Source organism: Anolis carolinensis, chromosome 1, assembly GCF_035594765.1.
Source record: "Anolis carolinensis isolate JA03-04 chromosome 1, rAnoCar3.1.pri, whole genome shotgun sequence".
NCBI classification, from domain to species: domain Eukaryota; kingdom Metazoa; phylum Chordata; class Lepidosauria; order Squamata; family Dactyloidae; genus Anolis; species Anolis carolinensis.
The window spans coordinates 7,665,042-7,809,220 of NC_085841.1; the positions used below are offsets into that span (position 1 = coordinate 7,665,042).

At 41.7% G+C, this 144,179-nt stretch overlaps 2 protein-coding genes and 2 long non-coding RNA genes across 6 annotated transcripts; 3 read left to right on the forward strand and 1 right to left on the reverse strand.

Annotated features, from left to right (window-relative positions):
• The first annotated feature begins 8,724 nt into the window (after positions 1–8,724).
• On the forward strand, positions 8,725–54,492 carry LOC103280080 (clumping factor A). 2 transcript variants are annotated; one of them, XM_008117922.2, is made up of 3 exons: positions 8,725–10,065; positions 28,332–28,409; positions 46,012–54,492. In XM_008117922.2, the coding sequence occupies exons 1-3, from the start codon at positions 10,008–10,010 to the stop codon at positions 48,351–48,353; spliced, it is 2,478 nt and encodes an 825-aa protein (XP_008116129.2). In that variant the 5' UTR covers positions 8,725–10,007; the 3' UTR covers positions 48,354–54,492. The 2 variants fall into 2 exon arrangements, 1 of the variants encoding a protein (XP_008116129.2); XR_507146.2 differs by lacking the exons at positions 28,332–28,409; positions 46,012–54,492 and adding an exon at positions 13,955–15,537.
• A 3,281-nt stretch (positions 54,493–57,773) lies between these two features.
• On the forward strand, positions 57,774–63,698 carry LOC103280081 (uncharacterized). Its single transcript, XR_507147.3, has 3 exons — positions 57,774–58,193; positions 60,466–60,567; positions 63,491–63,698. It is a non-coding gene; the product is annotated as an uncharacterized LOC103280081 (long non-coding RNA).
• Positions 63,699–90,938: 27,240 nt separating this feature from the next.
• Positions 90,939–94,177, forward strand: LOC100561516 (uncharacterized). Its single transcript, XM_003225552.4, has 2 exons — positions 90,939–91,152; positions 93,823–94,177. Exons 1-2 carry the CDS (start codon positions 91,023–91,025, stop codon positions 93,993–93,995), a joined length of 303 nt encoding a protein of 100 aa, XP_003225600.1. The 5' UTR covers positions 90,939–91,022; the 3' UTR covers positions 93,996–94,177.
• A 28,781-nt stretch (positions 94,178–122,958) lies between these two features.
• Positions 122,959–128,741, reverse strand: LOC134295994 (uncharacterized). 2 transcript variants are annotated; one of them, XR_010002545.1, is made up of 3 exons: positions 128,599–128,741; positions 123,940–124,089; positions 122,959–123,209 (listed from the first exon to the last, which is right to left on the reverse strand). It is a non-coding gene; the product is annotated as an uncharacterized LOC134295994 (long non-coding RNA). The 2 variants fall into 2 exon arrangements; XR_010002544.1 differs by lacking the exon at positions 128,599–128,741 and adding an exon at positions 124,600–124,865.
• Positions 128,742–144,179: the final 15,438 nt, after the last annotated feature.

Here is a 144,179-nt window from a genome sequence, read left to right on the forward strand (position 1 = left end):
TCTGCATTAGATCCACACTAATGTCAACATTTGTTGTTTCTTTTAAGGGATCTTTGACAATCCTTGCCACTATGGTGGTGGTTACTGTCTTCATAAGAGTATAGACTGCCTCGACAACAATGAAATTCTTCCGTTAGAGTGTGATACAAAAGAGAGAAGATGTTGTAAGAAGTCAAAATTAAAATTTGACAAAGTTTAAAGTCATCAACCCTGATTTCCTGATCAAAGCAACAGTTCTTCACTCAATCAATTATCATGGGCTCTACCATTACAGGGCTAAATCTAATATGATTATTAAAAGTATGCTAAAACAAAAAAAATGTGGATTTTGTTATTTTGCTTTTTTAAAAAAAGGGTATATGTAGGGCCCAGTCCAAGATACTTTGTCTCCTGGATAAGACTGAACTAGAAAGTGCAGTCCCTTCTTTAGAGTTCATCACCCATTGGTCCAAATCAATTCAGTTCACTTTCCATGTATATGGGTTCTGGTGTGTGTGAAATTCCATTGGTTGATTCAGAGTTTGGATAAATTCAGCTATTCGGCAGCCAGACCTGTCAAGAGTCAGATGCCAATTAGCGAACAAAAATAGAGTTTATTCAGCAGATAAGCCAAAAGGTAATGTTAACACAGAAAAAACCTTGAAACACTTCACTATAAGTGCTTCAAGAGCAGTTCAAACAAAAATATAATTCAGCAACACAAGCAGGTAAAAACAAAGCTAAACAAACTTAGTGCAAACTGCACTTTCTGAGTCCAAGCCCTGCCAGCCGGCTCTGTAGTTTTCAAAGGAACAGTTCCCAAAAGAAAACACCAAATTGGTCAGGAAACAAACAAACAAACTAAGAATGCAGTAGACTGCTTCCACAATGTGGATAAAGCCGAAGGCTCCAAAAGGATGGTGAAAAGACGTCGTCCGGGATTCCAAGGTCAGGTCAGGAGATAACAGCGGTGTCCAAAGAGCAAGCCAGGAGTCAAAAGCCGATAGTAGTCATCAATCACAGGGCGAAGGCAGTAGCAAGGTCAAATTACGATCCAAGGTCTGAAGAGGGTGCAGTCATCCAAACCAGGTCCACGATAAGACACAGCGAGAGCCAAGCTAGGTGATAACAGCAGATTCAAATCATAGTCCAAGTCCAGTCTTCATGGAAACACAGAGATCCCAATGACGCCTCAGCAACACCTTGCCACACGCAAAGTGCAGTGGCCAAACATTCCCATTTTATTCCCCTTCCTCCTGGGTGACCAAACACTCACACCCAAACACCAGGTGTCCCAAATCTACTCAGAGTCTGAGCTCCACACAGCTAGAGCTCGTGGATCTGGAGTACCTAGCAATTCGTCGGAGTCCCAATCATCCTGCCCACACTTAGCCCCATGAACACTTAAAGAACCATCCTCCCTTCTCTAAGCATCCCAATTGGGATCAGCTCCTGCAGAAACCCCAGGTTCAGAAGTATCCATAGACCCCAAATCCCCAGACATCTCCGGTGGCTGTGCCCATTCAGTGCCCGCTTCCGCAGCCACCACCTGTTCCTCAGCATCCATCTCCCCATCTGAATCTTCCTCAGAAGATCCCCCGTATAGCTCTCTAAGTCGCTTCCTGCGCAACTCCTCCAGTGAACCCTCATCACGAGGGTTTTTTCTTCCTCTTCGAATTCCATCCCCATCAACCATAATCCCCGAAGGCGCAGTCACAACAGGACCGTTGAAAACAGATCAAAACCCCTTTGGGGTCTTTCCCAGAATGTAACATGAACACCTGAAGCTTCTGGTTGGATTCAGGAAGTGTCCGTTGAGTCAGCTGGTGCTTTTCCCTTGTTAGCCTAGCCAGCCATAGCTAACCAGAAAAAGCTGGTTTATATATAGCCGTGCCGAGAGCTCCATTCTCTATAGCATTGTGTGTGTTGAGAGAGAGAACGTGTGTGTACTAGGTCGGTTCCTGGCTCCTCTCTTTGTTAATAAGAGTGCTTTTTGAGAACAGAATTATTTTTCTTTTGATTTTATTATCATTGAATTATCTCTTATTATGTTTCTTATTCCATCTGTTATTTTACAAATTCCATTAGGGAGGTGTGGGTGGGTGTGCATTGGGAGATGACGACAGTAGTTAAAGGCCATGTTGTTGTGTGTGAGACTGTGTACTGTGTATTGCACTAGGATTCATTTAACTTTAAGTGTTGCTTTGTTGCTTTGACTGAGTGTTGTTAGTGCTGGGCTGCCTCCCTTGAGTTCCCATGGGGAGAAAGGTAATATTCATTTGAATTTCAATCCCTCCTGAGCCCTAGTACCTTTTTCCTTGGGTACTCCTGCACCAGCAGCCTATTCCACCCCACAAATTAAAAAGCCCTTTGCTACATGTTGTTAGCCCTCAGCTCTGTTGTGTTGCTTTATTTTTTTCTGGCTTCTGTGTATGTTCTTTGTGCAAACTCCTCCTCACACAAGAAGCCTGACCCTATTTTACCCTCCCCAAGAATATATTTTTAATACAACCCCCCCCCCCCAGATTACTCTCTCCTGTCTTCTCCTGTCTTTCTCCTAAAAATCAGTGTATGAGCAAAACATTCTAAAACTTTGCAGGTATGATGCCCTACTCATGTTCTGTCACTTAGAAGGAATCCAAGGGGAAATCAGCCACGCAGATGATAAGTAAAGTACAAGAAGTTTACTCTTCAAAATGCAGAGCAACATATATATAGTCATATGAACAGTTGCATTGACTCACACAATGTCCTTTGAGAGGTAGTCAAATAGTCCTTAGACGTCTACGCAAATGGTCTTCTTCCAGCAGCCCAGAAGCAACCCTCTCTTGATAAGCTCCTGCACAGAAAACTATATGTACCTGTTGCCAAAACTCCCAGGCTCAGTTAGCTCCCTGGGTGTAACCCAACCAATCTGCTTCGTGCTTTGCATTTTCAGTTAACACACTTACCAACTGGTTTTTACATGCTCTAACAAAGAATGAACTTGAATATACAGTCCCTTCTTTAGGGTTCTGTACCTACTGGTCCAAATCAATACAGTTCGCTTTTCACATGTACCGGTTCTGCATTTATGGATCCAATCAACACTAACTTGAAAATATTCAAGAGAAGGGGAACCCCTTTTATTTTACTATGTACATGTGTAAACTCCTGTCATTTTCAGAGGTCTCCAGGTTTTCTCCAGGTCTTATTTGAGTTATCATAGAATATAAGGGCCATCGTGTTACCATGCCACATTATATAATGGTACTTGAGCAGTCGTTGTTTTGGTTTTCATGGGGAGTCTTGGAATCGCAGAGTCATAGAACCAGAAACACAGAATCATAGAGTTGTAAAAGACCCCAATACCAATTCAGTCCAGCCCCCTTCTGCCACGTAGGAACATACAATCCAGCAGGTCATAGAATCATAGAATTGGAAGGAGCGCCTGGGCCTATAGTCCAACCCCCTGCCATGCAGGAAAAGCACATTCAAAGTACCCCTGAGAAATGGCTATCTAGTAGTGTTGTGCTTTTGTATGGAATGCTTCTGCTAACAAAAATGGGGTGCCTATACAAACAGAATTTTCGTCTCACTAACGAAAAAATGATTTTTTTTGGACCATTGACTGCAATGGGAGGGCTTCCAAGGTTCACCCCTCCCTCCTCCCCGCTGATTTTTTGGGTTTTTGGGTTTCCATGTGGGATCATTTTCACCCCACATGGAGAGCATTTTGCCCACCAACTTTTAGCCCACCAACTTAAACTGTTTGGGTCTTCCCCAGAGTAGCTGAGAATTCCAAAGCCCCCACCCTAACCTACATTTTCCAGAATTCTGCGGGCAGCAGAAAAAGTCCAAAATGCATGGCTGCCCATTTTAAAGACCTAGTGTGATGAAATGGTGGATGGCTATCTGTCAGGAGGACTTTGACTGTGTCTTCCTGCCATGCAGCCTTTGTTTGTGGGGATGGAGACATGCAAGAAAAAAGACTTTAACTGTTGTGCAGAACTGAAAATACGAACTCCTCCTAAATGAATGTTAGCAACCCTGATATCCTGATGAAAATAATGGATCTTCACTCAATTCAATATCATGGGTTCCACTGTGCCAAAACAAAGTTAACTTAATCTAATATCATGAAAAGCATGTAAAAAAAAAAAGCATGGATTTCTTCTTCTTTTTTTAAGTGTCTCTTAGATGGAGTCGATATTTCATCACTTGGCCAAGATGAAACTAGGAAGCTCAGACCCTTCTTCAGGGTTCCTCGCCCACTAAGCCAAACCATCATATCCATGGGTTTTGTATTATTGGATTCAACTCATTTTGGATTAAAGTATTTGGATCTAGAAATCAAACCTTGATTTGCTGTTTAGGGGTAGTTACATATGCTGTACCTGCACAACATTTCATAGCTCTCTCCAGCAATCATTGGGGTTGTTTGCAATTTTATATACAGAACACCATTTCACAATGCCCACTTGAACACCCATGGATTTTGCAACTCCCCTTCCCTGCCATCCTCAGGTTTCACCTGCTGCTACAAAGAAAAACCAGGTGGAGAGAAGTGAAAGAGATTAATCCATCACTAATTTAAAACTGATTAAAATAATAGTAGCACTTTTAAATGGGTTGGGCATCGCCAGCAATACTGTTTCTGATTTTGAGCATAATAATTATTCCAGAAGAATATTGACAGGCTGGAAAACAAAAAAGAGTTCAAACAAAATGGTCACGGGATTGGAAGCTAAGCCCTATGAAAGTTGGTTAAGAAGCTGGATATGAGAAGGTGTAGAGCAGCGTTTCTCAACCTGGGGGTTGCGACCTCTGGGAGATCACGAGGGTGGTGTTCAAGGGGTCATCAAGGAGCAGTATTTTCTGTTGGTCATGGGGGTCCTGTGTGGGAAGTTTGACCCAATTTGATCATTGGTGGAGTACAGAATGCTCTTTGAGTATAGATGAACTATAAATCCCAGCAACTACAACTCCTAAATGACAAAATCACCCCCCGACCCCACCAGTATTCAAATTTGGGCATATCGGGTATTTGTGCCAAATTTGGTCTGGTGAATGAAAATATATCCTACATATCAGATATTTACATTACAAGTCATAACAGTAGCAAAATGACACTTATGAAGCAGCAACAAAAATAATTGTATGGTTGGGGGTCAATATGAGTGTAAAGAAGTATGATGACAGGGATGGAATCTTTTTGGATCCCACCGCTGCCAACCAGTTGCGAAGAATTCAACTTCTACCTCTATGTATCTCACTTTTCAATGTTGTCGCTGCCACCACCTTTGAAAGATGCTTTGCTCAAATAATAAGCGACATTTGAAGAAACAGTAACTTGTTTATTTATGGCACAAAGCTTGATAGTCGCAAGAATGTTATATCTTGAGGTGAACGATGTTACTTCTGTACCGTAGGTGTTGCAAGGTTTCTCGATAGTTTCACTGAGCTTAGTATGGTATCAATTTTATATGACTTGTTTCTTTCCGTTAGGAATACTGTCCCTCTTGAACTTAGATGATCAAACTTGTACTGGGGAGTTTAACTGGTTAAACCTAGTCTTCCTTGACTTAGAGATGTAGCCTCAGCTCTTTAGTTATCCCTACTAAGAGCTCAGCAACTTTAATTTTAGCCCTTCTCTGCTAAAACTCTCTAGCTGCTCAACTTCCTCCCCCAATCTCTTCTCTCGATCTCTCTCCTTTCCCCCTGAACAGAACCAACTGCTCTGGTCAACCGACAAACCCCAACTGCCCAATTCCAACTGCTAAATTTGAATTCGAAGGCTTCCACCAGCCCCTTTTCCTGGCCATGCCTTAGAGGCTCCCAACTTCTGTATAAGAATAGCTGAAATATATAACTTTAAACAGTCAACCTAAACATAGCAATCATGAATAAAACACAATGATCATGACATCTTTACAATGAGGAACTGTATTAAAGGGTCATGGCATTAGGAAAGCTGAGAACCACGGTGTAGAGGTTACATGAAAGCTGCATTAACATTTGTGAAAAGATGGCGTATTGAGGAGGATATCTGAAAAATATGCACCACGATAAAGGTTCAAAGCATAGAACACAATATGTATATTAGAGCATCATATACATAATAATGTTAACAATAATAATACAATTAATAAAACAACTGATGACCAAATTCAGTCAGCTGTAGTGGCACATAGTTGTAACTTACAGCATAGTAACTTTCAGAGTATAAAGATTTATAGACTGCAATCATCCAGATTTAAATGTTACACAGAGCAGTTTTCAGTATAGAACATATATCTAACATATATCAACAAGACTCCAACTAAAATTTGTTAGCGACACAGTATGTGTACATTCAGTTTCTCTAAAATGGTATGTGATAATATGCTGTGAAACTAAATATATCAGTATACAAATCAATTGACTCAAACCTGGCTTGGAGTCAAAACAAATCAAAGTCTCTGTAGTCTTGGAGCAATTCTATAGGACTCCTCAGGTTGTAAATGCAATCAATTAGCTGTAGCTTCAGTTTGTTGACAATACATTCAGTTTTTCAGAGATAAGTTTCCAAATACGGGAACAGATGTTGCAGTCATTTACAGTTCCCAGCCAGGACACCCGGTCAAATAGATGTTATTTTAGAGTGGCTGGCTGTGAGCCGAAGTAAGCTGTTTACTACTGGTTCCCAGGTTTACTCCAGTTTCAGTTAACCCTTCATCTGGTAAGCGGCAATATTTTGAATATCTGTATTGTTGGCTCAGCTTCAAGTTTTCTTGAAAAGATAAAAGGAAAATGGTCTAATATAGTGCTCTTTATAAGATATCACATATGATTTTTATAGATTTGGTGAAAATAGACATATTAACAAATGCTATATTTATCATAGTGTTTACTCCCAGGCATAATAGTCACAATTGTCTACTCACACGTTCGCAGTGTCTACGTGCTGATTGTGGATTCTATACTGCGAGTAGCATTAGTGGTCTTCTGACAGTTTAAATATATGATATTAATATATGATATTCTATCTTCTAAGACTGAGAGAGCATGACTCTCCTAAGGTGACCCCGTGGGTTTCCATGGTTGAGTAAGGGTTCTAACTATGGCCTCCAGATTCCCAATCCCACACTCAAGCTGCTACAAATTCACCACTGCCTACTTTTCTGTTTTTACAAAGAGTTACTTAATAGAAGATTAGCCAAATTGAGAGTTCAGATATTATCCTAGATAGCAAGGAATGTATCCTGGAGATGGGTAATGTTTTTCCTTGGAGGTAGGAAAGAACAATAAATACTGATCACATGAACCCAAGCCAACTTGGCTTTCTTTTTATAATGCTCCTTTTGAATGCACTGACATATTCACTATGAGGAAATGTCATCAGCATATTTTTTGTTTTGTTTGATTGTAATACTGGCATCATTAAGAAACTCGGGATCTGAGTACACAGCTTCCATCACCCATCTCCAGATGGGCCACGGGGTGCAAATTCTCCAGTTTTGGTAGACTGCTCTGTCCCAAGGGAAAGAGCTGCTTGTGCAAATCTCCAGCTCAGCTAGTACTGCAAAAGCTTGTGTGACTGTTTTGTTGCTTGAACCTGAAAATAATTTATTGGGTATGAATTTACACTGGGACCTTTTTATCTACCAGGGGTTTGTTCTCTGACCCTCTTATTTAACAATATTGGTGGATGCCGAATTCCCAGTTTTGCAATAGTGTATGAAAATGATGTTTCATACAAAATAATAATGACAGCAATATAAACCACAACAATAAAAAATTATATATCTTATTCTGGATGAGCGGGCAGACCTGGCGTGCATAACGGAGACCTGGTTGGATGAGGCTGTGGGTGTCAATCTCACCCAGCTTTGTCCACCCGGTTATGCCGTGCAGCATCAACCAAGATCTGGAGGCAGGGGAGGAGGGGTTGCAGTGGTCTATAAGGAGTCCATCCCCCTGACCAGGTGCCCCATCCCGCAGTCTACCTTGTTCGAGTGTGCTCATCTGAGGGTAGGGCTGTGGCGCAGCTGTTGAGCAGCTGCCTTAAATCACTCTGACCATGAGGTCATGAGTTCGAGGCCAGCCCGTGGCGGGGTGAGCACCCGTCAATTAAAAATAAAAAATAGCCCCTGCTCGTTGCTGACCTAGCAACCCGAAAGATAGTTGCATCTATCAAGTAGGAGATAAGGTACCACTAATAAAAAAAGTGGGGAGGCAAGATTAACTAATTTACGACCTGGTATGAGGAAGTGCCGTCAGTGTGGATGATGAAGCAGCTGCTCCCCCCTGTGGCCAGAATCGAACATCCCCTCAGAAGAAAGTTAACTTGCCTCTGCGTGTGTGTCTCTCAGTCTCTGTTTGATGTGTTTATGGGCATTGAATGTTTGCCCTATGTGTGTTATAATGTGATCCGCCCTGAGTCCCCTTCGGGATGAGAAGGGCGGAATATAAATACTGTAAATAAATAAATAAATAAATAAATAAATAAATAAATAGGGGGCCAGGACAGTTTAGGGATTCTGCTAGTGTACCGACCACCCCGCTGCACTTCAATCTCCCTGCCTGAACTAGCAGGGATGGTCTCTGGCCTGGCGTTGGAGTCCCAACGGCTCATTGTGCTGGAGGACTTCAATGTCCATGCCGAGACCACTCCTTCTGGTGCAGCTCAGGACTTCATGGCCGCCATGGCAACCATGGGCTGTCCCAACTAGTATCTGGCCCTACCCACAGAGCAGGGCACACACTTGACTTGGTTTTCTGCCAGGGATGGGAGGAAGGTGGTGGTGTGGAGGAGCTCACCATCGCTCCTTTGCCATGGACCGACCATCACCTGATCAGGTTTGGGCTCACTGCGCCCCCTCTTTCTAGACTATAGTACACTCTGGATGATGCAATCAGTATGCAATACAGACAAGACACAAATTGCATTTATACACTACCAATACACAAATCCCACATAAACAATTTCCCCCTCTTTAAATGTATTTTTGTCTTCTTAATTATATACATCACCTAAGCACATATGAATCAACTTATTGTACATTCATTACATGTAATGGTTTTTCATACTGAATGTCTTATAACACTTTTCTTTAAACTAGGCAATCACATACAATCTTTGTGCAGTTGTCTCTTACACTCCATATACTTAGGGAACATCTCATGACTTTTAAACGATTAAACACAAACCTCTACTTCAGACACATTCTTTCAAGATTTTGCTGCTACACTTGATCAATAACAATCAACTATTTTATATCCACCACTACCAACATAGTCTTTTCCAACAGGTGACATGTGAAACTTCTTTGGATCAGACTTATAAGGTACTAGCGCACATCTTATTAAGCAACATAAATTAAAATACAACAATAAATACAGCAATAAATCATAAAAACGAACTGGGCAAAAGTGGGCTAAATGAGTTTTGTAAACATGAGGTAGTTGATAAAGTGCTGCAAAATCGTGGGAGATTTGGAGTGGGGTAGACCCACTGGTGGCACAGTGTGTTAAAGCGCTGAGCTGCTGAATTGTGGACAAAAAGGTCCCAGGTTCAAATCCCGGGAGTGGAATGAGCACCCGCTGTTAGCCCCAGCTCCTGCCAACCTAGCAGTTCGAAAACATGCCAATGTGAGTAGATCAATAGATACCGCTCCATCGGGAAACCTTTACCTTTGGTATATCAGAAAATTAACAAAGCAAAAGTGCAACCAATCAAAAAGTGGACACTGAACCAATATTTATCATACAGATGGGTAGTTCTTATCCAAAGGCCTGTGTGAAGAGCCAAGTTTTAAGGCTCTTCCTAAATGCAGCCAAGTTGGTAGCTTGCCTAATTTTCCTGGGGAGCGAGTTCCAGAGCCTACCTCCAAATCCCTCCTCTCCTCTAACCCTCCACCCGCCCCTCTGCTCAGGCTGAATGACATTATTCTTTCTTGTTCTATAAATAGTGAGAACTTTCCTGTCTTATACAGATTGAGCAGCACTTTGCCTTAGAGCTATATCTCTTAACCAGAATATTGGAGATTTCCAAGGAAGCTCGCACCATGAAATTTCTTCTTCTTTTCTTTTTGGTTGGCATGGTCTTTTCCCTGAATGCTACAGGTAACTAAGAAATTCAAGATGATTACTGGGAGGAACGTTGATTGAAAAATACATATATACAAATACTGGCATCTTGTTAGTGACCTATACAGGTTTAAATGGTGCTATGTTTTAGGGGTGAAATTTGCATTATGGTGCAACAGATGTGTTCTGTAGATAATGGTGGACATCGATTTGTTCATAGTTATGCACATTGGATTTGGTGTTGCACTTCTGCAATTGCATACAGTGCATTGCCATTTCACACTGTACACTGGAATTATGCATTATGCGGTGGTGATTTCAATCATGCATTGTGCATTCCAATTGTACATATGTTGATCTGCATAGGGTGTTGCTGGTACCACAATAATAATATTGGTGCTACACAGAAAGAAATTTTGCATATCAGGCAATGGGAATGAAATCTGAATACTGTATCTGACTCACTCTTCTTCTCTTTTTAGTGTAATTGAATTTAACATATGGAAAAAATGTGTGCTAGATGTTAATTCTGATTTATTCAGCTCAGTATAATTACAGAACTAGTGGTTCTATGAGATTAACTCTTATTTACTGGAGACTGGGAATGGAAACCATACTTTAAAAATTTCTTGCCCTAATTGATTAAAAAAAGGTATTTTATGCTTTAAGACACCCTGCTGAGAAACTGTATAACTGTTGAATGAGTTGTTTGCATCTTGGGCCTTTTAATCTGTTTCAGCCACATCTCTCTTGGAATACTGTGTCCAGATTTGGGCACTACAATTCAAAAATTGACAAGTTGGAAAGTATACAAAGAAGGGTAACCAAACTGGTCAGAGGTCTGGAAACCATGAACTATGCATAGTGGCTAAGGGAGTTTGCCATGTTTAGCCTGGGGAAGAGAAGGTGAAGAGTTGATATGGGGATGATATTTAAATACGTGAAATAATGTCTAAACGAGGTGAAAGCATTGTCTGAGATTAACAATCACAGGATAAAAAGAATTGTGATCAATCCCTAGATAATAACCTAATTTCATCTTGTCTTGAATGCTGATTTCATTAATATCTGGCTCATAATAAAGGGAAATGCGGAGAGAAATTTTACTTAGCTTAAGAAGTTTACAAATACATATAATTAAAGTAAGTAAAATAGGATAAAAAGAAAAAGAAAATTTAGGAAGAATAGTTAAATAGAACAATAGAATGGACACGATGGGGAAATATACTTGACCAGCTCATGACTCTTCAACTTAAGGCATTGACTGAATCAATACATCAAATGAATAACAGACTGGATGAAATCTCAAACATGGTGGAAAAAGTATGTAACAAAGTTGAAAATTTATCTCATAAATTTCATCAATTGGAGATAGAACAACAGGATATGAAGAAAGAACTGAGTCAGGTGAAAATAATGGTGGCTGTGATTAAAGAAGCACAAGTCCACCACAAAAAAAATCTATTGGAACAATGCCAAATTAGGCAATATATGCAATCTCAACAAGAAAGCTTACAATTACAACTTTTGGATTATCTCCAAAGGCAATTTTCACTTAGATCAAGAGGTATCCCTGAAGTTGTTCAAGAACTTAGCAATTGGTTTGTTCAAACCTTTGCTGACATGCTTGGATGACAAGAACTTGATCAAGAGAGGCAAACAGACCATCTCTAAAGGGTGAATTCTCAGTATGCCACAAGAAATAAAGTCCCCAGAGACATGGTGATTAGGGATGGCAGTTTTTCGTTCATTGTTGTAAGTTGTATAAAATCCATTAAATTTGTACTTATGACGCATTATCAAAAGCCTTACGAATCAAAACATACCCAATAATTTTTTGTTGGAATTTTGTAAATCCTGGAAGCCTCCCAAAATCAGTTTCATTTTCATTGTAAGAAAGCAAAGCAAAATTAATGGCCTCTTGCCATTAGGAGAGGGAAGCAGCAGGAAGAACGCAGAATTCACTGGGAAAGAGATTAAGAAAGCACAGAATTCTGGGAAGTGTAGTTTGGGAAGGCAAGGAGCCCTATGCCAGAGAATTCAAAAAGCCCTGCTCTAAACTACGTTTCCCAGAATTCTGCTCAGCATCAGAAAGCTCCAATCAGGAAAGAGGAGTGGTTTGCAGCCAGCCAGAGTTCCAATAAATGGTTGAATCTGCAAAGAGGAGGACTAACTGATACTTCTAGTAAGTAAATCTATGTGCTGGGCTGGGAAGAAATTTCTAAATGGAAGTCCTGTTGGTTAATATGAGAGACATTCAATGAGATAGCTGTTATGGCTTTTTGTATTTAAAAAGTTTTTGTCAACATTTTTTAAAAATCTTAAAATCAATACATGTATGAATATTTCTGAGAGCTGGGGGGAATGATCCCCTGTTATCTTTTGTCATTATATAGAGAAGGAGTTTTTTAAATATGTTGTTTATCAAAAAAAATTAAAATTCCCCAAAACTCTGTGGATAAGTGAAATGTTCTGAAACTTGATGAGCTAACAGTACTCAATCCATTCTACCACTGTAGCAAGTTTCACACCAATAGCTATAAAACAGAAGGAGAAAGGAGCCCCTGAAGTTTCCCCACTTGCACAATTCCTATAAGGAAAAATTTACTAAATTTTGTTACTCTGGTTATAGTAACAAAATTTTTACCAATGTACTTGTGACACCATAGGGCAGCATGAGCACTGGAAACCAGACACGGAGGCCAATAAACAATCTAATATCTTTATTAAGGAAATAAAGGAGACAACTAAAAATAAGCAGAGTATATAGTCCAGCAATAGACCTTTCAGAAAAGGTCAAATATAGTGCAGTAATGTGAAAGTAGATGTCCAGTATTAGAGTTCAAAGTTTTAAATCCAATAACCGAAACACACTCAAACCTTTAGGCTGTTTGAGTGGTTATTAAGGCAAGATCTGTCAAAGAGTTCCAGGGCTCAAATCCGAGGCTAGGATGCAAGGCAAGGCAAAGTTAGTTGTGGTAAAGCTGAATTGCTGTCCAGGCTTGACAGGGAGATGAGATACAACGCCGGTCTACTCGAGAGTAGCACACTGCAGAACTAGAGTCGATGTGAATCCCTCAACTGACACGTTGAACACTGCAAAGGTCAGTCGGCACCCAGAACTTTTATGGGACTTCGCTCTCCTCTCCAGCCAGGTGTCTGAACACTCTTTCCCAAGGGAATGTTGACTAAATCAACAACTTGCCAGATACAATCCTCCTGGGAAACTCTCAAGGGAACCGGCTTAATTAACGCTTGCTCTCTCCGCTAATCTAGCTCTTCTCCTCAAATTCTGTTTCTCCGAGCGAGATGTTTCCCAAAACAATCTGCGGTCAAACATAGCATTCTCTGGAGAACCAGGCTGTGAGTCAAGGGCCTTTTTAATTAACTGTGGGCTAAAACTGTCAACAGGGGACATGTGGAAGGGAGCAGGATCGTGCGGAAATGGCACAAACCCCATCTCTTCTTCGGTCTGATCCATAATGGCGACGGGGTTATGACTCGGGGGTCTCTGAGACACTACAGCACTTTAGAAACATAACTCAGGCACCCCCTAATATTTTAATGAGTTTTGAATCATTAAATTCCACAGTCTTAATGGTTATAACATTTGTTAAAAGAAGTTTAAGATATACAATTTTCCAGTGGTAACTGAGAGATCCTATAAAAATAAATGCCAAGTGAATTATAATTCTGCAAAATTGGCCACGCCTGATTTAAGGTTTGACTAAAAACTAGAATATATCTCTACCTCCAACTATGGAAGCCATCACAATCTACTGGTTGTAGGGTCATTTGACATCCCTAATGTGACAATTTGTACAAAACATTTCTTTTCTTTCTTCACTCTTTGCAATATGTGATCATCTTTTCTCCTCTTCTGCATTAGATCCACACTAATGTCGCCATTTGTTGTTTTTTTAAGGGACCTTTGACAATCCTTGCTACAATGGTGGTGGTTACTGTCTTCATAAGAGTATAGACTGCTTCGACGAGAACAATGAAATTCTTCCGTTAGAGTGTGATACAATAGAGAGAAGATGTTGTAAGATGTCAAACCTTGATCGGTGAAAGTCATCAACCCTGATTTCCTGATCAAAGCAACAGTTCTTCACTCAATCAATTATCATGGGCTCTACCATTACAGGGCTAAATCTAATATGATTATTAAAAGTATGCTAAAAACAAAACAAAAAATGTGGATTTTGTTATTTTGCTTTTTTAAAAAAAAGGTATATGTAGGACCCAGTCCAAGATACTTTGTCTCCTGGACAAGACTGAACTAGAAAGTGCAGTCCCTTCTTTAGAGTTCCTCACCTATTGGTCCAAATCAATACAGTTCACCTTCCATGTATATGGGTTCTGGTGTGTGTGAAATTCCATTGGTTGATTCAGAGTTTGGATAACTTCAGCTATTCGGCAGCCGGACCGTTGAAAACAGATCAAAACCCCTTTGGAATCTTTCCCAGAATGTAACATGAACACCTGAAGCTTCTGGTTGGATTCAGGAAGCGTCCGTTGAGTCAGCTGGTGCTTTTCCCTTATTAGCCTAGCCAGCCATAGCTAACCAGTAGGCTTGTCCGATCGATGGAAAAAATGTTTCAATTCTCGTTTCTAAAGTAGGGGGTGCTGGCTCTTCGATGTAGAAATTATTTCTAAATGTTTCACCCAAAATTTTCGGATATTTCTGAAAATTCGTAATGTTTCTAAAATGTTTCTAAAATGGCGGACGCGCATGCGCAATAGCCAAAAAACAGGAAACCGGGGGGGACTTTTCTGGGGGGTCTCCTGCCCTCATTTCTTGAGCTATTCTCATCAAATTTGGTACAGTGGGAGAACACATTCCACACTCTTTGCTCAACAAATTGCAGAATGTTTCCTGTTTCCTATTATTTTTGGCGAATTTTCATAACTTTTTATAATACACTATTTTTCAATATTTGAAGAAACCTGTTCCTGGTTTGAAAGTCTTATTTCCTGGTCAATTGGGTTCTTATCACTGTAAAAGTCCCTCTTCTACTTGTGTAGACTTTGGATTAGAAATGCAGCACACGCCAAGCAATGCCTTGACTGGATTGGCAACGTCCTTTGGAAACTATAAATTATCTTTGAACCTTTTGATCAATGGTGCCACTGGCTGACCTTGTGATTGCAAAAATGAAACTCTGGCTTAGGACTTTGGATTAGAAATGCAGCACACGCCAAGCAATGCCTTGACAGGATTGGCAACGTCCTTTGGAAACTATAAATTGCTGTGGACCCTCTACTGAATCAAATCAATGTCTGACTTTGTGATTGCAGAAATAAAACTCAGCCCAAGGCTTGGGAATAGAAATGGAGCGTGAGGGAAGCAATGCCTTGGCGGGTGCCCCACGTCCTTTGGAAACTATTACTTCCAATGTACCCTTTTAAGTTTGAAAGCTATGTGTGTCTTTGTAATTGATGCAATAACACTCAGCCCGGGGGCTTGGGATTATAAACGAAGCGTGAGGGAAGCTCAGCGCTTACAGGGACACAGACATGCTTAGAAAACTATAATTTTCAAGCTCCCTCCTTTTAAGGCTTGGAAAAAAAGGCTTATGGGGTGATTGCTTTATTCCAGAAAAAGTAAAAAAGGAAAGGCAAAAGGTCTCCCTCAGGAGTAGGAAAGCAAAAGCACCCCAAAGCTCCGCGGTTACAGGGAAGCAAGCTCCCTCCTTTTAAGGCTTGGAAAGAAAGGCTTATGGGGTGATTGCCTTATTCCAAAAAAGGAAAAAAAGAAAGGCAAAAGGTCTACCTCAGGAGAAGGAACCACCCCAAGCTCAGCACTTGCAGGGAGGGACGCAGACTTGTTTGGAAAAAAAAATTCCCTACATCCACAGCAAGGACTCTGCCCCAAGCCCCAAGCCAATTTCCCCCCAACACAGTATCTAACCAGCAACAACACTCTACCCCCAGTCACTTTGCCCTCTCTGCTTCACGGCGCGCGCGAACCACCCTCTCTCCTCGGTATCCCAACCCAGAATGGCTTTGCTCCGTGTGGAGGCGATTTTTATAGCGATCCTCCATGTGGACGCGGAGGACGCTAGCCCCCACCTTTTTTAGCCATCGTGGAAGACTCTGATTGGCAGGGAGCGGTAGCCATGTTAGGCTGCGCTAAGCTCCCATTTAACAGTTAGGTTAAACTGTATAAGCTAAAACGGTATAATGTACATGTGATCTTTTCATCCCTCCTCCCCGTTGTAGGACATGGCTCTACAAGGGCCGGAAAAATAGTACAGGTCAATAACTGGCTCAGAAAATGGTGTCAAGAGGAGCATTTTGGCTTCCTTGACCATGGTCTACTCTTCCAAGAGGATGGACTACTGGCAAGTGATGGGGTGCATCTCACACAAGTAGGAAAACATCTTTTTGCACACAGACTCACAAACCTCATCAGGCGCACTTTAAACTAGATCCACTGGGGGAGGGGAACAACAGCCTGGCGAACACTATATTACCCACGACTACAGGGAACCGCCAAAAGGCTAAACGGAGGGCTGCACAAACACAGCAAGGACCAAGTACAGAGAGCAGAATAATCCCAAATAAACAGCTCAAGGGGAGGTCACAGGGGCTTACATGTCTTTACACTAATGCTCAGAGAATGGGAAATAAGCAAGACAAACTCCAACTCTTAGCACAGCAGCACACATACGATGTCATAGGCATCACTGAAACCTGATGGGATGACTCCCATCACTGGAATTTAACCATTGAGGGCTATAACCTCTTTCACAGAAATAGAACAAAGGGGAGAGGAGGGGGAGTAGCTTTATATGTCAAAAACAGTTACGTTGCAGAAGAAATGCAAGACTGTAATCTGGGAAACCAGCTTGAAAGCATCTGGATAAGAATCAAGGGAACCGGGACTCAAAAAGACCTTGTCGTGGGTGTCTACTACAGACCTCCGAGTCAGGATGAAGGACTTGATGAAGCTTTCTGTCAACAGCTGACCAAACAGGCACAAAGAAGAGATATAGTAGTCATGGGCGATTTCAATTATCCCGATATCTGCTGGAAAACAAACTCGGCCAAGAGTACAAAGTCTAATAAATTCCTTACTTGCCTTGCAGACAATTTTATGGTCCAGAAGGTAGAAGAGGCAACAAGGGGATCAGCAACTCTTGATCTAATCTTAACAAATGTGGAAGACCTGATCAATACAGTTGAAGTGGTTGGATCCTTAGGGGCAAGTGACCATGTGCTCCTGCAGTTTGCAATACAAAGGAATGCTGAAACTAAGACAAGTCAAACATGCATTCTGGACTTTAAGAGAGCTGACTTCCAAAAAATGAAGGAATTACTGAGCGGCATCCCATGGACGCCAATATTAAAAAACAAGGGAGTTAAGGATGGATGGGAGTTTTTCAAAAGTGAAATACTCAAGGTGCAAATGCAAACAGTGCCAACAAAGAAGAAAAATAAGACAAATGCAAAGAAGCCAGAATGGATGTCCAAAGAACTTCTAACTGAGCTAAAGCTCAAAAGTGACATGCACAAGAAGTGGAAAAGGCGAGAAATCACCAAAGAAGAATTCAAACGTATAGCCAACACCTGTAGGGAAAAGGTTCGCAAGGCTAAAGCGCAAAATGAGCTCAGGCTTGCCAGGGACATAAAAAACAACAAAAAAGGCTTTTTTGCTTACGTTGGTAGAAAAAGGAAGAAAAAGGAGGCGATAGGGCCACTGCAAGGAGAAGATGGGGTGATGGCGACAGGGGATAGGGAAAAGGCAGAACTGCTTAATGCCTTCTTTGCCTCGGTCTTTTCACAAAAAGAAAGCCATCTTCAACCTCAGCAACATGGAATGGACGAAGGATTGGGGGAAATCCAACCCCAAATAGGGAAACAAGTTGTCCAGGAACACCTGGCCACTCTAAACGAATTCAAGTCGCCAGGGCCAGATCAGCTAAATCCAAGAGTATTGAAGGAACTAGCGGAAGTTATTTCAGAACCACTGGCAATCATCTTCGAGAGTTCTTGGAGAACGGGAGAAGTCCCAGCAGATTGGAGGAGGGCGAATGTGGTCCCTATCTTCAAGAAGGGAAAAAAGAACGACCCAAACAATTACCGTCCGGTCAGCCTCACATCAATACCAGGCAAGATTCTGGAAAAGATCATTAAGGAAGTGGTCTGCAAACACTTAGAAACAAATGCGGTCATTGCTAATAGTCAACACGGATTTACCAAAAACAAGTCATGCCAGACTAATCTGATCTCTTTTTTCGATAGAGTTACGAGTTGGGTCGATACAGGGAATGCCGTGGATGTAGCGTACCTGGATTTCAGTAAGGCCTTCGACAAAGTCCCCCACAACCTTCTGGCAAACAAACTAGTAAAATGTGGGCTAGACAAAACTACGGTTAGGTGGATCTGTAATTGGCTAAGCGAACGAACCCAAAGGGTGCTCACCAATGCGTCGTCTTCATCATGGAAAGAAGTGACAAGTGGAGTGCCGCAGGGCTCCATCCTGGGCCCGGTTCTGTTCAACATCTTTATTAACGACTTAGACGAAGGGTTAGAAGGCACGATCATCAAGTTTGCAGATGACACCAAACTGGGAGGGATAGCTAACACTCCAGAAGACAGGAGCAGAATTCAAAACGATCTTGACAGACTTAGAGAGATGGGCCGAAACTAACAAAATGAAGTTCAACAGGGACAAATGCAAGATACTTCACTTCGGCAGAAAAAATGGAAATCAAAGATACAGAATGGGGGACGCCTGGCTTGACAGCAGTGTGTGCGAAAAAGACCTTGGAGTCCTCGTGGACAACAAGTTAAACATGAGCCTACAATGTGATGCGGCAGCTAAAAAAGCCAATGGGATTCTGGCCTGCATCAATAGGGGAATAGCGTCTAGATCCAGGGAAGTCATGCTCCCCCTCTCTTCTGCCTTGGTCAGACCACACCTGGAATACTGTGTCCAATTTTGGGCACCGCAGATGAAGGGAGATGTTGACAAGCTGGAAAGCGTCCAGAGGAGGGCGACTAAAATGATTAAGGGTCTGGAGAATAAGCCCTATGAGGAGCGGCTTAAAGAGCTGGGCATGTTTAGCCTGCAGAAGAGAAGCTGAGAGGAGACATGATAGCCATGTACAAATACGTGAGGGGAAGTCATAGGCAGGAGGGAGCAAGCTTGTTTTCTGCTGCCCTGCAGACTAGGACATGGAACAATGGCTTCAAACTACAGGAAAGGAGATTCCACCTGAACATCAGGAAGAACTTCCTCACTGTGAGGGCTGTTCGGCAGTGGAACTCTCTCCCCCGGACTGTGGTGGAGGCTCCTTCTTTGGAGGCTTTTAAGCAGAGGCTGGATGGCCATCTGTCGGGGGTGCTTTGAATGCGATTTCCTGCTTCTTAGCAGGGTGTTGGACTAGATGGCCCATGAGGTCTCTTCCAACTCTACTATTCTATGATTCTATGATTCTATGAGGTTGCAGAAACAAAAAAAAATATTTAAAAAATTAAAAAAAATTTGAAGGAAAAAAATTAACGAAAATTTTAAGACACAATTAGAGAATGGGCCAACGATGGATCGTATTACATTGCCAGTTGCGCCGAGGGAAAACGTTTCAATACTCGTTTCAAAAAACGAGAAAAATCCGAAATAATTACGGAAGGAGAATTATTACGAACATATGGACAACCCTACTAACCAGACTGAAAGTCAGCCTCCCCTCCTGGGGCTACTGAAGCTGGTTCTCCAGGTGCAGTGACTGTGGCAGACACTCACCTGAACAATGAGGCAGGCTGTCCTATTTTATTTCTTTTACCCTTCCTCCCTTTTAAAGAAATTCCGGTAAATTTTACCCTTGTCTACAACTACCTCTCAACTCTCAGGAATAATCCTACTCCAGCCTAGACTCCTTGATGCTGCCCAGAGTATTGTGGCATATGTCAGTTTCAAGCGTAAAGTCTATCACTAACAAGAGTGAGGGAGTTCTGCAACAGACTCCAAGGGACATTTAGTCCAACCCTATTCTGTCAAGTAAGAAGGAATTACTATTATATTATTCCTAAAAATCAGTAGATGAACGGATATTTCTGAATCCTTGAAATATTGATGCCATTTTTACATTGTAAGAATGCCATTCCTCTTGTAATTTTTAAAAAATAATTATTTGCAATTTTTTAAAAAATCCTAAAAATCAGTGTATGAGCAAAACGTCCTGAAACTTTGCAGGTATGATGCCTTACTCATGTTCTGTCACTTAGAAGGAATCCAAGGGGAGATCAGTTTTGGTTTTCCTTTAAAGTCATTTGATTTCTAAAAAAAATTACAAATCGCCTCTACATCAGTGGATGACCAAAACATTCTGAAACTTAGCAGACAAATGGTAAATGTTGCTTACTGCTGTGTCAAGTTTCATCCTGATATCCATAAATATGTCAGAGAAACGAGCCTCAAAAGATTCCCCATTGCCGCTAATTACAATATTTCAAATCTTGCTTTGACTACAAACCAGAATAGACCTTTACCTCCAACTGAAGAAGTCACCATAATCCACTGGCTGTTGGGTCTTTTGATATCTCTAATAAGGTGGCAATTTGTACCAAACATTTTCTTTCTTTCTTTCTTCACTCTTTGCAATATGTGATCGTCAGCATCAGATCCACACTAACAACACCATTTATTTTTTCTTTTAAGAGACCATTGGAAATCCTTGCTACCGTGGTGGTGGTTTCTATATAACCTGCCCCAAAAATGAAACTCTCCAGCTTGATTGTGGTTATAAAAACACAAACTGTTGTAAGATGCCGGAAACTGTTGAATGAAAACCATCAACCCTGACTTCCTGATCAAGGCAACAGTTTTTCATTCAATCATTATCATGGGCTCTATCACTGCCAAGTAGGCAGAACTAACCAGGATGATTATTAAAAGTATGCTACAAACAAAAACATGGATTTTGTTCTTTTGGTTTTTTTTTTAAGGTATATGTAGATATTATTTTGTCACTTGGACAAGATTGTGGTGGAATGAAGAATTATGTTTAGTTCACGTTTCACCAGTCCACATACTGTCTTACAACAGAAAGGATATGCCACACAGATGATAAGTACAAGAAGTTTACTCTTCAAAATGCAGAGCAACATATATACAGTCATATGAATAGTTGCATTGACTCACACAATGTCCTTTGAGAGGTAGTCAAATAGTCCTTAGGTGTCTATGCAAATGGTCTTCTTCCAGCAGCCCAGAAGCAACCCTCTCTTGATAAGCTCCTGCACAGAAAACTATATGTACCTGTTGCCAAAACTCCCAGGCTCAGTTAGCCTTCCACATGTACCGGTTCTGCATTTATGGATCCAACCAACACTAACTTGAAAATATTCAAGAGAAGGGGAATCCCTTTTATTTTACTATGCACATGTGTAAACTCCTGTCATTTTCAGAGGTCTCCAGGTTTTCTCCAGGTCTTATTTGAGTTATCATAGAATATAAGGGCCATCGTGTTACCATGCCACATTATATAATGGTACTTGAGCAGTTGAAGTTTTGGTTTTCATGGGGAGTCTTGGAATCACAGAGTCATAGAACCAGAAACACAGAATCATAGAGTTGGAAAAGACCCTAATACCAATTCAGTCCAGCCCCTTTCTGCCACGTAGGAACATACAATCCAGCAGGTCATCATAGAATCATAGAATTCATCATAGAATTCATCATAGAATCATAGAATTGGAAGGAGCGCCTGGGCCTTTAGTCCAACCCCCTGCTGTGCAGGAAAAGCACATTCAAAGTACCCCTGAGAAATGGCTATCTAGTAGTGTGGTGCTTTTGTTTGGAATGCTTCCGTTAACAAAAATGGGGTGCCTATACGAACAGAATTTTCATCTCACTAAAGAAAAAATGAAAATTTTTGGACCATTGGCTGCAATGGGAGAGCTTCCGAGGTTCACCCCCTCCCTCCTCCCCGGCCCAGTTTTTGGGCTAGAGGGTGAAAATCACCACTCACGGAGGGCATTTCGCCCACCAACTTTTAAACTGTGTGGGTCTTCTCCAGAGTAGCTGAGAATTCCAAAGCTCCCATCCTAAACTACATTTCCCAGAATTCTGTGTGCAGCAGGAAAAGCCCAAAATGCAGGGCTGCCCATTTTAAAGGCCTAGTGTGATGAAATGGTGGATGGCTTTCTGTCAGGAGGACTTTGACTGTGTCTTCCTGCCATGCAGCCTTTGTTTGTGGGGATAGGGACATTTTTCATGTGATGTGCCTGCGGACTATACGCTACACACTAGTGTGTCCTGACCCACAATCTGGAAAGCTTTGTCCTAGTCCATCGTTGGTCAGACTTACTCTGACTCTTCTGGCAATGTTGCCTATGACTGACTCACATGATTCATTGCTGCCAATTCCCTAGAAAATCATGGGACTGCTATCCGGGCCAGGCTGTGGCGCAGCTGGCTGGTAACCAGCTGCAATAAATCACTACTGAATGAGAGTCATGAGTTCGAAGCCCGGGTCGGGTTAAGCCTCTGACCATTAAATAGCCCAGCTTGCTGCTGACCTATGCAGCCTGAAAAACAGTTGCATCTTCAAGTAGGAAATTTAGGTACGCTTTATGCGGGAAGCTAATTTAACTAATTTACAACACCATAAAACTGCCAGCAACATGGCAGAAAGGAATGAGGAAGTACAGTCACAAGTGGACGGTTAAGCAGCAGCTCCCCCTGTGGCCGGAATCGTGAAGCTAGAAATGTTAAATGCCTCTGTGTGTGCCTATACTGTATGTTGTTTGTCTGATGGCATTGAATGTTTGCCATATATATATATTCACTGTAATCCGCCCTGAGTCCCCTTCAGGGTGAGAAGGGCGAAATATAAATGCTATAAATAAATAAATAAATAAACCAGGCTTTTCTTTAAAAGGGAGATATTGTCCACTACTCTGTACATTGCCCCATTTCAGAGGTCAGCCAGAACCTCAAAGGTAATACCTTCCAAGGAGACAGGAATCTATCTGGCTCCAGCAACATCTTAAGGTGGACCAACCTCCTTCCCGTTGGGCCTTTTAATCTATAATACAAAAAAGTGTTTCTGGCCTAATCTTTTTTCTTTGTCTGTGCAGAAAATAATTCCCTAAAGATTGCAAACATATAATTGGAGCAATGTGGTTGGGAATGAGGGTGAATGATTCCCAAAGCTGTTGCTAATAATGCCAGTAATGAAGCTTAAAGAACATTTTGCAACAACCACTTTACAGCCAATCCTTATGTAAGAAGGTGTTTTCCTGTTGACAGAATGAGTACAGAAATCAGGGCCAATGTAGCCTTCTGGAGAAGAGAGTTCCACAGCTTCGAAGCAGCCACCAAGGAACCTCCTCTGAACAAATGTTGCCAAGAAAAACTCAGGTCCGTAGGGAGCATTATTTGGAGGGCTTTCCAGATCTCCCTAGGGCATGTGAAGACGGTCCACCAAATTATTGACCCCCGGGACCAATTTAGACACAGGCCTGGTTTTTAAACTGAAAACCAGGAGGCAATTTCTGCTCACTTCTTGTTGTTAAAAAAAGATTTCTGTGCCTGTTATGGAGCAGGATACAATACAATGGGTTCATATCCCTGGACCTCAATCTTCAAAGGACTTTGTGAAGACACACATCTGGCTGGCTGGGGGACTGCTATTCAAAAAGTCAATTTGCTCAAGAATTTTAGGAATGAATAGGCATCTCTTTTTCATCCCGAAGGCTACAATGCATGTTACCTCATCTTCCAGAGGTTGCATGTTGTACGTAAAAAGGCAAGGCAAAGGCAATTAACATTTCCGTTGCAAAGTTAATTCTCTGACGTCTTTGCTTTACTTAGAAATGTTAGCATAATACATTGTCAACATCTTGAGTTGTTTGTGGCACCATAGTTGACATTTTCTGAAAAGAACAGAACCTCCCCAACAGTCTCAGAGACTAATATGCACACTAAAAATTAAAATACTAAAAACAAAAATGTGGGAAGAAAAAGTTGTGGCTTCCAGTTCCCTAGCTGATAGTCATAACCGATCATTATTCTACTTTGACTAATTTTTCTTCATAACATCAACTTCTACTTGCATATCAATATGCTACTCTTCATATCCAATCCTGATAACCTTCCCCAATAATTTCTCCAAAAAAAATGCAATTATTGATTGTCAGTACTCCTTACAATTACTTTATGAATTGTCTTTAATCAAAGTCATCAATGTGTCAATTTCTGCCAAAATCATACCTTTTCCAACAATCCTATTCTTGAGACTGAATGGTTGTATCTTTCCACTCTGTGCGTAAAGCAATCTGGCAGCTGTAGACATCTATGGCAAGAGTCTTTTCATATCTTTTATCATATTGGTCATCCATCAGTCTCATAGAATCATAGAGTTGGAAGAGACCACATGGGCATCTAATCCAGCCCCCTGCCATATAGGAAAGTAAAGGTAAAGGTTTCCCCTGACGTTAAGTCCATTCATGTCTGACTCTGGGGGTTGGTGCTCATCTCCATTTCTAAGCCAAAGAGCCGGCATTGTCCAGAGACACCTCCAAGGTCATTTGGCCAGCATGACTGCATGGAGTGCCGTTACCTTCCCGCTGGAGCTGTACCTATTGATCTACTCACATTGGCATGTTTTCGAACTGCTAGGTTGGCAGAAGTTGGAGCTAACAGCAGGCACTCACTCCGTTCCTGGGATTTGAACCTGGGACCTTACAGTCTGCAAGTTCAGCAGCTCAGTGCTTTAACACACTTCGCCACTGGGGTTCCGCCATGTAGGAAAAGCACAACCAAAGTAGAAAGAATTCTGTAAAAAAAAAAGGGGGGGGGGGAAATATTGGAAACTGATCCACGAGGAATGCAACACAACTTTTCAAAAGAACTTTGAGACGAAACCAGAGCTTCTCCTGCTAGGGCTATATGATCCCCAACTTTCGATTGACATGAATACTGATAAACGCTTTACTTTTTTTATCATGGCAGCTAGAATGGTACTAGCAAGATTATGGAAATCAGAAAATATACCTACAAAAGACCTTTGGATAGAAAAAAATTATAGAAATAAAAGAGATGGACAAACTAACCTTCCTGATTAAGAAAAACAACAGGAGAGCGACAAAGGAAACTGACTGGACTGCTTTTGAGGACTATCTTAAGAAAGAGTATAATTGAACAACTTCGTAACCACCCTTACCCACTCTCACACAAACCCCCCTTGCCCCTGCTTCCCCACTACCCCTTTTGTGCTCTGTTTGTTACTAAAGTTGGAAACTTTCAATAAAAACCATTTAATAAAAAAAATACAAAGTAGAAAGAATTCTGATTTCAATTGAATTTTAGACCTAGAAAGTCCTCCATTACAATTTGAACAACTGTTTTGCAGGACTACGTTCTATTTAGCTCACAGATAATAACTTTATAGAAGTTATTTCTAATTTTGATGTCAAAGTCTACAGGATAAACTAAGCTGAAAGATTTTTTTTTCATGTCAGGAGTGACTTGAGAAACTGCATGTCACTTCTGGTGTGAGAGAATTGGCTGTTTGCAAGGATGTTGCCCAGGGGATGCCCGGATGTTTTTGATGTTTTTACCATCCTTGTGATAGGCTTCTCTCATGTCCCTGCATGGAGCTGGAGTTGATAGAGGGAGCTCATCTGCGTTCCCCCCGGGTTGGATTCGAACCTGGCAGCCTTCAGGTCAGCAACCCAACCTTCAAGTCACTAGGCTTTAACCCACTACGCCACTGGAGGCTCCAGACCTGAAAGATAAACAGAAGCTATTTTACATCTGGAAGTAAGTCATATCACATTTAGTAGGAATTTCTTTGAAGGAGAAGTAGAATTGCTCGAGAGACGAGCACTACAAAATTGCATGGTTAGTGGTGGTTGTGTACATTTTGTTTGTTAGTTTTTCCACACAATTATGTAGTATTGGATCATTCCTAATTAAGCTCTGAAGTATCTGAGATTATTGCTCCTACGTTACAATAGAACTGTTCATCTACTCTGTTTGATCGTGCGAAACTGCGGGGCATGCGTCACTATCCCATTGTTTCTGCAATCTTATAAATAGAGGGAAAGGTTATTTTTGAACTGGATTTCAACTCAGATTGCCTTTGGAGTGATTTCCTCTCACTGATCCTGAAAGCTGAAGACATGAGATCTCCATTTCTTCTCTTGGCCACGGTTGCTTTCCTCCTGTATAGGGCTGAAGGTAAGCAGGCAGCTCAAGTTCCTGAGCTGTATAGGAGAGACTGAGGTTGTGCCTACACAGGCAAAATGATCGGGACCTAATTCTTAGTTGCTGTGGGGAATCCACACAACACACTTTGGATTCAAAGCAGGAGTGCTAGAACCAGCTGTTAATTTGGTTCAAGGGGAAACGGCTTTTACACTGGAACTTCCAGTAAGCTCTGGAGTGATCACAAAGTTTTGGAAGTATGGACAGCGGAATTGAACTGGATCCAGCTTAATCTGCTATCCACGCGGCCAATGGACCATCACTGAGTTACCAGCTACAAGCACATCCCTTGCAGGAGGCCTCCTAGTGATGTCGCTTCTAGTGAGGTCACACCAGGGTACTAAGTGATGTGACCAGGAAGTGCAACATCAAGGGCATGCCTCTGCAAGGGAGTTGCTTGTGATTGGTGATGGAGGGGTGGTGCTGACACTCACAATGCACTCTCAGTCTGACCAGCCATCTGAACATACAGAGTGTTTTTGGGCTGCTACTAGGCAGCTATGGAGCAGTTTACCCTGGATTAATTGGGTAAGTGAAGCCATGGCCTCAATCTCACCCCTACTCATTTGAATTTTAGCATTTGTCTCAGTTAACCCTAATGGCGCTCCATGCAGTCATGCCGGCCACATGACCTTGGAGATGTCTATGGACAACGCCGGCTCTTCGGCTTAGAAATGGAGATGAGCACCAACCCCCAGAGTCGGTCACGACTGGACTTAACGTCAGGGAAAACCTTTACCTTTTACCTCAGTTAAAAGAGACTAATTAATCAATAATTTTTTTTACTTCTAATACTATTACTACTACTAGTACTAGTACTAATAATAATTTATTTGTTTGTAACAAATTTGATTGTAGTCTGTCTGTGCAATTTTCTTACAGCAGCTGAGGATATGATCAATGGTTTCGTCAGCTTCCTTGCACAGTCTGCATTTCGGGTCATCAGCTGATTTTTCGATCTTGGCCTTAATTGCAAGCCATCAGAACAAATGCAATTAAGCCCTAGATCGAAAAATCAGCTGATGACCGAAATGCAGACTGTGCAAGGAAGCTGATGAAACCATTGATCATATCCTCAGCTGCTATAAGAAAATCGCACAGACAGACTACAAACAGAGGCACAACTATGTGGCCCAAATGATTCATTGGAACTTATGCCTCAAGTACCACCTCCCGGCAACAAAGAACTGGTGGGATCACAAACCTGCAAAAGTATTGGAAAATGAGCAAGCAAAGATACTGTGGGACTTCCGAATCCAGACTGACAAAGTTCTGGAACAGAACACACCAGACATCACAGTTGTGGAAAGGAAAAAGGTTTGGATCATTGATGTCGCCATCCCAGGTGACAGTCGCATTGATGAAAAACAACAGGAAAAACTCAGCCGCTATCAGGACCTCAAGACTGAACTTCAAAGACTCTGGCAGAAACCAGTGCAGGTGGTCCCGGTGGTGATGGGCACATTGGGTGCCATGCCAAAAGATCTCAGCCGGCATTTGGCAACAATAGACATTGACAAAATCATGATCTGCCAATTGCAAAAGGCCACCCTACTGGGATCTGCACGCATCATCCGAAAATACATCACACAGTCCTAGACACTTGAGAAGTGTTCGACTTGTGATTTTGTGATACGAAATCCAGCATATCTGTCTTGTTTGCTGTGTCATAATAAAATAATAATTTTATTTGTTGTCCACCTCTCCATGGCTTACACCAACATTGGGGAAAGTGTGGCCTATGGCCAGCGTATGGATCCAAGACTATGTGCGCACAAAGTCCTGTACACATAGTCTAGGAGGAGCCTTTTCCAACCAATAAATTCATTCGCTTGGTTCAATATAGTGATTCAGCTTGGGACCTAAGTAAAAGATCCTAGGTAAAAGTAAAAGGGTAAGGTGAGAGATACAAGAGCTCAAGAGTTAGCATTGCTGTGCCAAGCTGGGGAAAGTTTCTGTCACAGGTATATCAACATCTATATATGCTGCATTGGATTCATGTGTCTACTCTAGTAAGGATTAAAAGTTGAACTGATGCTACTGATAACATATCCTTTTTTTTGTTTGTTTTGTTTAGGACGGCCTTGTGAAGATGAATGCAGTTCAAAAAGTGAAGAATGCAATAAAAGCGAGGAACGTGAATGTGATGAAAACGGTAAGCAACACTGGTCTGTAAGTGTAGTAGTTATTACTCCAGATTACAGAATCAAATGCCATCTTCACATTATTTTTTTCTGGAAATCAAATTAAATGACTGCCAACATTAGATAAAAGAAGTCAACATAGATTGTAAGGGCCTTGCTGATGTTGCTGCTTTTATAACGATCCCATCTTACAGCAACTCCGCAGTCAATCTATCATAATTCTTTTCTGGGCAAGATTTGTCCAGAATGGGATTTGCCTTAAGGTCACTTGCTGATAAATCCAGGGCCAGTCTGCAGTAGTGTGTGATGATTATGGTGATTTTTTTTATTGTGTCAGAAGTGACTTGAGATCATACTGTAAGTCGCTTCTGGTGTGAGAGAATTTGCCGTCTGCAGAGATGTTGCCCTCGGGATGCCCAGATGTGTTACTATCCTGCTGGGAGGCTTCTCTCATGTCCCCACAAACTAGAGCTGACAGACAGGAGCTCACCCCATCTCATGGATTTGAACCGGCAACCTTTAGGTCAGCAGTCCAGTCCCTGGTGGCTCAATGGGTTAAAGCTTTGCACTGAAAGGACTGCTGACTTGAAGTTTGGGTTGCTGACCTGAAGATTGCCAGATTGAATCCAACCCGGGGAGAGCACGGATGAGCTCCTTCTGTCACCTCCAGCTCTATGCGGGGACATGAGAGAAACCTGCCACAAGGATGGTAAAAACATCAAAACATCTGGGCCTCCCCGGGCAACATCCTTGCAGATAGCCAATTCTCTCACACCAGAAGTGACTTGCAGTTTCTCAAATTGCTCCTGACACAAAAAAAAGCAGTCCAGCCAGCACAAAGGTTTAACCGATTGCACCACTGTAGTTCCAGAGGGTGATGGTGGCGATGTTGTTGTTGATGATAACACCAATAATAAATTTATTACCTGCCTAGCAACTCGAGGCGAAATACAATATGGTCAAAACAGTGTGATAAATCCAACACTATTAAAATACATTTAACAAGATCCACACAGGAAAAATGCAAGTGAAAATTTATTTATTTAATATATTTATATCCCGTCGTTCTCACCCCGAAAGGGACTCAGAGCGGCTTACAAATTAAATTTACATACAATATTATATTATTAGCATAGCACAATACTGGCAATAAATTACCATATTGTACTATATATTGTAATATTATTAATATTACATGTAATTTATAATTTATAATTAATATTATTATATTGTATTATTAGTATTAAATTCACTAATAAAATTCACGTTAAAATTGACTGGGTAGACTTGCTAGAAGAGATAGGTCTTCAGTTGTATCTTTCATTATGACAAGTGATTTAGCCATTGGAGCTCTTTCGACAGGTCATTCCATAGGCTAGGGACAGCCAATGAAAAGGTCCTCTAGAATAAAATCAAAACAGGAAAAGAACTAAAGAAAACCATAATGCACCCCCCAAACACTAAAAGACACGTAGTTATAAAATTGAGAAAAAAGTGAAACCAGCCTTTCAAACTACAAGTGCCTGATGCTTTGTGAAAGTATTACAGCTGTTTAATGCCTAAGCAAACAAATTAGCCCCACATCCCATCCCTTCTGATTTGAGGACTCATTATTTCACATTTGTCTTCAATTGGCCCCAAATCCCAATTCTTCAGTGGCTTCCAGCTTTCATGTTAAGTCAGAAAAAAATGATGAATTTAGCTGTATTATATATAAAAATTGGATGTGTTTCCATTTCTGTTTCTTGTGCAAAATATTGCTTTGGAAACAGGAAACAATTTTCTTCATAATAATAATAATAATAATAATAATAATAATAATAATAATAATAATAATAATAATAATAATAATAATACTTTATTCTTATATCCTGCCCCATCTCCCCATGCCCAAACAATATAAAAATGCAAATCCAAACACAGCAATAAATACATCAAGAAAAAGCATACAACAACAACAATTTAAAAACAATGAAAACATGTTCAATGCCCTTCACATGAATATGTGTTCAGTGCACAAAGAAACATGTATTCCCCATCTCTTAAGGTTTTTTTGGGGGTGGGGGGAGGAAATTAAAACTTAAGTACTGTATTAAAAATATAGAATAAATATAGGAAAAAAATTAATGACAGAAGGTTCATTAATAACCCCAATTATAATGGAAAGGACCCCCCCCCCCCCCAATTTAAAAATAGAATGGATAGAAAAGGGAAAAATAGATAAAATAGGGGACTGGGTTGATATGAAGGAGATTATTATGGAAGAATTTAGGGAAATAAAATTATCTTGGTTCCACTGTAGACAATTAGAACAATGGTTTAAGAACTGGATAAAAAATAACAGAAACGGAAATAAACTCACTCAATTTGAGCAAATAGTACGAAATGGAAGAGGTATGGAAAAACATCAAACTTTGAAAGGAATAAATAGTAAAATATATGAGATAATAATTGAAATAAAGGAATGAAAAATAAAGAACAATATCCTCAAAGAGATACGGGAAGAAAACTTAGGGATCAAAATTAATGATATGGAGTGGGAACAAACTATGGGAACAAAGTCAATAGAAAAACTTATCAATACGAATTAAAGAAAACTATTATAAATTGATTTGGACCACCAGTAAAAATAGCAAATATAAATTAAAATTACTCAAAAAACTGTTGGCAAGGATGCCAGAAATTGGGAACATATATGCATATTTGGTAGTAATGTAAATATGTAAATAATTTTTGGGGAAATATTTTCAGACAGATAGAAGATATCATGAATATAAAGATAGAATGAAGTCCTAGTATTGGTTTGCTATCGTTATATAACAACAAACAGTTGAAAAAAGAGGAAAAATATGCAATATCCAATTCACTAACAGTATCAAGGTTGCTTATAGCAAGGAATTGGAAAAGGGAAATAAATATACAAATTTAAAAATGGTATAAGGAATTATGGAAACTGGCAATAAACGATAAGTAAGTTAAAAGTTAAGAAAGGAATATGGAGGAAAGATCATTTTGATGATTTCTGGGGAAAATTTATTGAAAGCAGGTTTAAAAAGAAGGATGGAAAGCTACCTCCACAAAAGTAAATGAAATTTGGACAGAGAATATAAAAAGAAGTGGCTCGAGGGGAGGGGAACACGGAGGTGAATCATAGAAATGCATAGATAAGAGTGACGTTAACAGTAGATATAATGAGATTAATGGGGAAAAATTATTGAGTGTCTTGAATACTATATGTCTGCTGTATTATAAATGTATTGCTTTATTTTATAAAACTAAAATAAAAAAAAAACAGCTAGCAAAAAGCCCACCCAAACTATCATATCCTCATGGAGTAGAAGGACATTTTTTGAAATTCAGGGATGAAATAATTGAATATTTAAATTCTTAGGAAAGAGCACCAAAATCTTTTGCTCTGTTGTTTACCTTTTATTTTTTTATTTTTTTAAATAAATTTTTATTAAGTTTCAATCATATACAATAAAATTCGGGTGAACTGAAAAGAGGGGGGAAGTGAGGAGGGGGTGAGGGATGGGATGGTGGGTTTAGATAAATATTAGTGGGCAAAGAAGAAAGAAAAAAAAAGAAAAAAGAAAAAAGAAAGAAAGAAAAATGAAGAAGGAAGGGAAGTATGCAGGTAAAAATTAAAAACAAAATTGACTTCCGCTTCGCTGCCATAAAGATTGCCGTCTGCTTACTCCTGTTTTCATTCGTTGTCTTCACTCAGTTCTTCTATTTCTCTTGTATGGGTTTTCTCCGAGTATCCGAGGTGGTCTTCTATTTGTTTGTTAATTCAGTTTTGTTCATACTATTATTATTATTCTTATTATTCTTATTATTATTCTTATTTTTAATAATAATAATTATTATTTTTTGTTTATTATTTTTTGTTTATTTATTTATTTCTGTTCTTTATTATTTTCAATTCTTATTATGATGTGTTTTCTCTCTGCTTTTTCCTCTGTATTTTATCTATTCATATGTTTGTTTACCTTTTGCCAATTGGTCTCTTTCCTTGGGGTCCCCTGTTGTTTGGCTATTAAGTAAGTTAATCTATCCATATTTTTGATTTCTGAAACTTTAACTAGCCATTCAAGTTTTGTGGGGATTTCTTTTTGTCGCCAATGTCTTGCGTATACTATTCTAGCCGCTGTCGTGAGGTACGTCATTAGTTTCTCTTCATTTGACCCAGCCTGTATTTTTGAAATTCCAAGTAGGTATGTTTCTGGTAGTTGTCTATATTTGATCTCCAGGATCTTCTGTATGTTTTCGTGGATCATAGCCCAGAATTCTTTTGCTTTGTGGCACTTCCACCATATGTGGAAATAACTTCCTTCCTCCAATCCACATTTCCAACAGTTGGTATTTAAGTTTTTATTTATGTTTCCTAACTTTTTTGGTGTTATATACCATCTATAGAATTGCTTCATCCAGTTTTCTTTTAATTCGAATACATAAGTCAGTCTCAATTTCCTATTCCAACATGCTTCCCACTCCTCTAGGTGAATTGGTCTGCCAATATCTTTAGACCATTTTGTCATACAATTTTTGATGTAATTGGTCTCAGTATCCCATTCCAAACGTATTTTATAGATTTTGGAGATGAGTTTACCGTTTGTGAGTAGTATTCTATCCCATAGGTTGTTTTTACTCATAATGCCTATTGGCCCATCTCTTTTAAAATACTCCCTGAGTTGACCGTATTGTAACCATGACATTTTTACTTGATCGTTTAAAATTTCCTGATGTGATTTTAATGTCCATTCTGATCCCTGTTTTATTAGTAATTCTTCATATTTTGGCCATTTACTCCATCCCAATAGCCTTCTTTGTGCTGCCTCCAGGGGTGAGATCCATGTTGGTGTCTTATTATACATTCTCATTCTGTATTTTTGCCATGTCTTTATGAGTGCTGATCTTATTGGGTGATTACAGAATTTTTTTTTCTATTTTGGTCCTATCGTACCACAGATAGGAGTGCCATCCGGCCCTAAGATCAAATCCCTCAATGTTTAGTATTTTCCTATTTTTAAGTTGGATCCAGTCTTTGATCCATATCAAATTGCAGGCCTCATAGTAAATTTTTAGGTTTGGTGCCGCAAATCCCCCTCTTTTTTAATCATCTGTTAGATTTGCCCATTTGATTCGGGGGTTTTTCCCCTGCCAAATATAGTTGCTCAGGTCTTTGTTCCAATTAGCGAAGTTTTTCTGATTTCTCAGTATTGGCAGGCATTGAAACAAATAAAGCATCCTTGGAAGGATATTCATTTTGGTAGTCGAAATCCTTCCCCATAGTGATAGTTTTAAGTTCTTCCACTTTTCAAGATCCCTTTTGATCTCTTTCCAAGTATTCTCATAGTTATTTTGTAACAGTTGAATATTTTTAGATGTTATTATTATTCCTAGATATTTTAGTTTTGTGGTTAACTGAATTCCTAGTTGGTTAGAGATTTTTTCCTGTTTCTTCATGGGTATATTTTTTGTCAATGCTTTAGTTTTGTTCATATTGATTTTTAGCCCCGCTAGTGCACCAAATTGTCTAATAGTTTCTAACCATTTCCCCCCCGTGTCCTCTGGGTTTTCTATAAAGCAGATGACATCATCTGCATATGCTTTTACTTTATAACTATTCCCTTGTATTTTTGCACCTTGGAGCTCCTTGTTTTCTCTGATATTATTTAAAAGGATCTCCAACGTCATTATAAAGATGAGTGGGGATAGGGGGCATCCTTGCCTTGTTCCTTTTTCAATTTTTATTGGTTCTGTTTCCCGTCCATTAATTCTGATTCTGGCATTTTGGCTTTGATATATGGCTTCTATAGTATTTCGAAAATAATAGCCCAGGTCCAATTCTTGCGCTAATAATTTGAAAAAATCCCAATTGACCCTGTTGAATGCTTTCTCGGCATCGATTGCTAGAAAAAGTACTTCCTTCTGGTTATTTTTTTCATAATAATCTATTAGGTTAATTACTGTCCTGACATTGTCCTTGATTTGCCTATTAGGTAGGAAGTCCGCTTGATCATCGTTAATCCAATTTGTTAGGAAGTTTTTAAGTCTTTCTGCTATAATACTTGAGAAGATCTTATAATCTACATTAACTAGGGAGATGGGCCTGTAGTTTTTAATGTCCTCTTGGTCTGTGTTGTCTTTATGTATCACCGTAATTAGGGCTTCTTTCCATGAGTCTGGCATATTTTTCCCTTCTCTTATTAAGTTCATTATTTTTAATAGGTGCGGGGTTAACTCCTTCTCAAATGTTTTATAGAAAATTGCAGATAGGCCATCCGGGCCCGGGGATTTTGATCCATCTAATTTTTTAATGGCTTGATGAATTTCCTTCTCTGAGATTTCCTTATTAAGATTTTCCCTCTCATCTTCTTTGATCTTTTGTAATTTTAGACTACACAGGTAATTTGAGATCTTTTCTTTTTCCACCTGCTCCTTCTCATATAATTTGCTATAAAATTTGGTGAACTGTTTTAGTATCTCTTCCTCCATGGTGATTAATTCCTGCCCCGATTTTATTCTATTTATATAGGTTGCCTCTTTTTTCCTTCTCAGTTTCCTTGAGAGCCATCTCCCCGGTTTATTTGCATTCTCAAAGTGGTTTTGTTTGATAAATTTTAATTGGTTAGCTCTTTGTTCTAATTCTAAAAATTCTCGGTCCTTTTGTCTGAGTTTTAATTCCTGTGAGATTTTTGCGTTTTTTGGGTTTTCTTTCAGTTTTTTTTCCAATTGTATTATTTTGTCTGTTACTAGTTTTAATTGTTGTCGTTTTTCTCTCTTTTTCCGAGCTCCTTGCTGTATGAAATACTCTCTCATTGTAGCTTTACCTGCATCCCATATTGTGTAGGGGGTGGTCTCCTGATTATTATTTATTCTGAAGAATTTATCCAATAGTTTCCTGTTATTTTCTATATCCTCTTTCTTTTTCAGTAGATTGTTATCTAGCCTCCATCTCCAGCAGGTTTTCTTTTGATTTAGTGTTAACTCTAGGGGGCAGTGGTCTGAGTATGATCTTGGTAGTATGTTTACTTTTTTCACATTTAATGTTATTGATTTTGATACCCAAAACATGTCTATTCGAGACCAGCTTTTGTGTCTTTCCGAATAAAAGGTGTAGTCCCTTTCTTTTTTATGCATTAGTCTCCAGATATCCACCAAATTAAATTCCTCTTTAAAGTTTTGCACCTCTTTCGACAATTCTCCTTTAAGCTTCTTAATTTTGGTACCTTTCCCTGGGTTTTTATCTATCTCCTTGTTTAACCCCATTAAAGTCGCCCATAATGATAATATTATCAAATTCTTTATCTGAAATTAGTTCTTTGAGTTTGTTGGTGAACGATGTCTTGTTTCCATTAGGGGCATAAATGTTACAGAGTAAGGTTTTATATTTTTCTATAGTAATGATAATTCCTAATATTCTACCTTCCTCGTCCTTAAAGGATAGTTGTGCTGAAATTTTGGGATTGATATACGTCACTACTCCTCTTTTCTTTTTGAAGTCTAGTAAGTGGAATTTTTGTCCCAGTTTATTTTGATCTAGGTATTTTTCCTGCCCCTGTTTTATGTGTACCTCCTGAAGAGAGATTATATCATATTCTGATTTTTTGAGTGCATCAAATATTTTATTTCGTTTTTGGGGGGCATTTAGCCCGTTTACATTGTTACTATATATTTTTAGTAGGCTTGATCGATCCACGAAAAATTTGATTCTAAACTCGTTTCAAAACTAGAGGGGGGCAGCGTTTCGTTTCTGAAGGTATTTCCAAATTTTGCCCCCCAAAAAATTCGAAATTAACGAAAATTCGTTATCTTCAAAATTAATTCGTTAATGGCGGATGCGCATGCGCAATTCCCAAAAACAGCACAGAGGGAGAGGACTTTAAAGGACTCTCCCACCCTCATTTTTTGAGTGATCTTCTTCAAACTTGGTACAGTGGTAGAACACATTTAACACTGATAGCTCACCAAAATTTGGAACGTTTCCCTTATCCTCTGATTTTTGGCGAATTTTCATAGCTTTTATAATAAACCATTTTTTAATAATTGCAGAAATCTGTTCCTGGTTTGAAAGTCTTATTTCCTGTTAACTTGGGTTGTCTTTACTGTGAAAGTCATTGTTCTACTTCAGAAACTTTGTTTTTGTGGCTGAAACTTTGTTAAATTGGTGTGTGTGTGATATATACTGTGTATATATAGTCCCTGCATATGTGTGTGTGTGTTTGTGTGTGTGTGTATATAGGTAAAGGTAAAGGTATCCCTTGACGTTAAGTTCAGTCATGTCTGACTCTGGGGGTTGGTGCTCATCTCCATTTCTAAGCCCAAGAGCCAGTGTTGTCCATAGACACCTCCAAGGTCATGTGGCCGGCATGACTACATGGAGTGCCATTACCTTCCCGCCAGAGCGGTACCTATTGATCTACTCACATTGGCATGTTTTCAAGCTGCTAGGTTGGCAGAAGCTGGAGCTAACAGCGGGCACTCACTCTGCTCCTGGGATTTGAACCTGGGACCTTTCGGTCTGCAAGTTCAGCAGCTCAGTGCTTTAACACACTTCGCCATCGGGGCTCATGTATATATAATATACATACACATACACACAATGTGGAGAATATGTGGAAAGGTAGATAGATAGATAAGTTGGGAGCCACAGCGAAGGCACCTTCCTGGGAGCAAGGTCTAATAATAATAATAATAATAATAATAATAATAATAATAATAATAATAATAAATCCCTTACAATATCCAAGATGGCTCACTGCTACAGAATCTTGGGAGGTTTAGTTTGGTATGGTACCATTATTGTCAGAGAAAGCCAAGCTGTAGGAGTTGAAATCCAATCATTTATCCTCCCTATAGAATCAATTTTATATGCATTTTTAGCTACAGAAAAGCTAAAATCAGGACAGTAAAAGAACAACACCCAGAAAATGGGAATTCCAGACAGGAAACAATCAGGGCCAGCTAATACCTCCCAACAAAGGATTCCCCCAGGTAGGAAGCAGCCAGGCTTTGAAGCTGCAAGGCTATTCAATGCTAATCAAGGTGACCAATTGCAACATTCACACTTGCCTCCCACAGACAAGAGTTCTTTCTCCCACCCTGGACCTTCCACAGATATATAAACCCCACTTGCCTAGCTTCGCACAGACGTCAAAACCTCTGAGTATGTCTGCCACAGATGTGGGTGAAACGTCAGGAGAGAATGCTTCTGGCACATGGCCATAGCGCCCGGAATACATACCACAACAGTGTGATCCCGGCCATGAAAGCTTTCGACAACACAACCACAGTATCCATTCAAGTTCATGTAGCGTGGTATGGAGACCTGTATTGGGGGGAGGGAGGGTGCGAATCTGGGCCCCTGGGAGTCGTAGTCCTCCCTCCCTCCCCGGGAGCAGCCGAGGACGGGCCTGGCCCACACCCCCTCGCATCCCGGGCCTCTTCCTCCTCACCGCCGGGCCCTTCTCTGTCTCTCTCGGTCTCTCCATTCCCGGCTCCATCCGCCGCCTTCCCGCCTCACAGAGAGACACCAGGCCTGAGCTGAGGCGAGGCGGCGGCCATTTCCCCCCTCCGTCTTCCTCCTCCTCCTCGGCCTCCTTCCCCCTCACCCCCTCCCATTGGCTGAGCCCGTGACGCCCCTTTTGCTGAGGGGCAAAAGGAAAGGGCCTGAATGGTGGGAGTTTGGGTGATTTCAAAAGCTTTTTTTTCCTAACGAAAAAAATGACGAAATAAGAAAAAACGGCCTCTCGCGATTCGAAACCGCGATATCCAGACGTGTGGACAATCAAGGCCGTATATTGCTTCAAAACAAACAAAAATAACGAATTAATAACGGGTAACGGGGAAATCGAATTATTTGAGCAAGCCTAATTTTTAGGTCTCTGTTCATGTTCATTCTGTTTCGTTTTCACTTTCTCCTTTCCCTTCTTCCTCTGAGAGGTAAATGGGGTTCTCTTCCGTCTCTATGTGTCACGCTCAAGTCAGCGGAGCACCAAGAACCGTACACGGAGGCCAATAACTATCTAATATCTTTATTAAGGAAATATATAAGATTGATAAAAACAAGTAGAGAATATAGTTCAGAAGCAGACCTATCTAATGAGGTCAAATATAGTCCAGAAATATTTTGTCCAATAAATGATATTAGAGTCCAAAGATAAAATCCAATAAACCGAAACACACACTATTGCCAAGCAATAGTGTGGGGAATTGTCCAGGATCTTTCAAGGTCCAAGATAAAATCCACAATAAGGCTGGAAACAAAACTTGATTCTAGGAACAAGGTCCGTGACTAGGTACGAGGCAAGGCAATTCTTGAGTACTTGAATAAGCAAGGCAAGGAAACTGGATTTGCGGACTTTGCGAAGTCCACACAAGGCTGGAACACGATTTCACTCCTGAAGCTGCTCTGTTGTCTCTGCACGGAATCAACCGTGCCAGGCACCTTTAACTGGGTCTCGTTTTCCCGCCAAACAGGTGTCCAGCGTTCTCTTTCCCTAGAGAACAAGAAACGAAACCCAACTGTCCAGATGTGAGACTCCCTGGATTTTCCCAGGGGAAACATGGCTAATCAGTGTCTTGTTTGGCTGCAATTCTCAAACTCCTGCGAACCCGCTCTTTCACTCCCCTGTCTGCAGCAAAGGACTGTCTCCTAGCGAAGGGAGGTGAGAGCTGCTCAAGGTCTGTTTTAATGGGCTCTTGGGCAAGAACATCAACATCGGGCATCTGGAAGGATTCCGGCTGTTGTTGATCCGGAGAAAACCCCATGTTTTCATCCTCATCAGCTACAGTGACACTAGGAGCGGGACTACAAGACCCATGAGGCATCACACTATGTCTTCTACCTCTTCCTTGTCTTTCATTTGGATTTCCCTTTCGTATTCTGCATCAATAATCCTTTCGAGTCCATTATGTCGATTAAGTCCTCTTCCATGTATTCTTGCGGTTTTTTATTTGGTTTCTTCCGTCTGTGTTCTCTTCCTTCTGGCAACTCTGCTTTCCCCAGTTCTTTCTCTTCCTCCCATCCTTTTTTTATTCTTTTGTAAAAGTTTTCTGCTTTCCCTTCTGATGTTATCCAGAATTTCTGTCCTTTATACGTGGTCATCAGGCCTTCGGTATTCTCCCATCGAAATCTCAGGTTTTGTTTTCTTAATTCGTCGACTAGGAATAGATATTTTCTTCTCCTATTTAATGTTTCCGTGGGGTATTCCTTTAGAATAGGCACTCTTTTTCCTTTGAAAGTTATTGGGTGTTCATAGTTTACTTTCAATATTTCGTCTCGAAAGATTTTTTTTGTGAAATTAACAATGACGTCTCGTGGGGTCTTGTTTCTTTTCGCGTAATTGGTATTAATTCTGTGTATCCGGTCCATTCTGTCTTCAGCTTCTTCTTTTGAACATTGTAAGGCATTGGCAATTATTTCTGTTATGATCCCCCGTATATTTTCTTTGGAGTCCTCCCAGACGTTGCGGAATCTCAGTTGATATTCCATTTCTTTCGATTCCATCCACTCCTGTTTGATTTCTGTTTTCGTTGCTTTCAGTTCTAGTACTCTCACCTCCCTTTGTAGTCTTTCATGGGAGTTTTGGAGATCAGTTTTATCGGTTTTTAGTTCTTTAAGTTCTTGGTTTAGGCCTTCAATTTCCTGTTTCATATTTTTCAGTTCTGCTTTAATTTCCTTCTTCAGATCCAGCATCTGTTCATGTGCCGTTTTTTGGTATGCTTCCTGTTTCTCCTGCATTCTCTGTAGTTCTTTTAAGATAGTTTCTGTCATTTCCTTTACTTGGAATTCTTCTGAGATGGAGGCTCTTTTTTGAGAGAATTTGGTGTCTCTTGTCTCCTTCTCGCTTCTAAGTCTGTAAGCCATCTTTATTTATGTAGTATTGTATTGTTGTTTTCCCTTTTGCCTGAATTCCTTTATGGAGATTGTAAATATGCTATGTGAGTATACGTGTATTTGTATCGTTGTTTATTTCTTTTGTCCTGTTTAAGGGGGGTAGAAAAAGTTATTTTTCTTTCCTCTTACAAATATATTGCAGATAAACCCTTTATGCGAAGTTTGCGTTCCACTAGGATAGGAAGGTTGAACCAACCTCTTTATGGGGCTAGTATTTTAAGTAATAGGCTTTATCCCCTAGGTCTCTACTAAAGTACCAGTTCGTATATATCAGGTTGGGTCTTTCCGCTTCCTCCTGTCTCACTTTACGCCTCCACCTTGTATCCTCTTGTTTAATGTTTTCGTTCTTACCTCTTGTCAGGTGTCTCAGAACCTGCTCCTTACTTCTTCTATTTTACGTTATCTATATCCTCTGTGGATGAAAGAGGCGTTTTCCAACTTTCCTTCCGTCTTATTTTAAGTTTCCTCCCCAAGCAGTCTCGCGTGAGGTTGTTTGGTTACTTGTCTCACGTTATTCCTCTGCTGGAGTCCACTGGGTCCTTCTGCCCGCCCTTCTCTTCTCACACGCACAGAGCGCGCACCGTCTCTCTTGTCGCTTCTCTCTCTCGCAGCTTCCTCTCTTCCCGGTCGGCATTTTCAAGGTCAGTTTTCCGGAGTCGCCATCTTCCTAGCTCTCTATTTTTGGTATGTGTTCTTTCCCTACCTTTGTCCGCCCCCAAGGTAGTTCTCTAGTACAATTTCTTTCTCTTAGAGCCTTAAAGTACCTTAAGGCGCCTTTCCTTTTAATATCTTTTAGTTCGTTCGGTTTAGCATTGCTGTGTTCTCAATATGTGGATTAATCCAAATGTTCGTTGATTCCCACCCCTTCTTCCTGGGTCAGTTGATTTCCAATCCTTGAGAACCCAATTCTTCCTTTCTTCTCAATTCACAATTCACAATTCTCTTTCCGAGATCTCTTACCTTATGGCGCGGAGCTCTCTCTCATCACCATTTCCTCTAGAGGGGATTTCTAGCTTTGAAATGCGTGGGGTTGGAGATCAGGACGAGGAAACCCTCGCCTCGCCAGTCCCACGGTCCGCCGTACCCTGTGGCTCCCAATACCGGACCTTTCTAGAGACTCCCCCTTGGTGGAGAAGCCTCTTTTTAGGCCATCGGCTGGTGCCATGGGTTTCGCTGTCTCCCCGCAATAAATCGCTGAGGAGAGGGAGCTGAAAGCTCTACCCAACCGCCTCGGGAAGGCTGGTCCCCCGACAAAGTCTTAGAGGATCTGTCTCTCCACCATGATCCACGCACCGGAAGCTGTTGTTTACCTTTTACTTTTCACTTATACCATTTTATTTTCTAAGATGTAATGGGCCCAACAGCACACCCCTGCACACAAGAAAACAAAAGCTTCAAATGTGAAAGCCAGTTATTTTAAGTTCAAGCATTTTAACAGAAATGTTATGCCCATCTTTACATACCTAGTTTTGCCACTAAAGATGAGAACAAAGTATGCTGCTCAGTTATGAATGTAATGAGCCCCTGGTATCTGCTTCCTTGGTATCCTCTTAATATAATAATAATACAATAGAGTCTCACTTATCCAACACTCGCTTATCCAACGTTCTGGATTATCCAACACATTTTTGTAGTCAATGTTTTCAATACATCGTGATATTTTGGTGCTAAATTCGTAAATACAGTAATTACTACATAGCATTACTGCGCATTGAACTACTTTTTCTGTCAAATTTGTTGTATAACATAATGTTTTGGTGCTTAATTTGTAAAATCATAACCTAATTTGATGTTTAATAGGTTTTTCCTTAATCTCTCATTATCCAACATTTTCACTCGACCAATGTTCTGCCGGCCCGTTTATGTTGGATAAGCAAGATTCTATTGTAATAATAATAATAATAATAATAATAATAATAATGTGATCAGCACATTGGGTGCCGTGCCAAAAGATCTCAGCCGGCATTTGGAAACAATAGACATTGACAAAATTACCATCTGCCAACTGCAAAAGGCCACCCTACTGGGATCTGCACGCATCATCCGAAAGTACATCATACAGTAGGCTTGCTCAAATAATTCGATTTCCCCGTTACCCGTTATTCGTTATTTTCGTTAGTTTTGAAGCAATATACGGCCTTGATTGTCCACACGTCTGGATATCGCGGTTTCGAATCGCGAGAGGCCGTTTTTTCTTATTTCGTCATTTTTTTCGTTAGGAAAAAAAAGCTTTTGCAAATCACCCAAACTCCCAACATTCAGGCCCTTTCCTTTTGCCCCTCAGCAAAAGGGGCGTCACGGGCTCAGCCAATGGGAGGGGGCGAGGGGGAAGGAGGCCAAGGAGGAAGAGGAAGACGGAGGGGGGAAATGGCCGCCGCCGCCTCGCCTCAGCTCAGGCCTGGTGTCTCTCTGTGAGGCGAGAAGGCAGCGGATGGAGCCGGGAATGGAGAGACCGAGAGAGACAGAGAGGGGCCCGGCGGTGAGGAGGAAGAGGCCCGGGATGCGAGGGGGTGTGGGCCAGGCCCGTCCTCGGCTGCTCCCGGGGAGGGAGGGAGGGAGGACTACGACTCCCAGGGGCCCAGATTCGCACCCTCCCTCCCCCCAATACAGGTCTCCATACGACGCTACATGAACTTGAATGGATACTGTGGTTGTGTTGTCGAAAGCTTTCATGGCCGGGATCACACTGTTGTGGTATGTATTCCGGGCGCTATGGCCATGTGCCAGAAGCATTCTCTCCTGACGTTTCACCCACATCTGTGGCAGACATACTCAGAGGTTTTGACGTCTGTGCGAAGCTAGGCAAGTGGGGTTTATATATCTGTGGAAGGTCCAGGGTGGGAGAAAGAACTCTTGTCTGTGGGAGGCAAGTGTGAATGTTGCAATTGGTCACCTTGATAAGCATTGAATAGCCTTGCAGCTTCAAAGCCTGGCTGCTTCCTACCTGGGGGAATCCTTTGTTGGGAGGTATTAGCTGGCCCTGATTGTTTCCTGTCTGGAATTCCCATTTTCTGGGTGTTGTTCTTTTACTGTCCTGATTTTAGCTTTTCTGTAGCTAAAAATGCATATAAAATTGATTCTATAGGGAGGATAAATGATTGGATTTCAACTCCTACAGCTTAGCTTTCTCTGCCAATAATGGTACCATACCAAACTAAACCTCCCAAGATTCTGTAGCAGTGAGCCATCTTGGATATTGTAAGGGATTTATTATTATTATTATTATTATTATTATTATTATTATTATTATTATTATTATTAGACCTTGCTCCCAGGAAGGTGCCTTCGCTGTGGCTCCCAACTTATCTATCTATCTACCTTTCCACATATTCTCCACATTGTGTGTATGTGTATGTATATTATATATACATGAGCCCCGATGGCGAAGTGTGTTAAAGCACTGAGCTGCTGAACTTGCAGACCGAAAGGTCCCAGGTTCAAATCCCGGGAGCAGAGTGAGTGCCCGCTGTTAGCTCCAGCTTCTGCCAACCTAGCAGCTTGAAAACATGCCAATGTGAGTAGATCAATAGGTACCGCTCTGGCGGGAAGGTAATGGCACTCCATGTAGTCATGCCAGCCACATGACCTTGGAGGTGTCTATGGACAACACTGGCTCTTGGGCTTAGAAATAGAGATGAGCACCAACCCCCAGAGTCAGACATGACCGAACTTAACGTCAAGGGATACCTTTACCTTTACCTACACACACACACACACACACACACACACACACACACACACACACACACATATGCAGGGACTATATATATATACACAGTATATATCACACACACACCAATTTAACAAAGTTTCAGCCACAAAAACAAAGTTTCTGAAGTAGAACAATGACTTTCACAGTAAAGACAACCCAATTTAACAGGAAATAAGACTTTCAAACCAGGAACAGATTTCTGCAATTATTAAAAAATGGTTTATTATAAAAGCTATGAAAATTCGCCAAAAATCAGAGGATAAGGGAAACGTTCCAAATTTTGGTGAGCTACCAGTGTTAAATGTGTTCTACCACTGTACCAAATTTGAAGAAGATCACTCAAAAAATGAGGGTGGGAGAGTCCTGTAAAGTCCTCTCCCTCTGTGCTGTTTTTGGGAATTGCGCATGCGCGTCCGCCATTAACGAATTAATTTAGAAAATAATGAATTTTCGTTAATTTCGAATTTTTTGGGGGGCAAGATTCAGAAATGACATCAGAAACGAAACGCTGGCGCCCCCTGCTTTTGAAACGAGTTTAGAATCAATTTTTTCATGGATTGCTCAAGCCTATCATACAGTCCTAGACACTTGGGAAGTGTTCGACTTGTGATTTTTGTGATACGAAATCTAGCATATCTATCTTGTTTGCTGTGACATAATAATAATAATAACAATAATAATAATAATAATAATAATAATAATAATAATAATAATAATAATAATAATAATAAATACTTTATTTCTATTCCGCACTATCTCCCCAAAGGGATTCTCAGACTTAATTCCAAGTGGATACTGTGGATACCAAATATTTTCAAGACATAGATGGTTGAATCCATAGATGCAGTATCTATAAGGATGGAGATCCAGCTGTTTCCTCACCCTAAAGAAGCATTAAACATGCTTTGGCAGAATTGAAAACAGCATAAAAATGAATGTCTTTTTCTTAATTACCAGACATTTGGAGATATCAGTATAATGGAAACTAGTTATGAAAAAAATTCTAAACTGAGATTAATTCACTGGGGTCCCATCCAGACAGTCCCAAAATGTGAGACATGTCCCAGTTTTTATCAGATGCATCCAAATGACGTGTGAGGAGACGGGGGGGGGGGGGTTCCTCCTCACGTCCCATCTCCTCAGGCATCATTTTCTTGCACCAAGACATGAAGAGAAGCTTCATGACTGCCAGGAACCTGTTTTAGCAAATTTTAGGGGGATAAATCAGGGATTTTGGGTGACTTCATGTAGCCACCACAGGAAGGAATTCCTGGGGTTGTGGGAGGGGGTGGGGACTAGAACTCATGCCGAAGCGGGTTACTTTAACCCATTTTGGTACTGACTGGTGTAATGTTCAAGGGGTTAATTAGATGATTTACAAGTGAATATGATGAACACTTCCTTCCATTACTCCAAATCAACATCTTCATGATGATATATGGATAGGAGTCAAGAGGATGCAATTATACAGAAGATAATTTCAGCAGAGATAAATGTTCTTCAAGGTTCTACATTCATATCACTTGCATTTTTATTAAGTTCATAGCTACCCTTAACCAGGAGGCTTAAATATATCGTGTCTAGTGGGCACCAAGTTGGAGAAATTTCCTTTTATTCTGTTCCCAATGCACAGGAACAAACTGATATCCTAAGTTGTGCTTCCATAGTAGGAATCTATACTCATGTGGTTACATAATAGCTTCACCCTCAGTCTTATGCTGACTGCAAAAACTCTTCAATTGATTGCATTAATCTCCATGTAAATAGAGGAGGCATATAACATTTCCTTTTTCTCATTTATTTCTGAAGAAATGTCAAAAGATTTTTTTTCTTTAAACATGCCATAAGAATTTAACTCTTTTGTGTAGCGAAGAACTGACACCTTGTGATTGCAGTTATTATTCCTTTGGTTACATTTTCTCAATATTTTCTACACCATTTTCGTGAATAAAAATTTACTGTTTTTATTTATTCCCAATTTAAAATTTAAACAAAGAATCTGGAGAAAAAGTCCAGGAGACTCTATCTTCTACAAAAGATGATGGTGAGGATGATGATGGTGATGACGACGACAATGCCCCCAATCCTGCTCTTCACACAAATGGAGAATCTGGAGGTGACAGTAACCCGGAAACTACCATTTCTTCAACAGAAGGCTCTGAGGATGGCGATGGCTCTGAAATCCCCCCTTCCCCAATAGAAGTCCCAGGCCCTGGGAGGGATGATGACACTGAAACTCCCTTTTCCATAACGGAAGACTCTGGGGGTGACAATAGCTCTGAAATCACCACTTCCCCTTCAGAAGCCCTAGTCCCTGGGGGTGACGATGACTCTGGGGATGACAATGGCTCTGAAATCACCACTTCCCCTTCAGAAGCCCTAGTCCCTGGGGGTGACGATGACTCTGGGGATGACAATGGCTCTGAAATCACCACTTCCCCTTCAGAAGCCCTAGTCCCTGGGGGTGACGATGACTCTGGGGATGACAATGGCTCTGAAATCACCACTTCCCCTTCAGAAGCCGTAGTCCCTGGGGGTGACGATGACTCTGGGGATGACAATGGCTCTGAAATCACCACTTCCCCTTCAGAAGCCCGAGTCCCTGGGGGTGACGATGACTCTGGGGGTGACAATGGCTCTGAAATCACCACTTCCCCTTCAGAAGCCCTAGTCCCTGGGGGTGACGATGACTCTGGGGATGACAATGGCTCTGAAATCACCACTTCCCCTTCAGAAGCCGTAGTCCCTGGGGGTGACGATGACTCTGGGGATGACAATGGCTCTGAAATCACCACTTCCCCTTCAGAAGCCCTAGTCCCTGGGGGTGACGATGACTCTGGGGATGACAATGGCTCTGAAATCACCACTTCCCCTTCAGAAGCCCGAGTCCCTGGGGGTGACGATGACTCTGGGGATGACAATGGCTCTGAAATCACCATTTCCCCTTCAGAAGCCCTAGTCCCTGGGGGTGACGATGACTCTGGGGATGACAATGGCTCTGAAATCACCACTTCCCCTTCAGAAGTCCTAGTCCCTGGGGGTGACGATGACTCTGGGGGTGACAATGGCTCTGAAATCACCACTTCCCCCTCAGAAGCCGTAGTCCCTGGGGGTGACGATGACTCTGGGGATGACAATGGCTCTGAAATCACCACTTCCCCTTCAGAAGCCCTAGTCCCTGGGGGTGACGATGACTCTGGGGATGACAATGGCTCTGAAATCACCACTTCCCCTTCAGAAGCCCTAGTTCCTGGGGGTGACGATGACTCTGGGGGTGACAATGGATCTGAAATCACCACTTCCCCTTCAGAAGTCCTAGTCCCTGGGGGTGACGATGACTCTGGGGATGACAATGGCTCTGAAATCACCACTTCCCCTTCAGAAGCCCTAGTTCCTGGGGGTGACGATGACTCTGGGGGTGACAATGGATCTGAAATCACCACTTCCCCTTCAGAACTCCTAGTCCCTGGGGGTGATGATGACTCTGGGGATGACAATGGCTCTGAAATCACCACTTCCCCTTCAGAAGTCCTAGTCCCTGGGGGTGACGATGACTCTGGGGGTGACAATGGCTCTGAAATCACCACTTCCCCTTCAGAAGTCCTAGTCCCTGGGGGTGACGATGACTCTGGGGATGACAATGGCTCTGAAATCACCACTTCCCCTTCAGAAGTCCTAGTCCCTGGGGGTGACGATGACTCTGGGGATGACAATGGCTCTGAAATCACCACTTCCCCTTCAGAAGTCCTAGTCCCTGGGGGTGACGATGACTCTGGGGGTGACAATGGCTCTGAAATCACCACTTCCCCTTCAGAAGTCCTAGTCCCTGGGGGTGACGATGACTCTGGGGGTGACAATGGCTCTGAAATCACCACTTCCCCTTCAGAAGTCCTAGTCCCTGGGGGTGACGATGACTCTGGGGGTGACAATGGCTCTGAAACCACCACTTCCCCTATAGAAGTCCTAGTCCCTGGGGGTGACGATGATCTTGAAATGGCCCATTCCATAACAGAAGTCTCTGGGGATGACGATCTCTCTGAAACCACCCCTTCCCCAACAAACGGCACAGACTTTGACGATGACAATGCCCCTAATACTACCCATTCTCTAACAGAAACCTCTGGGTATGGACATGGCCCATTCCTTGAGAGTGATGATTTCTCTGAAACTATCCCTTCCCCAACAGACAGCCTAGGCCCTGAGGATGATGATGGCCCTGAAACTCCCTCTCCCCCTATAGAAGGCTATAGGGATGTCAATGGTTCAGATAGCACCCCTTCCCCAATGGGAGGAGATGGTCATGATGATGACTCTGTATCTCCTTCTCCTGCACATTAAGAACCTGAGGATAATGAAGGCCCTGAACCCATCCTACCTGAAGAGGAGGGATCCTTTGAAATGAAAGGTCTGCCCATTTCTAAAAGAAGCCACACAGTAATGAGAAAATCCTATAATCTCTTTCTGAACACAGTCTCAGAAGATGAATCCCCATGAATGTCAATTTTTAAATACAGTTTGCCATCTAAATTCAACCTCTGAATCCATTTGTCTTCAGTGGAACAATTCAGCAGAGAGCAAAGGTCTGCTTGTATTTGTCCAAAACAGTTTACCAATGAGAAATACCTTGGATCTCACCTCATCCTAATATTCTAAGACTTCTCCATTCCATGAGGAATGAGTTGATGAAATGAAAGATTCTGATTTACATAGAAAAGGACTAATGGAGAGAAGGTCTTTCCCCATAGAGTTTAACTCACTGAAGAGAAAGAATGTGGACTCTCCCTAGAAGGCAGTCAACTGAAAAGTACTCCTGGATTTTCATCCTTCTCACAATGAACAGTCCACACAAGAACAACTCTGAACCTTCACTTTCTATAAAGAGCAATGCACAGAAGATAAAGACCATGATTCTTACCCAGTCTCATTTGAAATGATTCCATCAAGAGAAACATTTTTTTCTTCATCTTAAAGGAAGGTTCATCCACATGGGGCAAATGTGTTGGCAGATTGATGGAAGTTGTCATATTTGTTGCTGTATCTAAAGAACATGCCTGATGTTATTTTCTGCTATTTCCAAGTGCTAGCTGAAAGTTTTTATTTCTACCTCCAGGTGGGTTTCTTTTTAATTCTGAGACATATTAGAATGAGTACTGTATACAGTCTAGAAAAGTTAGTCAATGTAATCTTAACTCATATCAAATTAGGAAGCATCTCCTTCTCTGAGTAGAATGGTGAAAGAGTGAGCTTAGAAAAATCCCTAAGAAGCACCTACTCCCTATATTATATTATCTCCACTATGGAGCACTCCCAGCATTTTCAAATTCAAGAAAAAGCAGTTGATTGGGGGCCAGGGTTGACTTATCCATGGGTCAAATAAAAATCTATAAATTTGGCCCCTAAAACCTGTCCTCTACACTAGTATAGCCTCCCCTTCTCCTCCTTTCTCCACTCTTGCTGGAAACATAGAAGTGATATGTTTTGTCCACTGCCTCTGAGTCTTAAGAAGGAGAAGCCTCCAATTTTCATGTTGTAGCCACCACGCACTAAAACGGTCTTTGCAGAGATGTTTCCCTCAGCTCAGATGGGAGATAGGAATCACACATCCACGTGTGTGTGTGTGTGCACCAAGCAGAGAATGAGAGGGAGAGAAAGAAAGGGAGAGAGTGAGAATAGAAAGGAGATTTTTTTAAAAAGAAAAGCTTATACTAAGCAACCAAAATTTACATTAGCAAAGATCATCTTGCACATTAACACACTTTCCTTCTTTTGGTTTTTTTTAAAAAAATATTTGTAATCTTTTTAAAAATTCCGAAAAATCAGTGGATGAGTGGAATGTTCTGAAACTTGATAGGCTAACAATGGCAAATGTATTCTATAAGTTAGACAAGTTTCATCCTGATAGTCTTCTTTAAAAAAATCCTCTGAAGTTTAGAGAGTGTGCTTTACCTAAAGTGCTTAAATTGGAAAAAAAAATCCTAAAATCAGTGGATGAGCAGATAATTCTGAAAATTTGCAGGAATGATATCTTACTCATGCTCTATCTCTGTGGAAAAATTAAATTAAATATTTCTTTTGGTTTTTTTTAAACATTTTTTTAAAAAATTAAAAATTCCTAAATGTTCTGAGCAAAATGTTCTGAAACTTGAAGAGCTTACAGTTCTCAATGTGTCTTACAGGTCTAGCAAGTTTCATCCTGATAGACATAAAAATGTCAGAGAACGAGCCCTGGAAGTTTTCTCAATGGCTGAATAACAAAAGAAAACAATAATGAAATTTTCAGAAATTCATATTAAAAACCAAATGGACTCCATCACCTGGGGGTGGAAGGGGGAAGAGGAGGGGGTAGGAGGCTGATGTAATTGACAAAGGCAACTGCACACTGTTTTTTTTTCTTGTCAGCCAATCAGAAGAAGAAAGATCATAATCATAATTATAACTTGACCATTTTTTCCCAGCAAGCATATCTGTGGGGGCAGTAGGGCTGAGCACAGCATACTGGCTGTATCACATGCTCTTCTTCAGCTAATCACAGGGCTGGTTTTCCTCTCCATTCTCCTCCCCTGTTGTTGTTTTGGACTTCAAGTTCCAAAAATCCTTGCTGCTGTTTGCTGAACAGCAGGTGCATCTGTTTTTCCTTCTTCTATAAGCTAACTCCTCCTTTCAGGAAAGAGAGAAACATTTAAAAATTTCCCAAAAAAATCAGTTCATGAGCAAGATGTTCTGAAACTCTAAAACTGTGGCCAGCAAGTGTGGCATGTTTCACCTTGATAGCCCAAAACATTATTTTTTTTCAAGCTTCTGAGGATAAGAGAGTGTGTCTCGTTCAAGATATTTAAATTGGAAAAAATCCCCTAAAAATCAGTGGATAAGTGGATCTTTCTGAAACTTGCAAGAACTGATGACCTACTCCTGTTCTTTTGCTGTGGAGAAATTGAGAGGGATACTTCTTTTGGTCCTTTTAAAAATATTTTATTTGTAGAAAATTAAAAGACACCCTAAAATCTGTAGATGAGCAAAACGTTCTGAAACCTGGTAGGCTTAAAGTCGCAGATGTGGCCTAAACATCTGGCAAGTTTCAGCCTGATATCCCAAAATATTTTTCAAATTTTCAGGCCTCTGATTCTGAGATATGTAACTCGCCCAAGATGCTTAAAGTGGAAAATATTCTTAAAAATCAATAGATAAATGGATTTTTATGAAACTTAGCAGGAATAATGCTGTGGAGTAATTGAAGGGGATGTTTATATTTGTCGAAATTTTATAAATTTCCTAAAAATCAATGGATGAGCAAAATATTCTGAAACTTGGCAGACTTACAGTCGAAAAGATGTTCTACAAATGTGGTACATTCCACCCTCATAGCCATAAAAATGACAGAAATACGAGCTTTTCAAGTGTCCCCATTGAAGCTAATAGACCAAATCTTCCTGAAACAAAAACAAAACCGGATTTTTAATTACTAATCAAAACACCCCCCTTCGAATCTCCTCAAATCATCCTGAAATAAAACGGGGGAGGGATATGAAATTAGAAACTAAACTGAAACAAATTTCTGCCACTTCACACACCCCAACTGTACATGTCATGTTCTCTTTTAAGCCTTGCTGATCTTTGCAGATGATTATTCCAGATATTGTTACAGCAACCTGCTATATGAGAAGATCCCATTCGTACATCTGGTGAGTAGGCAAGAGATTCTGAAGGAAACCTCAGTCTTTTCAGACTCGCAGTTGGATGAAAGTCTGTTACATCACACTAAGATGTCCCTGACAAAGGATATAATTTATATATGAGGAAAATGGCTTTGCACAAAGAAAGAACACATTATTAATGGAACTAGTGAGATTTACAATCAGCCCTCTACATTTCTTGGGGTCAGAGATGCACAACATCTGTGGATTTCTTAATTTGCCTGAGAGAATATATTTCTAGGAATCTTTAGATCCTTCAGCACAATTCTGTGGTCAACATCTGCTGGAGGTTAACTATAGAATTATATTCAAGATCCCAAAGATTCCTAGAAAGATGTTCTCTCTAGGAATTTCTAGGTCGTCCAGCATGATTCTATCATTAACATCTGGGGGAAGTTTACCATAGAGTCACATTGGAGTTGTTAGAGATTCCTAGAGACATGCAAAAATTCAAATCTGCAAAATGAGTTGAGCCAGTGGTACATTGCTTTGGAGAGGCTATGATAGTTGCTATATGCCATTAGAACAGATTGTCAAGCAAAAAAACCAAAAATAGAGATATTGTATGTTAGTGAAAACCTCATATAGATCAGCTTATAATGTCCAGATCTGCATATCAATGGAGAAGGGGGGGGGGAGCAATGACGTATCATTTTGCAGGATATGAAACCTACAGAATCTTATATCTGAAAACAATAACATTCATGGAGAGCAGAATTGTATATGTTGATGATGGAGTGACGGGTTGATGTGAGCTGGTCAACAACAGGAACCACAGCTAAGAAGAAGTATTAAGTCATTAGTGAAGACCTTGAGTGGATGTCTATGTTTTTCCATTACTAGCCAAACATGAAGAAATGACCTCTATAGTAAAGCATTCCATGATAAGGACAATTTTCAGATCAATATTTATTGGCCTATGTATGAAGAGTGCCTTTCCACATGGAGAAGTCAAGAATGATATTAACACCAAGCAGCCTTCTGGATTTTAGAAATCAGGAAGCAACTATTAGTATGCAAACTTCAAAAAAAAATCTATTATCTAAAGTGAGTTGTATGAGCAATGAATGACAGGTTAGACTAGATGCACATCAGATAAACTGGGGCTTTATCTACACTGTAGAATTAATTCAGTTTGGCACCATTATAAATGCCAGGCTTAATGCTATGGATCCCTGAGACTTGTAGTCCTGCAAGGTGTTTGGCCTTCTCTGCCCAAGAGTGTCCATAACTCCTATAATTCCATAGTATTGAGCAATGGCAGTTAAAGTGGTGTCAAAGTGCATAACTTCTGCATTGTGAATGTACCCTAAGGCTGAATCTACACTGTCATTTAATCCAGTGTAGGAAACACATTAGCCTGGTGCATCCTCACAATGTACAAAAGGCTAACTGCAAAATCGATGCAATTTGACACCACTTTAACTGCCATGGCTCTATACTACAGAATTCAGAGATTTGTAGTTTGGCAAGGCATCTGCACTCTTTGGCAGTAAAAGCTAAAGACCTTGTAAAACTATAGCTTCTATTATTCTACTGTATTAAGCACTATCAAGCTGTATTAATTTTACCCTAAATCACAAGTGAGAATCATGTGACAGTCTTCATGTTAGTGGGCTGCAAGTCCTAGCAGCTTCAGCCAGCACAGGAATATCAGGGGATGGTGGGACTTGTAGTCAAACAACTTCAGTCTCATTCCTAGACTAGGCGAAAAGATATTCTGACTTGTGGCACTTCCATACTATCCTATTCAAGCATTTGGATCCCACTTTAACTGACGTAAAAGAAACCTATGGAATTATGGGATTTATAGTTTGTTGAGGCACTAGAGTTCCCTGGCAGAGAATATTCTAAATACAGTATAATCCCTTTTTCCATGGACTTAATAAACACCATTGTATTTGTCCACAGTCCAAAAAAAAATTACTGTTCCCCCCGCCTCTCGAAGTGTTAGTGGGCCTTTGTTGGTTCTCCAGTGCCAATCTATGTTATACTTCCATCTCACATATAGTCAAGAGATAGGCTCCACTATTATCCACATTTTTTTGTTTCTATGGGAGATGAGTGAGTCTTGGAATATATTCCACTTTGAAATGGGGGAATCATGCTGTACTCTTCCCTAAACTGCAGATTCCAGGATCCCATAGAATGGAATCATGGTAATGGAGATAGAGATTGAAAAGGTTACTAGAATAAACCAGTTTCTTAAATATTGCTATAGCATGGATATAACATGTCTGATTAAAAATATGGTTATGGAATGCAGGAGAAAAGCAAACCTGCTATTCATACAGAACTATATTCATCCTAGTTCATCTTGAACTATGTTGTTGCTGTATATTTTTGAATTTAAAAAAAAATCCCTCCAGATATAGCAAATCAATTTTCAGCTTTCATTCTGGTATTCTGTAGAATGGAGAATAAACATGGAAAAAAGTTCCCTGAAGTCCGGTTTTGTCTAAAGCATGTAGACTTGAACAGGAGTTTATAACCAGCTCAATAGACATCTTCAGCATTGATCAATCTATTTGCCCCCAAGGAACTGGGAAGGCTTCTGTTCAATGTTTGATGTTTTGTTTTATATCTGATATAACAGGTTGTATTTTTAATTTAATTTTAGTTGTTAAGTCATAATTTGTTTTTATATGTTGGGTTGTCAATTTTTGTTATTATGGGTGTATTGTTGTGTTCGGGCATTGAAAGTTTGCCTTTTATGTTTGGAATCCGTCCTGAGTCCCCCCCAGGAGATAGGGCGGGATATAAATAAAGATGACTATTGTTGTTGTTGTTGTTGTATATTTATGCAAAACGTTTGTGATTGGCAAAGAAAAAAACCTGTGTGAAGACAGCAACACATTAAATAGAACAACCTATTTGTCAGATATATTTCCAGAGAGCAAGAAAGTAACAGAAAAGTAGGCGAGAATATGTATATGTAAAAAATGAAGCCCTCTTACCTAAATATTGTTTTCCTAGCTTTCTGGCAAACCTCAAATCACAGAGAAGCAGATTATTCCATGGCTATTTGTCAGATCTAATAGATATAATAATAATTAATAATAATAATAATAATAATAATAATAATAATAATAATAATAACAACAACAACAACTTTATTTTTATACCCCGCCCCATCTCCCCGAAGGGACTTGGGGCGGCTTACATGGGGCCTTGCCCGATAAAACAATCAAATATCAAAACACAGCAATAAAACAGTTATCCAATAAAAACATCAATTACAGTAAAAACAATCGTTAAAATCAACATAAAACATACAATATTAACACTGGAGACTAATTCATAGAACCCAGGCAAAGTGCAACATGTGCCGAAATGGGCCAAAATGGGGAAGGTAATTTCACAGCTGAAATGGACAAAGTGCAATATAGCATTGGCAACACCTCGAGAATGGGGCTATTATAAAATGGGCAGATAGATCAGTCCGACACCAAATTAAGTATCAAAGGCCTTTTGAAAGAGCCAGGTTTTTAAGCTCTTCCAGAAGGAGAGGAGGGTAGGGGCCTGCCTGATCTATCTAGGGAGCGAGTTCCAAAGCCGGGGGGCAACGACGGAGAAGGCCCTCTCCCTCGCCCCCACCAACCGCGACTGCGAGGGTGGTGGGAGCAAGAGAAGGGCCTCCCCCGACAAGCGAAGAGAACATGCGAGTTCGTAGGAGAAGATGCGGTCTCTAAGGTAGGTGGGTCCCAAACCGTTTAGGGCTTTGTAGGTGATAACCTGCATCTTGAATTGGGCCTGAAAAATAAACGGCAGCCAGTGGAGCTCCTTAAACAGAGGCGTTGAATGCGCCCTGTAATTCGCTCCTGGCTGCCGAATGCTGTACTAGTTGTAATTTTCGGGCCGTCTTCAAAGGCAGCCCCACGTAAAGCGCATTGCAATAGTCCAGTCTAGAGGTAACTAAGGCATGGACCACCATGGTCAGATCAGACTTCTCGAGGTATGGTCACAGCTGGCGCACAAGTTTTAATTGTGCAAAGGCCCTCCCGGCCACGGCCGACACCTGAGCCTCAAGCGTCAGCCTCGAATCCAGGAGGACCCCCAAGCTGCGGACCTGCGCCTTCAGGGGGAATGCGACCCCGTCAAGCACAGGTTGCCACCCAATACCCCGATCAGACATACGACTGACCTGGAGGACCTCTGTCTTCTCGGGATTAAGTCTCAGTTTGTTCACCCTCATCCAGGCCAACACAGTGGCCAGACACTGGTCCAGAATCCGAGGGGCTTCCTTGGATTTAGGTGGAAAGGAGTAGTAGAGTTGGGTGTCATCCGCGTAGAGATGGCACCGTACTCCAAAACTCCGGATGACCTCTCCCAGCAGTTTCATGTAGATGTTAAAAAGCATGGGGGACAAAATAGAACCTTGCGGGACCCCACAGGTCAATGGCCAGGGGTCCGAGCAGGTGTCCCCCAGCTTCACCAACTGGGAACGACCCTCCAGAAAGGACTGGAGCCACTGGAGTGCAGTACCCCCAAGGCCCATCCCAGTGAGCTGCCCCAGAAGGATACCATGGTCGATGGTATCGAAAGCCGCTGAGATGTCCAAGAGAACCAGCAGGGTCACACTCCCCCTGTCCAGCTCCCTGCGGAGGTCATCCACCAAGGCGACCAAAGCCGTCTCGGTACTGAACCCAGGCCTGAAGCCAGACTGCGATTGGTCCAGAAAATCCGTATCTTCCAAGAATCCCTGGAGCTGAGAGGCAACCACCTGCTCCAAGACCTTGCCCAAGAATGGTAGGTTAGAGATTGGCCTGTAGTTACAAGGATTGGTCGGATCCAATGAGGCCTTCTTCAGAATAAGCATTGCCACTGCTTGTTTTAGGCTAGATGGAAATTTGCCCTGCCCCAAAGAGGCATTAATTATTGCCGCAAACCAATCAACTAACCCACCACTGGCCTGTTTTAAAAGCCAAGATGGACAGGGATCTAGGGCACAGGTAGTTGCCCTCACCGCTCCAAGAATCTTGTCCACATCATCAGGTTGCACAAACTGAAACGAATCCCACAAGATCGAACAGACAAATGCCTCGGTTACCTCACCTGGCAATGCATCAAGACTGGCGTCCAAGTCGGAACGAATCTGAGCGACTTTGTCTGCAAAATGGTGAGCGAACTCGCTACACCGAGTTGCTGAGGAGTCAGATGCCCCCCCCCCACCCTGAGAAGGGTGGAGGAGCTCCCCAACAACTCGGAACAACTCAGAAGATCTATTTGTTGCAGACGCGATGCGGGCAGTTGTGAAAACCTTCCTGGCTGCCTGCAACACCGCGGAATAAGCCCTAATAGCGGCTTTAGACCGTGCTCGGTCAGAAATGTCGCGAGTTCTCCACCAGCGCCACTCTAGTCTCCTTCTCCCACGTTTCATCTCTGCCAGCTTCCCGGTGAAACTGCTGGGTGATTTCACCCAGCACTTTCATGTACATATTGAAAAGCATAGGGGATAAAATCGAACCTTGCAGGACAATCCCACAGGTCAATGGCCAGGGGTCCGAGCAGGTGTCCCTCAGCATCACCATCTGGATACAATCCTCCAGAAAGGAGCAGAGCCACTGCAGAGCACTGCCCCCAAGACCCATTTATGAGAGCCAGCCCAGAAGTATACCATGACTGATGGTATTGAAAGCCATGAATAAAGAAACAAACACATTGGTAAGGATCCTAATTGCCAAATATTGACTAGAGTAGCACTTGCACTTTAGAATTAATGCAGTTTGACATCATTTTAATTGCCTTGGCTCATCGCTGTGAAGTCTTGGCAGTTGAAATTTGGTGAGGCTCCAGCACTCTGTGGTAGAGAAGCTTAAATACCTTATAAAACTAGGAATGCACACTAAAGCACCCCTGTCCCATTATATAAATGGTGTAGTAAACTGCATCCTTTTTATAAAACCGCAAAATTAAGATTTTTTTTGGAGGGGATACTTTGAATATTTTCAAACTGTGGATGTTTGATTCCATAAATGCAACTTTACACTACAACAGCTTTATGATGTCACTTCCACTACCATGGCAACAGCTTCCTATCAAATCCTGGGGTTGGCAGATTAGTGAAGCACTAGAACTCACAACTCAAAATAGATCATGCCAACCTTCTGCCAATATTCACTTTCACAGAATCTCCTCTCTTTGTGAAGGAAAGGAGAGCAATGATTAGTCAAAGAGGAAGATCATAGAATCGCAAAGTTGGAAGAGACCATAAGTGCCATCCAGTCCAACCAAGCTGTAATCAGACTTGATATGGGAAAAGGGAAACACTAAAACATTTCCTTATGGGATCACTGACTTTGCAGTTTTCTGCCCTGCTGTCTGAATGCAAAAGGATGGGAAAACTACAGCCCCCATGATTCTGTCAGGAAATGATGTGGCAAAACTTGCTAGAGGCAGTCAATGCTTGCTTTGAGTCAGACAAGCAATCCTCATGCCCTTGAGATTTTCCACACAGCTGGTTCGCTGTCCTTGACTGAACACAAAGGTAAGGAATGCATATTGTTTGTTTTGTTTTATTCTGGCAAAGTGGGAGCATATAGGAGAGAATTCAGACCGGCAGGGGGAGAAGATTATGCATGAATGATTCCCATTTTCCAACATTTCCTTTGATAAATTGCATTTTAAAAAAACATATACAAATCACACTTATGATACTGAAACCACAATATGATGATGAAATCTGTTTATATGTAAGTATTTTTTATTCAAGAGAGCAGAATAGAAAGTCAATAATAATACAAAGGAGCAAGATTTTACAATATATAATGCTCCATTTTAGCCACTGTAACTAATTACAAACCTACATCAAAACACAAAAACAAAATGCACACTGGCACACACATGCACACCCAAACTGTAAAATTTGTGATAAAATCTAAAGGCAAATTAAAGAGCTGAATTAAGTTTTGCAGGTGAGCCACAAAGATATGGACAGGGGTCTTTACACCATTAATTGTGACTATTACTTATTTATTTCTTTACTGCATTTCTATATTCTCATCTTGATGGGGTTTCAGAGCGGTGTACAACATGGCAAAATTCAATGCTGCAATATAAATACAAAAGCAACACATAACATTAACTAAAATTAATAGCAGATAAATATGAATTAAACCATTAAATCACTATACATTAAAAAAATCATAACATAAAACATAAAACATTAAACATGAAAGTACAACAGAACCAGTATCCATGGTTTCATTTATCCACGTCCAACAAATATGTCCTTGCTAGGCAATTTCTAGATCCTTCAGTATTACTCAATGGCACTATTGGTCCAGAAGTCTTTAGTTTTTAAGATTTACTATTATTTGCAATTACTGTATCCACATACAATCTGAAAATGTGTAACCCATGGATGTAGAGATCGTGGTGTATATTTGAATGGCGGCAGAGAAATAGCAATGCCCCTTCCATGCTATTCAGCTTCAAAAGGGCTTTTCATGCCAGCAATGCATTACTGATTGCCGCCATTGTGCAGGTATATACACAAACAAGTTAATGCATGCTATGTTAGAATTATATCCATTTATTTTATAAAAATACAGAAAATTCATAAACATTCGTCTGAAAATTGTACAGATTATACTAGCAGTGTAAGTGTGCATTTTTGTTCCATTTCATCAAAGAGTTTTCAAGGTAAATGGCTTCAGGAGAGGTTTTTTGTTGTCATCTTCTGTACAGTACTAGCTGTGCCTGGCCACGCGTTGCTGTGGCTTATGGGAATCATTTGTTGACCAGGTGGAATAGCAGTGAATAGCCTTGCAGCCTCAAAGCCTGGCCGTTTTCTTCTTATGTGAATCCTTGTTTGGTGAGCTGGAATACAATGGAATAGGCTTGCTGCTTGGAAGGCTGGGTACGTGCGTTTTAGGGGAATGGTTTTTTGGCCAATTTGAATTGCACTGAATAACCTCGCTGCTTCAAAGCCTAGCCGCTTTCTATATAGGGGCATCCTTCCTTGGGCAGGTTGAATGGGATGGAGTAGCCTCGTGGCTTCAAAACCTGAGGGTTTTCTATCTAGGGGAAATCTTGGTTGGCCAGGTTGAACAGCACTGAATAGCCTTGCTGCTTGCAAGCCTGGCTGCTTTCTACATAGGGGCCTCCTTCATTGGCCAGGTTGAATGGGACGAAATAGTGTCATGGCTTCAAAGCCACATGACCTTGGTGGTGTCTATGGACAACGCCGGCTCTTCGGCTTAGAAATGGAGATGAGCACCAACCCACAGAGTCTGTCACGACTGGACTTAACGTCAGGGGAAACCTTTACCTTTAAGATGTTTTTGAAAGACATATTTTGGATGACTATGTCTTTTGTGGCCAAATTTCGTGTGATTTGGTTCAGTGGTTTTGTTGTTTACTCCATAATAAAACACACATCTATATATATAAAAGGGTAATGAAATTTCGGCCTAGGACAAAACAACAAAACTACACATCCCAGAAACACTAAACTTGGCAGCACAACTCCTCATCCATGCCTCTATGTTCATACAACAAAAAGATCCAGCTACTTCAGAAAACGGCCAGGCTTTGAGGCTGCAAGGCTATTCACTGCTATTCTACCTGGCCAACAAAGGATTCCCATAAGCCAGAGCAACGTGTGGCAAAGCTAGTATTATATATGCTCAGTAGAATTTCAGTAGATTTTCATGCATGTGATGAAATGGAAGGATTTTGTGCACTTGCATCTTTAAAAGCTTAATACATTCTTCCTGCGAACCCTTGTTTCTAACCCAAGTTTTTCTCTTCTCGAGGTATCTCTTCACAAGGATAGTTGGATACTGGAGGAACATTCATCATGAAGATCCTTCATTGTCTCTTCGCTGTTACCTTCTTCTTGTTCCAGGTTCTTCTAGGTAAGTGATGAACAAATCCATTCATGGTGGGAAGTGAGTCTTGTGATCTTGAGATACAGGTTGAGCATATAAGCATCCCTTATGCGGAAGCCCATAATTGTCCAAATGGGTGGTTGAGATAGTGGCAACATTGTTTTCTATGATTCAATGCATACAAACATAGAAAATATAAAAATATTGTATAGAATTATCTTCAGGTTATGTTTATAAGGAATACATGAAACACAAGTAAATTTCATATTTAGCCATGGGTCACATCTCCAACATATCTGAAAACAAAATCCCAAAATCAAAAACACTTCTGGTTCCAGGGATTTTGGATAAGGGATACTCAACCTGTAGTGCATTATGTTGGCCTCCTACAAGTTGAAAATTCCACAAAATGAGAGTGAATGAAGATCGATGTTACACTCGGCCAAACCCCCTCTAGCTTCCCTCACCAGCCAGGATGGGCAGGGGTCTAGGATGCATGTGGTTGGTCTCACCTCTCCAAGGATCTTGTCCACATCCTTGAGCTCAACCAATTGAAATGAATCCATCAAAACTGAACAAGCAGGTACTTGTGTTACATCCTCAGAGATTGCCGTTAATATGGCATCAAAGTCAAAGCGGATCAGAGCAATTTTGTCCGCAAAGAACCAAGCAAATGCTTCACAGCGGGCTGCCGAGTTGCCAGGGATCCCCCCTTGTGTGGTGGAATTTAACAACCCTCTGACAACACGAAATTTAGAACTATGAAATTTAGAGTGGCATTCAACAACCAGGCAACAATAATTAAACCCAATTAAAACTTGAATGGACAATAATCAAAGAACACTGGGTTGATATCTAAAGCCAAATGGAGAGGACTTTCAGGAGCAGTCCAGCTGACTTAGGCCCAGAAGGGCCATGCACTGGCAGCACCAGAAGCAGCAATGGCAGCGGAGGGTCGATGGAAAAGACCCCACGCCACAGGCCAGTGGCCCAAGATGTAATGAGGCATGGCCACTGGCCTTGCGATCTCCTCGTGGGTAAGTTCAAGGCTGAGGAAGGCAGAAAAGCTGGATGGCAAACACTCAGGCCCCAGGGTGTCTCCTGCAGCAGGGCCCAACAGAGGCCATGGTCTTCAACTACAATTTCCTGAAAAACTTGGAGCCCACTCTGGAGGCAAACTACACTCTTGAGTTCCAGCTCTTACAATCAACCAACAAACTACACAACCACTTCCCATCTTTGTGGCAGGAAAGTAGAGCTCAGTTCTTTTTATTTTGAGCACAACTCCCAGAAACACAAAAGTAGAGTGGCTAGTGATTGGGGAAATTGGGTTGCGATGTTCCAAAAAAGATATTGAGAGGATCACAGGGTTGTTGTATGTCTTTTGGGCTGTGTGGCCATGTTCCAGAAGTATTCTCTCCTGACGTTTCGCCCACATCTATGGCAGGCATCCTCAGAGGTTGTGAGCTATGGATAAACTAAGTAAGGAAAGGAAAGAATATATATCTGTGTAGAGTCCAGGGTGTGGCAAGAGTCCTTTGTCACTGGGAAGCCAGCATTAATGTTTCAGTTAATCACCCTGGACTCTTGCCACACCCTGGACTCTACACAGATATATATTCTTCCCTTTCCTTACTTAGTTTATCCATACCTCAGAACCTCTGAGGATGCCTGCCATAGATATGGGCGAAACGTCAGGAGAGAATACTTCTGGAACATGGCCACACAGCCCGAAAGACATGCAACAACCCTGTGATCCCGGTCATGAAAGCCTTCGACAACACATTGAGAGGATCGTTTGGAATCTTCATTCATAGCTGAAGGTATTGGAGATCACAGACATTCAAATATGGAAAAGAGCAAGAAAGGAAAGACAGGCAGATGTGTTCATAAAGCATGAATTCTGTAAATTCATGAAGGTCATGTCTGCTGATTTAGGAATTTTAACTTTCCTACTCTGAAGAAAGCAAGCTTACATATGGACTGATAGTTAGGCAACAATGCTAGTAAAAACATATAACCCTACAAATGAGTGATGTTAGCAGGTCTTCTAGGACAGCAAATACAAAAAAAAGCCTGTAAAACCATTGCTATGGCATACATACTAAGTCTATCCATACAAAGTTGGAAGTGGTGTTTTCTCTCCCAAGTCATCCACATTTCTAGTTGTTACAGAATTGAATGAAATGTTTTTAATAAAGAAAGGGGAGATAGGATCTAACTTACATACAACTATGATTTTCAACCAACTCTATCTAAAAACCTGCTTACATTGACTTGCATTGGCAGAGCAGCTTTAGTAGGTGCAACAACTGTTGCTTGAAGTAAGGATGAGCTGGAAGGCTTTTCCAGAGCTCTGGATCTTTATGCTCCTCTAAAATATAACATTTGAGAATCATTGTTCTAAGCGTTTGAAGATCCCTAGAGTTGTATGTTATGTGTGTGTGCATGCCTGTATTTCCAGAATTCTGTGGAGGAAGCTCATGCAACAAATCCTCCATACATGATTGTAATACAGACCTGTGTACAATGCAGCTGAAACAACATGCAGTTCTTGTTGTGTAATCCATATTTCCATCACTCTTTCTTTTTTCTTACCCTGTCCTCTATACTGTCATGTAATGCAGTTTCATAATGCAGTTTAACTGCATCAGACTGCATTATATGAGTCTACACTGTCATAGGATGCAGTTCAAAGCAGTTAAAAGCTGCATTAAGAAAGTGCATAATATGGCAGTGTAGATGGGGCCTCTGCTTGCATGCAAACCCTCCTTCAGGTTCTTTGTATTTGGGTGTAGACCACACATTGGGGATTTCTAGACATGAATTTCCCAGAATATTAATGGGGTCAAAAAGTGCATGAGGAATGGAAAAATAAGTGCCAGCACACATATTTGCTCAGAATAATAGACATCTCAAAAAGTCTTTGTTGTTTCTGTTCTCTATACAGGGGAGATCCCAGTGGAAGCCATGCTCCTTACCTGCAGCTCTCTCGGTGGATTTTGTCTGCGGCTACCCAATGACACTTGTCCATCAGGTGTTATCCTGGATATGCCTTGTCATTTCAAAAGAAGATGTTGCTCAAAGACAGCAGTATAACTGTGACTTTTATGGAATAAATCTGCAGAGCCATCAAATAAAGTTGCTTATTAAATCAATGAGAAACTATCATGTTTAATTCATTTGGCTATTAGTACAAGGAATTGGAGTACAGTGTTCCCTCACTACTTCGTGGTTCACTTTTTGCGGATTCGCTCTTTCATGGTTTTTCAATAAATTCTAAAAGACTATTATAAATCATAAAAAATTACAATTTACAGCCTAAGGAAGGGAGGAAGGAGAAGCCAAAGGGAGAGAAAAGGAGCCCAAGCGGCAACGGGAGGTGAAGGAGGAGATTTATCAACACACAATTGGTTGATAAAGACTTAAAATAGTGTATAACTACTAAAATATTGTATAAATATTAAAATAAATATAGTGTCCCTACTTCACGGATTTTCATTTATTGCGGGTGGTCCTGGAACGTAACCCCCGCAATAAGTGAGTGAACACTGTAGCGGCAATCAGTATAAGATCAAATCAAGGTCTAGAAGGACTGTTCCACAAAACGTGTGATGGGTTGCAGATTAACCTGTGGCATCCAAATGGTGCCTCAAGTTAATCCCAATTAATCTGGAGTAAACTGGGATTTCCCGGTTTGCTCCAGATTAAAGAAACACCTGGAAATATCAGGACTTGATTGCAAGGTCCAGATCTTTTCAGGTATTGTGCCTGTGGGGATTGAATTCTGTAATCTCAGAAGTCAATCACCATTACCATCCCAGTTCTTTGGGCTCTAAGAGCTTGAAGAAGTGGGATGGCACCCCACCCTCCCATCTCAGCCCTCTGTTTTCCCTCTAAACTTACCGGAGGGGCTTGGCTGCATCCTCAGGCCTCCTTGGCTGCATCCTCAGGCTCTAACACATCAAAAAAAAAATCTGAGTTCTTCTCAGGTTTTGGGTCTGTCTAAAAGGGCCTGAAGATACAGAAAAAAAATTATTCCCAAGTTTGGAAACAAGTGTATCCCCTTTTAAACATTTTTCATAGAACAGGAGGTTGAGTGAAGTTTTCAAAAGTTCTTCACAATTCAGGACCCATCCCATAGGATTATATTTTAAATCATAGAATCATAGAATAGTAGAGTTGGAAGAGACCACATGGGCCATCCAGTCCAACCCCCTGCCAAGAAGCAGGAAATCGCATTCAAAGCACCAAATGGTATTATCATGTTTTGAGGCTAAGAATCAAGCATGGGGGACCATTTCTGTGCAGAAAATAATAATCCTATTTCTTGTGCAGAAAATTCCATTTTCTATAGAAAACAACCATGTGCAAATTTTGTGCAAGATGGGTCCTGAAGTGTGAATAGGTTTTAAAAACTGCGTAGCTTTTGTAAATATCCTTATAGTATGAGGAAATTTGCTAAAATGACATTGCTTCCTTCAAGAAGTAAATTAGTAAAGAACTACCTCCTTTCTCATAACCAGGAATGGAAAATGATGAACATGGCAAAATTCCCCTGGCATACAGAGAACTTTACATAAGACTTGGGTCAATAAGTACGTACATCTTCTTCTTGGTTTTGGAACAAAAGATTCAATACAATACAACAGAAACTCATGCAGTTTCCTGAAACTGATACTATCAGGTAAACTCCTATTAAAAAGGAAATTATTTGAACAAAACAGGGATTTGGTTCTTGGTACAGCCTTATTGCCCAGGATGGAGCTTTTCAAAATATATCTCCAGAGATGTAGATACGGGATGTAGTAACTTTCTGCAAAGCCTAGGGGCAAAATGGAAGGCTTTTGGAGTGACTGTGGATAAAGTCTTCACCTTTGGAAAAAAATGTGGTTTTTTTTTAAAAAAAAAAAGAAGAAGAAGAAAATGATTTAGGCAATCTCTCCTTATTCCTGATGGCCTATAATGTTTCAACTTGTACTTGAAGTTTTGCTGCTGCCCAGGCAACAACAAAACATTCCTAAATATCTAAACAGGTCTTTGAGAACTGAATGGTCCAGGTCGGTCCATAACAATGTGCCACATTTTCTAGTTTGTTTGTGGTTTATATTTTTAAGTGGGGTTCATATTTCAGGAGTTTAAATCACTTTGTAACCCTTGCAATTTGTGAATATTTAACTGTTTTTGAATTTTAGTTTTAAACTGCCTTGAGTCCCAAATTGGAAAAGGTTAGATACTAAAGCTACCCTAACTTTCATATGTATGTACTTATTTATTTACCACATTTGTATCCCACTCTTCTCATCCCAAAGGGGACTCAGAGTGGCCTTACAAAGACAACAATTAAATGCCACAAATACATATACATGTACATAAATAATAATCATATACATTATAATAAAAATAATTAAAACATCTAGCATTAAAACATCAATTATTGTCAAAGGTCAGACGCCAGCCAGTAAGATAAATATAGTTTATTCAAAAATAACTCAAAAAAGCTCAGCACAAAGTCCAGAGAGCTTACAACACTTTAACTTCAGTGTGAATTAACAGTTCAGAGCAAGAAACCCCAAAAAATGCAAGATATAATCCGGATTAAAACCAAAGTGTTCGGAAACAGCTCAAAATTGCAAAGCAAAGTCAAAACAGCAAAACAAACAAGGGCAAGAATTCCCAAAGGCCCCAAACCCCAAAAGTATAGTAAAAAGCCCAAAACTAAAGAGAAAGCCCAAACCAGGCTAAAGTTCTTCACCAAAAGCGGTGCAGGCAAACAAAGCAGGAAAAACGCTGAGGCAATGGCGGTGAGCCACTGTGGAGTCGAAAGCCAAGCCAGACGTCAAGGGAACGAAGCGCTGTAGCGAAGTCAAACCGGTCCGGAGTCAGGATTGGAGAACAGCGTCGGAGTCGAAGGTGAAGCCAGCGGTCAGCAACAGAAGTCAGCCACGAACACGGGAATGATGCCAAGCCGAGTTTAAGAGTGAAGAGATATGCCAAGTCGAGTTCTGGTCCAAGGTCCAAAGGGTGAAGTCGTCACAGTGAGGTCCACGTTGCAGGATAACACAAAGAGCCAAGACAACAGAAGTGAGCACCAGATCGGTTGCAAAGTCCCAAGCCAGTCTTCGGAGTCAAATACAGGAAACCCAATGGCGCCCAACAACACCTTGCCACACGCAAGGGACAATGGCCAAAAAACCCCAATTTATTTAGGTTTCCTTGGGCGTCCAAACAACCAACGCCTTAGGATCAGGTGTCCCAAACTCCTCATCAGAATCCGAGCTCCAAACAGCCAACGCCTCTGGATCAGGCGTCCCAAGTTCCTCATCAGAGTCAAAATCATTCTGCCTATGCCCAACCCTGTCCACACCTGCGGAATCACCCTCATTCCTCCAGGCAGACCATGTGGGGTCTGCTTCTGAAGAAACCCAAGCCTCTCCTGCGTCCTCAGCATCCATGGGCACAGTTTCGGCCTCCGGAGCCTGTGCCCAGTCTATGCCAACCCCTTCCGCCACCACCGGGTCCTCAACAGTCATTTCCACCTCAAGATTCCCTTCCAACTCCCCAAATGAATCCTCATTTGAGGATTCCTCATCTATCTCCCTGACTCTCTTCCTATGTAAATCTTCCAGCGAGCTCTCCTCGCGAGGATTCTTCCTTCCCCTCCTGATCCTACCATTATCACTCACAGCCTTAGAAGACTCATTCACAACAATTATAATCACACAATCCAAGTCATACTCCAGGCTGATCCAAGATATATATTGTAACTTTGGATAGCATAGAGAAGGGTTTAATACATTTGTGGTTTTTGTTTTGTTGTCTAAGCCCCTGTTCAGAAGATTTCACTTAACTTTCTGTGCCCATGATAATTGGATTTTGAAAAAATGGACTTGTTGTCAAAACAAGGATTGGTGAGAAGGCTTAAATAGAGAAACCTTTCCCCCATGATAACACTTCCAGGAACTAATTTCCCTTCTGAAAGGGACATTTCTCTCACTTCTTGGTGTCATTTGTAAGTTGGATGTTTGTAGCTCAGGGACTGCCTGTACCTTCAAATGCAGAATTCACATCTGTATTTACAGTGCTGATTAACTACTCGCTGTCTTCACTGTTTACTTTCATCCATTCAGTTCTCCATTGAGATAAACCAATGTATGATAAAAAAATACCAAAACATAGTTTGAACATTCAGGTTTGAAAGTTGTAATGGGAATAAGCAAATATGATACAGTTTGAGCACTGTGTTGCCAAAGGGTATTATGGCCAACATCACTGGATTGCTATGAGTTTTCCAGGCTGTATGGTCATGTTTCAGAAGCATTCTCTCCATTCAATGCTAATCAAGATGGCCAATTGCAACTTTTACACTTGTCTCCAACAGACAAGAGTTCTTTCTCCCACCCTGGTCATTCCACAGATATCTAAGCCTCACTTGCCTAGTTTCCAACATAACTCACAACCTCTGAGGATGCCTGCCATAGATGTGGGAGAAACATCTGGAACATGGCCATACAGCCTGGAAAACTCACAGCAATCCAGGTTGAGAGTTTCTTATTCAAAATTTAAAATATCCCAAAACTCAAAATTGTCACCGTGGGAGGCCCTTTCCTCTCTGATGGTTCACTGTATGGGGTTGTTGTGTGTTTTCCGGGATGTATAGCCATGTTCCAGAAGTATTATCTCCTGACTTTTTGCCCACATCTATGGCAGGCATCCTCGGAGATTGTGAGGTCAGGAGAGAATACTTTTGGAACATGGCCATACAGCCCGGCAAGCGCAAAACAACCCTGTGATCCTGGCCATGAAAGCCTTTGACAACACGGTTCAGTACATATAATTTAATATGCTTTCTGGCTAAGTTTAGAAGGTGTATATGAAATATAAATGAATTTTGTGATTAGACTTGGGTCCTGTCTCCCAGATATCTCATTAAATGCATGTATGTTACTTAGATGATACATTCCTCAGCTTTTGTGCAGATCACGACATCTCTAATCACCTCCATTCACATCTATTTCAAACTTGAGTTTACCAGTGTACCATTATATGACCATGTTCATGCAAGTGCATGTATGCAAATGCACTTATTCCAAAATCCAGAAAAAAATCCAAAATCCAAAATGCTTCTGGTCCCCAAAATTTTCGGATCAAAAATAACTTATATCTGACTAGAGCATTCCTAGTTGAACTGCAATAGTTTTGTTTGCAACATATTGGATTGACACCACAGTTGACTGGAAGATGTTCTTCAGAATCACCATCATCTTGTGAAACCTGCCAGGAGCCATCCATATTATAATACCAATGGAAATCTGCAGACTTGAATTAGAAAGATTGATGGCTATTAGGAGGGATGTATTCTCCAACAAAGTGTGGTCCATGGGCTGTTTGTGAACCCCAGGGCACTTTGTGTCCCCTCAACACCTCCCAAGATTGCAAAATAACTTTTTAAATCAAAATTTGAAGCTTATTGCACTGCCATGCCTTTTAAGATGCATGTGGGCATTTTCTAGGACCTCTAGGCCACGTTCTAGGACCTCTGAAGCATTCTTAAGCCTAGCAAAGATCTCTCCTGAGTCTGAAATGGCCCAGGAGAACCTAAAACATTATAAGAATACCCATGCCCCTTGTGGGTGTCTGGGAGCAGTTAAAAGCCAAAAAGCTTTTCATTGGTTTTGTTGGGGGCACGGTGTGGGCATGTAACAGCTATAAAATGTTGACCATAAAGCCTTTTTCATGGATTACCATGCAGAGGTCTCTATGGGTTTTGCCCCTGTTGACTAGCAGGTCCTACCCCCTGTTCAGAGCATGATTTCCCACTCAAGCTTCTCCAGTCTTTCTTTGAAGACGTCCAGAGAAGGCGATCCCACTATTTCTCTAAGCCAGTGGTTCTCAACCTTGCCAATTAATACAGTTCCTCAGGTTGCTGCTTCATAATTATGGTTTGGCTACTGTTATGAATCTTAATGTAAATATCTGATATGCAGGATATATTTTCATTCACTGGACCAAAATTGGCACAAGTACCCAATACACCCCAATTTGATTACTGGTGGGGTTGGAGGCAATTGATTTTGTCATTTGGGAGTTGTCATTGCTGGGATTTATAGTTAACATACAATCAAAGAGCATTCTGCACTCCACCAATGATGGAATTGAACAAAACTTGATACTCAGAACTCCCAATATGTGTTTTCCAATGGTCTTTGGTGACCCCTCTGATACACCCTTCACAACACCCCAGGGGTCCAACCCACAGGTTGAGAAACGCTGCTCTAAGCAATTGGATCCGCTGTTCAACCAATCTCACTGTCAAGAAGTTCTTTCTAATGTTCCAAGTGAAATCTAGCCTCCTGTAACTTCAGACTTTTAAACCTGGTGTTACTCCCTGAAGCAGCAATGAAGAAGCCTGCACTCTCCTTTTTATGAGAACCCTTGAGATATTGAAAGAATGTGATCATGTCACCCCTCAACCTTCACTTCACCAAGCTGAACATGACCAGCTCCTTCAACCTCTTCTCATATGTTTTACGTACATACATATCATAAGCAAGACTCTATGTTTCATATGGCAGCAGGACATCCATTGTTTTTGTAGTACTCCATTGTTGTTGTATGACTCTATATTATCAAGAGCGGCAAATAAGCTATAGCAGGAGTGGACAATTGTGCAAGGCCCAGGGGAGGGAGGGTATTTTTCCAATCAGTCATACAAGCTGTTTTAATTTTGTAGCAATCCAAACTGAAGATTAGGGAGAAATTGAGTAGTTGATTGTGCTCTACTCACCCACTGAGCTGCATCAGTGCAATTTGGTGCACCTGAAATGATGTGATGTCACCTCAGGCTGCCATTTTGGCCAGTTTTCAGTATTTTTTTCCCCTTTTTAGAGCTTTGGTTTGTGGGTTTGCTGCTTAGGAAACTAATCTACTGAATTTCTAGGTGCAATTTTGAATGGTTTGGAGGCCCAAATTGGCCCAAAATAAATGCCACAGCAGAAGGATTAGGAGAACAAATACTCTTGAAGTGCTACTTTCTCAAGTTCCCTAATACTTTCTTACCAAGCTTAAGCTCAAGAGGATATTATCTTACCCACTCAGACTAAAGCAAATATACCATTGCTGCTGATAAATGATTGACAAACATCCCCATCTACAATGAAACTTTGACAATTTCCTTGTACAAAGCAGGGTTACCAGAAAAACCATGTTTGCTAATGGAAATACATCCAAAATTATGTTTGTGTGTACTGTTGTTAATGGGATTGAATTACCCTACCCCCTTACCTTAAAAAAATAATCAAAGTAGGATGAAAACTGTCTTGATATTTCAACCTTGTAATAATAACAAGAATAAGAATAAGAATTCTTAGTTGCCTCTCCTCATGGATTGAGGCAGGTTACAACATTACTAAAACACTAATACTAATGCCATCCAGTCCAACTCCATTCTGCCAAGAAGCAGGAAAATCACATTCAAAGTACCCTCAACAGATGGCCATCCAGCCTCTATTTAAAAGCCTCCAAAGAAGGAGCCTCCACCACACTCCAGGGCAGTTTGAAGCCATTGTTCTGCGTCCTAGTCTGCAGGGCAGCAGAACACAAGCTTGCTCCCTCCTTCCTATGACTTCCCCTCACATATTTGTACATGGCTATCATGTCTCCTCTCAGCCATCTCTTCTGTAGGCTAAACACGCCCAGTTCTTTAAGCCACTCCTTATAGGGCTTGTTCTCCAGACCCTTGATCATTTTAGTCACCCTCCTCTGGACACATTCCAGCTTGTCCGCATCTCCCTTAAATTGTGGTGTCTAGAATTGGACACAGTATGATTCCAGGTGTGGTCTGACCACGGCAGAATAGAGGGGCAGCATGATTTTCCTGGATCTAGACACTATACTCTTATTTATGCAAACCAAGATCCCATTAGCTTTTTTAGCTGGTGCATCACATTGTTGGCTGATGTTTAATTTGTTATCAACAAGGACTCCAAGATCTTTTTCACATGTCCTGCTGTCGAGCCAGGTGTCCCCTATTCTGTATCTTTGCATTTCATTTTTTCTGCCTAAGTGGAGTATCTTGCATTTGTCCCTGTTGCTCATTGGTTCACTCACCTGCCCGGGTCCTGGCAGCAAGGGCAGAACCAGGACCTAGCCCGGTAAGTGAGTGAATGAGCGAGAGTGAGGGTGGGTGGCAAAGGCCCTCTCTCCCTCACTCACGCACTCACTCACGCACTCACTCACTCATCAGACCAGTCCCGGCAGCAACGGTGGCAGTGGCAACAGACCCAGGACCCAGCCTGGTGAGTGAGCAAGAGAGCAGGGGAAGATGGATGCTGCCACCTTTGCTGTGCTGGCCTGGGAAGGGGTGAACAAGAGAGGGAGGACGACCCAGCCATCGGAAAATATGGAGTGTCAGATAAGTGGAAGTCGGATAAACGGGACTCTACTGTGTGTGTGTGTGTGTGTGTGTGTGTGTGTGTATATATATATATATATATACACATATACATACACACACACACACACACACACACACACACACATGTCAGAGCGCGTTTTGGATAAGCACACATGCAGCAGAAGATCCACGTAGGAGCACTGGCACCAGTAACGAGGCTTGAGACTTCAGCTATCTATAAAAAGGTTTACTGACGAACGGAAAACTCTCACAAGACGATATACATACAGACAGAGTGCAGAGAGCAGATAACCAGAGAGAGAATACAGGAAGCAGAAGGCTATATATAAACACCTCTGCTATATGATGCAATACACAGATAACTCTTTACACACTTGCATAGTGGACAGCAGACAGTGCATGATGCAATCCCCAGCTCACATTGCATCACTATAACTCAATTACATTTAAACAAAACTCTATATACAATCATTCCCACTTCAACAACACATACATACATCTCTCTCTTCAAACTACAATTTGAGATAATTCGTACCAGTTCCTTATCCCCACTATACCCAGTCAGTACTCTCTCCTCTAAACATTGTGAGGTTTAGATGGTGTGGGTGGGTGAGTGATGGCTGCTCAGTGGACATAATGAACCTGTTATGAATTTTTGAAACTTAAAAATGTTCTTTGATCTGTTTTTAGTGGGTCAGAGTCCATCATGTACTTTCAGAGAAAGAAGTAGATACACAGACATAGTAATTTTTATTGATTGCACAAATTGAGGGGAAATATCACATTCACTTAAACATTCACTCACAATCCATACATTCAACAAACATACTCACTGTCTTTTTCTTTTCAGGACTACTGAGAGAAGAAAGGTGGGTGGACAGATGCTACATATTCCTGAAGATGTGACACAACCTCAATCTTAAGAGGGTCTTCCTTATGTATGGACTTTCTCATCCATCATTTGATTGGTGGTCACTGTCATTCCGCATCAACTAAATGAACTTCAGTGATCAAAAAACTAATGGGTTGTTTCAAGTTCCTTAAGTCAAAAGCTTGCTGTCTTTGAAAAGGTAACCCATACCAACTTGAACACAAGGTTCTGTTTGGTTCATTGGTTTTCTCTTGTCAGCACTTTTCTTGCCAAAGTTTATGAACTTTGTAATTCCTTACCTTCTTCACTATCCCATAATGCAATTTCCAGGTTTCAATTTTAGGATGGTGGCTTTGGCCGTGCTAGGACTTAATTAGACCCCAGACACTCAATCCAATCAATCCATTTATTTCATCAAGATTCTGTAAATCATGGGAAACTATACAAGAGCTTATCTTAGTTTGGAGATGGAAGTCAACACCTTGGATAACTGCCTTAAAGTCTGGGCGAAATATGAAAAGGGTTTTACCATCTCACTGGCATAATGGTGCTCCTAAACCCCCTCCCCTTTATCCCTATACTTCTATGGAATGAGTTATTAAACTGGATAACAATTGCAACCTCATCTCCTTCAATAATGGGAAATATAATACAGGGTGGTTTTTCTGACTCAAAATGCCTAGGCCCAGAGGGTTTCTGAATTTATTGTTTGAGGGGGAAATACCTGAATTTGCATATATGTAGTGAATAAGTGGGAATAAGTAAGTGGAAAGGAGGCTAGCTACACATCCAGCACCCTCAGTGTCTTTCTCAAGTAGTTCTCACTCTACCACTGTCAAAAAAATGATGGGGGGGAAAGGGAGGAGGGACTCACCCTTTACATCCCACTTCCAGGGTGTCCATCCCACAGTGAACTATTGACTAAGTGGAAGGATAATACAGGATGGATGGGTTGGGCAGCTGGAACATTCCTAAATTCCTTGAGCCAGATGTATTTGGACCTTTTTCTCCTCTGACACTTTCTATTTATTTATTTATTTTTTATTTACAACATTTATATCCCGCCCTTCTCACCCGAAGGGACTCAGGGCGGCTTACAAAAATTGGCAAAATTTAATGCCCTGAATACAATCATAAAAACAAAACAGTAACAGATATATTAATAACATCGTTAAAACACATTATAAAACCTTAAAAACGTATATATAATTAATTCCATTTGTCCGAGATCCTCATTCTTCATCCTTAAATCAGTCCATGTCAACTTTGTCATTTACTCATCAAAAGCTTGGGCACATAACCATGTTTTCACAGCCCTTCTGAATCCCAGCAGGGTAGGAGCCTGTTGGATATCTCCAGGGAGGGCATTCCACAGCCGGGGAGCCACCCCCGAGAAGGCCCTGTCCCTCGTTCCCACCAGCCGCGCCTGTGAGACAGGTGGGACCGAGAGCAGGGCCTCTCCAGATGATCTTAGTGATCTTACTGGTTCATAGGAGGAGATACGTTCGGACAAGTAGATTGGGCCAGAACCGTTTAGGGCTTTATAGGTCAAGACCAGCACTTTGAATTGGGCTCGGTAGCATATCGGCAGCCAGTGGAGCTGGCTTAGCAGGGGGGTTGTGCGCTCCCTGTAAGCTGCCCCAGTTATTAATCTGTCTGCTGCCCGTTGGTACTAGTTGGGAGCTTCCGGGCCGTCTTCAAAGGCAACCCCACTTAGAGCGCGTTGCAGTAGTCCAAACGAGCTGTAACCAGAGCGTGGACCACTGTGGCCAAGTCAGACCTCCCAAGGAACGGGCGCAGCTGGCGCACAAGACGGAGTTGTGCGAAGGCTCCCCTGGCCACCGCCGAGACCTGGGGATCCAGGCTCAGCGATGAGTCCAGGATCACCCCCAGACTGCGAACCTGTGTCTTCAGGGGGAGTGCGACCCCGTCCAACACAGGCTGTAACCCTATTCCCTGTTCAGCCTTACGACTGACCAGGAGGACCTCTCTCTTGTCTGGATTCAATTTCAATTTGTTAGCCCTCATCCAGTCAGACACAGTGGCCAGACACCGGTTCAGGACCTGAACAGCCTCCTTAGTGACAGGTGGGAAGGAGTGACATCATCTGCGTACAGATGACACCGCACCCCGAAACTCCGGATGATCTTTCCCAACGGCTTCATGTAGATGTTAAACAACATGGGAGACAATACAGAGCCCTGCGGGACCCCGCAAGACAAGGGTTGTGGGGCCGAGCAGGTGTCCCCCAATGACACCATCTGACCCTCCAGAAAGGACTGGAGCCACTGCAAAGCAGTACCCCCGAGCCCCATCCTGGCAAGGCGCCTCAGAAGGATACCGTGGTCAACAGTATCGAAGGCCGCTGAAAGGTCCAGCAGAACCAGCAGGGACACACTCCCCCTGTCCAGTTCCCGGCGTAGATCATCGACTAAGGCGACCAAGGCTGTCTCGGTACCATGCCCCGGCCTGAAGCCAGACTGTGCCGGATCCAGATAATCGGTATCTACCAAGAATGCCTGGAGTTGTGCGGCCACCACACATTCCATGACCTTGCCCAAAAAGGGGAGATTTACATGGCCTTTGTGTAAAACTGGAGTCCCACTCCCACCTTCTTTTCCCCATCACATTTCTGATAGTAGTGGAGAAGAGCTCCTTGGGGAAAACCCAATTGGCACTAGGTGTTGAGCTTCTTCAAAGGTGGAAGAGTCAGTGAAAATTTTAACTTTTTGAAGTCTTCCCAATTTTGGCTTTCCAGAAATGGGAGACTCAATCAGGTATGTAGGTTTGAGTATGGGATTAGGACTCAAAGAAGGGGATGACCAGAATACAGATCCTCAGTTGGCCATGGAAACCCAGTTAGTTACTGTGAGCAAGTTACACTTTCTCAGAAGGTCATGGCAAACTTCCTCTGCAGAAATTTTGTCAAGAGAAATGTAAAATTACTGTAAGTTGACGTCAGCTTGAAGGCACTTTAGCAGCACTGCAACCCGGTAGAATAAATATTGAATGTACTTCACACCATCATAAAAAGTAGGCCTATCTGCCAGAAAGTACAGCTTTTTGACATGTGGAATCTTATTTCCTCACCAGGCATGCAAATAAATTTCATAGCACAGTAGCAGTAAATCACATGATTTCCTAGCTTTGAACAATCGCTTTTGGCATTGAGCCCTTCACAGGTTTTGTGGTTAACGGATCAGTTTATTTGTTCAGAAGGTCAATTTTTTGGATGGCTGAAAAAAATCGGAATAAGTTTTGGCATCTCCTAGGTTGGGAGCCATATTGGGCTCCATTAAACTCAACAAGTATGTATACTGTTGTGGCTAAAAAACTCCTGACAACCCAACATTTGTGAGCATGTAGAAAAAAATTGTGATTTTTGAGACACAGAGAGAGAGACAAAGCCCAAAGTGTGAGGAGTTCCTTCACTCAAGAAGCATTGTAACATATCTCTTTTGTAAAAGCTCCTGCATCTTTGCTAATTGTCATATGTACTCATGCATAAGTCTATAATTCTTTGCCAAATATTGACACCAAAATTCTGGATTTTCTTATCCATGGGTCAATATAAGTAGGGTACCTTAACTCTTATATATATAAAAAGGAACTATTCCCAATTGATTAGAATGGTGAAATGTAAGACTTCCATCTGTCCAGAAGAACAAAAAGAATCACTAAACCATCTCCTTTCTCCTCTGTGTTATCACTTCCAGCCTTTTAAAATTCCCAAGTAGGAAAATGCTGGCAATAGGTCCTTGATACTTCCGCTTAAAGGAATGTCAATACAGTAGTGAGGCCAGTGCATCTTTTAGGCTTTCCCAGGAAGGAATAAGCCAGAAGTGTCAAACTTGTGACCTTCCAGATATTTGGGTCTCCAACTCCCAGAAGTCCTAGCCTGCTTGTCCAATGGCCAGGAATTCTGGGAGCTGGCCAGAAGGGGGATGGTTTGTCTTTTAAAAAAAATAAAAAAATAAAATAAGAGTTAATAGTGTACTTTAACTTTTAGTAAAGAAAAAAAAAAGAGTCATTCCATTTTCTGAGTAAAGTGGTGAAAGGTATTCTGAATGCCTAAGTGGGAAAATGGCAGTGGTGGTGGTCAGGGGAGGCTGCTTCCTTGTGGTGGCTTGGGTACTTTTCCCTCACCACAGAATGACCCTTATCATTCTGTGATCATTCCAAATCCATAAATTTAGCCTTCAAACCTGCCCTTAACTCATACATGAGGTTGATTTATGAGTGTATGTAGAAAATACATTATATAAAATAACAACACCAGATCTTAAGGCCAAAATTAACTTAGCTACAAATCTCTTCCTACATACTTATCCTGATGTTTGGGATGCAAGTGTGAAGGCTTCACTGCTCTGGGAGCACAAATGCAATGATAGCACTGAGTAGATGACCACTAAGGTGGTGCGTGGATTTCTTTTCTTCCATTTTCTTCCATGGTGTACCTGGTGATTTTACACCAGGATCAGTAAGCCTTCAAGAAAATTCTGGTCTATTGTCCCAATTAGAGCAGACCCACTGAATCAATGGGATTTGCCTGATTCACCACTGAAGGATTGAGTCAGATGCTCTGTTCTCCTTGGCCTAACCTAGAACTGATATGTTTTGACAACCATTTACCAGCCATGGCTCAATACTACAGAATACCTTGTAAAACTACAGCTTGCATGATATCATAGCATTGAACCATGGCAGTTAAAGTGGTATCAAAGTGCACTGATTATTTATTGAAGATACTGATTATTCAGTGAACACCCATTTGGCAAAACACCCGTTTCCAGGAGGCACTGAAAAACGGATATGGGGGCTTCCAGCATCCGGCAAACAGAAATGGATAGCAATTCACTCAAAATACACAAGCTTAATGACTACAACTAAACAGTAGGTGCGAGGTATATGAAGCTGCATTTGGGACCCTGCATGCAAAGGTACTAGATATCTCTTTGCTTAATGCCTAGAAACGTACTTCTGTTCAATGCCGATTATGCAATTAACAAGGACAGACAACACAAACAGACATAAAGGCAGCTTTCCCCATATTATTTCTGCCATCTTGGAGGCTGTGCACAACTTCAGACATGGGGGAGTGCTGTCGCTCCATCTTCCATGCCAAGGAGATTCCTCCTGATCTATGTCCTTCAGGGCACCTTTATTACCTACCCGCTAAAAACAGTATCTTCTGCTTTTGACCTGCTAGGTGGGCAGGTAAGCGGAGGCTAATGGTGAGTGCTCACCCCGACCTGGGCTCGAACTGCTGAACTTTTGATCAGCTGGATTTTTCTGCAGCACAATAGTTTAGCCCGCTGTGCTAAACTCAGTATCATATTTAGAGGTCATGAACATCTTTGTTCACAATGTGGGAAAGTTTGCAAATTTCATCCTACCAACATGGTCAAATCTGCCTACCTATATAATACATTTATTTTATTCACAGGTCCTTTGAATGTTCTTTGCTCCTAGGGTATTTTGATATAGGGTGCATTTGATGCTCAAGTAAAGAGCAATGTTAACTTGCAATGTTGTACTAAGAGGTAACATTCTAGTGTGTTAAGGTCCTAAGAAAGCACTCTTTGAAAAATTCTTTATTCAAATGGTGGGGGGAAGCACCTCTTTTGATGATAAGAATGTTCCCAAACACTTTGAGGAGGCATACGTATTTGTTTCAACCATCCTACTTACACAAGAGTAGTGAAAACAAAAGATTATCATTAAAATAACCAGGAAGCAACAGGGGAAATTTAAGGGCATGCAAACAATACTATTGCCAGATCTGTTCCACTTTGCATTCTTGGGCGTTGCAATTTTGAAACTGAAAGCAAGGTAGGCTGAGGTTCTGACAGGGCATTGCTCATGAAATACTGAAATATCAATTGAAGAGCATTGGAATTGAGTCTATTCATATGTTATCCGAGAGCTTGGCCTACAGCATCAGGTTCCTTCAAAATCTGGATTTGTAGCAACTACTATTAGTGTCTCTCCAAGATTTCTCATTTCTGTCTGGTGACACTAAAGATTGAACATGGGGTATTTTGCATGTTTGCTGAGACGGCTTTGGTCACCTTGGTGGATGACCTCCGCAGAGAGCTAGACAGGGGGAGTGTGTCCCTTCTGGTTCTCCTGGATATCTCAGTGGCTTTCGATACCATCGACCATGGTATTCTTCTGGGACGGCTCTCTGGGATGGGCCTTGGGGGTACTGCGCTCCAGTGGCTCCAGTCCTTCCTGGAGGGCTGTTCCCAGTTGGTGAAGCTGGGTGATACCTGCTCGGACCCCTGGCCTTTGACCTGTGGGGTCCCGCAAGGTTCCATTTTATCCCCCATGCTCTTTGACATCTACATGAAACCTCTGGGTGAGGTCATCCGGAGTTTTGGAGTTGGGTGCCATCTCTACGCAGATGACACTCAACTCTACTACTCATTTCCACCTAATTCCAAGGAAGCTCCTCAGATACTGAACCAGTGCCTGGTCGCTGTAATGGCCTGGATGAGGGCGAACAAGCTGAAGCTCAATCCTGACAAGACAGAGGTCCTCGAGGTCAGTCGCAAGTCTGATCGGGGTATTGGGTGGCAACCTGTGCTCGACGGGGTCGCACTCCCCCTGAAGGCACAGGTCCGCAGCTTGGGGGTCCTCCTGGACTCATCACTGACACTTGAGGCTCAGGTGTCGGCGGTGGCCGGGAGGGCCTTTGCACAATTAAAGCTTGTGCGCCAGCTGCGACCATACCTCGTGAAGTCTGACTTGGCCACGGTGGGCCACGGTGGTCCACGCCTTAGTCACCTCTAGACTGGATTATTGCAATGCACTCTATGTGGGGTTGCCTCTGAAGACAGCCCGGAAACTTCAGTTAGTCCAATGTGCGGCTGCCAGGTTGTTAACTGGAGCAAACTACAGGGAGAGATCTACTCCCCTGTTTAAGGAGCTCCACTGGCTACCGATTATTTTCCGGTCCCAATTCAAGGTGCAGGTTCTTTCTTACCTATAAAACCCTAAACGGTTTGGGACCCGCCTACCTTTGTGACCACATCTCCCGCTATGAACCCACTCATCCTCTTCGTTCATCCGGTAGGGCACTTCTTTCGCTCCCGCCACCATCCCAGGCTCGGTTGGCGGGGACGAGGGAGCGGGCCTTTTCTATTGTTGCTCCCCGGATCTGGAATTCCCTTCTGGAGGAGATCCAGCAAGCACCCACCCTGGCTTCCTTCAAAAAGCTGCTTAAAACCTGGCTCTTCCGCTGCGCCTTTGGATAACCGAGCCCATAGCTATAGTAGTTGCACAGGCCTTCTCTTTGACTTGAAACACTGCACTTTATTCCTCTGCCCCAAAGCATTTTAGAATACAACATTGTATTTTAGTTCTAGTGGTCCCTCCAGGCCATCCTCTCTTCCATCCCAGTAGTCTTTTTTCTTTTTTCTTTGCAGATTCATATGTTATTTGAGTGATTATATTCCTTCTGCTTATGTGATTGTTTTAGTCAATCGTTATGTTTTGTTTTTTGTTTTTAATTCTTATAGCGTTTTATAGTGTTTTCAGTGTTTTATTGTACAATGTTTTATGCTGATTTTATACTGGAAACCGCCCTGAGTCCCTTTTGGGAGAGAGGGCGGTATACAAATAAACTTTTACTTACTTACTTACTACTTACTTTGCGCACTATAGATAGCAGTGCATCCTATAAAAGCATATTTGATTCTGACAAAGATTAATATCAATATGTTAATCTTCCATTTACTCTGTTCAGAAAATTGGATATTAGGATATAGAAAGGAACAAACTCTCATTATTTTGGAAGACTTTCAGTTTGTCTCCATCATAACAGCTGTAATGATGTAATTGCCTCTGGTGATGCAATGCTGGATGAAAGGTCGGTGGTTCAAATTTAGGGAGTGTGGTGAGCTCCCATCTGTTAGCCCCAGCTTCCCATGCAGGAAAATGAGAGAAGCCTCCCACACGATGGTAAAACAGCCGGGTGTCCCCTGGGCAATGTTCTTGCAGATGGCCAATTCTCTCACACCAGAAGTGACTTAAAGTTGCTGAAGTCACTCCTGACACAGGGAAAAAAACTATAATGTATGAAAGTGTGCTCATCAATATAAAATGTGCAAACTAGAACATTCTTGTGTCTGGTTTGCAGACAGTACAATGATACTGTAATCATTATTGGATCATTATCATAAGTAAGAAACAGCTTTCCAGTGCAGATGTTATGGCTGGATCTACTCTGAGTCAATGTAGAGACTCATATAATAATGCAATTCAATGCAGTTACATTGCATTGTGTGTTAGTGTAGATCCAGCCTAAGGCTCCACTGGAACTTAGCAAGGCAATGGGTTGTCTCTAGATGGGACTCACAATTGGATTTAGGCCAGCATAAGGGAAGTGTTTGAAGTGCTAGAATAAAGAGAATGAGAGAATCATTCAGTAAAGGACTGGGTGAACTGTAAACAGAAAGAGTTTCAAATGGTTTCAAGTGGTTTCAAGTGGCAACTAAAAAGTGAAATTTCACTGTGTTAACTACAGCCTTAGAGACAAAATAAAATTCCATGGGTAGTTTCCTCCCAGGAGGAAAACTCTATAAATACCAAGGATTTGGAAAGGTCTTCCCAAAATATTTCAGAACTTCCTTCCTTGAGGGTTTCTTTTATTTTCATTGGCATTCAGGCTATAGCCAACATTTGGCAATGAAGACTCTTTACTCTCTCTTTCTTCTTGCTTTCTTTGTTTTCCAGGTGCAGAGCAAGCCAAAACCACCAGCTAAACCTGGGCGAAATGACTATGAGTTACAGGAGTTTGCTAACCTTCAAGAAGATGGTAAGTTAGACTAAGTAAATATTCATCTGGTATGTATTGTGAGATATTCAAGAATCCTGGGATTGTAGCAGTAAATTGACCCTGAAGCATGGCAGCTAGCTAAGCTTCAGGATCAACTACAGAGGAAGGTAAGATATGGTTCTAAATGAAAGAGTTTATAGGAAAATGCAGAAGAAGGAGCAGATGCAGAGAGACTTCTTGCAGAGATCCTGACACTCAGGTCCTATCAACATTGACCAATTAATGCAGTTTCAAAGTCATATTAAAGAAAGTGGTTTTGCTGTGCAGATGATTACATAGCAAATCTTGGAATCAGTTTGAGGCCTGAATGGTGGTTATACAAACCACAGATAACTGATGTATATGAAGAGCTTTCTTTTGTACACTTTCATTAGAGTCTATTGTAGCTACTGCAATTTGAAGCTAGCTTTGAACTGCATTAATGGTCAGTAGTGCCCCAGAAAACTAAGTAGCTAGATAAGATATGCACCAGACATTACAACTTATTTATTTATTCATTTATTTATTTACAGTATTTATATTCTGCCCTTCTCACCCCGAAGGGGACTCAGGGCGGATTACATTGCACATATAAGGCAAACATTCAATGCCATAACAGAGATGGAGACAGACACAGGCACGGGTGGGCCTCAAACTCATGACCTCTTGGTCAGAGTGATTTGTTGCAGCTGACTGCTAATCAATCTGCGCCACAGCCTGGCCACACAATTCCTAAATGTGTGATGTCATAGTTATGTCCTTGATAGGATGCACAATGCTTCAGTGTAACAATGTCTATCAAGAAGTCTTGTGCAGTGTCCTGTTGCACAAAAGATCCCATAGCACTCCAAATCCCAAAATACAATGAGACACATAGTAAAACAGCCATGCTTTGTTGGTTCCATTTGTGCAATGGTCCTGGAGGCATACTTTAGAGCTAATGCAATTTGGCAGCATTTTGTTGGTTTAGTGCTATGAATTTTAAGGTTTGTAATTTGGTTAGACATCAGTACACTTTGGGAGAGAAGGCTAAGGAGTTGTAAAACTGCAAGTCATATTATTCCATAGTATTAAGTCATAGCAGGTAAAATGGTGTCAGGCTGTATTAATTCTACAGTGTAGATTAGGCTTGTGCAATTCAGCTGGAGGGCAATCTGTTTTTGATATCTAAATTTCTATGGGTACCAGATCCATTTTTGGGAACCTCTCAAAAAATCGGCTAATGGAAAAAATCTGTTTTCAGCTAAATAGCCAAAGGATCTGGTAAAATCTGGCCCATTGGCAGGAATAAGGAACTTACAAGGCCCCCCTTTCCATTACTGAGATAGTTTCCTTCTTTCTTTCTTTCTTTCTTTCTTTCTTTCTTTCTTTCTTTCTTTCTTTCTTTCGAGTCTAGGTTTGAGCAATGAGAGTAAGGAAGCATCACTCCTGGGGCCTTTTCCTTTCTTCCTTTCAAGGGAGTCTGGGTTTAAGGAATGGGGTTAAGGAATCATACTTCCTGGGACCCTTTTTTTCTTCCTTTCAAGGAAGTCTGGGTTTGAACAATGGGGTTAAAATGCAGTGCATAAGACACATCACAGTGCTTTTCTATTATTGGCCCAACAGGTAGGGCTCACAGGGTAACCACATATAAACAGCATGCAGCAGCTTCTCTGCACGCCATGTGGTGCCAAATAGGGGAGGAGGAGCCATCATCGGCTGCCACATGGTCCCGTTACAGTTGAAAAAGCATAATGGCTGAGCCCTTACTGTTACAGCCATCGGGCCAAGCTGAACAAGCTCGATTGGCCAAAAGGAACCAACCACACTGAATCTGTACACAAGCCTAGTGTAGATGCAGCCCTAGCTATGTCTCTGTTATGAGAATATCAGCATTTCAGCTTTACATAATTGTAAGTCAGTTTGCGATGACATGAAAGTCAATCAACATGCCAGATTCTTCTCTTACTACTACTTATGCTTATTCTTCCTTGTCCATGGCCCAATAGTTGTTACCAAAGGAAGTTTTGGATCATCACTTACGAACTGGGTTCTATCCAATAATCTAGAAACTGGTGAGGTTTTGTCAGCTACTTCCTAGCAGTATTGCTTTTTTGCAATCATACTGTTATACCCCTATTTATGGTGATTTCATTCAGAAGTCATGTCAGTTTATAATGAACAGTTCCCAGAGTACCTAGCACTGCTGGAACTTCTGATGTTTTCATTTATTTGAGATAATTGTAGATACTGATGTGATGAATCTGTATTCCATATTTTCCTAGGAGATAATTCAATCATATTTAAATAATTAAATATTTGCATGGGGTGCAGTTTTTAAGAGCTATTGGAAAACATTGGACAACACACATTTTGGTGCCTCAAATGTTAGCCCTGTTTCCAAGTATATTTGACATGTTAATTCCAAAAATGGCACCAATTTTCTCCTATCAGCTCTTGTTTTTGAAAGACAGAACATATGCCATATACTAGTTACCATCTACATACCCATAGAAAATTATGATAAACATATCTAAGAAACTAGAACTGATGCAGGCTATCCAATGCAATAATATTTTATGTACTATTTGAAGTGGGGCCTGACAAAGTGGACTGAATCAGACCTAATACCACTGTCCAGACTACCTCAAAGATATTCAAGGGTTTCCTGCAAATTCCAGAATGTCCAAAGACTTTGCTAATAGCAGGGCAAAATCAGATTAATCTAAATAAATCTTCAATAGTTACCAGAAGCTACTGTGTGCCATGAAAATAGCTACTGGTCCATTTGGAGTGAATCTGTGGTTTTGGACTCATGTAAACAAGCCCCCAGTCAAACACTCAAACCACTACACTATGTTGTCTCTTTATGCGTCACCTTGCACATTGTATCCTTGTATAGCTTTGTAGATTCAATGCAATAATCAGCATCCATACTGTGCTCCAGTCCCCATTTTTTAAAATGCAGAAACTCTGGTTTTCCCTGTTTTGGAGAGATGATTAGAAACATCATTATGATCGATGTTGATCTTTTCATGCAGGTAAAAACTTGAAAGATGAAGCAGAAGCTCAGTTCCGAGGACTTCGAGAACCTTGCTTTCAGAAGAGGGGCTATTGCCTGCCTCGCATTTTTGCTTGTAACTCAGGCTTCGTGTTCAAGGAACAGTACAACACTTGCTCTGAAAAGAAGCTTTATAAGTGCTGCCTTCACTGACGAACTCAACAACATGCTGAAATCTCTTAACACAATGTTAAGTCATCAATTCCTTACATACCTTTCAATAAATTGTCTGTTGATTATTGCATTCTTTGTTTATCGTATTTTGGAGTGTGGTTTTTTTGGCTTTGTGTTATCTATTTGCTTAAAAGTGTGGTCCCAAAATTGGGCAATTTGAGATCATCGCATTATTCTTTGAGTTAAAATCTTACCTTAGATTGAACGTTCAACCAGTGTGCAATTCTGGAAGGAGAACCGCAACTGAATGATACAGATTGAACATCCCTTCTCTAAAATGTTTGGGACCAGAAGTGGTTCAAATTTCTGAATGATTTTTGGAATTTTTTGCATAGTGATAATGATATAACTTTGAGGTGGGACCCATATCTAAACATAAAATTATTTTATGTTTTTATATGCACCATATACTGTATAAATAGCCCAATGGTCATTTTATGCCCAATATTTTAAATAATTTTGTGTGAAAAATTGGTGTAAGTTGAATGATCAGAAAACAAAGATGTCACAGTCTAGAGATGTTATCCCATGCTGCCCCCCCCCTCATTTCTAGACACTTTGAAAATAGAGAGTTAACGATATATAACAGAGACCATCCCATGACACAGGGGAATTCCTGTCTGCGCCTGTCCCAAATCATCAGAAAAGTGTCTCAAAAGTCCTAGAAAATGGGGAGTGGGGGAGACAGGCAGAGATTGTCTTTTGAGGTCAGGAATAATGGCAAGAAAATACGGGATGGGAGTTGTCAATTTTCCCTGGGCTGAATTGCTTCAATGACGTGGAGTAAGGGGTGTTTCTGTGTTAGGAATTGTGGGAGCTGAAGTCCAAAACACTTGGAGATCAGAAGTTTGCCAATGCCTGGTTTAAACTGACATAACATGAAATACGGTTTTTTAAAAATCAAAAAGTTATAATAAGAACAATTTACTGAATTTTCATAATTGTGAATATACAAAAATTTATAAATTTATTTTTGAAAAGAAAAATATGTTGATCAGAATATAGTAGGACCTCATTTTTTTCTGGTGCAAGAAGACAAAATCCTAAAAAAGTGGGGAAAATAATTTAAAATGCTAATAATTTTTTAACCTGTGAGAACATCTTTGAATGCAATTTTCCTGCTTCTTGGCAGGGGGTTGGACTGGATGGCCCACAAGGCTTCTTCCAACTCTACAATTCTATGATTCTATTATCTCTCTTGACTTCTCTAGATCCTCTAGGACAATTTTCATATAATCAACTTCTGCTGGATCATAGAATCATGCTGGAGGACCTAGAGATTCCTCAAGAAATGATCTCTCTAGAAACCTTTAGGTCCTCCAGGACAACTCGATGATTGATTTCCATTAGCCAATTTCCAACTTTCAATAGAAGTTGACTATAGAGTCACTCTGGAAGACCTAGATATTCCTAGAGAGAACATATTAATGAAATCCTCAAAAGTTTAATCTTCAAACGTTGAAGGACTGATTGTATTTTTATATTACAAATTTTATTTTGAAACTTGAGCTGGGGTTGGTGGATTTCTACTAATTCTACCTCCATCCAATATTCCTCCTGATTTTAACTTCATGATTCTGATCCATGGCTCAATTGTTGATGCCTCCCTCCTCTCATTTAAGGAGCAACAAGAAGGGGTGGGTGGATATCGGGAAGGCTGGTAGCCTTGCTGAGTGACCAACTTTGCTTCCTTCTTCCTACAAACCAAGTCTCAGCTCTTCTTGTTCTCATTGATTCTGGCACATACTTGCAATATGGAGGAATGGATTTATTTAAGCCATAGTCTTACGGCAACTCCAATCATGAGGCATAGTTGAAAACTAAACTCAACATAATATTTGTATAAAGTTATTTCCTTGTTTCATGTGGTGTGGAAGTGAGATGACATCTTGCTGATTGAAGTCAATGAGAAATGTCAAAACAGATTAAACAAAGGAGCATTCTGAATATTTACTGGCACTGTGGATTACAGTCAAAGATAAAAAACAACTTATAAAATATATAAAACAACTTCCTTTTTCTGGAAATGAGATTTTTTGGCTCCTCCTAGTTTTTATCCTTTTTCTTAGCTGTTGTGACCATTTCTGAGCCTAGTGCAAGCCATGGTTCATTCTGGTGATCTTGATTAACCTCCTGAGCCCTCTCCTTCCAGGTCTATATTCATTTGTGGCCATGAGAGGTTAAAATAATGGCCACAAATGAACATAGAACCTGAAATGAGGGGCTACTTTAGAAGGTTCGGGAGATGAATCAAGGCCACCAGAATGAACCATGGCTTGCCCTAGGCCCAAAGGTGTTCACAACAGCTAAGAAAAAGAATAAAACTAGAAAGATAATTATGTGTACCTGCAGGGCTTTGAAGAGACATTATGGAACATTTTTGGTCATCTCTATACCTAATGGAAAAATCAATTGCAATGGACTCTGCACCTGCGATAATGCAGCCCAGAAGTATCACCAGCACCCCTTGGCTGGCCGGTCTAAGGACACATTGGAGCTGCTGCTACCCTGTCACCACCAACAAGCCCCTCTCTCCCAAATGTTTGCTAGAGATGTAGCAATTCTGGTCACGTGGCTCTATGTCAGAAATAGCACCACAAGTAGTGACACAGAAGAGCACCTGTTGGTGCTGTGGACATGGATCAGACCATATCGAACCTGAACTAGTTGTTCACACCTCTGAAATTGCCTGATCACTCCAGAGCTCTCATAAAGTTCTGGAGTAAATCCTGTGTTCTGTAGATGCTCTGAATCCAGCTGTGCATGAGACATTAGTCCATGCTATTTTGGTCATGTAGACATTGCCTTAGAGCACAACTGTGACATCCATGCAAATCGGTGCGGTGATCTCCAGGAACCAATGCAAACTTGTAATTTCCTTCAGATTGCAAATACAGTGGAGTCTCACTTATCCAAGCTAAACAGGCCGGCAGAACCTTGGATAAACGAATATCTTGGATAATAAGGAGGGATTAAGGAAAAGCCTATGAAACATCAAATTAGGTTATGATTTTACAAATTAAGCACCAAAACGTCATGTTATACAACAAATTGGACAGAAAAAGTAGTTCAATGTGCAGTAATGTTATGTTGTAATTAATGTATTTATGAATTTAGCACCAAAATATAATGATATATTGAAAACATTGACTACAAAAATGCCTTGGATAATCCAGAACCTTGGATAAGCAAGTCTTGGATAAGTGAGACTCAACTGTAATAATAATAATAATAATAATAATAATAATAATAATAATAATAATAATAATAATTTTGCCAACTGCAAAAGGCCACCCTACTGGGATCTGCATGCATCATCCGAAAACAAATCACACAGTCCTAGACACTTGGGAAGTGTTTGACTTGTGATTTTGTGATACGAAATCCAGCATGTCTATCTTGTTTGCTGTGTCATAATAGAATAATAATAGGATGGGGAAGCAATTCACAACTGCACAAATGTATGTATGGATTTGGAGTAGAATTGCTGCATCCAATCATTGATCTACGAAAAACGAACTCTATGCAATGCAGAAATGTGATCCTTTGCTATGTAAAAATGCATTGATATCACTGGAAATTACTTCTTGAACTTTTTATGACATCAGAGGAAATGGATGCAACATTTTTAGGGGCTAGAGGTCAATAAAATGGCTCAAAGTGTAGCTCACAGATTGTACTTTGACCATACGTGACATAGAAGGAGTGCTGACCAAAACCACAGAAAATGTAAATGCATGAGGGCTCCCATTGTATCCAGCTCTTGGCCTCTGTACATCCTATTTCTCCAATTTGGTAGCAACAACCCTGATTGGTCCTTTGCTGTGCCACTTTCCCAGCTGCTCTGTACAAGGCCACTCGCCCTGTACTTCTGCTGGGAAGAGGGCTCGAGGAAAGCACACGGCAACCGAGAGAACTCTATAGGGCTCCCAGCCACCGCATGCCTTCCTCCTTCATACTTTTGACATAAAGACGTAGTGTGCCGATGCATCCTTATGCCCAGAGAACTGGGAAAATTTTGAGGATTGGTCATAAGGGCCCAGAGGGCTGTGTCTGGCCCATGCCTTAGTTTGCCCATGCCTGGTATGGTAATTTACTCAGCAGAAAGAAAAGGAAAGGATTTTTGCAGAATCTTGTTCTTTCCAATAGACTCAGTCAAAAGGAAATGGTGACAGTTTCTTCAAGCTTGCCTGTTATTTCTCATTAAGTTCTTTTGCCATCTTGACCACATTCTTATGTTGCTTCATCAATTCCATCTCCATTTTCATCTGTGAAATGTTTGAAGACATGCTCTGTGTATTGGCTGAATGCTTGAATCTGATTTCTACAGCTCACAGCTGGTTGCAAATAGGTGCTTTATCTCATAGTAGGTGTTCTGATTGTATGAAAAGATTATATTTGCTCCATTGTATGCATAGCAAATCCATTTCAGACTTTCAGCCTCGGAAGGGCTCAGACAGAAAGGAGAGCAGGGAAACATGCAAAAGTTACTTTTAATAATATATTCTTTTTCGTGTTAAGAACAACCGGAGTTGCTTTTGGAGTGAGAGAATTGGCCGTCTGCAAGGACGTTGCCCAGGGGATGCCCGGATGTTTTGATGTTTTACCATCCTTGGGGGAGGCTTCTCTCATGTCCCCGCATGGAGCTAGAGCTGATAGAGGGAGCTCATCTATGCTCTCCCCGGGTGGGATTCGAACCTGGCAGCCTTCAGGTCAGCAACCCAACCTTCAAGTCACAAGGCTTTTATCCCCTAGGCCACTGGAGGCTCCTCTATAATAATAATAATAATAATAATAATAATAATAATAATAATAATAATAATAATATCAACTTTATTCTTGTACCCTGCCTCCATTTCCCCGAAGGGACTCAGGGCAGCTTACATAAGAAAAACAGTCCATAAATTTAAAACACAATATAATAATATAGTTATAAATCAACATAACATAACAATTATTAAAACCAAGACATCAATTACTATTTACAGAGGGTGATTAGTGCAAGACTCTGAGTAAAGTCCATGAGTAAAATAGAAATGAGGGGGGGGGGGGGACAAGGAACCAATCATGTTAAAACACTGGTCTTTTTCTCAGACAAACACTCCATATTGTTTGAAGTTCTCCATCATTGTTTCAGTACATCAAAGTACCACTGGCTGATGGCCATCCAGCCTCTGTTTCAAAGCCTCCAAAAATGCTGGACTAGTCGAACAATTCCTTATATGACTGAGAGCTGAAGGCTCAGGTGGAAATATCATAGAGTTGAAAGGAATCTCAATGGCCATTCAGTCTAAACCCCTGTTTAATGTATCTCTGAAGTGAGGATTCAGTACATATTTAAAGTCCTTTAGTGAAGTAAACCACCACCTTTTGAGGAAGTCCAGTATACTGTTGAATAGCCTTTTCCATCAAGACATTCTTGATTCTCTTCTCTTCTGTTCAGGAGAGTAGAACATGAACCAATGAAAGTAGAAAACAAGGTCACCCTATCATCATTATGACAATTTGACTGTAATTGGGCTATTGTATCTTCTCTCAAATTAGACACACCTGCCTCTCTCAACCCTTCTTTGTATGGCTTAGCTTCTGGACCTTTGATTATATTGGTTGTCATCCTCTGCACATGTACACGTTTGTCAATATCCTTCCTGAACTGGACAGAGAACTGGCCAGAATATTTCTGTTGAGGCCTGACCAAAACTGAGTGGAGTGATACTATAACATCCTTGATCTGAACAAAATTGTGTTGATATAGTTCTTGCACAATTTTATTCATAACACCTGGAATCAAAACCATTTGAGAAGTAATCTGGGCAATGGTTCAACAGGCCTTGACAAAATAGACTACTATAACTGGGCCGCACCCTCAAATCAAAGCAAGTCAAATAAATGTCAATTCCAGAAATTACCGAGGAAACAACACCAGATATTTTCTGAATACATTTACTTTCAACCTGTCATTAATAGCTGAAAGTTAATACCTGATGTTGGCATCAATCTTGGAGATGTAACGTAACTCCAGTGAGCTTCCTGGTAACCCCACCTTAAAATGGGTATAAATACCAGTTATCTGCGAGTCCTTCTACACATTCTTTAGCCTTGTCCCCCTTGAGCATTTACCTCCGTGAACTACTGGTGAGATTGTGGCTGAGAGTCAACCATGAAGACCGTTTGTCTTTTCTTTGCTGTTGCCTTTCTGGTTTTCCAGGTCCAAGCAAGCTCAACTTTACCACCTGAGAAAGGATCAGAAAATCCTGGTGCTCCAAATCCTTCTGACTACCGAGAAGATGGTAAGTTGGTCTGAACAATTCTGTAGGGTATGCAAAGATCTCACAGTCATGGCTTTGATCAGTCATGAAGTTGTGAAAACAAGTAGGATTTTAAGTTTGACCATGTATCTATCCAGAGTCCAAAGAAGAAAATGGGAAAATTGGTTTATTTTGAGGCTCTTATTGTGCTTAGAGTGTGCATTTGGATAAACTGCTGAAGCCCTTCAATTGAATGGGACTACATGTTTTCATAGTTCAACTGAGAGGGCTATCTGGACCAATTCACCTTCCCTAACCCAGTGCTTTCCAGATTAAATTATCTAGAGCTCTTATATATTCTTTGCCATTTCACTGTTGCTGGCCACAGACAGAAGTCATAGGTGAGATGTTTTCAGGGCAACTAGTTGGAAAGGAAATTCTTCAACGTCGATGATGATTCATTTTTAATTTATAAGCCATCCTGAATTACTAGTGTTGGAGAAAAGAGAAGTATGAATGTAGTTAACAATAAAGTAATTTCATATAATTAATGGATTCAAATGATAGGAAAAGAGATCCTACTTAAACATTAAGATGAACTTCCTGATAAGGACTGTTTAATACAAGAATACACTGTTGCTCCAGAGTGTTGTAGAGCCTCCTTCTTAGGAGGTTTTTCAACAGAGACAGAGAAGAATGGGATTGGAACGGATAACTCTGATAGTCTCCTCCAACTCTATGATTCTAAGCTAATAATCATGTGTATTTTCTTTTATATTTGGAAGGTTTCTATCTAAAATGAATCTTCTTAATGTTCTTATATGTGTAGTAGATATTACCTGCACACATTTAGGTTATGATGTTTACACATACCTTGTCCATCCTGTCTGGACTAATGTAAAATACCCTTCATGGTGCTGCCTTCAGAAACTGGGAAGTTCAGCAGTTCCAAGACATTGCAGACAGAAAGCTGATGGGTTGGTCAAGGACCTCATCACACTAGAATTTGGATCCACTTTAAATCCACTTTAAAGAGGGGGCATTAAACAGCTCAGCCAGACAAGACCTGGACCTCACCAAACTACAAAACCCAAGAGGCAGATACTGAATTTAAAGTGGATTCATGAGCTAGTGTGATGAGGCAGTAAATGAAGCATATAAGTTTCTTGTTCAGCCAGCTGCCCGGTCTGCAGGTTTCTCTAGTAATGCTTTTGTCTATAAAGCCTTATATGGGTTGGATGCAGACTTTTGAAAAATATTATCACCCTATGTGAACTGCCATAATATTAATATTTTGAGTGAAAAGTTTTTTCCCAATCCCAAACACCACACAGATCATGAGAAACATGAGAAAGAGAGAGTAAAATTACCTGGTGACTAATCCCAGAAAATGGAATTTTTATCTCCTCTACTTTCAGAAGAAAACAAAGAGTTTTCTGTTGAGACACTCTTATTTTTGTGGTGTACTTGTGCTGTAGCATTACTTTCATGTTATGTTATCAAATTGTTTAAATTTTAAAATATTTTTTTACATTTCCAAGGGCTTTAAACAATTAGGGTCATTTAACTATAAGAACTTATCTAAATGCCCTTTCACTTTTTCATTACCTCCTCCTCCTCATCATCATCATCATCACCATTACCACACCTTTATCTCAAGAAATCAGACCCAAAACGTAACAATAAATGGTGTTGTAGAATCATAGAATCATAGAATTGTAGAGTTGGAAGAGACCTCATGGGCTATCCAGTCCAACCATTTGCCAAGAAGCAGGAAATTGCATTCAAAGCACCCCCGACAGATGGCCATCCAGCCTCTGCTTAAAAGCCTCCAACGAAGGAGCCTCCACCATGTCAGAGAGATCCACTGCCAAACAGCTCTCACGGTGAGGAAGTTCTTCCTAATGTGCGGTGGAATCTCCTTTCCTGTAGTTTGAAGCCATTGTTCCGCGTCCTAGTCTGCAGGGCAGCAGAAAACAAGCTTCCTCCCTCCTCCTTAGGACTTCCCTTCACATATTTGTTCATGGCTATCATGTCTCCTCTCAGCCTTCTCTTCTGCAGGCTAAACATGCCCAGTTATTTAAGCCGCTCCTCATAGGGCTTGTTCTCCAGACCTTTGATCATTTTAGTTTCCCTCTTCTGGACACATTCCAGCTTGAAATAAATACATTGGTTTGAATCCTATCAACTGTCCCAAATGAGGACCTCATCACATTGAGGTCTTCAAGCTGGGCGTCAGAGGGGGCATCTGTGGGGCTACGGGGAAATCCAGAGAGCAGCAGGGAAAACTGTCACCCCACAACTTGCAGCTTGCTTCTCCATCCCATGGTGGAAAATGTTGCCACCTGGTTTCCCCCTGCGCTGGCCCCATTCTCATACCTTATGAGAACACAGGAAGCTTCCCATATTCTCTGGGCTTCATCCTAGGACAGTTCCAGGATGGAGCCAGGATGGAGCCCCACCAGAAGTAGCTCTGCATCATGTGATGGGCTCTGGCAGTCTCCATCCTGGCTTCATCCTGGAAGTGTCCTAGGATGAAACCAAAGGCTAATGTGATGGGGCCCATAAATCAGACTCATTGAACCAATTGTTAATAGATGAATCTACATTTGTGTCAATCTCCTTTGTACCAATATAATATAGATCATGATGTGATATTTAATATTTTGCTGTCTGCACCGATTGCCTGATTTTCCTAATTTGCTTGTACAGACCATGGACTGGAGAAAAACTCAGCCCTTGCTTCACGATTGACCACCTTTTCATGCTTTGGTCCTTTTGGGTATTGCCTTCCTCGGACCTGGTTGTGTCTCTCCGAAAGAGTGTTCAAAGAGGAATTCAACGATTGTCCAGTGCCTGATGTCTTCAAGTGCTGTGTTTTCTGAAAAATGGGACACACTTCTGTGAACCCCTCTCTGGAGACAACAGTCTCAACTATGAAGAAGAATTTTGATTTGATAATCAGGAAATTTGATAATGAAGAAGAGTGATTTCTTCCGATATTCCACATAAATAATCCTCTGTTAATCAGCTCCACCACTTTCATTAAAGCATCTATAAACTAAAATATTCATTTGACTCATTTGTTTGGTGCTTACTACTTGATCTCAAGAAAGATCAGTGCCCTCTTCCCATGACGCCATTATAGCACAATAATCCATTGTTAATTGCCATGGCAACATCTTCTGGAATCCTAGAATTTGTAGTCTGGTGAGGTACCATGGTTCTCTGATTTATATAATTCTACATACTCCTTCCTGATTGCATATCCCTGGATTTCACAGGATGTTGTCACTGCAATTAAAGTGTATCATCATGCTATAATCATAAAGGGTGAAACAACCCCTAGTATAAGTTCTTCTATGAAAACATCATCTCAGTTTCTTCTCTCATGAGAAAAATATGTGAAAATTAAAACACAGAGCTAAATTCCATTGTCACTCCTGACTTGAGCAGAACCATGGAATCAGTTTGATTTACTTATGTGTTGACAGTTTCTATTCTAGGATTCCAGTCATATTTCTTTATATCTGAGATGAAAAGAATGATAAAATATTTTGGGTTTTGTTTTTTAAAAAAAATCAAAATGTGTGAATAACAGAGTGGCAGTTACATTTATCCATTTAGTTTTTAAAACCTAGCTTTCAGTTCTTTTGCATTCAACTATGTTGGTGATGAATTATCCTCTCTTTTTTCTTAGAGGCCCTCCTCATTAACACCTACATGGTACATTATTTATTATTATTATTATTATTATTATTATTATTATTATTATTATTATTATTTCATTCTTTCTTATCCAGCTTTCCCCAAGGATTGAGACAGGGAATAACATACCATAATATAACATGAACCACATATCCTTAATCATTCATCATTCTGAGCTCTTAAGACTGGCTAGGCCTTTAAGACAAAAAGAATTCAAATAATTTCAAGTGGCCATTGATATTCAAGTAGTTTCAAGGGGCCACTCTGCCCACAGATGTGATTCAGTCCTTCCACCATTTATCAAATTGGTTTCGGGGATCTTCTATTATACCCACCAGGTCATCCACAAATGCACAAATTTTGTAGCTATATTTTTTAGTCCTAAGTCCTTTAAGGTCTGTATTTTTCCTTATCTGCCCATAATTTTTTGTAACATGTTTTTAAATAAGATAATATACTGTATAAATAACAAATAATATAAAAATAATGACACATAATAAAAGAGAATGTAAACATATAAATTTGCTTGGTTTCATCTAGCCACGGTGGCAAGGAAGCACATTTGAGGCAAGAAAATGTGTGTTGGCCAGTGTAACAGCAAGGCACAAATAACATGCAACAACCAAAAGAAAGATCAACTTTTTGTGTCCCAAGCCCCACTTAGGTAAATTGCTTAGTAGACTTGGGCCTGAATCAGTTTGAACAATACATTTCTCCCTGTGGAAATCCATTTTGATAGTGTTTACTTTTTCTATTTTAACTTTTCTCTAACGGGGTTAAATGTAAGGCACTACACCTAGGGAGGAATAATGAAATGCTCAGCAATGCAACTGTGAATTGGTCAAACCTATTTTGGCCCAGCATGTTCATTCTGGTTAGTACTTGAAAGAAAGACCATGAAGACATAAAAGTTACTGTAAAGTATATTTCAGAGGAAGGAGCTGGCAAAACCGTCTCTGAGTATTCCTTGCTTAAGAAACTCCAATGAAATTCATGTGGTCAGGCCACAGTTAAGACAACAGTCAACTTGAATGCGTGTGCCTACGCGCACACACATTAAAATAATAATAAAAATGCACACATTGAGTATCCCTTATCTAGAAATACAAAATCTGAACTGCTCCAAAATCCAAAAAGGTATAGATGAGATTATCGATCTCATCAGACAGAGCACCGGAATAGCCATGCATCATGGCGAATCCAGCACTGCCCGTCGGGGTTGTGGGGAACCCATCACCCCATCGCCCAACTCACTGGTGGCTCCATACCATGGAGAGAAGTGCTGGTCACCCGGCTTCCTCCCATTGTTTCAAAGGCAACATAGGAAGCTGTGACGGCATATGCCACATCTTCTATAGTTGTCCGACTCCAGGGGTTGGTGCTCATCTAAGCCAAAGAGCTAGCAGTGCCCGTAGACACCTCCAAGGTCATGTGGCCGGCATGACTGCATGGAGCGCCATTACCTTCCCACTGGAGCAGTACCTATTGATCTACTCACATTTGCATGTTTTCGAACTGCTAGGTTGGCAGAAGCTGGGGCTAACCACGGGCTCTCACTCCGCTCCCTGGATTTGAACGTGCAATCTTTCGGTCCGCAAGTCCAGCAGCTCAGTGCTTTAACATTAAATATTGTTTATAAAATGGCTTTTGTGTTATATGTATGAGCTATATATGAAACATCAATAAATTTCATGTTTAGACTTGGGACCTATTCCAATAGAGTTCATTACCTTTACGCAAATATTCCTAAATCCAGACCTAAAATTCCTAATACTTCTGGTCCAAAGCATTTCACATTAGGGATACTCAGCATGTTTCAGATGTAATACTGATTAGTTGATTGTGTTGGGGGAGAATACTCAGTGACAGAAGCACAAGTTTGAACTGGAAGTCTTATGTGAGTAACAGTAACTCTTAAGATTGTTGGTGACCACCAATGCTGCAGAAGGTTTAGCGGGGTACATCTTGCTGAATCTGAGTTCAGATTATTTCTGCTATGGGTAGCTTACATTTGATAGACATTAACTTATGTCACATTGCTTTCAGAGGTGCTTGTCTAGATAGTATTAATTTTGAATGTAGGTCCAAAGCTACAATATTGTACATACTTCCTTGGGCGGAAACCTCGGTGCACTGATTTTTATTTCATTAGGAAATAAAATAATATTCATCTTGCCTTTATCTTGCCTTCTTATTGTATTAGCTGAATGGGACCACAGTAATAATAATATAATAATATAACAAATGTTTATTTTTATCCCGTCCTCTCTCCCCGAAGGGACTCAGGGTGGCTTGTCAGTAAAGCCTTGTCTGTATTGAAAACCTGAATGACTGGAAGCTTGCCGTTTCTTTTTTCACCTTTGTTTACACTCGGAGACTTCTGGTTGCTTGATTTGTATTTGCAGACAGATATGGCATTATGCAATGTCCGTGAGCCAGATGCTAATGGAACAATGCCAATGTTATGACAGGTTATAGCAGGTAGGTCCATTGTCAGAGCCACTAAAAAATTCAATGCCAGGGCTGGATTCAGGGCCATTTCTTTCAATACTCTTGAATGTAGTTCATCTGGCCCTGTAGACTTGAATTCATTTAGATTAACCAGGTATGCCTATTTATATATATTGTGTGCTGCAATTCCCTTGCTGTATCCTCTGTTCCATCCTTCCCAAGTTGAGCATTGTTAATCTTTTTGAGAGGATTGAAGCAAAGGAGGTGTTGTGGTGATCAAGCATTCCCTAGGCTTGCTCACTGCCTGCAACAATGCTGGCTGGAGTGACAATCGAAAAATGGAGCAAGCTAAAGGGGTCAAATGACAGGTGGTGGTGAGTGTCATCAGTGTTCCTCTGATGCTTGAACCCAGGGAATATGGGATGACCAATTATGCAATTGCAGCTGGTTCTGCTCAGAACTAATTTCATGCTGACATAGCTGAAAATACATAGTTTGCTTTGGATTCTGAAGGAAAGTTTAGAGAATTTGGATGGTCAGGGCTCCTTCTTGACACACGGGGAGCAGGGAAGAGAGTCTAAACTTTCATGAAGGCCAATCCAGCATTTACTACCCTGAATCCATCCTGGGATAAGTGGTCCATGTAGAGCTGCCCATATATAAGTATACATTATGAGGCCCATATCTGCAGGCTCAGTATTTGCAGTTTCAGTTAAATGTGTCAAAGTAATAGCAGCAGGTTGGTGAACAAGGCATATTCCCCTACCTTCTTCTAGCATTTCCCTGGGAGTAAGGTCTCAGAATTCTGCATCAAACACACTCTAGTCACCAAAGCTATGTTTAGTTTACCAAATTCTACTTGAAGGACCCCCTGTGATCACAGTATCTGGGAAAAATGCAAGACATCTATGACGTGGAGTAAATAACACAAAACACAAGGGGAACTGGCTGAATTTGAATATTTTTATTTATTTATATGAATCCAGTGATTTCTTCTTTCCCTGAGGTATGGGGCCTCATTCATGCTTTCCAGGCATGCAGCACTTGTTCAGATGTCCATTTGGACAATTGTTGAGAGATTCCACAAACACGTAGCCCGAGGGACAGGCCCAGTGTCTAAGCAGGCAGAGGCCCATCCGGTTATTGCAGGAATATGTGCCCAGGGGGGTCCGTTCCTCGTCCACCTGCTCAGACTCTGCAGAAAGAGAGAAAAACAGAATATAGTATCTCATTTTTGTCAGAAGAAAATGAAGCAATGTTTATGCTCTTCCCTGCCTTGGTACCCCAATTGTGGAATACGGAGTGACTTCAATATTGATTCCTTTTCAAAGCCATTTCAAAACATGAGGTTTCTATGGAACCATTGGAGCCTAATGTACTTTTTAATAAAAGAATACTTTTTGTTGGAAAAGTTATTGTTTTATAAAAATGAAGACTATTCACTAAATTTATCCCACCCCACTCAAAATCCCTAATAGATTTGGTTACTGCTGCTAGTAAAAACCAGACCAATACTATTGATAAATTGAGTTTCCAGGTGGTCAAATATGTGCAAGTTAATATCTCAATCAAAAATTCAAATTTATTTAACAATAATTATAGTAAAACATGGGAGATTAAAATAGACTTGCAAAGGTGGTTTAAAGATTTCGCTCATGGGCAGAATTGCAGTAATTAAGATGAATATGTCACCAAAGATTTTTTTTAAAAAATAATTCCCAATGATAGTAAATGACAGTCCATTGAAATAATGGCAAAAATGTCAATGTTCATCAGGCAAGGGAAGAAGCCAGAACCAGATTCAAGACACTACAAGATAGTAAGAAAAGAGGGGCATTATTGTGCTTGTTGCCTAACATGATTGAGAACAAAAGATTACTGCTACTGTATGGTGCCAATTTGAAATTTGGGATACATAACTTTCTTTGACATGACAAAATTGAAGCAGATTCAACTCCTTCATAAGGAGATCACTACTGTGAGTTTGGAACAAATATACGGATCGATTTTATTCAAAGATATTACTCTCCACTTGTTTATAAGAGAAATTTCCTAATAGGGGAACTGGTTGACATAAATATTTGTTACCATTAGATAATGACCAATACATGCTGAAGATGAGAGAAGAATTAATGATGGAGGGTTACCCAATACAATGGTTTGCTAATATGAAAAGGAAGGAAGAACAAGTGAAAGATTTTATGGTCAAGTGGAATCAAACTATATGTGTAGAAATCCATTTGGAAAGATGGAAGAAGGTGTAGATCAAGCATGGGCAAACATTTTTGCCTGTGGGCCACATAAAAAAGATTTGCCAGTAGTATTTGACATTAGAGAGATTTTGTAAGACTTTTAAAGCTGTAGAAAGTGTTGGAAATTAAATTTACAATGACAGCAGAGTTCTATCTGTTGGAAAAGGGTGGACAATCATTTAGAAAGCAATTTTAGAAGATGAGTACAATATATGCTAACTGCAGCAAGAGCCCTTTATTCTTAGATATGGAAGGAGTTAGTTTTCTCAATGAAAGAAATATAGGTGATGAAGATCTATGGAATAGGTGGGCTGGATTAATGGACTATACTGATGAAGGAAAAATATCTCACTCTACTCACCAATGTTATCTGGAACAATGTCGTCCACTGAGATGGCTTGAACTTGAAAAACCATATAGGCAATGGCAAAGAACAGAAGAAGCATCTTCATGGTGAAAGACTGGCTAGGATCTCACGTTCAATGAACAGACGACTAGGACTCTGAAGAATCTTTGAGGATAACACACAATATGAGTTGTATTTATACAGGGTTTTATGGCAATGCCCCAAGATGTTTCTGGTAAATGTGGCTCTGGTTCCAATTAATGGGGGGGGGGGGAGGTTGTTGGACATAGCTCACAGGTGTGTGGTTCCTATAAGGCATGATGCCAGTGTTTGGTGGGAGGATACTGAGTGATAATTTTTCACATGTTTAAATTCACAAGGATGTTTGGTGATAAAGATTGATTTTTTAAAAAATCAACAATTGCCCCACATTTGATTAACTGAAGCATGAGATCATGTTGTCCTCTTCTAATGGATAATCTGTAAGAACTACAACCCACAATGTTGAAAGAAACTAACAGATATAAGGTCATGGCTCTTATGTACAATTTCACATCCAGGAGGTTTGTGATGTAAAGGGATAAAAACAAGAAAAAGAGACAATGATTTTAATGCAAGGTTGTAGAATGGATTTTCTGGAGACAGGGGGACCAGACATTCCCTGTACTTACTTACCTACTTAGGCGATCCCTCATTGTCCAAGTGTGATGGCCTCCCAAGGGTAGTGTCTTGGTGGTGGGTACATAGGTGACTGTAGAGCCCTATTCTTGTCCTCCCTCTCAATGGATTGTCACCTTGTCGTGGTGAGGGGGCTTGCGTGTTCCAATGAGCCTGTGGCAGAACCACCGGAGTCATGCACTCCCAGGAGTGGCCACAGGGGAGGATCCAGAGCAAGAACAATCCGAAGACCCAAAGACATCAACAGCGGAGTAGGCGGAGGATAACATGGTACATGTTACAACGGTTGTGAAGTCAGAAGAAGGCTGCAACAGACTGAGAAGCCACTCTTGTTGTGTTAACCACACCACTGCTGGAATCTCACTCTGTGAAGACTGTGTGAACCGATCTCCACACACTAAAAAAAATCATGCACAGGCATCTTTCAAGAAAAATAAAAACAAACCTACAAAAGTCCCATGGTGATCAGCGAGTGGCAACAGGGGCAGGACTGTGAAATCTGGAACATGGACTGGAACATGGGCAGTGGATATGGACTCAGTCATTCTACCTCAAGGACTGAGGCAGTTGAGTAGTCCGGCAGCTGTATCCATGACTGAGCAGCCCTTTTTAGGATCCACTCTGCTCACCTCACACGGGGAAGGGACTAGAAAAGGTGCCCTAAACATAGTCTGCCTCTCTTATCCCTGACTGGACTGCCGTGTCCAGAGGGGTCACCACTCTGCGGCCAAAAAAGAGAAATGAACGTTGGAACATGGAACGTACGGACACTGTTGGATAACACTGACAGCGAACGCCCCGAACGCAGGACTGCTATCATCAAAAGGGAGTTGGGATGCTTCAAGATCGACATAGCAGCCCTTCAGGAGACCCGGAGAGCAGGAGAGGGACAGCTGAAGGAAGAAAAAGGAGGCTACATCATCTTCTAAAAGGGACAGCCTGAAGAAGAGTGAAGAATACACCGAGTTGGCTTTGCTATCAGAAATAACCTGGTGAAGCACTTGACTGAAGGACCCACTGGCATCAATGAACGACTCTCAACCCTCCGAATTAACCTTGCCAAAAACCAACAGGCAACCATCATTTGTGCCTATGCACCAACACTAGATGCTGATGAAGACATCTAGGAAAATTTTTATTGTCAGGTGGACACCGTCCTATCAGAGATACCTAAGGAGGACAAAATCATCCTCCTGGGGGCCTTTAATGCAAGAGTCAGACAGGACTCCGACCTGTGGCCAGGGATCATAGGAAAAGACGGGGTCGGAAACAGCATCTTGCTTCTCACCAAATGCGGAGAGCACAATCTTGTCATCACCAACACGCTGTTCCGCCAGAAAAACAAGCTCAAGACATCATGGAAGCACCCCCGGTCAAAGCATTGGCATCTCTTGGACTATGTAATTACATGTGCCAGAGACCGCCATGATGTGCTTTTCACAAGAGCCATGACAGGTGCCAATGACTGCTGAACAGACCACAGGTTAATCCGATCCATGATGGCTATCAAGATTTTCCCCAAATGCAGGCTCCAAGGAAGAAAAATAAGGCACAAAATAAACACCCAAGCACTTCAGGAGCCCTCCAAACGAGCCCTTCTCAAACAACACCCAAGGATCATCTACCCACAAAAAACCCCGAAAATGTTGAGGAACATTGGAACAAACTGAAGATCTCCATCATCACAGCCTGCGAAGAAAGCATTGGATACCAAACTAAAAACATCAAGACTGGTTTGACGATAATGACAAAGAGATCCAACAGTTAATTGATAACAAAAGGAAAGTCTTCCAAACATGTCATCATGGAGGAGCCGAAGGATGTTCTCAAATTTGTCAGGGCACCCGATTTTTTGGAGGATGGTCTTTATTGTTCTAATGTAGCACAAATCCTATGTAAAACCTACTACGTATGTTTGACATTAATATTGAAATCTGAAATATATACAGAAAGTCAAGATTTTCCCCAAATGCAGGCTCCAATCCCTGTACATGGCATTCATTTCTGCTACCTTGGCAGCAGAAAAGTCAACATTGACACTGAAATACAACACTGCCTGAGCTCTGCGAGTGCAGCATTATTCAGAATGAAGCAGAGTGTTTGATGATCGGGACATCCATAGAGATACCAAGGTGCTTGTTTACAAAGCCATTGTCCTCCCAACCCTGCTCTACGCCTGTGAAACGTGGACAATCTACAGACGTTACACTCATGGAGCATTTCCATCAGCGTTGCCTCTGAAAAATCCTGCAAATCTCTTGGGAAGACAGGCAGACAAATGTCAGCGTGCTTGAGGAAGCAAAGACCACCAGCATTGAAGCAATGCTCCTACGCCATCAACTCCGCTGGACTGGCCATGTTGTCCGAATGCCTGATCACCATCAGCTGTGACCAGCAGTGCTGCGGAGTTCGAAGAGGCACGAATGGAGGACGTAAGGGAGAAACATGCCAAGAGGAAGGAGCGTCAAGCCAACCCTGACCACCTGGAAACCGATGTCCTCACTACGGGAGAACATGCAGATCAAGAATAGGTCTCTTCAGCCATCTACAGACACACACCCAAGATGGAAGACAATCATCCTCAAACTAAGAGGGATCACCTAAGTAAATAAGTAAGTATTTGTAACAAAGTATGAATTTTGGTTTACAGATGTCATGTTTAATTGTGTGTTTATGTTTGAAAGGGTAAGTAATAGAGTTACCAGTGCGTGTGGGATGGTAGCCAGCTCAGCATTCTGAGGCAGGTTGCCATAGAAACGTAACTGCTTCTGTAGAAATGTAACTAGCAAGAAAGGGGCGGAGCTAACTGGATGAAAAAGGAGGGAATGTTTTAAAAAGACTTCAGTCTGTAATTGGAAGAATTACAGGGAAAGACTGGCTCTGAGGTGGTTAGAACCAGGGAAGTTGAAATGTCAGTCTGTGCTCTGCTGAGGTACGATTAAGACTGATTCTCAGTTGGAGGATCAGGGAGACTCAATTGGTCATTTTGAGTGAGTTTAAAATAAGTTTGGTGGCTTATTTTAAGGTAGTCTGTTTCCAGATAAGGAAATTGAAATTCACAGGGTGAGTGAGGTTTAAAGCAGTAGAGAAGGAAGTGATATTTTAAGGAATTTGAAACACCTCAATATAGCTTTACAAAGTTAATCTAAGTGCCTCTAAAGAGAAGTTATTATAACCATTAAGCTTGTGCCTGAATAAATGTGTTACTGTTCTTTCTACCATCTAAGTTTCTGTCATCTATATTACCATCTAAAGCAAACAGGGAGAAAGAAGAAAAATAAAATTTAAAAAGTCTCCTCTCTAAGTAGCTAGTGGCTATATTGTCCATAGTGGTGCAAGAGTTGATAATCCCCTAAACATCTGGTGGCCGCATTATAACCATCTATACCTCTGGTGGCAGCTTTTAAATAAAACATCTTTAATAACTGGTGGCAGCAGATATAAAATATATAATAATAATATAAATATAATTAATTAATAGAAACTCATCCACATCTCCGCAATTGGTGTCAGACGTGGGATAAAAAAGATTCCCCCATCTGCCATCTTTGCAATTTGGTGGCAGAGGTGGGATTTTAAAAAGATTCCCCCCTGCCTGAAAGAACCTTAGATGGAATTAGTTCTCTGGAGTATTCTTGTCCTGCATGTTCTTCCCCAGTGAGGACATCAGTTTCCAGGTTGGAAGGTGGTCTCGGTCCTCTTGGCATGTTTCCCCCTTTTGCCCTCCATTCATTCCTCTTCAAATTCCACTGCACTGACCTCCAGCTAGAGCTTCTCCATCTGTCTTTCCAAGAGATTTGCAGGCTTTTTCAGAGGCAATGCTGATGGAATCATTCTAGGAGTTGAGTGTGTCATCTGTAGACAGTCCACGTTTCACAGGCATATAACAGGGTTGGGAGGACAATAGCTTTATAAACAAGTGCCTTGGTGTCCCTACGGATGTCCTGATCCTCAAACACTCCCTGCTTCATTTGGAAAAAATGCTGCACTCGCAGAGCTCGGGCAGTATTGCATTTCAATGTCAATGTTGATTTTTGTGGAAAGGTGGCTGGTAAGGGAGCAGATATGATTAACATTTTTAAACATTACACCATTAAGCTGTATTTCTGGCATTGCAGAGGGATTGGCTGGTGACTGCTCGAAGAGCATTTTAGTTTTCTGAATGTTCAATGAGAGGCCAAGCTTCTCGTATGCTTCTGCAAAGGTGTTTAGAGTGGCTTATATGTCTTCTTCTGAATGAGCACAGACTATGTTATCATTGGTATAATGAAGTTCTATAACAGATATTGTTGCGACCTTGATTTTGGCTTTCAGTCTGCTGAGGTTAAATAACTTACATCTGTCCGATAGATGATTTCCACTTCAGTGGGCAGCTTCCCATCAACAAGATAAAGTATCATAGTGATGAAGATGGAAAATATGGTTGGAGCAATAACACATCCGTGTTTGACACCTAATTCCAGCTTAAACAGGTCCCTTTGGGAGCCATTCCTGTCCAAGACTGTTGCCATCATGTCATTGTGGAGGAGCCGCAGGATGTTCACAAATTTGTCAGGGCACCCGATTTTTTGGAGGATGGTTCAGAGAGTTTAGTTTTGAATGCCTTTGCAAGGTGAATGAATGCCAAGTACAGGGGTTGATTTTGTTCTCTGCATTTTTCTTGGAGCTGTCGTTCAGTGAAGATCATGTCCACTGTTCCTCTGGAGGAGCGGAAGCCATTCTGGGATTCTTGAAGGGTGTCTTCTGAGACAGGGAGAAGGCGGTTTGCAAGGATTCTTGTGAGAATTTTCACAGCTGAAGTTAGAAGGGAGATGCCGCGATTGTTCCAGCAGTCTGTTCTACCCCCTTTCTTGAAAAGGGTGATGATGGTGGCATCCTTGAAGTCTGCCACTGTGAATTGGTCAAACCTATTTTGGCCCAGCACTTTCACCCTGGTTAGTACTTGAAAACCACTGAGACATAAAAGTTACTGTAAGATATATTTCAGAGGAAGTCGCTGGCAAAACCATCTCTGAATATTCCTTGCCAAGAAACTCCAATGAAATTCATGTGGTCAGGCCACAGTAAGTCAGATATTGACTTGAAGGTGTGTGCGTGCACTGCACACACATACACATTTAAATATTAATAAAAATGTACACATTGAGTTTCCCTTATCCAGGAATACAAAATCTAAATTGCTCCAAAATCAAAAAATGTATAAATGAGATTATCAACCTCATCAGACAAATTCCTGGAATCGCCACGCATTGTGGTGAATTCAGCAGTCAATGACGGGGGTGTGGGGAACCCATCACTCCATCTCCTGCATCACCTAACTTACTGGTTGCTCCATCCCATGGAAAGAAGTGCTGGCCACTTGGCTTCCCCCCATTGTTTCAAAGGCAACATAGGGCACCTCTCGTGTTGCCGCTGTGACAGCATATGCCACATCTTCTACAGTTTTACGACAGAGCCCCACTGGATATAGTTCAATGTCATGGGATGGGATCTGGCAGGCCCCATCATAAAACTATAGAAGATCCAGTGCACACCGCTGAAAGCAAGCCCATCTGATAAGGTCATATGACACCTTTGCTTCTCTTGGTTCAGTGTACTGTACACACATTTTGTTTAATGCACAAAAATATTAAAAATAACGTTTATAAAATGGCTTTCATATTATATGTATGAGGAATATATGAAACAAAAATAAATTTTGTGTTTAGACTTGGGACCCATTCCCAAGAGAGCTCATTATCTATACAGAAAAATTCTGAAATCTAGGCCCAAAATTCGAAATACTTCTGGTCTAAAGCATTTCACTTTAGGTATACTCATCATGTTTCAGATGTAATACTGATTAGTTGATTGTGTTGGGGAGCATACTCAGCGATAGAAGCACAAGATTCAACTGGAAATCTTATGTGAGTAACAGTAACTCTTAAGATGGCTGGTGACCACCAATGCTGCAGAAGGTTTAGCGGGGTACATCTTGCTGACTCTGAGTTCAGATTATTTCTGCTATGGGCAGCTTACACTTGATAGACACTAACTTATGTTGCAGAGGTGCTTGTCTAGATAGTATTAATTTCAGAGGTGCTTGTCTAGATAGTATTAATTTTGAATGTAGGTCAAATAATAATAATAATAATAATAATAATAATAATAATAATAATAATAATATTTATTCTTATACCCCGCCCCATCTCCCCGGAGGGACTCGGGGCGGTTTACATGGGGCCATGCCCGGACATAATAATATAAAAGCGAATAATGCAATAAAACAAACAATCAACGAAAAACAATATTGATAAAAACAGTCATAAAAAGTCAGCATACAAGATAAATATTAAAAAACATGAATTGAATTTACAAATCTGGACCAAGGTGCAAAATATGTCGAGGTCATCAGGGAGCTGGCGTAGTCATTAATGTGCTAAGTGTAATACTGAGAAGGCATACCTATGGGTCTATCGAAAGCTACAATATTGTACATACTTCCTTGGGTGGAAACCTCGGTGCACTCCAGAGCATGTTCTTCTAGGTACTTATTCATGCAAGTGATTTTTATTTCATTAGGCAATAAAATAATATTCATCTTGCCTTTATCTTGCCTTCTTGTATTAGCTGAATGGGACCACAGTAATAATAATATAATAATATAATAAACATTTATTTTTAACCCATCCTCTCTCCCCGAAGGGACTCAGGGTGGCTTGTCAGTAAAGCCTTGTCTGTATTGAAAACCTGAATGACTGGAAGCTTGCTGTTTCTTTTTTCACCTTTGTTTACACTCGGAGACTTCTGGTTGCTTGATTTGTATTTGCAGACAGATATGGCATTATGCAATGTCCGTGAGCCAGATGCTGATGGAACAATGCCAATGTTATGACAGGTTACAGCTGGTAGGTGCAGTGCCAGAGCCACTGAAAAATCCAATGCCAGGGCTGGATTCAGAACAAGTATTTTTTTTTTTTTGTCATGTAGACAGACCCTTTGGGGAAATGCCTGTTTTTTTCTTGGTGTAACTTCCTAGAAGTTCTCATATTCAGTCATTGGGGGACGTCAGCCTCAGGAAACTGGAAATATGTTTTGTCAATAAGTTGTATGAAACAGGAAGACATCTGTGTGAAGACTTTGCAGCTGGTATGAAAATAAGATGGAAATCAATGCATGAAGAAAGAAGTGGTTTCCATACTATCCAACATTTCCCAGATGAAAATGGGAATGGAGGTGCACAAATAACTAGAGAGTGATCAAAATGACAAATGCATTTCATGAGAAAGAACATATAACTTAGGAAAGCCTGCAGAAGTTTACATTTCTAAAGGCATTTTCTACATGGGCCTAATAACATGTTCCGTCCCCCAGGACGATGGTTTGCCTTACCTATTGGTCGTTTGTTTGTTTTCCCTCCTTTACATTTTGTTTGAGCCTCTGGCTGCAAAAGCCTAGGAAAAATGGCTTGGAATCTGCAAGAGCTGGCTGCAGTTTTCTTTGCAGTGATTGGTCAAAGAATGCAACATCTTAGGACCGCCCTTTTTACCAGGGTCTAGTCTCCATTTTGGAGCTTCATTCTGGCTATAGTCTTCCAACGTGCTGGAGCTGTGCAAGGCTAACTGGGACAAATCATCCTCAAAACCAGGCCAATCTAAGCCTATCCAAATTAGATAAGTATTGAATTATATTGATCTGGAATAGGAAATCTAGTTGGAGGAGCAGGGTTATTCTGTCGCTTCTAGAACTAATCTTTGCTGTAAAGATAGGGAAGGAAAGAGTTTCTCCTTCTAATATAGGCAGCATGATTAGGGTATAGTGGTTTTATAATCACCTTTGCTTTCTGGAACCAGGGATAATTCTGTACCTAAAACCTATAGAAATTTGTTTCATTTTCTGCAACTTTAAGATCTGTGCCAGGTTTACAACCTTGTATGAATAAACATCCTTTTTTGAAGTTCTCCAGACTCAGTCGTTCAATATTTTAGGACAGCTTATAGGGATTTGCAGTTCGCCCGGATAAAGGACGGCACGTTTCAGCTTTATAGTTTTTTTTTTATTGTCTGGCGGATGGCACAGTTTTGAGGTAGATCAGCGGTTTTTCCGCTTGAGCTAGCTTGCACGGCTTATAGTTTTTTATAGTTTAGGAAGTTTAGTTTAGGCCGCGGCTTTTCCGCCTGAGCTCAGTCTGCATACCTAAAGACTCTACCAGCGTCTGAGGCAGTGGAGCCCGCTCTCAGACCTGAAGGAGTCAAATAGTGGGGCTCTATTTCCTTGCTATTTGGCTCGCGTGTGCGCACGTGGCCCAGTGGCTTTCTGGGTTTGCACAGGCTGTGCAGTTCCCAGCAACGTCCAGGGCTCCCTCGGCGGTAGACCTCGAGCCGCGGAGCACCAGCGACAGTTCTTTGGCTGGCTCTGAGGCGTGAAGCCCACCAGAACCAGGCTAGAACCTGGACAGGCCTGGCAACGCTGCTGCGAGTTCGGCCGGAGCACTCGGCCGGCTTCGACCTACCTCATCGTCCTGCGGTGGTGACCTGCCTCATCGTCCTGCGGTGGTGACCTGCCTCATCGCCTGGCGGTGGTGACCTGCCTCATCGTCCTGCGGTGGTGACCTGCCTCATCGTCCTGCGGTGGTGACCTGCCTCATCGTCCTGCGGTGGTGACCTGCCTCATCATCCTGCGGTGGTGACCTGCCTCATCGTCCTGCGGTGGTGACCTGCTTCATCGTCCTGCGGTGGTGACCTCCCTTCACAGCGGGGAGGAGGCGTCTTTTCTCTCCTCCTTTCCAAAGCCAGCCTCGGTGCTCCTTCGGCGGCAGGCCTCGAGCCGCAGAGCACGAGGTGCTTGAAAATTTGGCGAAGTCGCCATTTTGGCAGTTTACGTCACTCAGGCAAGGGAGGTATCAAGTGGCAAGTTGCTGTCAGTTGGCATTTTGCAGCTTGCCCACTAAAATCTGGCGCCAAAGGTCACAATCTTTGTAAAGTATAGTTACTTAGTGATATATATTGCTATGGTTAAGTGTTGTGCATTGTATTATATATTGCATTTGCTTTTATTGTAAATTTACTTGCTGGTATGTTGTATTTGCTTTTGTTGTAAATTTACTTGCTATTAAGAATACATAATGTCTATGCAATTTCAAGATGATACAGATGGTATACCTCCTTCTGAGGCTGAAAGTAGGAATGAAAGGCCCCAAAGGATAAAGCACCCTTCAGCCAAGATGCTAGCCCATCTAATAGGTGAAAAGGAGCTCCTCCATGTGAGGTTAGGTTCGGCATGGGAGCGAATTGTAACATTGATGGACAGAATTGAGAGCTTGGGTATTACAAGGGTGCCATCCATATTACAGACCGACCTTGAAGAGACCTTCGGTCTCTGGAGGGGTTTGGTGTCTAAGATAGTCCAGGTCCTCGAGCGCATTAACGCCAAGGATTCAGAGTTAGAAATAGTGAGTGTCTTAGCTGACACTAATGAGAAAGAAAATAAGGTGAGGGCAATTCTAGATGCCTTGGAATTTAGTTCTCCACCTGTTAATCTAAGGTCTGAGCCAAAAGGAAATCAGTCTTCCTTATGCAGCCATGAGACCAATCTTTTAAAATCACCTGCTGTGGCACTTAGTCTTAAGTCCAACCGCTCTAGCCAGGTATCTAAACTAAGGGAGTGTGCATCATCTAAACATAGCCACTCTAGCAAGTCTTCTGCTGCTGGGAGTGCCATCTCTTCCCTAGCTGCCTTGCACATTAAGGAGGCTGCACGTCTGGAGCTAAAGAGCAAGGTAGCGGGGGCGGAGGCTGATGCTAAGGCAGCTGATCTCACCCTTCCCTTTAAAGAAGAAGAGCAACGACTGCAAATAGAACAGGCCCGTAGACAAAGCGAAATGCAAATAGAACAGGCCCGTAGACAAAGCGAAATGCAAATGGAACAGGCCCAAAGGCAAGGTGAAATAGAAATGCTTAGAATAAGGATGGATGCTACTGCCAAAAAGGTAAGGGCTGAGACTTTGGCCAAGGCCCTAATTGAGCCACTCACAGAAGAAAATGTAAGTCAGTTGCCGAAGCAGGACCTTTCTTCCAAGGTGCTTGTGCATCTTAATAGCTTAAACAGCCAGTTTTCGGATGAGGAACAGGAAGACTTCTCTCCTTACCCAGAGCAGGGCCCCAAAGTCACTTTTGAGTTTCCTGCAGAGCAGAGCGTCATAGCGGGGAGCTCACCCTTGCCCGAGCTACCTGTGCCTCCTGCTAAATCCCTAGGTCAGTCAATCAGGGCCTCAAGGCCAAGTGCTAGTTGGCCCTTACAGACAGCTGCACAGGGAGCCACCGATTCGTCAGTGGTCGATGTCATCCCTCCAAGAGGCCAAAGGTTGACGCAAGGTGCACGGTGGGAGTCCACTCCACAACAGCAAACTCCTCAATTGTTCCCTTCGACGCCAGAGTCCCAGCTTGTCTCCATCATCAGAAGCCCCAGAAGAGATCTTAAGGACAAGGGTGTCGAAAAGTTTTTGGACAAGCCTGAGGAATTTCTTCTCTGGAAGGCCACCTTCCAGAGAGCAATCAGAGACTTAAAGTTATTGCCTGAGGAAGAACTGACTCTTCTGGCTGCATGGTTGGGCCCAGCCTCATCCTCACAAGTTAAGAAGATCTACGCAGCCCACGTAGCCGATCCCGACAAAGCCCTGGAAAAGGCCTGGGCCAGGTTGCAGCAGAGGTATGGGGCCAGCACAGAGATTGAAGCATCTCTTATGGACAAGCTCCAAAGGTTCCCAGCTTTGAAACTCAAAGACTTCAAACTCTTGTGGGACCTCAGCGATCTCCTTACGGAATTAGAGTCGGCCAAGGAGAATCCAGAACTGCCCGGTTTGAAGTGCCTCGATCAGCACCTGTCCCAGAGGCAGATCTTGACCAAGCTGCCCTTCACTTTGCAAGAACGCTGGGGACAGGAGGTCTTCAACTACAAGGAGGCCCACTCCCAGGCATACCCTCCATTTTCTCATTTGGTCCAGTTCATCACCAGGGCGGCCAGAGAAAGGAATGATCCGCAGACGGGCCTCCCCACCTTATACCAAGGGACCCATCCAGGGAAGGCATCTGAAGTGGACAAGAAACCACCTAGAGAGGCCAATAGACCTGTCAGCGTAAAGGCAGTCGAAACTCAACACAAGACTGATGAACCCAGGTCGGAGGTAAAAGAGGTGCTCTGCCCCATTCACCAAAAGCCTCACAGTTTGGCCAACTGCAGGGAGTTTAGTAGAAAGTCATACAAAGAAAGGCAACAGCTAGTTCAAAAGCAGGGAATCTGCTTTAGATGCTGTGGAGCAACTCCACACTTTGCGTCCAACTGCAAAGAAAACGTCAAGTGTGAGAAATGCAACAGCCTCAAGCATTGCACCGCAATGCACAACTCCAGTGTCATCTCCCACCCCAAAGGGAACGTTTCACCAAAAGAAAAGTCAGCAGTCGAAGACACCGACAAGCCAGTCGTACCAGAGATGCAGGTGGAGGTTTCAGCAGTCGCCTGTACAGAGCTGTGTTCTGACTCGCACCAGTACAGAGTTTGTCATCCTATCTGCCTAGCGGATGTATATCCAGCCAAGAGCCCTTGGCTTAGAAAGAGACTCTATGTGGCCCTGGATTCACAGAGCGACGCCTCCCTGGCTACTCCAGAGTTCTTCCGCATGTTTGACCTTAAAACCAAGATGGTTGACTACACTATGACTACGTGTGCAGGAAAAAAGAAGTTGCAGGGTCGCATAGCATCTGGCTTTGTTGTCTCCTCTTGCGACCAGAAGAGGCAGTTCAAGTTGCCAGACCTGATTGAGTGTTCCTCCATCCCTCGGAACAAAAAACAAATTGTAACTAGAGAAGTTGTGGAGGCTCATCCACATTTGCGACGATTAAAGAATGCCATACCTGCTTTCCGTCCAGATGTGGACATTGCCCTTCTGCTTGGTGCGGACTGTCCGAACTTGTTCTATGTGAACGACCAAGTTAAGGGACCTCCAGGGGCGCCCATTGCTCAGCTGCTACCACTAGGCTGGACAGTTACAGGCCCAGTGTGCATAAACAAGATGCACCCACCATCGTCGTTGGACTCCAATCAAGCACAGGTGCTTAAAGGTGGACGTCCTACACTTGTGCGCAGTTGCCTAAGTCACATCTCAGTCTACTGCCAAGCAATAACTCCAGAGTATTCCTCCATTTTCAAAGTCTCTGAGAGAGACGAAGCCACAGCGCTCTCGAAAGATGAGCAAAGGTTTTCGGACATTATGAATGCTCAAGTCTCACGAAGTGCAGAGGTGAAAGCCTGCAAATCAACCACAGAAATCAAGATGGGCCAAAGATCTTGCCTGGAACCACACCGTTTTGAACGTTTTTCGGAGTGGCACAGTCTTCTTAGAGCAGTAGCTAGGCTTATACATCGTTTAGCTTGCAAAGATAGTGAGCCTTTACAGGTCCAGGATATGATAAAGGCTAAGAGCGTCATATTCAAGTCAGTACAGAGATCTGCTTTCAAGCAGGAAATAGCTAGGCTAGAGCAAGGGCTCAACATCCCTAATCAAAGTCTTCTAAATGAGTTAAACCCATTTCTAGACAAGGAGGGTATTTTGAGAGTTGGAGGAAGGTTAGCCAAAGCTAAACTCAAGGCGTGCATAAAAAACCCCATCATCATACCCCCTAATAGTCACACTGCATTGCTGCTCGTTCGGCATCACCATGAAAGGATCCATCATCAGGGTAGAACTCTAACTGAGGCAGCCCTTAGAAATGAAGGTCTGTGGGTAGTTAATGCCAAAAGGTTGGTCAACAGTTGTATTTTCAAATGTGTTAAATGCAGGCGCCTTAGGCGAAACTGTCAAAGTCAGTTGATGGCAGAACTACCTCAGGATAGGACTTTGACAGACCCACCCTTTTCCCATGTGGGAATCGATGTGTTTGGTCCTTGGGAGGTTGTCACTAGGAAAACCAGGGGTGGTGTTGTAAATAACAAGAGGTGGGCAGTTTTGTTTACTTGTTTAGTAATACGAGCTGTCCATATAGAAGTCATAGAAGGGATGGACACTTCATCATTTTTAAACGCATTAAAAAGGTTCATAGCCCTCAGAGGGCCAATTAAGTCAATTCGGTCGGACTGTGGCACCAATTTTGTAGGTGCGACCAAAGAACTCAATTGTGTGTCTAGGTTTGGGAGAGACCCAAAGGTTCAGAACTTTACGAATACTGAACAAATTATGTGGACTTTCAATGTTCCTCACGCCTCCCACATGGGTGGTGTTTGGGAGAGGATGATTGGTATTAGTCGCAAAATCCTTAATGCCATGCTTTTGAGTCATAGGTCATTGACGCATGATGTTTTGGTGACACTTATGGCGGAAGTTACCGCAATTATCAACAACCGGCCGCTGGTTCCCCTTACCAGTGACCCTGAGAACTTACAACCACTGACTCCTGCACTTATTTTGACACAAAAGGTGCCAGGATGGAAGGACGTCATGTTGCCAGTTCCGGACGGAACTCACCGTGCCCTGTGGAAACAGGTGCAGTCCTTGGCCAACCACCTTTGGAAAAGGTGGAAAGCTGAGTACTTAAGCCAGCTTCAAGCTAGAAGAATCTGGCAAAGCCCACAGGACAACATTGAGGTTAACAACGTTGTGTTGTTAAAGGACAAAGACTTGCCCCGCCATGCATGGCCCATGGGCATTGTATTAAAGACCTTTCCTTGCCCGGACGGTAAGGTCAGGAAAGTTCAATTAAAGACTTGCAACAGAGGCAAAGTGTCCATTTTGGACAGACCAATTAGTGACCTCGTGTTGCTTATTGGAGATGTTTAAAGTTCTAGTGTTTGTATTGTTGTGTATACAAAGGTGTTTGTATGTTTTTGATTGGTAAATTCCCACATCCTGGGAATTTAGCGGGGAGTGTTCCGTCCCCCAGGACGATGGTTTGCCTTACCTATTGGTCGTTTGTTTGTTTTCCCTCCTTTACATTTTGTTTGAGCCTCTGGCTGCAAAAGCCTAGGAAAAATGGCTTGGAATCTGCAAGAGCTGGCTGCAGTTTTCTTTGCAGTGATTGGTCAAAGAATGCAACATCTTAGGACCGCCCTTTTTACCAGGGTCTAGTCTCCATTTTGGAGCTTCATTCTGGCTATAGTCTTCCAACGTGCTGGAGCTGTGCAAGGCTAACTGGGACAAATCATCCTCAAAACCAGGCCAATCTAAGCCTATCCAAATTAGATAAGTATTGAATTATATTGATCTGGAATAGGAAATCTAGTTGGAGGAGCAGGGTTATTCTGTCGCTTCTAGAACTAATCTTTGCTGTAAAGATAGGGAAGGAAAGAGTTTCTCCTTCTAATATAGGCAGCGTGATTAGGGTATAGTGGTTTTATAATCACCTTTGCTTTCTGGAACCAGGGATAATTCTGTACCTAAAACCTATAGAAATTTGTTTCATTTTCTGCAACTTTAAGATCTGTGCCAGGTTTACAACCTTGTATGAATAAACATCCTTTTTTGAAGTTCTCCAGACTCAGTCGTTCAATATTTTAGGACAGCTTATAGGGATTTGCAGTTCGCCCGGATAAAGGACGGCACGTTTCAGCTTTATAGTTTTTTTTTTTATTGTCTGGCGGACGGCACATAACATGCTTATTCAAAGTCACTACTGGCTTTCCCCATAGCATTCTAGAACGTTGGGTCCTTTTGGCTTCCAGTAATCTGTGGCTGGATCTACACTGCCATAGAGATGGGAAGGCCTGGAGAAAACCCAGAAAAATTGGGGAAAAAGAGGGGAAAATGGAAAAATGGGGGGGGGGGGGGTTGTGTGGAAAAATTGGAGAAAAAATGGAAAAAAGGGGGGGGGCTGTTTCCCCCCCCCCCCCCCCCCCCCCAGTTTTTCTGTGTTTTTTTTCCAGGCCTTCCCATCTCTACACTGCCCTATATCCCAGAATCCGATCCTAGATTATCAGATAATCCCAGATTATCTGGCAGTGTAAAATGTAAAGGTAAAGGTTTCCCCTTGACATTAAGTCTAGTCGTGTCGAACACTGGGGGATGGTGCTCATCTCCATTTCTAAACCGAAGAGCCGGTGTTGTCCGTAGACACTTCCAAGGTCATGTGGCTGGCATGACTTTATAGTGTGCCGTTACCTTCCTGCCGAAGCGGTACCTATTGATCTACTCACATTTGCATGTTTTTGAACTGCTAGATTGGCAGAAGCTGGGGCTAACCATTTTACTATGTCATTGTCTATAATGAGAATTGGGCATCTTTGAATCTGGGTTCTGGAGGCAGACTACAGTGGATACCAAGAGTCCACTGTATTTTACTTATTTATTTATTTACAACATTTATATTCCGCCCTTCTCACCCCGAAGGGGACTCAGGGCGGATAACATTACACATATAGGCAAACATTCAATGCCTTTTAACATAGAACAAAGACAAACAAACATAGGCTCGAACTCATGATCTCCTGGTCAGAGTGATTCATTGCAGTTAATTGCACTGGCTTGCTCTCCCGCCTGCGCCACTTACTTTATATTTAAGTGTACAACCATATTCACTGGATTAGTGAAAGTGGGAAAAACCACACCTCTTTTAATTTGAGAGAACAGCTCTCTAGGAATATCTACGTCCCCAACTGTCACTTTATGATGAACTACCAACATAAGAAGGCAATACAGGCACTCTGCAGGACCCGGGAATGTTTTAATCAAATCCATGAACAATCAAGTCATGACAAACTCACAAATATGAAGGACTGGCTATTTTATTTTGTTCATTCTGCTTTTCTGCTCATTGTACAAAATACATCAAGATGTACTGTTTTGGTTCTCCAGCAGATGGTGACCTTATGCCTGTGTTTAAAAAGAAAAAGAAAAAGAACAAAGACATCCCTGTGCTGAATTCCCTGCTTTTTCCAACAGTATTGACACTGCTGATAAAATAAATCCAGTCCTGTGATGTATTGTGTAGATCAGGGGTCCCCAAACTAAGGCCCGGGGGCCGGATGCGGCCCTCCAAGGTCATTTACCTGGCCCCCGCCCTCAGTTTTATAATATATTTTATATCATTTTAATAATATAATATATTGTATATACATATAATATTGATGATAATAATACCATATAATAATATTAATTATATGTTATATATTACATATAATATTACAGTATAGTGGTATAGTTCAATATAGTAATATATAATGCTAATATTGTGCTATGCTAATAATATATATTGTATGTACATGCTCTGAGTCCCCTTCAGGGTGAGAAGGGCGGGATATAAATGTAATAAATAAATGTAGTAAATGAATAAATATATAATTTTAGACTTAGGCTCGCCCAAAGTCTGAAATGACTTGAAGGCACACAACAACAATCCTAATTCACTTTACTATCTCATTGGCCAGAAGCAGGCCCACACTTCCCATTGAAATCCTGATAAGTTTATGCTGTTTACAGTTGTTTTCATTTTTAAATATTTTATTGTTCTTTCATTGTTGTTGTTTTGCACTACAAATAAGACATGTGCAGTGTGCATAGGAATTTGTTCGGGTTTTTTTTCCAAATGATAATTTGGCCCCTCCACAGTCTGAAGGATTGTGGACCGGCCCTCTGCTTTAAAAGTTTGAGGACCCCTGGTGTAGATAATTGCAGGCTTAATGGCTTCTTTAACAGTATTACACTTCTAATGATCTATGCCAGCATGAGTCAAAGGTTCAAATGTTGGATAAGGATTCCAGAGGACCACAGCTCGGATTTGTGCTCAGTGTGATCTTGGGCAGGTCTTACTATCTCAGCCTAAACAGAATGAGCATTGACAAACCTTCTCTGGGGAAATCATGTCCTCTCTCTGCCTTCTTTTCTCTTAGGGCTTGGTTTCCACCCCTTTGATTATTTTGGTCAACCTTATATGGACAAGTACTAGCTCAGTGGTTCTCAACCTGTAGGTCCCCAGGTGTTTTGGCCTACCACTCCTAGAAATCCTAGCCAGTTTACCAGCTGTTAGGATTTCTGGGAGTTGAAGGCCAACACATTTGGGAACTCACAGGTTGAGAACCACTGTTCTATCTTGTCAGTATTCTTCTTGAATTGTGGTGCTCAGAAGAGGGCACAGTTTTCCAGATGAAGTCAGAACAAAAGAGAATAGAGTGGGACTAAGATCTCCCTTGATTTCAACATGATATGTCTATTGATACAGCCTAGAAGTGCTTCGGCTTTTTTAGCTGCTGCATCATACTGTTGACTCAGATTTTCTGTTTAATGATTTGTTCCAGAACCTTTCTTGGTATTGATGTCAGACTGACTGGGTGAATTAATGTTTGGGTCCTCTTTTTTTACCCTTTTTGAAGATGGGGACATTCGCCTTCCTCCAGTCTGCTGGAACTTCTCATGTTCTCCACAAATTCTCATAGATTATTGCCAATGGCAATGAAATTTCTTCTGCCATTTCTTTCAATACCCTTGGATGTAGTTCATCTGGCCCTGTATTCTTGAATTCATTTAGATAAACCAGATATGCCTCTTTACCTATATTGTGTGCTGCATTTCCCTTACTGTATCCTCTGTTCCATCCTTCCCAAGTTGAGCATTGTTAATCTTTTGGAGAAGATTGAAGCAAAGGAGGTGTTGTGGTGATCATGCATTCCCTAGGCTTGCTCATTGCCTGCAAAGATGCTGGCTGGAGTGACAGTCGAAAAATGGAGCAAGCTAAAGGGCCCCTGGTGGCACAGTGTGTTAAAGCGCTGAGCTGCTGAACTTGCGGACCAAAAGGTCCCAGGTTTAAATCCCGGGAGCAGAATGAGCTCCCGCTGTTAGCCCCAGTTCCTGCCAACCTGGCAGTTTGAAAACATGCAAATGTGACTAGATCAATAGGTACCGCTCCGGAGAGAAGGTAACGGCTCTCCATGCAGTCATGCCGGCCACATGACCTTGGAGGTGTCTACAGACAACGCCGGCTCTTCGGCTTAGAAATGGAGATGTGCACCAACCCCCAGAGTTGGTCACGACTAGACTTAATGTCAGGGGAAAACCTTTATCTTTATCTTAAGGGGGTCAAATGACAGGTGGTGGTGACTGTCATCAGTGTTCCTCTGATGCTTGAACCCAGGGAATATGGGATGACCAATTATGCAGTTGCAGCTGGTTCTGCTTAGAACTGATTTCATGCTGACATAGCTGAAAATACATAGTTTGCTTTGGATTCTGAAGGAAAGTTTAGAGAATTTGGATGGTCAGGGCTCCTTCTTGACACATGGGGAGCAGGGAGGAGAGTCTAAACTTTCATGAAGGCTGTAAAGATCTATGAACGACTGAGGCTCCTTTCAGGCAGAGGGGAATCCTTTGAAATCCCACCTCTGACACCAGTTGTGGAGAAGGATGATGTTTTTATTAAATTATATTTTATATATATAACTATATCTGCTGCCACCAATATAAAAATGTTTTATAATGCTGCCACCAAAAGTAAAGGGGATTATCAACTCTTGCCACCACTATTGGAAGATTTAGCCACTAGCTACTTAGAGAGGAGACTTTTATTTTTCTTCTTTCTTCTTGTTTATTCTTGATGTGTGTATGTATGACAGAGACTGAGATGTTTGAGAGAACAATAACACGTTTATTCAAGCACAAGTTTAATGGTTACAATAACTTCTTCAGAGGCACTTAAATTAACAGTTGCAGTAACAGAATGAGGTGATTCAAACTTCCTAAAATGTCACTTCTTTCTCCACTGCCTAAACCTGCAGTCACAGACTATCTGTTCCTTATCTGGAAACAGACTACCTTAAAATAAGTCACCAAACTTATTTTAAAATTGACGCAAAAATCAAACATTTGAGCCACCCTGATCCCTCAACCAGAATCAGTCTCCCGGTACCTCATAAGGGCACCGACTCTAAAAACTAACCTTCCCTATGGTTCTCTGACCACAGACTGACTGACTGACTGAGTTTCCCTCCAAATTCTGCTCTCTCTTGGCTAACCCAGTTGGCTCCACCCCCTTCTCCATGGCAACCAACTCATGGTGCAGAGTAACTGAAATATTAACCCTTTTTAAAACATAACCACACAATTAAACATGGTATCTGTAAACTAAAATTCATACTTCTTTATACCTCCCAACCCATAAAGATTATTTTTGACTTTTCTACAACCTAGAATAGTCAAAAATAATATGGATTGTATCTAAAAATATACATCAATACATGTTACATACATTTAACATATAATCTTACCATACTATCATGCAACTCATAAACCATAAATACAAACCTTCAATGTTGCATATACACATAACATATTCATATCTTACCATACAGTTATGTAAGTAATATGCATCAACACTTTTACATATCTGTTTGCGCTTACCATTTTTTTTTCTTTACACAAACAAAAGGACAATAAATATCTTCCCTGAAAAAACACTTTAACAAAGCAAATACAAATGTTTATCCCATACATCATCCACCTGGATGAGCTTCTTCTTCATGCCACTTAGTACAGTTCATCGATGTTTCACTCTGCGGTGCATTCCAGTGGTTAACATGCTGTTGGGGACAATTATATTTATTTTTCCCAACAACATAATGAACTCCCTCTCTTCCATAATGTCTTTTATGAAACTTCCAAGAGTCATTCAAGAAGTCCTGGGAAACACAGTTCATGCACTTTCGTGGAACATTGAAAGTAAACTGCTGATGGTTAAAACCACCAATCCCCATCGCGTAAGGGTCTTTACAACTCTCTCCATCGAAAAACTCTCTCTGCCTGCTTCTTGATTTGCTGCGATCAGCAAAAACTCTCAGGCTCAAGATGTCCATCTTCTTCTTTCCTCTCTTAAAGGTGTTCTTTGGTCCCTTAGGCTCTCCTGCACACAGCAACTTAAACTGATCAAATCTGGTGTTTTCCTGAGGTAAATCTTTTTCTGGCCACAACTGCTGACCATGCTCTGTATTTGCAGTGACCAAAGAGACAACCACTGAGCAAATAGAGTTAGTTGAAGACTGTGAAGAGGCATCCAGACTTCTGCCCTTTGTAGTACTGGAGTTTATCTGCAAAGTCTGTCCTGACCAACTGCCATCTTCCTCCACCTTCTGACTCCTTATACCAACATTCATCTCTTTAGAGTGCTCAAGCAAATCATTTTCATTAATGGCTGGCACTTCTAAATCCTCCATCACCTCAGCTTGCTCTACTCCTGTGCCACCATGGTATTGAATAGGGACCTCAGCTATTGGCGCTTCATTTGCCTCAGCCACGCAATGAATCTTAAGCTGCGACTCAGACAATTTTCCTTGGAGGTCTACGATTCCTCTATCTTCAGCAGATCCTTCTGCTTGGTTGAATTGTGAGCTTACAATATTAGTGGAGTCGTTGTTTTGACATAGCTTCACCTCTGACGGATAAATTTCTACTCTACAGTACTTGAAATATTCGCCATACTCCACAACTTTTCTCTCAATGGGTCTCTGTCCCTCTATACAGCCATACCAATTGGCTAACTTATTCCAAGCTGCAATAGGAATTAACTCATAGCCACTCTGTTAATGCAATATTTTTTCAAAGTCTGAGTTTCTGAATCCGCAAAAAGTTTCACATTATCAATGGGTCCTGGGTAGTGATCAGACTTTCCTGCATAATACAGATCCCAGCATTCAAATCCCACATACTTCTTCCACTTCATGAACCACTTATAATCAATCAGGCACCAAGAATCCCCTGGGCAGAATGGCACTTTCAAAAGTGGTACGAGCTCAATCCGCTGCATCTCCACATCATCCTCCTTAGTGTATTTAGGAAACCTCTTTAAGGCTAAATCACTAGGACTAATGATAAGAGTTCCTGGTTGTGCCACTACAGAAGGCTGAGAGAGTGTCAGTCTCTGTCTTTCCAAATCTATCTCCATCTTTTTCAGCTCTGCCTGTCTCTGTCTCTCCCGTTCTTCTGCTTGTCTCTGTTTCTCTTTATCCTCCATTTCCATCTCTGCCTGTCTCTTTCTTTCCTCCATTTCTAATTTCTTCATCTCTAGTTGATATTTCATCATCATCTCTGACATGGTGGTCTTTTCCTGTCTTTTGGTGGCCATTTTCTACAAATTTTACCTCACAGTTTTTCAGTGAGCGATCTCAAGCACCAAATCAGGGATGTTACATGTATCCCGCCGCTTGCCACCAATTTGTAACGAATCTATGACCGACTGAGGTTCTTTTTCTAGGCAGGGGGAATCTTTTTATCCCACCGCTGCCGCCAATTTGTAAAGATCTATGAACGACTGAGGCTCCTTTCAGGCAGGGGGGAATCCTTTGAAATCCCACCTCTGACACCAGTTGTGGAGAAGGATGATGTTTTTATTACATTATATTATATATATAACTATATCCGCTGCCACCAATATAAAGATGTTTTATAATGCTGCCACCAAAAGTAAAGGGGATTATCAACTCTTGCCACCACTATTGGAAGATTTAGCCGCTAGCTACTTAGAGATGAGACTTTTATTTTTCTTCTTTCTTCTTGTTTATTCTTGATGTGTGTATGTATGACAGAGACTGAGATGTTTGAGAGAACAATAACACGTTTATTCAAGCACAAGCTTAATGGTTACAATAACTTCTTTAGAGGCACTTAAATTAACAGTTGCAGTAACAGAATGAGGTGATTCAAACTTCCTAAAATGTCACTTCTTTCTCCACTGCCTAAACCTGCAGTCACAGACTATCTGTTCCTTATCTGGAAACAGACTACCTTAAAATAAGTCACCAAACTTATTTTAAAATTGACGCAAAAATCAAACATTTGAGCCACCCTGATCCCTAAACCAGAATCAGTCTCCCGGTACCTCATAAGGGCACCGACTCTAAAAACTAACCTTCCCTATGGTTCTCTTATGACAGACTGACTGACTGACTGAGTTTCCCGCCAAATTCTGCTCTCTCTTCAGCTAACCCAGTTGGCTCCGCCCCCTTCTCCATGGCAACCAACTTGTGGTGCAGACTAACTGAAATATTAACCCTTTTTAAAACATAACCACACAATTAAACATGGTATCTGTAAAGTAAAATTCATACTTCTTTACAAAGGCCAATCCAGCATTTGCTACCCTGAATCCATCCTGGGATAAGTGGTCCATGTAGAGCTGCCTTTATATAAGTATACATTATGACGCCCATATCTGCAGGCTCAGTATTTGCAGATTCAGTTAAATGTGTCAAAGTAATAGCAGCACGTTGGTGAACAAGGCATATTCACCTACCTTCTTCTAGTATTTCTCTGGGAGTAAGGTCCCAGAATTCTGCATCAAACACACTCTAGTCACCAAAGCTATGTTTAGTTTACCAAATGCTACTTGGAGGACCCCCTGTGATCACAGTATCTGGGAAAAATGCAAGAAATCTATGACGTGGAGTAAATAACACAAAACACAATGGGAATTGGCTGAATTTGAATATTTTTATTTATTTATATGAATCCAGTGATTTCTTCTTTCCCTGAGGTATGAGGCCTCCTCCATGCCTTCCAGGCACGCAGCACTTGTACAGAGGTGGATATGCACAATTGTTGAAAGATTCCACAAACACGTAGCCCGGGGGACAGGCCCAGTCTCTGGGCTGGCAGAAGGCCCCCCTGTTATAGCAGGTATATGTGCCCAGGGGGGTCCCTTCATCACCCACCTGCTTAGGCTCTGCAGAAAGAGAGAAAAACAGAATATAGTATCTCATTTTTGTCAGAAGAAAATGAAGCAATGGTTATGCCCTTTCCTGCCTTGGTACCCCAATTGTGGAATACGGAGTGACTTCAATATTGATTCCTTTTCAAAGCCATTTCAAAACATGAGGTTTCCATGGAACCATTGGAGCCTAATTTACTTTTCAGTAAAAGAATACTTTTTGTTGGAAAAGTTATTTTTTGTAAAAATGAAGACTATTCATTTGGTTACTGATGCTAGTAAAAACCAGACCAATACTATTGATAAATTGAGTTTCCAGGTGGTCAAATATGTGCAAGTTAATATCTCAATCAAAATGGGTAGAATTGCAGTAATTAAGATGAATGTGTCACCAAAGATTTTTTTAAAAAAATAATTCCCAATGATAGTAAATGACAGTCCATTTAAATTAGGGCAAAAATGTCAATGTTCATCAAGCAAGGGAAGAGGCCAGAACCAGATTGAAGACACTACAAGATAGTAAGAAAAGAGGGGCATTATTGTGCTTGTTGCCTTACATGATTGAGAACAAAAGATTACTGCTTTCAACTCCTTCATAAGGAGATCACTACTGTGAGTTTGGAACAAATATAAGGATCGATTTTATTCAAAGATATTGCTCTCTACTTGTGATGAAGATCTATGGAATAGGTGGGCTGGATTAATGTACTATACTGATGAAGGAAAAATATCTCACTCTACTCACCAATGGTATCTGGAACATTGTCATACACTGGGATGGCTTGAACTTGAAAAACCATATAGGCAGCGGCAAAGAACAGAAGAAGCATCTTCATGGTGAAAGACTGGCTAGGATCTCACGTTCAATGAACAGACGACTAGGACTCTGAAGAATCTTTGAGGATAACACACAATATGAGTTGTATTTATACAGGGTTTTATGGCAATGCCCCAAGATATTTCTGGTAAATGTGGCTCTGGTTCCAATTAATGGGGGGGGGGGGGGAGGTTGTTGGACATAGCTCACAGGTGTGTGGTTCCTATAAGGCATGATGCCAGTGTTTGGTGGGAGGATACTGAGTGATAATTTTTCACATGTTTAAATTCACAAGGATGTTTGGTGATAAAGATTGATTTTTTAAAATCAACAATTGCCCCAAATTTGATTAACTGAAGCATGAGATCATGTTGTCCTCTTCTAATGGATAATTTGTAAGAACTACGACCCACAATGTTGAAAGAAACTAACAGATATGAGGTCATGGCTCTTATGTACAATTTCACATCCAGGAGGTTTGTGATGTAAAGGGATAAAAACAAGAAAAAGAGACAATGATTTTAATGCAAGGTTGTAGAATGGATTTTCTGGAGACAGGGGGACCAGACGTTCCCTGTACTTACTTACCTACTTAGGCGATCCCTCATTGTCCAAGTGTGATGGCCTCCCAAGGGTAGTGTCTTGGTGGTGGGTACATAGGTGACTGTAGAGCCCTATTCTTGTCCTCCCTCTCAATGGATTGTCACCTTGTCGTGGTGAGGGGGCTTGCGTGTTCCAATGAACCTGTGACAAACCACCGGAGTCATGCACTCCCAGGAGTGGCCACGGGAAGATCCAGACCAAGAACAATCCGAAGACTCAAAGACATCAACAGCGGAGCAGGCGGAGGTTAACATGGTACATGTTACAATGGCTGTGAAGGCAGAAGAAGGCTGCAACAGACTGAGAAGCCACTCTCGTTGTGTTAACCACACCACTGCTGGAATCTCACTCTGTGAAAACTGTGTGAACCGACCTCCACACATTAAAAAAAATCATGCATGGGCGTTTTCCAAGAAAAATAAAAACAAACCTACAAAAGTCCCATGGTGATCAGCGAGTGGCAACAGGGGCAGGACTGTGAAATCTGGAAGCCCCTAGTCATGGACTGGAACATGGGCAGTGGATATGGACTCAGTCATTCTACCTCAAGGTCCGAGGCAGTTGAGTAGTCCGACAGCTGTATCCATGACTGAGCAGCCCTTTTTAGGATCCACTCTGCTCACCTCACATGGGGAAGGGACTAGAAAAGGTGCCCTAAACATAGTCTGCCTCTCTTATCCCTGACTGGACTGCCGCGTCCAGAGGGGTCACCACTCTGCGGCCAAAAAAGAGAAATGAACTTTAGAACATGGAACGTATGGACACTGCTGGATAACACTGACAGCGAACGCCCCGAACGCAGGACTGCTATCATCAAAAGGGAGTTGAGATGCTTTAAGATCGACATAGCAGCCCTTCAGGAGACCCAGAGAGCAGAGAGGGACAGCTGAAGGAAGAAAAAGGAGGCTACACCTTCTTCTGGAAGGGACTGCCTGAAGAAGAGCAAAGAATACACGGTGTTGGCTTTGCTATCACAAATAACCTGGTGAAGCACCTGACTGAAGCACCCACTGGCATCAATGAATGACTCTCAACCCTCCGAATTAACCTTGCCAAAAACCAACAGGCAACTATCATATGTGCCTATGCACCAACACTAGATGCTGATGAAGACATCAAGGAAAATTTTTATTGTCAGCTGGACACCGTCCTATCAGAGATACCTAAGGAGGACAAAATCATCATCCTGGGGGACTTTAATACAAGAGTCGGACAGGACTCCAACCTGTGGCCAGGATCATAGGAAAAGACGGGGTGGCAAACAGCATCTTGCTTCTCACCAAATGCGGAGAGCACAACCTTGTCATCACCAACACGCTCTTCCGCCAGAAAAACAAGCTCAAGACATCATGGAAGCACCCCTGGTCACAGCATTGGCACCTCTTGGACTATGCAATTACATGTGCCAGAGACCGCCATGATAAGCTTTTCACAAGAGCCATGACAGGTGCCGATGACTGCTGGACAGACCACAGGTTAATCCGATCCACGATGGCTCCAAGGAAGAAAAATAAGGCAGAAAATAAACACCCAAGCACTTCAGGAGCCCTCCAAACGAGCCCTTCTCCAAACAACACTCAAGGATCATCTACGAACAAAACACCCCGAAAATGTTGAGGAACATTGGAACAAACTGAAGATCTCCATCATCACAGCCTGCGAAGAAAGCATTGGATACCAAACTAAGAAACATCAAGACTGGTTTGACAATAACGACAAAGAGATCCAACAGTTAATTGATAACAAAAGGAAAGCCTTCCAAACATGGCAGAGAGACACCAACTGTGCTGCTAAGAAAAAGATCTATGCCAGTGCAAAAGCTGAGGTCGAAAGAAGGACCAGAGAACTCAAGAACATCTGATGGACAAAGAAGGCTGAAGAAATCCAACACTTTGCAGACACCCATGATGCTCAGGGATTTTTCAAAGCCACAAAGATCATTTACGGACCAGGAAACCATGGCATACAGACTGTACACTCGTCAGATGGAACCAAACTTCTGAAGGACAAAACATCAATTGCACTACATTGGAAAGAGCACTACCAGAACCTGCTGAATCGCAGCGCCAATGTGGCCGAAGAGGCCCTCTCACAAATCCCGCAACAACAAACCAGGAATCAGCTTACAAAATACCCAGTTTGGAAGAAGTCAGCAATGCCATCAGCAAACAAAAAAACAACAAAGCAAGCGGACCTGATGGGATTCCTGCTGAAATCTTCAAAGGGGGTGGACCTGAGCTGATACATCAACTCCATCAGCTCATTGAAAAGGTGTGGGTGACTGAGAACATCCCAGCAGACTTCAAGGATGCCACCATCATCACCCTTTTCAAGAAAGGGGATAGAACAGACTGCTGGAACAATCGCGGTATCTCCCTTCTAACCTCAGCTGGAAAAATTCTCGCAAGAATCCTTGCAAACCGCCTTCTCCCTGTTTCAGAAGACACCCTCCCAGAATCCCAGAATGGCTTCCGTCCCTCCAGAGGAACAGTGGACATGATCTTCACTGCATGACAGCTCGAAGAAAACTGCAGGGAACAAAACCAACCCCTGTACTTGGCATTCATTGACTTTGCAAAGGCATTCGACACAGTGAATCGCAGCGCTCTCTGGACCATCCTCCAAAAAATCGGGTGCCCTGACAAATTTGTGAACATCCTGCGGCTCCTCCATGATGACGTGATGGCAACAATCTTGGACAGCAATGGCTTCCAAAGTGACCCATTTAAGGTGGAATCAGGTGTCAAGCAGGGATGTGTTATTGCCACCACCTTATTTTACATCTCCATCGCTGATACTTCACCTTGTTGATGGGAAGCTTCCCACCGGAGTGGAAATCATCTATCGGACCGATGGCAAGCTATTTAATCTCAGCAGACTGAGAACCAAACCAAGGTCACCACAACATCTGTTATAGAACTCCAATATGCCAATGATAACATAGTCTGTGTGCACTCAGAAGAAGACCTACAAGCCAATCTAAACACCTTCGCAGAAGCATACGAGAAGCTCGGCCTCTCACTGAAGATTGAGAAAACCAAAGTGCTCTTCCAACAGGCACCAGCTAATCCCTCTGCAATGCCAGGACTACAGCTTAATGGAGTAACATTAGAAAACGTTGACCTTGGCAGCCATCTCTCCACAAAAGTCAACATTGACACTGAAATACAACACCGCCTGAGCTCTGCGAGTGCAGCATTATTCAGAATGAAGCAGAGTGTTTGATGATTTGGACATCCGTAGAGATGCCAAGGTGCTTGTTTACAAAGCCATTGTCCTCCCAACCCTGCTCTATGCCTGCGAAACGTCACACTCAACTACTGGAGCATTTCCATCAGCGTTGCCTCTGAAAAATCCTGCAAATCTCTGGGGAAGACAGGCGGACAAATGTCAACGTGCTTGAGGAAGCAAAGACCACCAGCATTGAAGCAATGCTCCCACACGATCAACTCTGCTGGACTGGCCACGTTGTCCGAATGCCTGATCACCGTCTCCCAAAGCAGTTGCTCTACTCTGAACTCAAGAATGGGAAACGTAATGTTGGTGGGCAGGAAAAGAGGTTTAAAGATGGGCTTAAAGCCAACCTTAAAAACTGTGGCATAGACACTGAGAACTGGGAAGCCCTGGCCTTTGAGCGCTCTAATTGGAGGTCAGCTGTGACCAGCAGTGCTGCGGAGTTCAAAGAGGCATGAATGGAGGGCTTAAGGGAGAAACATGCCAAGAGGAAGGAGAGTCAAGCCAAACCTGACCGGGACTGCCTTCCACCTGGAAACCGATGTCCTCACTGCGGGAGAACATGCAGATCAAGAATAGGTCTCTTCAGCCATCTACAGACACACACCCAAGATGGAAGACAATCATCCTCAAACTACGAGGGATCGCCTAAGTAAGTAAGTAAGTATTTGTAACGAAGTATGAATTTTGGTTTACAGATGTCATGTTTAATTGTGTATTTATGTTTGAAAGGGTAAGTAATAGACTTACCAGTGCGTGGGGGATGGTAGCCAGCTCAGCATTCTGAGGCAGGTTGCCATAGAAACGTAACTGCTTCTGTAGAAATGTAACTAGCAAGAAAGGGGCGGAGCTAACTGGATGAAAAAGGAGGGAATGTTTTAAAAAGAGTTCAGTCTGTAATCGGAAGAATTACAGGGAAAGACTGGCTCTGAGGTGGTTAGAACCAGGGAAGTTGCAATGTCAGTCTGTGCTCTGCTGAGGTATGATTAAGACTGATTCTCAGGTGGAGGATCAGGGAGACTCAATTGGTCATTTTGAGTCAGTTTAAAATAAGTTTGGTGGCTTATTTTAAGGTAGTCTGTTTCCAGATAAGGAACAGATAGTCTGTGATTGAAATTCACAGGGTGAGTGAGGTTTAAAGCAGTAGAGAAGGAAGTGATATTTTAAGGAATTTGAAACACCTCAATATAGCTTTGCAACAGTTAATCTAAGTGCCTCGAAAGAGAAGTTACTGTAACCATTAAGCTTGTGCCTGAATAAATGAGTTATTGTTCTTTCTACCATCTAAGCTTCTGTCATCTATATTACCATCTAAAGCAAACAGGGAGAAAGAAGAAAAATAAAATTTAAAACCTCTCCTCTCTAAGTAGCTAGTGGCGATATCGTCCATAGTGGTGGCAAGAGTTGATAATCCCCTTAACATCTGGTGACCACATTATAACCATCTATACCTCTGGTGGAAGCTTTTAAATAAAACATCTTTAATAACTGGTGGCAGCGGATATAAAATATATAATAATAATGTAAATATAATTAATTAATAGAAACTCATCCACATCTCCGCAATTGGTGTCAGACGTGGGATAAAAAAGATTCCCCCTTGTCTGACATCTTTGCAATTTGGTGGTAGAGGTGGGATTTTAAAAAGATTCCCCCCTGCCTGAAAGAACCTTAGACGTAATTAGTTCTCCACAGTATTCTTGTCCTGCATGTTCTTCCCCAGTGAGGACATCAGTTTCCAGGTTGGAAGACGGTCTCGGTCCTCTTGGCATGTTTCTCCCTTTTGCCCTCCATTCATTCCTCTTCAAATTGCACTACACTGACCAAATTGCCAGCTAGAGCCTGTCCATCTGTCTTTCCAAGAGATTTGCAGGCTTTTTCAGATGCAACGCTGATGGAATCATTCTAGGAGTTGAGTGTGTCACCTGTAGACAGTCCACGTTTCACAGGCATATAAGAGGGTTTGGAGGACAATAGCTTTATAAACAAGTGCCTTGGTGTCGCTACAGATGTCCTGATCCTCAAACACTCCCTGCTTCATTTGGAAAAAATGCTGCACTTGCAGAGCTCAGGCAGTGTTGCATTTCAATGTCAATGTTAATTTTTGTGGAAAGGTGGGATTTGTGGAAAGGTAAGGGAGCAGAAATGGTTAACATTTTTTAAACATTACACCATTAAGCTGAATTTCTGGCATTGCAGAGGGATTGGCTGGTGACTGCTCGAAGAGCATTTTAGTTTTCTGAATGTTCAATGAGAGGCTGAGCTTCTCGTATGTTTCTGCAAAGGTGTTTAGAGTGGCTTATAGGTTTTCTTCTAAATGAGCACAGACTACGTTATCATTGGTATAATGAAGTTCTATAACAGATATTGTTGCGACCTTGGTTTTGGCTTTCAGTCTGCTGAGGTTAAATAACTTACATCTGTCCGATAGATGATTTCCACTTCAGTGGGAAGCTTCCCATCAACAAGATAAAGTATCATAGTGATGAAGATGGAAAATATGATTGGAACAATAACACATCCCTGTTTGACACCTAATTCCAGCTTAAACAGGTCCCTTTGGGAGCCATTTCTGTCCAAGACTGTTGCCATCATGTCATCGTGGAGGAGCCGCAGGATGTTCACAAATTTGTCAGGGCACCCGATTTTTTGGAGGATGGTTCAGAAAGTTTAGGTTTGAATGCCTTTGCAAGGTGAATGAATGCCATGTATAGAGGTTGATTTTGTTCCCTGCATTTTTTTTGGAGCTGTCGTTCGGTGAAGATCATATCCACTGTTCCTCTGGAGGGGCGGAAGCCATTCTGGGATTCTTGGAGGGTGTCTTCTGAGATAGGAGACAACGGGATCCCAGCTGAGTTGTTTAAAATCTTGGAAGGTGATGATGTCAAGGTGATGCATGCCATATGCCAGCAAATATGGAAAACACAAGATTGGCCATCAGATTAGAAAATATCAATGTATATCCCCATACCAAAAAAAGGGAAACACTAAAGAATGCTCAAACTTCCGTACAGTGCCACTTTTTTCCCATGCCAGTAAGGTAATGCTCAAGATCCTGCAAGGCAGACTCCAGCAAGACATGGAGCGAGAGTTGCCAGATGTCCAAGCTGGGTTCAGAAAAGGCAGAGGAATGAGAGACCAAATTGCCAATATCCGCTGGATAATGGAGGAAGCCAGGGAGTTTCAGAAAAACATCTACTTCAGCCTTATTGACTATTCTAAAGCTTTCAACTGTGTGGATCATAATAAACTATGGCATGTTCTTGGTGGTATGGGGATACCAAGTCACCTTGTCTGTCTCCTGAGAAATCCGTATAAGGACCAAGTAGCCACAGTAAGAACAGATCACGGAACAACAGACTGGTTCAAGATTGGGAAAGGAGTGTGGCAGGGCTGCATACTTTCACCTTCCTTATTCAACTTGTACGCAGAACACATCATGCAACATGCAGGGCTTGACAAATCCAAGGCCGGAGTTGCTGGAAGAAACATTAACAACCTTAGGTATGCAGATGATACCACTCTGATGGCCGAAAGCGAGGAGGAGCTGAGGAGCCTTATCACCAAGGTGAAAGAAGAAAGTGAAAAAGCTGGGTTGCAGTTAAATGTCAAGAAAACCAAGATCATGGCAACTACACCTATTGATAACTGGCAAATAGAGGGAGAAAACGTGGAGGCAGTGACAGACTTTATATTTCTAGGCGCAAAGATCACTGCAGATGTAGACTGCAGCCAGGAAATCAGAAGACGTTTACTTCTTGGGAGGAGAGCAATGGCCAACCTTGACAAAATAGTGAAGAGCAGAGACATCACACTAGCAACGAAGGTCCACATAGTCAAAGCAATAGTATTCCCCATAGTAACCTATGGATGTGAGAGCTGGACCATAAGGAAGGCTGAGCGAAGGAAGATAGACGCTTTTGAACTCTGGTGCTGGAGGAAAATCCTGAGAGTGCCTTGGACCGCAAGAAGATCCAACCAGTCCATCCTCCTGGAAATAATGCCCGACTGCTCACTGGAGGGAAGGATATTAGAGTCAAAGCTGAAGTATTTTGGCCACATCATGAGAAGACAGGAAAGCTTGGAAAAGACCATGATGTTGGGGAAAATGGAAGGAAAAAGGAAGAGGGGCCAGCCAAGGGCAAGATGGATGGACGGTGTCCTTGAAGTGACTGGCTCGACCTTGAAGGAACTGGGGGCGGTAACGGCCGACAGGGAGCTCTGGCGTGGACTGGTCCATGAGGTCACGAAAAGTCGGAGACGACTAAACGACTGAGCATCAGAAGTCTTCTGAGATAGGTAGAAGGCGGTTTGCGAGGATACTTGCGAGGATTTTCCCAGTGGAGGTTAGAAAGGAAATACTTCGGATGTTTGTCAGCAAAATATTTGCATAATTTTTAACGTATTCTGCTTCTCCTACATCTTGTGCAAAACATGTCGTTGTCACCTATGCTCAACATTTCCACTATTAATTAGCAACAAAACCACATTTCAATACTTAGAAAAAACCAAACAATGTCTAGTGATGCATCTTGAAAGGGCTGAAGTGGTGATGCTGATCCAGAGTCAAATACTTTGGATCAGCATCACTGAATGCTACATTCTCTTGAGTTGGCATGACTCTAAACTGCCTCAGCAGCTGGATAACAGCTGCACAGCCGAGCAGTACTGGAATTGGTTTGGTGTTGCTCACCTATAGCCCTTACCTTAGAATCATAGAATTGTAGAGTTGGAAGAGACCTCATGGGCTATCCAGTTCAACCATTTGCCAAGAAGCAGGAAATTGCATTCAAAGCACCCCCGACAGATGGCCATCCAGCCTCTGCTTAAAAGCCTCCAAAGAAGGAGCCTCCACCACGGCCCGGGGGAGAGAGTTCCACTGCCGAACAGCCCTCACAGTGAGGAAGTTCTTCCTGATGTTCAGGTGGAATCTCCTTTCCTGTAGTTTGAAGCCATTGTTCCGTGTCCTAGTCTGCAGGGCAGCAGAAAATAAGCTTGCTCCCTCCTCCCTATGACTTCCCCTCACATATTTGTACATGGCTATCATGTCTCCTCTCAGCCTTCTCTTCTGCAGGCTAAACATGCCCAGCTCTTTAAGCCTCTCCTCATAGGGCTTGTTCTCCAGACCCTTAATCATTTTAGTTGCCCTCCTCTGGACGCTTTCCAGCTTGTCAGCATCTCCCTTCATCTGCGGTGCCCAAAACTGGACACAGTATTCCAGGTGTGGTCTGACCAAGGCAGAATAGAGGGGGAGCATGACTTCCCTGGATCTAGACGTTATTCCCCTATTGATGCAGGCCAAAATCCCATTGGCTTTTTTAGCTGCCGCATCACATTGTAGGCTCATGTTTAACTTGTTGTCCACGAGGACTCCAAGATCTTTTTCGCACACACTGCTGTCAAGCCAGGCGTCCCCCATTCTGTATCTTTGATTTCCATTTTTTCTGCCGAAGTGAAGTATCTTGCATTTGTCCCTGTTGAACTTCATTTTGTTAGTTTCGGCCCATCTCTCTAGTCTGTCAAGATCGTTTTGAATTCTGCTCCTGTCTTCTGGAGTGTTAGCTATCCCTCCGAGTTTGGTGTCATCTGCAAACTTGATGATCGTGCCTTCTAACCCTTCGTCTAAGTCGTTAATAAAGATGTTGAACAGAACCGGGCCCAGGACGGAGCCCTGCGGCACTCCACTTGTCACTTCTTTCCATGATGAAGACGACGCATTGGTGAGCACCCTTTGGGTTCGTTCGCTTAGCCAATTACAGATCCACCTAACCGTAGTTTTGTCTAGCCCACATTTTACTAGTTTGTTTGCCAGAAGGTCGTGGGGGACTTTGTCGAAGGCCTTACTGAAATCTAGATATGCTACATCCACGGCATTCCCTGTATCGACCCAACTCGTAACTCTATCGAAAAAAGAGATCAGATTAGTCTGGCATGACTTGTTTTTGGTAAATCCGTGTTGACTATTAGCAATGACCGCATTTGTTTCTAAGTGTTTGCAGACCACTTCCTTAATGATCTTTTCCAGAATCTTGCCTGGTATTGATGTGAGGCTGATTGTTTGGGTCGTTCTTTTTTCCCTTCTTGAAGATAGGGACCACATTCGCCCTCCTCCAATCTGCTGGGACTTCTCCTGTTCTCCAAGAACTCTCGAAGATGATTGCCAGTGGTTCTGAAATAACTTCCGCTAGTTCCTTCAATACTCTTGGATGTAGCTGATCTGGCCCTGGGGACTTGAATTCGTTTAGAGTGGCCAGGTGTTCCTGGACAACTTGTTTCCCTATTTGGGGTTGGATTTCCCCCAATCCTTCGTCCATTCCATGTTGCTGAGGTTGAAGATGGCTTTCTTTTTGTGAGAAGACCGAGGCAAAGAAGGCATTAAGCAGTTCTGCCTTTTCCCTATCCCCTGTCACCATCACCCCATCTACTCCTTGCAGTGGCCCTATCGCCTCCTTTTTCTTCCTTTTTCTACCAACATAAGCAAAAAAACCTTTTTTGTTGTTTTTTATGTCCCTGGCAAGCCTGAGCTCATTTTGCGCTTTAGCCTTGCGAACCTTTTCCCTACAGGAGTTGGCTATACGTTTGAATTCTTCTTTGGTGATTTCTCCCCTTTTCCACTTCTTGTGCATGTCACTTTTGAGCTTTAGCTCAGTTAGAAGTTCTTTGGACATCCATTCTGGCTTCTTTGCACTTGTCTTATTTTTCTTCTTTGTTGGCACTGTTTGCATTTGCGCCTTGAGTATTTCACTTTTGAAAAACTCCCATCCATCCTTAACTCCCTTGTTTTTTAATATCGGCGTCCATGGAATGCCGCTCAGTAATTCCTTCATTTTTTGGAAGTCAGCTCTCTTAAAGTCCAGAATGCGTGTTTGACTTGTCTTAGTTTCAGCATTCCTTTGTATTGCAAACTGCAGGAGCACATGGTCACTTGCCCCTAAGGATCCAACCACTTCAACTGTATTGATCAGGTCTTCCACATTTGTTAAGATTAGATCAAGAGTTGCTGATCCCCTTGTTGCCTCTTCTACCTTCTGGACCATAAAATTATCTGCAAGGCAAGTGAGGAATTTGTTGGACTTTGTACTCTTGGCTGAGTTTGTTTTCCAGCAGATATCGGGATAATTGAAATCGCCCATGACTACTATATCTCTTCTTTGTGCCTGTTTGGTCAGCTGTTGACAGAAGGCTTCATCAAGTCCTTCATCCTGACTCGGAGGTCTGTAGTAGACACCCACGACAAGATCTTTTTGAGTCCCGGTTCCCTTGATTCTTATCCAGATGCTTTCAAGCTGGTTTCCCGGATTACAGTCTTGCATTTCTTCTGCAACGTAACTGTTTTTGACATATAAAGCTACTCCCCCTCCTCTCCCCTTTGTTCTATTTCTGTGAAAGAGGTTATAGCCCTCAATGGTTAAATTCCAGTGATGGGAGTCATCCCACCAGGTTTCAGTGATGCGTCAAATTAGCAAATGAAATCAAATTGGTGAGTTGTAGGATGGCCCACTAATATTCTACAAGACAGGGTGATAATTGATAAATTAATCTGACATATTGGAGACCTAGTTCAGAAGCAAAAATGGATTTCAACAGTGATCAATGCAAAGAATTTCATCTAGACTGGAAAATATAGTCTGTGTGACCACTAGCTTGAAATATATTGAAGACCCCATCTCCACAGCCATACAATGCATTTTGGAACTGCATTATATGGTTAGCAAAGACTCAGATAATATATTTCAGTACAATTAAACTGTATTATATAAGTATATACTGATCATATAATACAGTGTCAATCTGAATTATATGGCAGTGTAAACAGGACTGAAGTTATAGCCTTTTTACACTTCAATAAAGAAACTCAAATTGATTAGCCTTCAACTTTTATCTGCTCTGAATTGTATTAAAGCAAACTTTGACACAATTATCAGCACAACTTCCTTCCGTTAAACACCAACATGGTGTGAATTATACAGCTGTAAGCTATGTGGAACACTTCACCAATTTACTGGACCCAGACCAAAATCTGCTCCTCACTAGGAATACTATGGCTCCTTGCCACAAAACCTGTATGAATACTAGATATTTTGGGTCTCACTTTTTCAGGGATCCTTCAGAGTTGTATTCATCTCTCCATCAAAATTGAGATTCTAAATAGTCTTCTAAAATGAAGAATCTTCTTCTGCTCATTGCCATTGCCAACTTAGTTGTCTAGGTCCAAGCTAACCCAGTGGTCTAATGTGATGAAGATACCATTGTATGTCTCTTTCTATAAAATACGTATGTTAGTTGGTTGGTTTGTACCACAAGGGCGTTTATATGGCTTTATGGAATTTCAACAAATGTGGTACACTTACCCATCATAATCCAACTTAAAATACTGTTGGGGTTGGGTGGGATTGATAGAAGATTATGGGAGCTAGAGTCCAGCCACATCCGGAGAGCTGTGTGGCTCCCACCCATGATGAACCAAACCTGGCACACGTACCTTTCATGATTCAACTTAAAATAGTGGTGGGGTTTAAGAGTATGATGTGAGTTGGGATCTAGCCACATCCAGAGAGCTATGTGAATCAAATTGAATCTAAACCGAAGTTAATATACATATCCTTCATGATCCAAATTTTAATACTTCTGGGATTTGAGGGGAGGGGAAGGATGGTAGGATTGAATGATATGGCTATGGTCAAGTCATTAGGAAAGAGATATCTTCATAGCATGGCCTGATGCCAATGTTGTTTAGGGAGTGCAGAGGTCTTTTCTACACATTTTGGTCATTCACTCAAAGGGTAATGACTTAGCTTTTTGGAAGGGCAGGGCCCTTACTATGATATACAGTGCAACTGGCTTGATGTTTCTATAATGTGATCTGCCATTTTGTTCTGCCAGGTACGATGGGGTAAAGGAGATCCCCAGGGCACTAATATACTCCAGAGAAGGATGAGTAAGAGAAGTGCCTTAATGAAGAAGTTGAGATACTTTTTGCCTCTTCCTAAGTTACTTTTCAAGAAGTCTGAATTCTATAGTGATGATGACATTCAATTTTAATAAGCAGGCTATTTTTGGGAGATCTTCTAGAGGAGTGATGCTGGTAATTTTGGGGTGGGGGAGGGGGGCTAAACAGATGCTTGCTTTTTCCTGAAGGCAATGGGAGAGAGAAGTAGGCATTTGGACCACCCATGGCAACCTTTTGGTGAAGAGAAGGGCTCTGGAACTGCCGCTTTAAGTCATACAATCAGAAGGTTCCTTCAGACTGGTTTGATGGTTGTGCCCTCGCTTTTAGTCTTCTGAATTGAGGGGGACCTTCTCAAAGTACATTAACATTGTAGAACGAATGCAGTTTGACACCACTAAGTGTCATGTCTTGATACTATGAAATCGTAGGACTTTTTGTTCTAGTGAATAGAAGGCCTTCTGGTACAAGAATGGAGTAATGCTGAAGAGAAGACATGTTTTTGAGATGTACATAAATTAAATTGCAGGTGTTTCTCCTGAAAATATGAGGATAATACTTTACCCTCCATCAGGGGACAGTCATAGGAATTTTATTTAAATAATCACAGATGAGGAATAAACAGGATTTATTCATCTTGATTGGGGGGCTATATTATTTTTGTTCTAAAGACGATAATTTTCTATTTCTTGAAGCTCCACTAGTTATGTTCTTTATCCGTACTGCAGGCAGCAACGTTTCTTTGCATTGCATCTTCCAATCATCCGTTCACGGGAAAGACAGTGTCTGCGGCATCTTGCTCCAGCAGCATTGCAGAAAATGGTATTCCTTGGCTGGATTGCTACTATAGAAATTAAAAGAAAAATAATCATTTGCACACTTCCAATATACATTCAGTTGCAGTTTAGATCAGTTGTAAGTTAATTTAACTTCAATTCAACAAGAGATACATTCCTAGGTTTCACAAAATAGACTTATAGATTAGAGTGGTTTGTATTAAAATGCAAGAGCCAGAGCACTGTGGTAGTTTGACTGTTGAGGGATCAGAGTTAAATTTCCCACCCAGGCATAGAAAAGCAATGGGGTGAAAGTTCATCCTTTTTTCCAGATAAACATTTACATACTAGATTTCATTTTTACTGGATCACAGCATGCTAAATGAAGGTGATTCATTATATGGAGCCTTTCAATCGTGCACTTTCATGCCATCAGATGATAGAAGACAAGACAAACTAGCCAAAGGGCATTGTGCTGGTTTTTCTGCTCTCACATAACCGTGGGCTCTTTTCACACTACTAAGTTGATTTTAATATCCATTAAGACTGTGAATCCAGAGCCACCAACAGCCTTTTGGTATAAATCACCAGCCCCTGATTGGTGGAGAAATGGCACAGCCAGGATCAGGCTCCCATTGGCTAGGGATTCCCTCTGATGTTGATTGGTGTTTCTCTATGATAAAATAAACAGCTGTCATTCACTGGTTTGAACTCTGAGTCTTAGACAGTGGTTCCCAACCAGCTGCCCAGTTGAAAATCCGATCTACAAACTTCCTTCCTTTTTATTTTACTTTATTTTATTTTCACTCCTTTCCACAGAGCTGACCATTGCACTGAATAGACCACATCAGTTCTAGATTATTAAATATGGTTTTCTGTGGGTGAGCAAATGACAGTTCTCATATTCAGTCATTGGGGGATGTCAGCCTCAGAAAACTGGAAATATGTTTTGTCAATAAGTTGTATTAAACAGGAAGAAGACTTTGCAGCTGGTATGAAAATAAGATGGAAATCAATGAATGAAGAGAGGAGTGGTTTACATAGTATCCAACATTTCACAGATGAAAATGGGAATGGAGGTGCTCAAATAACTAGAGAGTGATCAAAATGACAAATGCATTTCATGAGAAAGAACATATAAACTAGGAAAGCCTGCTGAAGTTTACAATTCTAAGGGCATTTTCTACATTGGCTTAATAACATGCTCCTTTACCATGTAATCACTACTGGCTTTCCCCATAGCATTCTAGAACTCTGGGTTCTTTTGATTTCCAGTAATCTGTGGCTGGATCTACACTGCTATAGAGATGGGAAGGCCTGGATAAAACCCATAAAAATTGGGGAAAAGAGGGGAAAATGGAAAAAAAAGGGGAGGGGTTAAAAATTGGAGAAAAAATGGAAAAAAATGAGTGGAAAAGCCTGTTTTCCCCCCAGTTTTTCTGTAATTTTTTTTAGGCCTTCCCATCCCGAGGTAGTTCAACCACCAAGCCAACTAGGCAGTTGCCTGTGGCGCCATCTTCTTGGGGGCGCCATCGAGGCAACTCCTGTCTCCTGCGGCCTGCCTCCACAAGGTATTGAACTGCTTTTTCTTTTGATTTGTTGTAAAACATGATGTTTTAGTGCTTAATTTGTAAAATCTTAATGTAATTTGATGTTTAATAGGCTTTTCCTGAATCCCTCCTTATTATCAAACATTTTCGCTTATCCAAAGCTTTTATTTTTCAGTGATTGGTTTTGGGGGGGGGGGGGGGGGGGAGGCAAAATTCTGTTCGCCTACACTTGAAAAATACCTAGGGTCGGCTCTGTTCCCATCTCTACACTGCCCTATATCCCAGAATCTGATCCTAGATTATCTGGTAATTCCAGATTATCTGGCAGTGTAAAAGATAAAGGTAAAAGTTTCCCCTTGACATTAAGTCTGGTTGTGTTCAACTCTGGGGGAGGTTCTCATCTCGATTTCTTGTCAGTATTCTTCTTGAATTGTGGTGCTCAGAAGAGGGCACAGTTTTCCAGATGAATTCAGAACAAAAGAGAATAGAGTGGGACTAAGATCTCCCTTGATTTCAACACGATATGTCTATTGATACAGCCTAGAAGTGCTTCGGCTTTTTTAGCTGCTGCATCATACTGTTGACTCAGATGTTCTGTTTAATGATTTGTTCCAGAACCTTTCTTGGTATTGATGTCAGACTGACTGGGTGAATTAATGTTTGGGTCCTCTTTTTTTACCCTTTTTGAAGATGGGGACATTCACCTTCCTCCAGTCTGCTGGAACTTCTCATGTTCTCCACAAATTCTCATAGATTATTGCCAATGGCAATGAAATTTCTTCTGCCATTTCTTTCAATACCCTTGGATGTAGTTCATCTGGCCCTGTATTCTTGAATTCATTTAGATAAACCAGATATGCCTCTTTACCTATATTGTGTGCTGCATTTCCCTTACTGTATCCTCTGTTCCATCCTTCCCAAGTTGAGCATTGTTAATCTTTTGGAGAAGATTGAAGCAAAGGAGGTGTTGTGGTGATCATGCATTCCCTAGGCTTGCTCATTGCCTGCAAAGATGCTGGCTGGAGTGACAATCGAAAAATGGAGCGAGCTAAAGGGATCACATGACAGGTGGTGGTGAGTGTCATCAGTGTTCCTCTGATGCTTGAACCCAGGGAATATGGGATGACCAATTATGCAATTGCAGCTGGTTCTGCTCAGAACTGAATTCATTCTGACATAGCTGAAAATACATAGTTTGCTTTGGATTCTGAAGGAAAGTTTAGAGAATTTGGATGGTCAGGGCTCCTCCTTGACTCACGGGGAGCAGGGAGGAGAGTCTAACATTTCATGGAGGCCAATCCAGCATTTGCTACCCTGAATCTATCCTGGGATAAGTTGTCCATGAAGAGCTGCCTTTATATAAGTATACATTTTGACGCCCATATCTGCGGGCTCAGTATTTGCAGTTCCATTAAAAGTGTCAAAGTAATAGCAGCAGGTTGGTGAACAAGGCATATTCACCTACCTTCTTCTAGCATTTCCCTGGGAGTAAGGTCTCAGAATTCTGCATCAAACACACTCTAGTCACCAAAGCTATGTTTAGTTTACTATATGCTACTTGGAGGACCCCCTGTGATCACAGTATCTGGGAAAAATACAAGAAATCTATGATGTGAAGTAAATAACACAAAACACAAGGGGAATTGCCTGAATTTGAATATTTTTATTTATTTATATGAATCCAGTGATTTCTTCTTTCCCTGAGGTATGGGGTCTCCTCCATGCCTTCCAGGCACGCAGCACTTGTACAGATGTGCATATGGACAATTGTTGAAAGATTCCACAAACACGTAGCCCACGGGACAGTCCCAGTGTCTGCGCTGGCAGAGGCCCATCCGGTTATTGCAGGTATATGCGCCCAGGATGGCCCCTTCCTGAAACACCTGCTCAGGCTCTGCAGAAAGAGAGAAAAACAGAATATAGTATCTCATTTTTGTCAGAAGAAAATAAAGCAATGTTTATGCTCTTCCCTGCCTTGGTACCCCAATTGTAGAATACGGAGTGAATTCCTTTTCAAAGCCATTTCAAAACATGATGTTTCTATGGAACCATTGGAGCCTAATTTACTTTTCAATAAAAGAATACTTTTTGTTGGAAAAGTTATTTTTTGTAAAAATGAAGACTATTCACTAAATGTAACCCACCCCACTCAAAATCCCTAATACATTTGGTTACTGCTGCTAGTAAAAACCAGCCAAATACTATTGACAAATTGAGTTTCCAGGTGGTCAAATATGTGCAAGTTAATATCTCAATCAAAAATTCAAATTTATTTAACAATAATTATAGTAAATCATGGGAGATTAAAAAAGACTTGCAAACGTGGTTTAAAGATTTTGCTCATGGGTAGAATTGCAGTAATTAAGATGAATGTGTCACCAAAGATTTAAAAATAATAATAATTCCCAATGATAGTAAATGACAGTCCATTTAAATAATGGCAAAAATGTCAGTGTTCATCAGGCAAGGGAAGAAGCCAGAACCAATTCCAAGAAACTACAAGATAGTAAGAAAAGAGGGGCATTTTTGTGCTTGTTGCCTAACATGATTGAGAACAAAAGATTACTGCTAATATATGGTGCCAATTTGAAATTTGGGATACATAACTTTCTTTGACATGACAAAATTGAAGCAGATTCAACTCCTTCATAAGGAGATCACTACTGTGTGTTTGGAACAAATATAAGGATCGATTTTATTCAAAGATATTAGACTCCACTTGTTTATAAGAGAAATTTCCTAATAGGGGAACTGGTTGACATAAATATTTGTTACCGTTAGATAATGACCAATACATGTTGAAGATGAGAGAGGAATTAATGATGGAGGGTTACCCAATACAATGGTTTGCTAATATGAAAAGGAAGGAAGAACAAGTGAAAGATTTTATGGTCAAGTGGAATCAAACTATATGTGTAGAAATCCATTTGGAAAGATGGAAGAAGGTGTAGATCAAGCATGGGCAAACATTTTTGCCTGTGGGCCACATAAAAAAGATTTGCCAGTAGTATTTGACATTAGAGAGATTTTGTAAGACATTTAAAGCTGTAGAAAGTGTTGGAAATTTAATTTACAATGACAGCAGAGTTCTATCTGTTGGAAAAGGGTGGACAATCATCTAGAAAGCAATTTTAGAAGATGAGTACAATATATGCTAACTGCAGCAAGAGCCCTTTATTCTTAGATATGGAAGGAGTTAGTTTTCTCAATGAAAGAAATATAGGTGATGAAGATCTATGGAATAGGTGGGCTGGATTAATGGACTATACTGATGAAGGAAAAATATCTCACTCTACTCACCAATGTTATCTGGAACAATGTCGTCCACTGAGATGGCTTGAACTTGAAAAATCATATAGGCAGCGGCAAAGAACAGAAGAAGCATCTTCATGGTGAAAGACTGGCTAGGATCTCACGTTCAATGAACAGACGACTAGGACTCTGAAGAATCTTTGAGGATAACACAATATGAGTTGCATTTATACAGGGTTTTATGGCAATGCCCCAAGATGTTTCTGGTAAATGTGGCTCTGGTTCCAATTAATGTGTGTGTATGTGTGTGTGTGTGTGGGGGGGGGGGGGGGGGGAGGTTGTTGGACATAGCTCACAGGTGTGTGGTTCCTATAAGGCATGATGCCAGTGTTTGGTGGGAGGATACTGAGTGATAATTTTTCACATGTGTAAATTCACAAGGATGTTTGGTGATAAAGATTGGTTTTTTGAAAATCAACAATTGCCCCACATTTGATTAACTGAAGCATGAGATCATGTTGTCCTCTTCTAATGGATAATCTGTAAGAACTACGACCCACAATGTTGAAAGAAACTAACAGATATGAGGTCATGGCTCTTATGTACAATTTCACATCCAGGAGGTTTGTGATGTAAAGGGATAAAAACAAGAAAAAGAGACAATGATTTTAATGCAAGGTTGTAGAATGGATTTTCTGGAGACAGGGGGACCAGACGTTCCCTGTACTTACTTACCTACTTAGGCGATCCCTCATTGTCCAAGTGTGATGGCCTCCCAAGGGTAGTGTCTTGGTGGTGGGTACATAGGTGACTGTAGAGCCCTATTCTTGTCCTCCCTCTCAATGGATTGTCACCTTGTCGTTGTGAGGGGGCTTGCGTGTTCCAATGAACCTGTGGCAAACCACCAGAGTCATGCACTCCCAGGAGTGGCCACAGGGGAGGATCCAGACCAAGAACAATCCGAAGACTCAAAGACATCAACAGCGGAGCAGGCGGAGGATAACATGGTACAAGTTACAACGGCTGTGAAGGCAGAAGAAGGCTGCAACAGACTGAGAAGCCACTCTCGTTGTGTTAACCACACCACTGCTGGAATCTCACTCTGTGGAGACTGTGTTCACCGACCTCCACACATTAAAAAAAATCCTGCATGGGCATTTCCCAAGAAAAATAAAAACAAACCTACAAAAGTCCCATGGTGATCAGCGAGTGGCAATGGGGGCAGGACAGTGAAATCTGGAAGCCCCTAGTCATGGACTGGCACATGGGCGGTGGATATGGACTCAGTCATTCTACCTCAAGGTCCGAGGCAGTTGAGTAGTCCGGCAGCTGTATCCATGACTGAGCAGCCCTTTTTAGGATCCACTCTGCTCACCTCACATGGGGAAGGGACTAGAAAAGGTGCCCTAAACATAGTCTACCTCTCTTATCCCTGATTGGACTGCCACGTCCAGAGGGGTCACCACTCTGCGGCCAAAAAAGAGAAATGAACGTTGGAACATGGAACGTACGGACACTGTTGGATAACACTGACAGCGAATGCCCCAAATGCAGGACTGCTATCATTGCAAGGAAGCTGGGACACTTTAAGATCGACATAGCAGCCCTTCAGGAGACCCGGAGAGCAGGAGAGGGACAGCTGAAGGAAGAAAAGGGAGGCTACACCTTCTTCTGGAAGAATACACGGAGTTGGCTTTGTTATCAGAAATAACCTGGTGAAGCACCTGACTGAAGCACCCACTGGCATCAATGAACGACTCTCATCCCTTCGAATTAACCTTGCCAAAAACCAACAGGCAACCATCA

Bases quoted from the DNA above. Each gene is read 5' to 3' on its own strand.
- LOC103280080 (XM_008117922.2), top strand. From the start codon at position 10,008: ATGAAATTTCTTCTTCTTTTCTTTTTGGTTGGCATGGTCTTTTCCCTG. The intron at 10,066-28,331 runs GTAACTAAGAAA...TGTTTTGTTTAG, and splicing joins CTTTTCCCTGAATGCTACAG to GACGGCCTTGTGAAGATGAA. The intron at 28,410-46,011 runs GTAAGCAACACT...ATTTAAACAAAG, and splicing joins ACGTGAATGTGATGAAAACG to AATCTGGAGAAAAAGTCCAG.
- LOC100561516 (XM_003225552.4), top strand. From the start codon at position 91,023: ATGAAGACCGTTTGTCTTTTCTTTGCTGTTGCCTTTCTGGTTTTCCAG. The intron at 91,153-93,822 runs GTAAGTTGGTCT...TTGCTTGTACAG, and splicing joins TTCTGACTACCGAGAAGATG to ACCATGGACTGGAGAAAAAC.